The 104,278-nt window shown below is 43.9% G+C and overlaps 1 protein-coding gene across 1 annotated transcript; it reads right to left on the bottom strand.

The window, feature by feature from the left end:
* Positions 1–28,233: 28,233 nt before the first annotated feature.
* On the bottom strand, positions 28,234–89,754 carry MANEAL (mannosidase endo-alpha like). The gene is made up of 5 exons (XM_073615506.1): positions 89,197–89,754; positions 64,779–65,304; positions 42,025–42,134; positions 34,201–34,277; positions 28,234–29,946 (listed from the first exon to the last, which is right to left on the bottom strand). Exons 2-5 carry the CDS (start codon positions 65,251–65,253, stop codon positions 29,310–29,312), a joined length of 1,299 nt encoding a protein of 432 aa, XP_073471607.1. The 5' UTR covers positions 65,254–65,304; positions 89,197–89,754; the 3' UTR covers positions 28,234–29,309.
* Positions 89,755–104,278: the final 14,524 nt, after the last annotated feature.

Below are 104,278 nucleotides of genomic sequence, written 5' to 3'. Positions count from 1 at the left end.
ACATGACCGAAATGCACCTCGACGTACGTTTCATTTTACAACGTCATCAGGAAACGACTAGTGTCATATGCGGTTATCCTCAGTGCCAGGAGAAGGCATTTTTGAATGTAAGCAGCCACTTTGTAATTTGTTTTCATGGCATTTTTTAAATTAAAAAAACAACATATCATAGATTGCAGATACCAAATGAGGGAGGTTGAAGTACATATGGATTGCAAATTGAGGTAACTAAACAGTGCATTACACCTAATTATATCACATTATCGCAGATGCCAAAGTATAGCTCATAACTCTGATCCTACGATTTTGGAATATGTTTATTAAGTGCATACAACTAGAGTACAGAGGGGGAATTTGGGAGGATCTCCTACATCCCGTCTGGGGAGCAGGAGCCATGACTTATTTATTGCAAGCATCGGAGAGCTTCAACCATCTGTCCCAGACCTTACTGTATTTGGCAGGGCAACCCCTATGACGGTATACTTTATTGTATGGCAGGGTTGAGTTAATTTCTATGACCCAAGCTTGGAAGGTAGGGGGAGTTGCCTGCATCCAATGACAGGCCACTAATTTCCTAGCACTAAAAAGAGCTTTGTAAAGAAAAGTTGCAAGGAACTTGTCTACATTGATATCCGGGAGTAGGCCTAACACGCAAGATTTCGGGTCTAGTTGGAGAGGGGATCCCATGTGGTCGTGTAGAAACTTGATAATTTGCACCCAGTCATTTTGAATATCTGGACAGGTCCACATTAGATGAAAAAATGTGCAAGGGAGGCCAGTACATCTAAGACATAACGGGCTATAATTTGACCGATAGTTAGAAATTCTCAATGGAGTTAAGTAGGCTCTGTGTATTATGTATAATTGTGTCAAAAGCTCAGATAGTCTAGGAGACGTCTTCTTCATGTTTTCTAGTATTTCGTCCCAGTCTGGCTCTTCTAGGGGGCCAAAATCACCCTCCCGGCGGGATTTAGCCTTATCGATAATTGATTACCTGAGGGGGTACGCAACGTGGTATATAATGTGGATATTAAGTTGATAGGGTCTTCATCTGTGATTCCATTCACTAAGGGCAAGTTTTTAATAAACAGTTTTATGCTATGGTACCTTTTACGTCTTATTTTTAATGGGATACCATTGTGGAGAGGAGGTTATATACCTAAAGGTTTCCTGTCACATCTCCATTGACATCCAAGCAAGTCTAAAGACCCACAAACCAAGCTTGTCTGACCTTCTTTTTAACTAAAGAGGTCATTTTCTTCTGGTGAGTAGGAAATCTTGATCAGACACATCGGGTGTAATATGCAGAGACTACTGCCTTATGGTGATGGTGTTATGATTTGGCAATTTATCACTGAAGAATGTATTGACTTTTGAAGGTCTGTTTTTATTAATTTATTGTATTCACAATTTTTTGAGTACGGTGCACTTTGAATATTGTTTATTAAGTTGAACATGCATCTTTTTCACACATGTTAAAATTGTTTACAAATTATGTTTATAGCACTTTATCACTAGCGCCCCCTACCACTGTTTTCAATCACTTAAGTTAGCGCTGTCTATACTTTGAGGGGAGCAGCTGTAATTAATATTATTATTATTTTACAGAATTTATATAGCGCCAACAGTTTATGCAGCACTTTACAATATAAAAGGTAGACATTACAGTTACAATACAATAAAGTACAAGAGGATTAGGAGGACCGTGCTCAGAAGAGCTTACAATCTAATAGGGTGGGGCAGGTGCTACAAAAGGTTGTAACTGTGGGGAATGAGCTGATAAAAGTGGTAAAAGGTTAGCTGGAGATGTGATAGGCTTCCCTGAAGAGTTTTCAGGGATTGCCTGAAGGCAGCTAGAGTAGGAGATAGCCGGACAGGTTGAGGTAGAGCGTTTCGGAGGATTGGAGAGGCTCTGGAGAAATCCTGGAGATGAGCATGGGAGGAGGAGATAAGATGTTACAGAGGTGAAGTCTACAAGCTTTCAACAGCGTTTGGATTTGGACAGGTCAGAGTCTAGGATTACACCTAGTACTCTGGCTTGAGGGGAGGGATTGATGGTTGCATTATTGATTTTGATGGAAAAGTCATGGAGGGGGGCACGGGCAGGGGGGAATATTACCAGCTTGGTTTTAGAGAGATTTAGTTTAAGGAGGTAGTGTGAAATCCATGCTGATATGTCAGTTAGTAAATTAGTAATGCGTGAGGAGACTGAAGGAGTGAGGAGAGGAGTAGACAGATAGATTTGGGTGTCATCAGCGTATAGATGGTATTGGAAGCCGTGGGATGGTTATCAAGTGACCAAGGGAGGAGGTGTAGATAAAGAAGAGAAGGGGTCCAAGAACAGACCCTTGGGGGACCCCCACAGAAAGGGGCAACGGAGAGGAGGAGACAGAGTTGTAGGTAACACTGAAGGAGCATTGTGATAGGTAGGAGGAGAACCAGGATACAGCAGAATCTTGGAGGCCAAGGGAACTGAGTTTATTGAGAAGGAGCGAGTGGTCAATAGTATCAAAGGCCGTAGAGAGGTCAAGCAGTAGGAGTATGGAGTAGTGGCCATTGGTTTTATCAGTTAGTAAATCATTAGTGAGTTTTAGTAAGGCAGTTTCTGTGGAGTGCTGTGAGTGAAAGCCAGACTGTAAGGGGTAAAGAAGGTTATTTTCACTGAGGTAGGAGCTAAGACGGTTATAGAATGAAGAAAAGACAAGGTGCGCCAATCTAAATGCAGTATGTATGAACAGTTTAATGAAGAACTTAGGAGTGAGAATCAGGCATGTAAATACATGTACTGGAGTCCATGATCACTGATTGGGTCCGTGGCTGAATCACTGGAGGCGTCCCAGTGGGGTCTGAAGAAGACTGCCCCGGTGGAGGTACAGAAGCATGATGACCTGTGGGTCTTGCGGGTGGTTGGCGCTGTCTTCATGCAAGCCAGTAGTATATGCAGGGGGACCTGGGTGTAGGGCTCGGCTAACAAGCCATCCATCCTTGGGGATGCCGGAAACCGGAACCTGAAAGACAACCAAGGTGGAACGCACACCTCAATGGATTCCGTATGGCAGAAGTGTCATATGGACGTGTCAGATGACGCGTTTCAATGGATCTGCATTTTCCTCAGATCTAATTGACTATTGATAATGTCAATCATTTATAGGCTGATGCCAGTCGCTACCTAACGGCGTCAACTGAGTAAACCAAAATAGGGTGGCCAGAGATATGTACGTATATTAACCCATACCGTGAAACGGGGAAGAGAACAGTATATAAGTAAACACAGTATTAAAAAAATATCAATTAAATAAGTACATGTGTATATACACATATGTAACTGCATGTAAGGAAATAATAATAAATTATTAAGAAATTAATAAATCAATTAATAATTAATACGAAGTAATAAATAATATGAGTAAGATGTATATAGAGCTAGATTGGCCTATGAAAGATGTATAGTGTAAATTTAAACTGGATAATAAATCCATGGAATAATCAAATAGTACCTAAAATGGGGAACCCTAACCGCAACCAACAACTCGATTGCTACAAAAAATTATACAAAACCTACGGGCGGAAACTCGTTTTTACATTACTCTAGTTGTCACCACCCCAGGTGGGTTAATAGTATACCCAAGAGCCAATTCCATTGCTTAAGACTATAGATCTCAATGCACCACCCTTCAGAATAAGTTCATTGACAAGGGCTACCCGACTAATATCATTAATGAAGCTGTCTCCCTCTATCAAACAAAAACTTTACCTATTTCCAAGACACAGAATTCTGAACCAGTAACCAGATATATCACGCAATATCATGTGAGTTATAAAAAAATGGAACATGTTTTCAAAAGGCATTGGTCCATCCTGACTCGGGATCCCCATCTATCATCTTCACTGCCCACTGTACCCAAATTTTCTTATTGGAGGGCCCCCAACGTTAAAAGTAAAATTACCCCTAGCAAAATTAAAGTCCAAAATAAATCTACCACACTTAGGCAACTCACACTCATTCCATTACTGGGGATGTACCGTTGCAAAAAAGCACTTACTTGTTCCCATATCACCCATGGTAAAAAATTTCCATGGCTAATGGTAAAAACTTAACTCTTAACTCATTTTTTAACTGCTCCACGACATATGTTGTCTATTGCATATCCTGCCCATGTGGCCTTCTATATGTCGGGAGAACTATTAGGGCTCTACGTGTCAGGTTTGGGGAGCACTGACGAGCTGTCCAAGCCGGCAACCCTTTATATAGTACTTCCCGTCATTTTGCTATCTACCATCAGAAAAAAAATTGTTGACCTTCAGGTTTGGATTATTGAATCCATACCTGATAAATTTACTCCAGCAGAGAGGTTCCAGCGCCTATGTAGACAAGAGACATTCTGGATATATACTTTGAATACTCTGACACCCCATGGTCTCAATGAGGAAATAGAGATTAATACAGTTATATAACAATAACCATAACCATTTATTTCTATTTTATTTTTTATATACAGTGGGGACGGAAAGTATTCAGACCCCCTTAAATTTTTCACTCTTTGTTATATTGCAGCCATTTGCTAAAATCATTTAAGTTAATTTTAGCAAATGACACCCCATGGTCTCAATGAGGAAATAGAGATTAATACAGTTATATAACAATAACCATTTATTTCTATTTTATTTTTTATATACAGTGGGGACGGAAAGTATTCAGACCCCCTTAAATTTTTCACTCTTTGTTATATTGTAGCCATTTGCTAAAATCATTTAAGTTAATTTTTTTTCCTCATTAATGTACACACATATTGACAGAAAAACACAGAATTGTTGACATTTTTAGCAGATTTATTAAAAAAGAAAAACTGAAATATCACATGGTCCTAAGTATTCAGACCCTTTGCTCAGTATTTATTAGAAGCACCCTTTTGATCTAATACAGCCATGAGTCTTTTTGGGAAAGATGCAACAAGTTTTTCACACCTGGATTTGGGGATCCTCTGCCATTCCTCCTTGCAGATCCTCTCCAATTCTGTCAGGTTGGATGGTAAACGTTGGTGGACAGACATTTTTAGGTCTCTCCAGAGATGCTCAATTGGGTTTAAGTCAGGGCTCTGGTTGGGCCATTCAAGAACAGTCACAGAGTTGTTGTGAAGCCACTCCTTCGTTATTTTAGCTGTGTGCTTAGGGTCATTGTCTTGTTGGAAGGTAAACCTTCGGCCCAGTCTGAGGTCCTGAGCACTCTGGAGTTTTTCATCCAGGATATCCCTGTACTTGGCTGCATTCATCTTTCCCTCGATTGCAACCAGTCCTCCTGTCCCTGCAGCTGAAAAACACCCCCACAGCATGATGCTGCCACCACCATGCTTCACTGTTGGGACTTTATTGGACAGGGGATGAGCAGTGCCTGGTTTTCTCCACACATACCGCTTAGAATTAAGGCCAAAAAGTTCTATCTTGGTCTCATCAGACCAGAGAATCTTATTTCTCACCATCTTGGAGTCCTTCAGGTGTTTTTTTAGCAAACTCCATGCAGGCTTTCATGTGTCTTGCACTGAGGAGAGGCTTCCGTCAGGCCACTCTGCCATAAAGTCCCGACTGGTGGAGGGCTGCAGTGATGGTTGACTTTCTCCAACAGTGATTCTCAACCCTCCTAGTGCCCTGACCCCTTGATAAAATTTCCCAAGTTTTGGGGACCCATAACAGTAAAATTATTTTCGTAGCGTGGGTTGTCAGCACCCAAGGCAAGACAAGTCATTTGCGCCCCTAAACCCACGGACAATTTCTTGTTTGTTTTCCCCATCCCTCTCTCGTCTTTTTATTATTCTTTCTCTCCCTTTTTCTTTGTCCCCCCCCTTTCCCTCTCCCTTCCATGTATTCTCTATTTTTATTCCTTCTCTTACGCCTTGGGGGGGTGGGGGGAATGGGATGAGTGGCAGTGCTGGCGGGGAGTTGGGATGAGTGGCTGTGCTGGGGGGAGTTGGGATGAGTGGCTGTGCTGGGGGGGGGAGTTGGGATGAGTGGCTGTGCTGGGGGGCGTTCTGATCAGCCAACTTAGGTGCTCTTGATCAAGGTCATCTGCTGATCTGAGAACTGTAGTGGGCACTTTTAATGGCAACTCTAATCACAGGTAGTGTTACTCACTGTATCTCCGGCTTCACTGTGTCTCCAGCTCTGTGGTATCTCGCAGCAGTGACACCTATGCCGAAATCAAGAGATAGGGTCTCCTCCAGCCCCTCCCACGTCACATTCCTCACCAGTCAGCTGACCTCTAGTCTCATGCCATGAACTGAATGAGCGGCTGGGAAGAGGCTGATTGGGCAGCCGTGGGCTCCAAGAACAGCTCAGCTGGGCTTCCACAGGCTCCAGGGACAGCCCTGCTGGGCAGCCGCGAAAAAGCTGGGAGAGCGGTGCGGGTTTCAGGAACAGCCCAGGATTTGATGACCCCTGGCAAATCATCAGCCGACCCCCGAAGGGGTCCAGACCCCCAGGTTGAGAACCACTGTTCTACAACTTCCTCCCATCTCCCGACTGCATCTCTGGAGCTCAGCCACAGTGATCTTTGGGTTCTTCTTTACCTCTTTCACCAAGGCTCTTCTCCCCCAATAGCTCAGTTTGGCCGGATGGCCAGCTCTAGGAAGGGTTCTGGTCATCCCAAACGACTTCCATTTAAGGATTATGGAGGCAACTGTGCTCTTAGGAACCTTAAGTGCTGCAGAATTTTTTTGTAACCTTGGCCAGATCTGTGCCTTGCCACAATTCTGTCTCTGAGCTCTTCAGGCAGTTCCTTTGACCTCATGATTCTCATTTGCTCTGACATGCACTGTAAGCTGTAAGGTCTTATATAGACAGGTGTGCGGCTTTCCTAATTGAGTCCAATCAGTATAATCAGCTGGACTCAAATGAAGGTGTACAACCATCTCAAGGATATGGGGTGCTGTGTGTACATTAATGAGGAAAAAAATGAACTTAAATGATTTTAGCAAATGGCTGCAATATAACAAATAGTGAAAAATTTAAGGGGGTCTGAATACTTTCCGTCCCCACTGTATATATTTTTATTTATTTTTCTTCCGATTTACCATCCAGTTTTATCATATATTGTTTGCTTTTGCATTTTTCATATAAATATAGAAATATTTCTAATAATTTCCAATAGGAATTTTTGTATCATTTTCAGGTTCAGGGATCTTTTTTGACCCTTCTTCTTCCTTTTGACCCTTCTTTTTCTTCCCTTTCTTATCTCCCCACAGTTTCCTCAGCTCTAGTGCACTTCTTCCCCTCTCTTTTCTTCTATATTGACTACCATTTTCTTGTCCTTTTTTGGGTGGGTAAGTAATAGCTTATAAGTCCATTAGGTAATTTATGTACATGCACTTTTAAATATGGGTTTAACAATCTATACATGTCCCCACATGTGGACATCTGTGTACACACGCCTCCATCCTCCAGTCTCTTCTATGGAAGGGTGTGTTTTCTGTGTACACATATTCTATTGTGTGTGTGTATGTGTATTTCATCGTGTATACACAGGTATGTGTATCTATGCATACAGGTGTGTATATGCATGTGTATATGTGTGCAAATATAGGTTTGGACGAATATTGTATTTTTCCTGTGCATAGGCATGTATGTGCATGTGTGTATATATATATGTATAATTATATGTATATATGTATATGTGTGTGCGTGTATGTATTTTTCCCGTACATGTGATTCCTCACGTGTGGGGGAATCTTTTTTGTGCATGTACTCATACATGTACTGTACTGGTGACCCCACAATAGGGATAAAACTTTTTCGCAGAAGAGAGTTTAATAAGACTCGTGGCCACTCATTACAATTAGAAGAAAAGAGGTTTAACCTTAAACTACGTAGAGGGTTCTTTACTGTAAGAGCGGCAAGGATGTGGAATTCCCTTCCACAGGCGGTGGTCTCAGCGGGGAGCATTGATAGCTTCAAGAAACTATTAGATATTCACCTGAATGACCGCAATATACAGGGATATGTAATTTAATACTGACACATAATCACACACATAGGTTGGACTTGATGTCTTTTTTCAACCTCACCTACTATGTAACTATGTAACTATGTGTTTTTCATATATCCTATATCCTACTGACTTTCTTATATAAATCCTTTGATTAAAACATTTTTTATAATTTTTTAATAATAATCAATTTAATTGGTCTTTTTAATATGTTTCAATATATTCTATATTCCAATATATGTGTTCTTTATGCATGTATATATGTGTACACATATGTATGTGCATAGATGTATATGTATGGATATCTTGACTTATTGTGGTTAGGGTCCTTACATGCATATACATATGTCTCTCCAGGACCGGTCCCAGGCGGGTGCACGGGGTGCAGTGCACCCAGGCGCCAGAGAGGTGGGGGCGCTGAAGCGCCAGAGTGCTCCCCTCCCTCCTCCTTCTCCCCTCCGTGCTTCTGGACACTTCTGGATCTACTTCTGGATAGCTCTGTCCAGGGCCGGTCCCAGGCGGGTGCACGGGGTGCAGTGCACCCAGGCGCCAGAGAGGTGGGGGCGCTGAAGCGCCAGAGTGCTCCCCTCCCTCCTCCTTCTCCCCTCCGTGCTTCTGGACACTTCTGGATCTACTTCTGGATAGCTCTGTCCGCAGGTCCGGCCGCTGTGCTTTTCACTGCTAGAGCCCGTCCCCCCTCCCTCCTCCTCCTGTCAGAGGAGAGCAGCCGCCGGAGATCGGAGCGGCTGGTCTCTGTGTTGAGAGAGACCAGCCGCGCAGTGACTTCGCTGGGGGGAGGAGGGGGGGCGGCCCATGCCTGCAGCCTGACACAGGTTCTCTCCACTGTCTCTCACTCCCGCCTAAGCTGCTGCCTGTCTCGATCTGCTCTTCACCCGGGCGGGGCGGCTTCACACTGTCCTCTCTAGCTGCCGCACGGGTGTTATGTGTCTGTACTGATAGAGGGAGGTTTGTCCCTGGGGCGGTCTGTACTAATGGGGGGTTGTCCTGGGGGGTCTGTACTAATGGGGGGGTTGTCCTGGGGGGTCTGTACTAATGGGGGGGTTGTCCTGGGGGGTCTGTACTAATGGGGGGGTTGTCCTGGGGGTCTGTACTAATGGGGGGCTGTCCTGGGGGGTCTGTACTAATGGGGGGTTGTCCTGGGGGTCTGTACTAATGGGGGGTTGTCCTGGGGGGTCTGTACTAATGGAGGGGGAGTTGTCTTGGGGGGGTCTGTACTAATGAAGGGGGGTTGACCTGGGGGTCTGTACTAATGAAGGGGGGGATTTGTCCTGGGGGGTCTGTACTAATGGAGGGATTTGTCCTGGGGGTCTGTACTAATGGAAGGGGGTGTTTGTCCTGGGGGTCTGTACTAATGGAGGGGGGTGTTTGTCCTGGGGGTCTGTACTAATGGAGGGGGGTTGTCCTGGGGGGGTCTGTACTAATGGAGGGGGGTTGTTCTGGGGGAGTCTGTACTAATGGAGGGGGGTGTTTGTCCGGGAGGGTCTGTACTAATAGAGGGGGGATGTCCTGGGGGGGGGTTTGTACTAATGGAGGGGGATTTGTCCTGGTGGGGGGTCTGTACTATTGGAGGGGGGTTTGTCCTGGTGGGGGGTCTGTACTAATGGAGGGGGGGTTTGTCCTAGGGGGTCTGTACTAATGAAGGGGGGATTTGTCCTGTGGGGGTCTGTACTAGTGGAGGGGGGGTTTTCCTGGGGGGTCTGTAGTAATGGTGGGGGTTTGTCCTGGGGGGGTCTGTACTAATGGAGGGGGGGTTTGTCCTGTGGGGGTCTGTACTAGTGGAGGGGGGGTTCTCCTGGGGGGTCTGTACTAATGGAGGGGGTTTGTCCTGGGGGTCTGTACTAATAGAGGGGGGGTTTGTCCTGGGGGTCTGTACTAATGGAGGGGGGTTGTCCTGGGGGGTCTGTACTAATGAAGGGGGGCTTTGTCCTGGGGGGGATCTGTACTAATGGAGGGGGGGGTTGTCCTGGTGGGGGTCTACTAATGGAGGGGGGGTGGTTTGTCCTGGGGGGGTCTATACTCATGAAGGGGGGGTCTGTACTGAGAGAGGGGTTTATACTTAGTGGGGGGTCTGCACTGACGAAGGGGGGTCTATACTTAGTGGAGGGGGAGTCTGTACTGAGGGGCGACTAAAGTTGGTGGAAGGAGGGTGACACCATGTTATACCGCACCTGGTGACACAAACCCTAGTGACGTCACTGCAGCTGCGGGCTCTCCTTTCGCCCCTTCCCCTCCCTCTCCTCCACACGTGCACTGCTATACTAGTGAGCGGCACTGGCCAGCACAGCCTCCCACTATGTTTCTTCCCCCGCCTTTATATCAGCCAGGGAAAAATAGAATAGAAAAAGGAGAAGAGGATTGTGGGACATGTAGTCCCGAGGACTGGCAGCCCCACTGTAACACGGAAACTGCAGCCCACACAGCAGGCTCAGCTGAATGGGAGAGAGAGAGAGACAGGAGCCTGGGAAAGCTTTCAGGGAAGTACACCCAGGACTCCAGAGGGAGAGGGCAGTGCTGAGGGAACACCATCAGAGAGGAAACCCCACTGCCCTGCGCCACCAGAGGGAAAGACACACAGCCTGGTGCCATCCCTGGCAGAGAAAGGAATGCAGTCATTGCCAGAATACAGATCTGGGTTCTACCCAGCGGAGTCACCATGGGCAATTCAGAGTGAGCTGACTCCTGATCAGAGGAACCATCGCTGGGTCAGGTGAGAGGGCCGATCGGCCATTATCTACTAACGTCCATAGGAACTGCAGTCTCTGACCATCTCCTGTATCATGTCTTCAGTCTCTGACCTTCTCTTGTATCATGTCTTCAGTCTCTGACCTTCTCTTGTATCATGTCTGCAGTCTCTGACCATTTCTTGTATCATGTCTGCAGTCTCTGACCATCTCTTGTATCATGTCTGCAGTCTCTGACCATCTCCTGTATCATGTCTGCAGTCTCTGATCATCTCCTGTACCATGTCTACAGTCTCTGACCAGCTTCTGTACCATGTCTGCAGTCTCTGATCATCTCCTGTACCATGTCTACAGTCTCTGACCATCTATTCTATCTTGTCTGTAGTCTCTGACCATCTCCTGTATTATGTCTGCAGTCTCTGACCATCTCTTGTATCATGTCTGCAGTCTCTGACCATCTCCTGTACTATGTCTGCAGTCTCTGACTGTCTCTTGTATCATGTCTACAGTCTCTGACCATCTCCTGTACTATGTCTGCAGTCTCTGATCATCTCCTGCACCATGTCTGCAGTCTCTGACCACCTCCTGTACTATGTCTGCAGTCTCTGACTGTCTCTTGTATCATGTCTACAGTCTCTGATCATCTCCTGTACTATGTCTGCAGTTTCTGACTGTCTCCTGTACTATGTCTGCAGTCTCTGACCATCTACTGTACTATGTCTGCAGTCTCTGATCATCTCCTGTACCATGTCTGCAGTCTCTGATCATCTCCTGTACTATGTCTACAGTCTCTGATCATCTCCTGTACTATGTCTGCAGTCTCTGACTGTCTCTTGTATCATGTCTACAGTCTCTGACCATCTCCTGTACTATGTCTGCAGTCTCTGATCATCTCCTGTACCATGTCTGCAGTCTCTGATCATCTCCTGTACTATGTCTACAGTCTCTGACCATCTCCTGTATCATGTCTGCAGTCTCTGACCATCTCTTGTATCATGTCTGCAGTCTCTGACCATCTCCTGTATCATGTCTGCAGTCTCTGATCATCTCCTGTACCATGTCTACAGTCTCTGACCAGCTTCTGTACCATGTCTGCAGTCTCTGATCATCTCCTGTACCATGTCTACAGTCTCTGACCATCTATTCTATCTTGTCTGTAGTCTCTGACCATCTCCTGTATCATGTCTACAGTCTCAGATCATCTCCTGTACTATGTCTGCAGTCTCTGACTGTCTCTTGTATCATGTCTACAGTCTCTGACCATCTCCTGTACTATGTCTGCAGTCTCTGATCATCTCCTGTACCATGTCTGCAGTCTCTGATCATCTCCTGTACTATGTCTACAGTCTCTGATCATCTCCTGTACCATGTCTGCAGTCTCTGATCATCTCCTGTACTATGTCTGCAGTCTCTGATCATCTCCTGTACCATGTCTACAGTCTCTGATCATCTCCTGTACCATATCTGCAGTCTATGATCATCTCCTGTACTATGTCTGCAGTCTCTGATCATCTCCTGTACTATGTCTGCAGTCTCTGATCATCTCCTGTACCATGTCTGCAGTCTCTGATCATCTCCTGTACTATGTCTGCAGTCTCTGATAATCTCCTGTACTATGTCTGCAGTCTCTGATCATCTCCTGTATTATGTCTGCAGTCTCTGACCATCTCCTGTACTATGTCTGCAGTCTCTGACTGTCTCTTGTATCATGTCTGCAGTCTCTGATCATCTCCTGTACTATGTCTGCAGTCTCTGACCATCTCTTGTATCATGTCTGCAGTCTCTGATCATCTCCTGTACCATGTCTGCAGTCTCTGATCATCTCCTGTACTATGTCTGCAGTCTCTGACCATCTCTTGTATCATGTCTGCAGTCTCTGATCATCTCCTGTACCATGTCTACAGTCTCTGACCATCTCCTGTACCATGTCTGCAGTCTCTGATCATCTCCTGTACCATGTCTGCAGTCTCTGATCATCTCCTGTACCATGTCTACAGTCTCTGATCATCTCCTGTACCACGTCTGCAGTCTCTGATCATCTCCTGTATCATGTCTGCAGTCTCTGATCATCTCCTGTACCATGTCTACAGTCTCTGATCATCTCCTGTATTATGTCTGCAGTCTCTGATCATCTCCTGTACCATGTCTGCAGTCTCTGATCATCTCCTGTACCATGTCTGCAGTCTCTGATCATCTCCTGTACCATGTCTGCAGTCTCTGATCATCTCCTGTACTATGTCTGCAGTCTCTGATCATCTCCTGTACTATGTCTGCAGTCTCTGATCATTTCCTGTATTATGTCTGCAGTCTCTGATAATCTTCTGTACTATGTCTGCAGTCTCTGACCATCTCTTGTATCATGTCTGCAGTCTTTGACCGTATCCTGTATTATGTCTGGGGACTCTTTCTAACAGAAGCCCTCTAAGTGTGCATCAGAGAGACTCCCCTCCAGGTCTCATTAGTGTTCTCTCTTCCTGTATTTTCTTTATTGTTAAGAGATCATGGGAGGATTTCAGGGTAACGAAGACTTCTTAGAGGAGCAGCTCTGTATTTGAGTCGTTGCCATAGAATCGTTTGTAAAGGGGAGGAGTTGGTAAGATGACCACGCCCATGTGGGGGCACCAGAAATATTTCTGCACTCAGGCGCCGGTGACCCTAGGATCGGCCCTGTGTCTCTCTCTCTCTTTCTCTCTCTCTCTCTCTATCTCTCTATCTCTCTATCTATCTCGTGCATATCTCTGGCCGTCCTATTTTTGTTTACTCAGCTGACACCCTTACGTAGCGACTGGCGTCAGCCTATAAATGATTGATATGATTAATAGTCAACTAGATCTGAGGAAAATGCGGATCCATTGAAACACGTCCTCTGACACGTCCATATGACATTTCCGCCATACGGAATCCATTGAGGTGTGCATTCCACGCTGGTTGTCCTTCCAGTTACGGTTTCCGGCATCCCCGAGGACGGACAGCTTGTTAGCCAAGCCCGACACCCAGGTCTCCCTGCATATCCAACTGACTTGCATGAAGACAGCACCAACCACCCGCAAGACCCACAGGTCATCATGCTTCTGTACCTCCACTGGGGCATTGTTCTTCAGACCCCGCTGGGACGCCTCCAGTGATTCAGCCAGTGATCATGGACTCCAATACATGTATTTACATGCCTGATTCTCACTCCTAAGTTGTGAGTAGCCATTCGGCCACCTTTTATTATAACTTCATTAAACTGTTCATACATACTGTACTTAGATTGGCGCACCTTGTGCAAACAATTTTTTCTCCCCCCATTTCTCATTGCCGGGACTTTATTTTTTTATATATATATATATATATATGATATAAACATTATATATTATCATTTATTTTATTTTATTTTTAATTCTTATTTTAATTGATTGCTGCTATAATGTATGGTTAGTCATTGCGCCATTATTTTCCTTTTCTGTTGCTAAGACGGTTGTAGACTAAGCATTCTAGAAGTTGAATGGGAGTAATGAGATGGGTCTCAAGTTGTTCAGGTTGGTAGGGTCAAGTAAGGGCTTTTTAAGTATGAGAGTGATCTGTGCATGTTTTAGAGGGGAGGGGAAGGTGCCACTAGAGAGGGAGAGATTGAAGATCTGAGTGAGTGAGGGAACATAAGATAGAAAGAAAGCGTGACCGCAGTAGTTGTGAGGGAACAGGATCCAAGGGACAATTGGTTAGGTGGGCATCTGTGAAAAGTTTTGTAACCTCTTCAGTAGTGGCCAGTTCAAAAGAAGAGAGTGTTGACTGTGCTGTTAGGCAAGGTATGTTGGGTGGGGAAGATGTATGCACAGTGGAGGTGTCTTCATGTATTGCATCGATCTTGTCTTTGAAGTGATTGGCAATCTCTTGGGCAGTGAGTGAGTTAGTGGGTAGAGGGGGTGTGGGACGAAGCAGAGAGTTAAAGGTTGAGAAAAGCTGACAGGGACTGGATGACAAGGTATTAATGAGAGAGACAAAGTAGGCTTGTTTGGCAGCATGGAGGCAGGAATTGTGTCTCAGGAGGGCAGATTTATATAGGGTGAAGTCTTGCAGGCATTTGGTTTTACGCCACAGTCGTTCAAGAGCACGGCAATGTCTCCTGAGATTTCTAGTGTTGTCAGTTTGCCAGGGTTGTAACAGTCAGGGCCTGATTCTGCATGTAGTTAGAGGAGCAAGTGCATCTAGTGATGATGAGAGTGAGCTGTGGAGGGATTATGTCATATAGGTGGTCAGTAGCAGAATAGATGAGATAAGGGTTAATGTGGCGAAAGGTTTCTACAAGTAATTGTTTGCTGCTTGGAGGGATGGGTGGTTGGAGGCAAATATAGAGTGAAACTGATGAGGTTGTGATCAGAGAGAGGAAAGGGGGTGTTGGTGAGGTTGCCAGGAGTACAGAGATGGGAGAATACAAGGTTGAGGGTATTACCATTAGAGCGATTGGAAGAGTGTATCCATTGGGTTAGGTCAAAAGATGAGGTTAAGTTGAGAAGTTGAGCTGTAGTTGGGCTGTTAACATTGACAGGGATGTTTAAGTCACCAAGAATGATAGTGGGTATTTCATAGGAGAGAAAATAGGGTAGCCAGGCAGCGAAGTCATCCAAAAAAAGCGCAATACTGGTCCAGGAGGCCGATAAATTGCTGCAATCCTCAGAGAAAAGGGAGAAAACAGACTAATACAGTGCATCTCGAAAGGAGAGAGGGTTAGAGAGGGAGGGACAGGAAGGACTTTAAAGGTGCTTCCAACTCCACCTCCTTTATGTCTGTTGGGTCTGGGGGAGTGATTTACTAATTATTTTGCACATTTAGTCTATAACGCAAGGTTTCATGCATTATTACCAGGAAGGATCTGCCTGGATACAATTGACATGTGATGCTGTGGTCTTACCCTTAAGGGGGACATACACAAAGGTGGATCCAGAGTCTAGTCTCGGGAGGGGCACTGCCTGAAAAACATTTTTGCTCAATTTCCATGTCAGTGTTTAAAATTCAGTGTTAGATTTATTGATTTAACAAATGTTTCAAAAATGTAAATATAAAAATAAATTCAGGTGGCCAAATTAAAGCACTGTTTGCTCTTCTGCAGCTCCACATTTAAATCAATATCCTGCATTATAATTAGATTAACCACTTGCTGACCAGCTGCAGTACGTATACTGCAGCAGGTCGGCTCTATTGCACGAAACTACATACCTGTAGGCCATTTCTTGCAATAGCCAGCGAAGGCACGCGCGCTGATTGGCCAGAGGGGGAGCCAATCAGCGGGTCTGGCGGAAGCAATGTCCGCCAGCCACCCATGATCGCTCCCCACAGAGATAGAACAGCGGTCTGCAGATGTAAACAAAGCAGATCGCCGTTCTGTCAGAGATGAACAGAGTGATCTTGTGTTCCTGCTAACCAGGAACACGGATGACTCTGTTCATCTAGTGAGTCCATCCCCAACACAGTTAGCAAGCACCCCCTAGGCACACAGTTAACCCTTTGACCAACCCCTGATGTTAACCCCTTCCCAGTCAGTGTCATTAGTACAGTGACAGTACATATTTTTAGCACTGATCAGTTTATTAGTGTCACTGGTCCCCAAAAAGTGTCAAAAGTTGTCAGTTAGGTATCCGATCTGTCTGCTGCAATGTTGCAGTACCGCTAAAAATCACTGATCACCGCCATTACTGGTAAAAAATAATTCAATATAAATGCCATAAATCTATCCCATAGTTTGTAGACGCTATAAATTTTGCGCAAACCAATCAATATACGCTTATTGTGATTTTTTTAACAAAATTATGGAGCAGAATGCATATCGGCCTAAACTGAGGAAGACATTTTTTTATAGGAAAATACAAAAAAAAAATTTTTTTTTTCCAAAATTGTCGTTCTTTTTCTGTTTATATCGCAAAAAATAAAAACCGGTGATCAAATACCACCAAAAGAAAGCTCTATTTGGGGGGGAAAAAAAGGACATCAATTTTACTTGGGTACAGGGTAATTGTCAGCCAGTCAAAGTAACGCAGCGAAGTATCACAAAAAATGGCCTGGTCATAAGGAGGGGTAAAACTTTTCGGAGCTGAAGGGGTTAGGATTGAACAAGTCAAGACTAAAAGGCCATTTTTTTTTCATACATAATATGGCACACATGTATTTTGCAATTTGACACATGACATGCATTCATTCTTTTACTCACGTTTAGTTAATTATTTTGGTGGTCTGGTAAAGGGGTTCCCATGCAGGAGCAATGGAGACGGAGTGGAGATGGATCGGATGGATAGATGGATCCAGTAATCTTCTCAATAAGTCTTTTTCCTCCTGTATTCAATTCATGCCGCTCTGCAGGCGCAAGCCAGGTGGAGAAGATGGAGGAGGTGGGTGAAGCCAACACTAATTCAGGGGCGGCGCTGGCATGTAGTATGCATAAGATGGATCATGGAGGGAGGAGGTACCGGTGGGTGGGGCCAACACAGTCAGGGGCGGACGCGGAGAAAGAAGAATGCTGGCACTCCTCTCTGCCACCACTGACTGCAGTGTGGATGCTGGATATGTTAGTGCAGAATGGAACACACAGTCTCTACTGTTTTGAGGCTCCAGCAGGCAACAGCTCCGATTGACCTGTCACCGTCACGTCGGCTTTCAGACTCGAGTCCGAGTCCGACGTGACTCACTGACGTCACTCGTTGCTAGACGCCAGGCGGCCCTGGCGTTAGCAACGAGTGCAGGGAAGAGGCTCCACCCACCTCCTCCTCCTCCTGGTATCCTGCTCAGTCAGTGCGAGTCTCTCTCCCAGCGCCGCTGATCAGCTGATGTGAGAGAGAGGCTCAGGCACTGGCTTCAATGACATGTTGGTGCTACTATTTCGGGGGGGTAATTGCCCTGTTGCCCCCCCCCCCGATCTGCCCCTGTGTGAGAGAGAGACCCGGGCAGAGGCAGCCGCAGCCACAGAAGCACTGGCTTCAATGACATGTTGGTGCTACTATTTCGGGGGGGGGGGCAATTTCCCTGTTGCCCCCCCCCCCGATCCGCCCCTGTGTGAGAGAGAGACCCGGGCAGAGGCAGCCGCAGTGGCTTCAATTACATGTTGGCGCTACTATTTTGGGGGGGGGGCAATTGCCCTGTTGCCCCCCCCCCTGGATCCGCCCCTGCAACCAAACCAGCAAGCCACCATCAATACCACTCAAAAGAAATAGGAACTACACACAGTGTTTTATCACTTTGAAATGGCCATAAAATACACTCAAAAAGTTAGTGCACTAATCCTCAGTAGTGCACCACCTTAAACACAAATTTTAAATATATACTGTAGGTTGATTGCATATCATTGGAGATTCTGAAATCTGGAGGAAGTACCTGGACATCTGAAGTGGCCAATAAGACCCCTTTAAAGGGCAAAGAGCGTGGTAACCTATATAAGGTCGAAGTGCTAAGGTGAGCACAAAGAGTGACTGGTGGTGGTACTCACTGAAGAGTGGTGATATATGCATTATTGTTTTGGGATATTTATAGTATTTATCAATCGTTCATTTTAAGGAATTGATTTGTCACTATATGAATGTTGTGCAGTAATTTTTCTAGATAGTCACTTAATATACTTGCCTTTCCTCTGGCTTCTGTAATGCAGTGAAGTCACCATGCTTCCATTCTAAGTACTCCAGATCTTGAGATTGGAGCTGCTCAGCATTCCCTGGGATCTCACTAGAAGGATGGTGACAAGCACTGCAAGCAAAAGCACAGGGGTAAGGTAAAAATGTTAATTATTCCCCCATTCCTGCAGTTTTTTTTCCTTAAAGCGATATTACATGCATGCAACAGCAAATATTTATTATATTGCAGCTTACCAATTCATAGATGTGATGGTGGTATTCATTTCCTTTTGTTTGTAGGATTTATTCTCTTTATTTCCACCTGGTGATCTGAACAGTAAGTCTGTTGTTTTTCAAAAGGACGGGCTGTCTTGCAGATGTAGCACTTATAGGGTTGAAAAAAAAACATTTACTACTGACAGGGGTGCGTACATTGATCAGCTTTAATTTGTTTATATAAAACCTTTATCCCAAAAGGAACAAAAGTTTTTTTGTTTGTTGTAACTCTTAGGGCTGGTTCCCATCAGATACATTGCAATGTGTTTTTATTCTGCATCAAAAACGCTTGGACAGTGTTTAACATGGATTCCAATGGTCCTAGTTCACACCAGTGCAGTGCGTTCCAGTGCAGTCAACAAAAGTAGAACATGTTGCATTCTTACTGGATGGAATGCAACAAACTGGATCAAAAACACAGCAGAACGCACATGTCCTCAGTCGAGATGAAGTAAAAAAGAAAAGAGGAGAAAAATGCAACGGAATGCATCAAAAACATGCATGCAGAAACACATCTAGAACACAGAAATTGTGGTGTGAACCAGCCCCTATAAAGTGTTAGCTAGAATTTAGTTTCAATTTGATTAGTACATTTAAATTTTCTAGTACATCACACACTCTCCTCCCCCTATATTACCAATGCTACTGTCCAAAGGTGCCCCCTGTGTTCCTTCATCCAGAGCGGGGGAACTCTAATATGAGAGGTGTGTTACTGGCCAGATCACCAGGTGAAAAAAGGGGGGGGGAGCCTAAAAAAAGACAATTAACACACACATTTAATGATTGGTAAGCTGCAATATAATATATTTTTGGCTTCGGGTTTATTGCCAAATTCATTTTTATGCAGCATTTTGAGATGCAGAAATGCACCATCTTTAACCACTTGCCGACCGCCGCACGACTATATACGTCGGCAGAATGGCACGGGCAGGCAAAAGGACGTGTATGTACGTCCTTGCCTGCCCGCGGGTGGGGGGTCCGATCGGACCCCCCCCCGGTGCCTGCGGCGGTCGGCAAATCTTCCCCGGCGATCGGAGGTGAGGGGGAGGCCATCCATTCGTGGCCCCCCCCTCGCGATCGCTCTCAGCCAATGGGATCATTTCCCTGCCTCTGTATTGTACACAGAGGCAGAGGAAATGATGTCATCTCTCCTCGGCTCGGTATTTTCCGTTCCGGGCCGAGGAGAGAAGACTGCAATGTAAGTGCACCAACACACTACACACAGTAGAACATGCCAGGCACACAAAACACCCCGATCCCCCCCCGATCGCCCCCCGATCCCCCCCCAATCACCCCCCCCTGTCACAAACTGACACCAAGCAGGTTTTTTTTTTTTTTTTCTGATTACTGTATTGGTGTCAGTTTGTGACAGTTACAGTGTCAGGGCAGTGAGTGTTAGGCCCCCTGTAGGTCTAGGGTACCCCCCTAACCCCCCCTAATAAAGTTTTAACCCCTTGATCACCCCCTGTCACCAGTGTCGCTAAGCGATCATTTTTCTGATCGCTGTATTAGTGTCGCTGGTGACGCTAGTTAGGGACGTAAATATTTAGGTTCGCCGTCAGCGTTTTATAGCGACAGGGACCCCCATATACTACCTAATAAATGTTTTAACCCCTTGATTGCCCCCTAGTTAACCCTTTCACCACTGATCACCGTATAAGTGTTACGGGTGACGCTGGTTAGTTTGTTTATTTTTTATAGTGTCAGGGCACCCGCCGTTTATTACCGAATAAAGATTTAGCCCCCTGATCACCCGACGGTGATATGCGTCGCCCCAGGCAGCGTCAGATTAGCGCCAGTACCGCTAACACCCACGCACGCAGCATACGCCTCCCTTAGTGGTATAGTATCTGTACAGATCAATATCTGATCCGATCAGATCTATACTAGCGTCCCCAGCAGTTTAGGGTTCCCAAAAACACAGTGTTAGCGGGATCAGCCCAGATACCCGCTAGCACCTGCATTTTGCCCCTCCGCCCAGCTCGGCCCAGCCCACCCAAGTGCAGTATCGATCGATCACTGTCACTTACAAAACACTAAACGCATAACTGCAGCGTTCACAGAGTCAGGCCTGATCCCTGCGATCGCTAACAGTTTTTTTGGTAGCATTTTGGTGAAATGGCAAGCACCAGCCCCAGGCAGTGTCAGGTTAGTGCCAGTACCGCTAACACCCACGCACCGTACACCTCCCTTAGTGGTATAGTATCTGATCGGATCAATATCTGATCCGATCAGATCTATACTAGCGTCCCCAGCAGTTTAGGGTTCCCAAAAACGCAGTGTTAGCGGGATCAACCCAGATACCTGCTAGCACCTGTGTTTTGCCCCTCCGCCCGGCCCAGCCCAGCCCACCCAAGTGCAGTATCGATCGATCACTGTCACTTACAAAACACTAAACGCATAACTGCAGCGTTCGCAGAGTCAGGCCTGATCCCTGCGATCGCTAACAGTTTTTTTTGGTAGCGTTTTGGTGAACTGGCAAGCACCAGCCCCAGGCAGCGTCAGGTTAGTGCCAGTAGCGCTAACACCCACGCACGCACCGTACACCTCCCTTAGTGGTATAGTATCTGAACTGATCAATATCTGATCCGATCAGATCTATACTGGCGTCCCCAGCAGTTTAGGGTTCCCAAAAACGCAGTGTCAGCGGGATCAGCCCAGATACCTGCTAGCACCTGCGTTTTGCCCCTCCGCCCGGCCCAGCCCAGCCCACCCAAGTGCAGTATCGATCGATCACTGTCACTTACAAAACACTAAATGCATAACTGCAGCGTTCGCAGAGTCAGGCCTGATCCCTGCGATCGTTAACAGTTTTTTTGGTAGCGTTTTGGTGAACTGGCAAGCGCCAGCGGCCTAGTACACCCCGGTCGTAGTCAAACCAGCACTGCAGTAACACTTGGTGACGTGGCGAGTCCCATAAGTGCAGTTCAAGCTGGTGAGGTGGCAAGCACAAATAGTGTCCCGCTGCCACCAAGAAGACAAACACAGGCCCGTCATGCCCATAGTGCCCTTCCTGCTGCATTCGCCAATCCTAATTGGGAACCCACCACTTCTGCAGCACCCGTACTTCCCCCATTCACATCCCCAACCAAATGCAGTCGGCTGCATGAGAGGCATTTTTATGTCCTCCCGAGTACCCCTACCCAACGAACCCCCCCAAAAAAGATGTTGTGTCTGCAGCAAGCGCGGATATAGGCGTGACACCCGCTATTATTGTCCCTCCTGTCCTGACAATCCTGGTCTTTGCATTGGTGAATGTTTTGAACGCTACCATTCACTAGTTGAGTATTAGCGTAGGGTACAGCATTGCACAGACTAGGACACACTTTCACAGGGTCTCCCAAGATGCCATCGCATTTTGAGAGACCCGAACCTGGAACCGGTTACAGTTATAAAAGTTACAGTTACAAAAAAAGTGTAAAAAAAAAAAAAAAAAAAAAAAAACACAAACAAAAATATAAAATAAAAAATAATAGTTGTAGTTTTATTGTTCTCTCTCTATTCTCTCTCTCTCTCTCTATTCTCTCTATTGTTCTGCTCTTTTTTACTGTATTCTATTCTGCAATGTTTTATTGTTATTATGTTTTATCATGTTTGCTTTTCAGGTCTGCAATTTTTTATACTTTACCGTTTACTGTGCTTTATTGTTAACCATATTTTTGTCTTCAGGTACAGCATTCACGACTTTGAGTGGTTATACCAGAATGATGCCTGCAGGTTTAGGTATCATCTTGGTATCATTCTTTTCAGCCAGCGGTCGGCTTTCATGTAAAAGCAATCCTAGCGGCTAATTAGCCTCTAGACTGCTTTTACAAGCAGTGGGAGAGAATGCCCCCCCCCCCACCGTCTTCCGTGTTTTTCTCTGGCTCTCCTGTCTCAACAGGGAACCTGAGAATGCAGCCGGTGATTCAACCAGCTGACCATAGAGCTGATCAGAGACCAGAGTGGCTCCAAACATCTCTATGGCCTAAGAAACCGGAAGCTACGAGCATTTTATGACTTAGATTTCGCCGGATGTAAATAGCGCCATTGGGAAATTGGGAAAGCATTTTATCATACCGATCTTGGTGTGGTCAGATGCTTTGAGGGCAGAGGAGAAATCTAGGGTCTAATAGACCCCAATTTTTTCAAAAAAGAGTACCTGTCACTACCTATTGCTATCATAGGGGATATTTACATTCCCTGAGATAACAATAAAAATGATTAAAAAAAAAAAAAAATGAAAGGAACAGTTTTAAAATAAGATAAAAAAGCAAAAAAATAATAAAGAAAAAAAAAAAAAAAAAAAGCACCCCTGTCCCCCCTGCTCTCGCGCTAAGGCGAACGCAAGCGTCGGTCTGGCGTCAAATGTAAACAGCAATTGCACCATGCATGTGAGGTATCACCGCGACGGTCAGATCGAGGGCAGTAATTTTAGCAGTAGACCTCCTCTGTAAATCTAAAGTGGTAACCTGTAAAGGCTTTTAAAGGCTTTTAAAAATGTATTTATTTTGTTGTCACTGCACGTTTGTGCGCAATTGTAAAGCATGTCATGTTTGGTATCCATGTACTCGGCCTAAGATCATCTTTTTTATTTCATCAAACATTTGGGCAATATAGTGTGTTTTAGTGCATTAAAATGTAAAAAAGTGTGTTTTTTCCCCAAAAAATGCGTTTGAAAAATCGCTGCGCAAATACTGTGTGAAAAAAAAAAATAAAACACCCACCATTTTAATCTGTAGGGCATTTGCTTTAAAAAAATATATAATGTGTGGGGGTTCAAAGTAATTTTCTTGCAAAAAAAAATAATTTTTTCATGTAATCAAAAAGTGTCAGAAAGGGCTTTGTCTTCAAGTGGTTAGAAGAGTGGGTGATGTGTGACATAAGCTTCTAAATGTTGTGCATAAAATGCCAGGACAGTTCAAACCCCCCCCAAATGACCCCATTTTGGAAAGTAGACACCCCAAGCTATTTGCTGAGAGGCATGTCGAGTCCATGGAATATTTTATATTGTGACACAAGTTGCGGGAAAGAGACAAATTATTATTTTTTTTTTTTTTTTTGCACAAAGTTGTCACTAAATTATATATTGCTCAAACATGCCATGGGAATATGTGAAATTACACCCCAAAATACATTCTGTTGCTTCTCCTGAGTACGGGGATACCACATGTGTGAGACTTTTTGGGAGCCTAGCCACGTATGGGACCCCGAAAACCAAGCACCGCCTTCAGGCTTTCTAAGGGCGTAAATTTTTGATTTCACTCTTCACTGCCTATCACAGTCTCGGAGGCCATGGAATGCCCAGGTGGCACAAACCCCCCCCAAATGACCCCATTTTGGAAAGTAGACACCCCAAGCTATTTGCTGAGAGGTATAGTGAGTATTTTGCAGACCTCACTTTTTGTCACAAAGTTTTGAAAATTAAAAAAAGAAAAAAAAAATTTTTTTTTTGTCTTTCTTCATTTTCAAAAACAAATGAGAGCTGCAAAATACTCACCATGCCTCTCAGCAAATAGCTTGGGGTGTCTACTTTCCAAAATGGGGTCATTTGGGGGGGGTTTGTGCCACCTGGGCATTCCATGGCCTCCGAAACTGTGATAGGCAGTGAAGAGTGAAATCAAAAATGTACACCCTTAGAAATCCTGAAGGCGGTGATTGGTTTTCGGGGTCCCGTACGCGGCTAGGCTCCTAAAAAGTCCCACACATGTGGTATCCCCGTACTCAAGAGAAGCAGCAGAATGTATTTTGGGGTGCAATTCCACATATGCCCATGACCTGTGTGAGCAATATATCATTTAGTGACAACTTTGTGCAAAAAAAAAAAAAAAAATAAATAAATTGTCACTTTCCCGCAACTTGTGTCAAAATATAAAATATTCCATGGACTCAACATGCCTCTCAGCAAATAGCTTGGGGTGTCTACTTTCCAAAATGGGGTCATTTGGGGGGGGTTTGTGCCATCTAGGCATTTTATGGCCTTCAAAACTGTGATAGGTAGTGAGGAGTAAAATCAAAAATGTACGCCCTTAGAAATCCTGAAGGCAGTGATTGGTTTTCGGGGCCCCGTATGCGGCTAGGCTCCCAAAAAGTCCCACACATGTGGTATCCCCATACTCAGGAGAAGCAGCTAAATGTATTTTGGGGTGCAATTCCACATATGCCCATGGCCTGTGTGAGCAATATATCATTTAGTGACAACTTTTTGTAATTTTTTTTTTTTTTCATTATTCAATCACTTGGGACAAAAAAAATGAATATTCAATGGGCTCAACATGCCTCTCAGCAATTTCCTTGGGGTGTCTACTTTCCAAAAAGGGGTCATTTGTGGGGGTTTTGTACTGCCCTGTCATTTTAGCACCTCAAGAAATGACATAGGCAGTCATAAATTAAAGACTGTGTAAATTCCAGAAAATGTACCCTAGTTTGTAGGTGCTATAACTTTTGCGCAAACCAATAAATATACACTTATTGACATTTTTTTTACCAAAGACATGTGGCCAAATACATTTTGGCCTAAATGTATGACTAAAATTGAGTTTATTGGATTTTTTTTAGAACAAAAAGTAGAAAATATCATTTTTTTTCAAAATTTTCGGTCTTTTTCCGTGTATAGCGCAAAAAATAAAAACGGCAGAGATGATCAAATACCATCAAAAGAAAGCTCTATTTGTGGGAAGAAAAGGACGCAAATTTCGTTTGGTTACAGCATTGCATGACCGCGCAATTAGCAGTTAAAGCGACGCAGTGCCAAATTGTAAAAAGTGCTCTGGTCAGGATGGGGGTAAATCCTTCCGGGGCTGAAGTGGTTAAGTTTCACGAAGCAAATAATTTTTCTTTTTCTTTGAAAGAATAGTGACTTAGAGATTTTAGATCATACACCCAAGTGTTTCATGTCAGTGGGTGTAAGCTAGCTAGATCTGCCAGACAGAAATCTGTGTGTGTGTGTGTGTGTGTAGCAGACCAGTCAACCAAACTGCAGGCGGTGGCAAGCTGCCCAAAGTCACGTGCGCGGTTGTATGAGGCAGTGGGAGAAGAGATAATGCAAGGATTCTAGCTTATAGGATAGCTTGAGAAAGTGTTTGGTAATTACTTGGCTGCTCCACAGCCCATAGAATGCACTAGATTGTATGCAAGATTTGTGTCTGCCTGTGTCCAACCAGCTATTTGGGTAGGTGCCAGCGGTATTGCAGGCAACTTTCTCGGCACTGTTTCACGTGCCTCCTCATTCCTCCTGCACCAAACAAGGTCCACTTCCCAGTTCGCAAATCTCTGTGGGCGTGCATCCTTAAAGCGGACCTTCAGTCATATATTCATCTTTCCATCTATTAAATCCTTTGCCCTTAGTTTGTGGGCTTTTTACCAACAAATTCTGGGTCCTACCAAACGGTATAGTTTCTTTCTCTTCAGCTCCTAATTTAGTAAATTTGAGAATGTTTCCAGGATGATGTAGGCAGTTATTTCACAAAGTGCTCTACAGGACAATTTGTATCCCTTTGCCAAAGGCTGATGATTGAAACTCAAAGAATGTTACAAGATCTTTAGTTTCTTTAGATCTAATGCGTCTTATGGACTATAAAGATGACAACACCGTGCTTCAGTTTTCAGGGCTTTATACCTTCCATGGCCATTAAAAAGGGGCCCAAACTCATACCCTAGTTTTTTATTGAACTTTTAGTTCAGAAATTACACTGGAAGTATCCTTCCACCTTAAAGTGTATGTATAGCCAAAACTTTTTTTTTTTTCTTTTAAATTTTGGTTAGAGGGAGGGAGGGAGGGATTAAAACTCTTGTCTCGTTATTTGCTCTCTGTGCACCCTTGGAGAATTTTCTGATCGCTCCCTGTTCAAGAAATGCAAAGTGCGGGGTATTCCCCTAGTAGACAGTTGTCCCCAGAACAGGTATGCTCATTGGAAGATTCTTCTTTACATGTTCTTAGGACAACTCTAAAAAAAAACTTGACAGAGGGTATAACCCTTCCCAACACTCCATCCAAAACCAAAAAGGTTTTGTGTAGAGACACCTAGGTGCAGTCTGGTGTGGTGACTGACTTGTATGTTGTCTCTCTTTGTTCCATTCTCTATAATATGAAATACCACAGGGAAGGTAGAGCCCCTTTCATAATGATCATGTCAGGTATGCAGATCTGGGAACAGTAGTGAAGAGAGATGCTTTTGGATTTAATACAGCTACATTAAAGTAGTTGTATACCTCAGACATGAAATATGAACAACGCATATCTCTCTATAGTGTGTACTTGTCTCAATCCAGAGCACTAGGTGTCACTTCTGTCTGCTGCCTCGTTTCTCTGCTATCTTTCCCTTCTGACAAGTTTTCCTGACACCAAGAAGTAAAAGGTGACAGGTGTGGGATCTGCAGCACACAGCCTGTGATTGACAGACTCAGCTCTGTTATGCCCCGCACACATGGTCGGACATTGAACGGACATTCCGACAACAAAATCCATGGATTTTTTCCGACGGATGTTGGCTCTAACTTGTCTTGCATACACACGGTCGCACAAAGTTGTCGGAAAATCCGATCGTTCTGAATGCGGTGACGTAAAACACGTACGTCGGGACTATAAACGGGGCAGTAGCCAATGGCTTTCGTCTCTTAATTTATTCTGGGCATGCGTGGCACTTTGTGCGTCGGATTTGTGTACACACGATCGGAATTTAACCGATCGGATTTTGTTGTCGGAAAATTTTATAGCAAGCTCTCAAACTTTGTGTGTCGGAAATTCTGACGGAAAAAGTCAGATGGAGCCCACACACACAACACAATCCGATCGCACTTTTTCCGTCAGAAAATCCGACCGTGTGTACAGGGCATTTACTGTGAGCTGTGTGAAGGGTGGGTGTGTCACTTCTCCAATCAGCTCTCATAGCTCTCCTCACTTAGCTCTGCAGTGTGTACATTTAGCTCTCTGCCCCCTGTTTTCTGACAGCTCAGACAAGCTTTAAAAAATTCCGGACTTTGAACGGATGTAGAGAAGAGAAGACTGCAGATTAAGACCCCATACACAGTATGGGGTCTCTACATCCGTTCAAAGTCCGGAATTTTTTAAAGCTTGTCTGAGCTGTCAGAAAACAGGGGGCAGAGAGCTAAATGTACACACTGCAGAGCTAAGTGAGGAGAGCTATGAGAGCTGATTGGAGGGAAGTGACACACCCACCCTTCACACAGCTCACAGTAAATGCCCTGTACACACGGTCGGATTTTCTGACGGAAAAAGTGCGATCGGATTGTGTTGTGTGTGTGGGCTCCATCTGACTTTTTCTGTCAGAATTTCCGACACACAAAGTTTGAGAGCTTGCTATAAAATTTTCCGACAACAAAATCCGATCGGTTAAATCGGTTAGATTTTCTGCAGATTTTTGTCTTCAGATTTACCAAAGCCATATAATATGAGGTCAAACCTTAGGAGTTTCAATTTGTATGCAATTAGGCAGGCCCTCGCACTACATGGTTTTGGTAAATCTGAACACAAAGACCTGCAGAAAATCTAATAGTGTGTATGGGGCTTAACAGGTTCATATGTAGCCTGCTACACCTTATGCAGGGGGATTTGTTTCATCTCTGTATCCCCCGAGGCCAGTCACTTCACTGGGTATATGTGAGGGTTTACAACCACTTTAACATCGAAAAAAGCGAAATATAACTTTTGGATGGATTGACCTTTTTTTGCACCTTCTTTGAGGCAGAACAATAAAAAGAATGAATATGTATTCTGATAAATCCAACTTTATTTCATGTCTGTTTACTACATCAGCAACATGTTGTAAAGTAAAGTTTTGGAAGGTCAGTTAATCTGTAATAAAATGTTTTGGTTATATAGGAATCCCCCAATCTGCTTCTGTGAGTTTTTGATCAGGAGCAGGTACATTAAACTGGTTATTTGCTGTAATAATCTGCAGAATAGGGTATCACCTATGTTGGCAAACTTGATTATCCTACAAAGAGAACAATAAAGCACTTGCCTGAAATTTTCATTTTCACAATTAAATATACTGTATGAAAAATCATTCCCAAATTCTGTACAATCTTGCATATACTCTTTGTTTCTAGAGGATAAAATGAGCATTAGTATTTGTCATGGTCATTAACAATGCAACGGAGGGGACTTTGTAGTATTCATATAGGGCATCCTTGCATAAATGTATTATTTTTTTTTAATGTATCCTTAAAAAAAATGAAATAGGAGCAATACAACCTCACTTACATGTTTGAATCTACTTAGCTGCCAGTTATTTATTTCTTGACAATTTAAAAAAAAGTGGTCTCTTTACAAACCTTAAGAGTACACAGAGCCTAGTGAACTGTGTACTGTACTCTAATGCATCTCAATTGTCCTCTATTCCCCTTTGTGTTCTGGAATAGCAGACAAATTTGTATAATGTGGGCGGCAAAACATTCTTCTCTATCGTCAGTTTAAGCCATTGCATTCTTCTTCACTCCCAGTGACCTTTGTATATAGATGTTAGGACTTTTGGTATCCCTTGTTATTGGGTGGGGGAAAATTTAGACACTAGGCACTATATACTTAAGGTTTGTAAAAGATGACAGGTTCTCTCTAAAAACTTTCAGGCACTATTTTACCCTGTGATGAGAAGAAAATGCCCTAATGAGAAGAAAAGCAAAGCAGCATTGCTGCCAACCAGCATTGGCAAAAGAAAGTTTTGTTCATCTTTGGTACATTGTACCTCAGCATCTTGTCTGGAGCATACCTGATACTTAAAACAGGTACTATTGAGATGCTTTAGTTCCTTTAGTTCTGATGACATTTTCCATTCTGTGGGCTCACATAAGCCACTGCTCTTTCTCCTTGTTAAAATGTTCTGCCCATTTCCTTGTAAGAACAAGGTAGAGATCTGACTGGTGAGGCAGGTAGTCTAGATAGAGACGAGTTGCTGTTTTCTTTGGCACAGCTTTCTCAATTTGGGTTCCTTCATGCCACTCATTGAAGGATGTGATAGACACTATTTCTGGACGAACAGTGAGAGCAGCCTGTAGAGCAGTCTCATAATACTTTCCATTGACTCTATTCCTGGTGTTGTGGTTGTTCCATGGTCTGATGCTGGTGTCTATGTACCCAGGTCCAACACTTGGAATAAACATAAGATTGTTGGTGTCACAAAAACTTTTGATCGTTTTCCAGTTCTGATGCGAGGAACCAAAAGAGAATCCATTGGAGGCAAAGTATGTGTAAATGCCATCAAAACCAGCTGTTAGGATATCATGCTTATGTCCTTCCTCTACCAACAAGCCAATGAAGACTGCATCATAGGCAGTGTTGCGAACTGAATGGGAACCAGTCACAGTAAGCAAGTTTGCCCAGGACTCAGGTGGTGTCAGATATGAATCATAAATGTAGAAAAGTGGAAGGCTTTTGCTGGTACTTGTTTTATATCTGTAAAACGCTGCATGGGATCCAAAACTAAGAAAGAACAAAAGATAACCATGTTAGCCAATCAGCAAAAATCTCCATTAAGGTAGTTACTGTAATGTCTCCATTCATACCTATGAAAAGGTCATCCACTATTGGAACATATAATTTACTACCCTACCATATGAAGGAATAGAGATTGTGGTGCACATGCACAACAGAAGCAATGTGCAGCTGGAAGACTTTTGAAGCAGTGACTGTGCAAGGCCCAGCAGGCCATACAGAGAATATCTCAAACGACCGGCAGGAGATAAAACGAACAGCAATTCACACCAGAACACATTGTCGCCAATTGACATGTATTACATTTAACAGTTCATCCAAATGAAAGCCACATACCTTAACAAATGACAATATGTGGCAGGTTGCCAGGTTCAGTTTTCCCTAATTTGACACAGATGGCAAAAAAAACATTGGTTTTCAACCTCCCCAACTCTATTCAAAATTAACAAAATAGGCTTTTGATATACATTAGGATTATAGAATCATAACTGGCTTCCTAACTTCATAACAGATCCCTAAAAATACAAGATTGCAGTGCTGACCCTGTGTTTGCTGCTCACTACTGTCATCTGTAAACACAGAAGCCCAACTTCTGTATGTAGAGTAGCAGCGCTCCTCTCGAAGAGACACTCATGGAACCCTCCCTGCCCTGTACATCACTATGACAGCAGAGGAGGGGGCAGGGGGTGTACATCCTTGAACTCTGCACTTGGTACATAGCACACTCCTGAACCCTGCACTCTGTATATAGTACACTACTGAAGTCTGCACTATGTACGTAGTGCTCTCCATAAAGTGATTGTAAAGGTTCGTTTATTTATTTTTTGTTAAATAACAAACATGTCATACTTACCTGCTCTGTGTAAGGGTTTTGCACAGAGCTGTCCCGATCCTCCTTTTCTGGGGTGTCCTGGCAGCACTCCTGGCTCCTCCTCTTCATTGAGTGCCCCCACAGAAAGCCAATTTCCATGGGGGCACTCGTGCGGGCACACTCCCAAGTCCTGCTGCTGCGTTCATTGCCACAGACAGCAGGACTTAACCCCGGCCCCCCCGCTCCCGTGTCACTGGATTTGATTGACAGCCATTGGCTCCCACTGCTATCAATCTGTCCAATAAGGACCAGAGACAGAGGGTGGAGCTACTGGGCTTGTTCTCGTCGCCGGAACGATCGGGTTCAGGTAAGAAAAAGGATGGCTCTGGGGGGCTGCTGCTGACAGAAGGTTTTTCACCTTAGTGCATAGAATGCATCAAGGTGAAAAACCATGAGACTTTACAACTCCTTTAACCTTGTACTCTGTATGTAGTGCACTCCTGAACCATGCACTTTGTACATACCACACTCTCTGCACTTTGTACATACCACACTCCTGAACTCTGCACTCTGTACGTAGTGCACTTCTGAACCCTGCACTCTGTATGTACTGTACTCCTGAACTCTTAACTCTGTACGTACCGCACTCCTGAACTCTGCACTCTTTACATACTGGTACTCCTGAACCCTGAATTCTGTACGTAACGCACTCCTGAACCCTGCACGCTGTACGTACTGTACTCCTGAACTCAGCACTCTGTACGTACGGTACTCCTGAACCCTGCACTCTGTACGTACTGTACTCCTGAACTCTGCACTCTGTACATGCTGTACTCCTGAACCCTGCACTCTTGAACCCTGCACTCTGTACATACTGTACTTCTGAACCCTGCACTCTGTACGCACTGTACTCCTGAACTCTGCACTCTGTACATACTATACTCCTGTACCCTGCACTCTGTACATACGGCACTCCTGAACACTGCACTCTGTACATACAGCACTCCTGAACTCTGCACTCTGTACATAACACCCTCCTGGTATTTAACAATGCCCTTTTATGTCCCTCCTACTTACTGTGCAATTTGGCCACATCCACTATCTGATGCAGCGTGGGGGGGGGGGGCGTGATAAAGTTCCAACACTTATTCTCTGAAGAAAAAAGCCCTGCTAATAATTATTACAGTATAATAATACTAAACCATGATAATCTCTTTTTTTAAATTAGGAATATAACATGACTCTCCTATACATATTTCTAAAAGAAAAAATAAATAAATCTCACATTTTAACTATAACTGATTTTGAGAAACTCATATGTTCTCAATCATACTCCTATCTACTTGACAAGACATACAAAATCTTTATTGACTTAAAGGAACCGTGCTTTCTCCTCGAAGTAATTGGGGCAAAGACCCGAATTGTACCACAGACAAACAAAAAAGATCTTAAATACAAGAAACCATCAAAACTACTATTTGGTTCAAGATCGCAGGTGTTATGTCAGGCTCCTGCAGACTGTCAGTACAGCTGTACCTCAGTTTAGGAAGATAAATGAACTAGAAGAGTGCTCACTAGTGCGCTCTAGCGCCCTCATAGTTCATTGATAAGTACAAGCCGTCTGCTGCAATGGAAGACGGTACTTGTAGTCTATTCATTCTTAGGAAACTGTGAATTACTGATGTGGGCAGAGCACTGCATGGCTGCGCTGTATATGAATTGTGACAGCATGTGTGGTTAGAGGATCCCCCACCCACTGTCACAATGGGGGACTGAGACAGGGTGCCGGCAGGTGCTTTAGTAACTTATTATATGTTACACCTACTATGTAACATGTTACAAAAGGTCAGCTTATCCTTATTTCCCTATTATATCCATAGTCTGGATGCAGGTGAACTTTATATTAAGAGCTAGTTCACATCACAATCTCTGTTCAGCGAGTATTACCATGTGCTCATTTACACACATTTTTAACATGTTTTTGGTGCATTTGTAATGCGTGACAGTGCTTGTACATGCATTCTAGTACACACACAAAAAAAGAAAGGTTCTGTATGGTTTTGAGAAGCATCAGAACTGAACACAGTGGTGTGAACCAGGTGATTGGAAAATAATGATTTCTGTGTTAAGAGGGCAAAATATGCACCTGGTGTATACAAGCCTATAAAGTCCTTGTTCTGCTTTATTTTACAAATTGTTAATAATCATCTCTGCCAAAGATAAAACCGAACCCAATGGGTCAAATTGTTCCTTTGATATGATAAAAAAGCAGCAGCATCCATATATCTGATATTCTTGTCATTTTTCATAATTTAATTTTGCATTGCAAAGAACAGTTTTTTTTCCTTGATTTTATAACAGTCACATTCTGCTTTATACATTATTGCTGTCATTTGTATTCATTTAATTGTGAGCGCTCAGTGAAGTGGAGAGCTCAGTGTTATAATAATGCAAATGTTACAAAACACATCAAATACGTTTGAAGCAGGTGGATTCAGTATGACGATCTTTTCTAATGACTTTATTGTGTTTTTTTATACCTGTTTGTAAATTTTTGTGTCTTTTAGGCTGCATCTACATCTCTGTGTCACGTGAACGCGGGCTTTTTTGTGTGTTTCTGTTGCGTGTTTTTGCACTACACACATTTGTCACGTGAAGGGCAGCCTATTAAAATGAATGGGCTGCCCTTTGACGATAAACATGCCAAATAAGCTCCTGCACCCTTTTGGATGTTAAGCTTCGGCCATTTATTTCCTGCATGTTTGGCGTTTGACATGCATTTTTACGTGCGTCTTCTGGCTGCCTCAAGTGTGGAGCAGTTTTTTTTGTGTCTTGCACTTTTGCGAATGGAGTGTTAGACTTGTGATTAAGTATTTTTTTTTTTTTTATCTTACACATATTTTACCACTCCACTATCTTCAAAAATAACTGTATCATAGCTCTATTTAGTAAATAGAAATTTGACAGTTTTCCTATAGAATCCATTAAAACAAATTGGGTGTAGCAAAAAGATTTTTTTTTTTGCAGTGCAGCTTGCTAAATAAAAGAGACTGTAGTTGGCTGATATGGTATCACCAGCTCTTGTACTTTTCTTAATTTCTCAGCATCCCCAACAATAAAAAGAAAACTCTTCTCGAAAATCTCCCTTCCTGCCCCTGTTGTTAGAGAATGCCCTTAGCCTTTCTTCTAAATTTACCACTCTCATAGAATAGCCCCTCTTTTCTCTAGAGTTCTCTTAGAACCGTTTTTTTTTTCTAACTAAATCAATACCAGGGACACTGGAATATCATGACACCTCACCTCTAAAGGACAATATAGCCATAGGCTGTAAATCTAACTCATCCTCAAAAGGGTTAAAAAACTATAACTTAACATTTTTAGAGGTATAACTCCAGTAAAAAAAAAACTAATAGACAAATAAACAGACTTACTTGTCAATTATGTATTTAATGTTATCATGAAGTGTACGATCATCACGTCCTTTATACGGCTGAATGTGAAATGCTACCTGAAAAAAGGAGATCACATAAAGAACATTTTTATGTATACAACATTAAAATTATTGAATTTTTCTTAATAAATAAAAAAAGAACTCCTAGTGGAAGAAATATCAGCATTGCCACTAATTTTCTAACTCAGAACAAGTATTAAGGTTTTACTAAACCCAGGACCCTGCATTCACTATATCTGGTCTCCCACAGTACACACAACATGGAAATGTAATTATTTTAATAAATATAAACTTCTAATTACCTTTTCTCATCAGCAGTATATAGCAGTCTTGTGACTTCTATCAGTGTCTGGTTAAAGCTTGTAGGAGGAGTTTTCATTCTCCTCTGACTGTCCTACGAGGCTGCAGGATCCCTGCCCCTCTGTCTGGACAGTGTTGATTGGCCCTGTGCCGATCACACATACCTTCCCAAGAAAATAAAAAAACTCTCTAGCAATACACGCCAAACTGAGCATGTGCAGATTGACTCCAAAGGCTGTTCTATCAGGAGATGAATTGGGGACAGTGGAAGAAGGGGAAGATCAGAGAAGACAGGATCAAACAGCCTTTTTACACAATGCAGAGGATTAACCCCTTAGGTTCCACAGTGAGTATAACAAGCATGTTTTACTGCATATACAGACTGATTTCACTTTTGTGGGTTTAGTAACACTTTAATTTAGAAAGTTCCTGTTCACTGACTCACTAAATAGTAAAACCATAAACATAGGGGTTGATTTACTAAAACTGGAGAGTGCAAAATCTGGTGCATCTCTACATAGAAACCAATCAGCTTCCAGATTGTATTGCCAAAGCTGCATTGAACAAGCTGAAGTTAGATCCTGATTGGCTACCATGCACAGCTGCACCAGATTCTGGAGTGCAATAATAACAGTCACAGATTGTACTTGAAAAATGCCCAGAACTTTGCGTGACTCTAACTCAGTCTAGACATTCAGCATCACCTTTACATATAAAACATGAACATACTGTGTATACTGTATACAATATAAAACATCAAATTTTGTGTGCAAAGAATAAAGCAAAAGGTTTTATGCAAAAAAGATTTCTCACATGTGAATCTTCTATTATCTCAACTCAGTTCTCCATGTCAATGCAATCACAAGCAACCATAGAATGTATTTCCTCTTTCTTTGTGATCTTCACCCTAAGGCCCCTTTGACACTGGGGCAGGAGGTGCATCAGTGGTAAAGTGCTGCTATTTTCAGTGGCGCTTTACCGTTGTTTTAGCGGTGGTGTTCGGCCGCTAGTGGGTTTTACCCCCCCCTATCAGCCGAGAGAGGGTTAAAAACCACCGCAAAGCGCCTCTGCATGCCCCATTAATTTCAATGGGCAGGAGCGGTGGAGGAGCAGTGTATACACACCGCTCCTTCACTGCTCCAAAGATGCTGCTAGCAGGACTTTTTTTACCATCCTGCTAGTGCACCGCTCCAGTGTGAAAGCCCTCGGACTTTCACACTGGAAACACAGCAGCGGCGGTTTCAGGTCGGTTTGCAGGCGCTATTTTTAGCGCAATAGCGCCTGCAAAACGACCCAGTGTGAAAGGGGTCTAATTGTGCCCAAATCAAACAATAATCTGTGGACTCCTTCACCTCCATGGATATCCTTGGATAGAAACATCAGATATATTTGACCTTTTTTTTCAGAAAGGTCATGAAACATTAAGGGCCAGTTCACACCACATGCAGTCCAGTGCATTTTTTTTCTGTATCAAAAATGCATGGAAAGTTAGTTATATGGTTTCCAATGGCATAGGTCACACCAGTGCATGTCCAGGGCTTTTCAGTTCCAGAAAAAAAAGTAGAACATGCTGCATTTTTCCTGCACTGGACTGTACTGGAACGCAATAAAATGCATCAAAAACGCACCGGACTGCATTAGAATGCATCAAAAATGCATTAAAAACTGCACCGGACCCCAGTACAGTTAAAAAAAAAACAAAACAGGGATAAATAAGAAAAAAAAAACACCTGGAATGCATCCAAAAATGCTTCAAAAACACATAAAAAAATGCACCGGAACGTGCACACATTAAAAATGCGCATGCAGAAACGCATCTGGAACAGATCTGGAGTGCGTTTTTGTGGTGTGAACCGGCCCTTAATCAATTCCCCAAGCCAGAATCTTGTGCCAGCCCCCCCCCACTTATCGAGAACAAAGATCCATATAGTATAAAACACAATTTTTATTTACGTAAAAAAGAAGTGAAATGCACCTTTATATAAAAGCGCCGTAGCCAGTAATAACGATAACAGCTCAATTGGCTTGCTTTTCCAATTAACCCTATGCACATTAACCCCTAACACCCATATTGCTAATATTGCAACATAAATATTACCATATTAAGAGGATCACATAAACAGCACATTAACCCACCTATCTACTGGACCAATACAAAACACAAGTTACGTATCCTAAACACCTATTATAAATCAGGCACAGTTCATCTTATAACTATATATATATTTAGAACCCATAAAACTATACAAATATCTATGGATGTGGAATGAGGTCATGTCAGAAAATGTCACATATACAGTGGGGAAAATAATTATTTGATCTCCTGCAGATTTTGTAAGTTTGCCCACTTACAAAGAAATGAAGGGTCTATCATTTTCATCATAGGTGTATTTTAAATGATATAGACAGAATATCAACCAAAAATCAGAGAGATAAGGCATTTCTTGTAGTTGGTGACCAAGTTTGTACACACTTCAGGAGGGATTTTGGTCCACTCTTCTTTACAGATCTTCTCTAAATCCTTAAGGTATCTTGGCTGTCTCTTGGCAGCTCAAAGGTTCAGCTTCCTCCATATATTTTCTATAGGATAAGGGTCTGGAGACTGGCTAGGTCACTCCATGACCTTAATGTGTTTCTTCTTGAGCCACTCCTTTGTTGCCTTGAAGGTATGTTTTGGGTCATTGTCATGCTGAAAGACCCATCCACAACCCATCCTCAGTGTTCTGGCTGAGGGAAGAAGGTTCTCATCCAAGATTTTATAATCCTTTGGCTCCTCAATGCGGCAAAGTCGGCTGTACCTTTAGCAGAGAAGCAGCCCCAAAGTATAATGTTTCCACCTCCATGCTTGACTGTAGGTATGGGGTTCTTAGGGGTATAGTCAGCATTTTTCTTCCTCCAAAACACTGCAAGTCCCCCTCTTCAAAAAGGCACATGTACAGTCATGCCAATGAACATCTAAATGATTAAGAGAAGGATTGGGAGAAAGTGCTGTGGTCAGATGAGACCAAAATTTAGCTGTACATTCATTGTATATAATGCAGCCCGGCAGGTCAGGAAAGGGAGGGGATGAGCGAGCGCCCCCCCCCCCTCCTGAACCATACCAGGCCACATGCCCTCATCATGAGGGGGTGGGTGCTTTGGGGCAGTGGGGGTCTGTTGATGGGGACAAGGGCCTCTTCCCAACAACCCTTGCCCAGTGGTTGTCGGGGTTTGCAGACGGGGGGCTTATCGGAATCTGGAAGCCCCCCCAGATCCCAGCCCCCGCTATGTGAATGAGTATGGGGTACACTGTACCCCATACTCATTCACCCCAAAAAGTAGTGTAGTGTAAAAAAATACAGTAGACAGTTTTTGACAAGTCTTTTATTAAAAATATCTTCTTTCCCGCTTCTTCCCCTGGTCTTCCTCCATCTTCTCCCGCATCTTCCTCCTCTGGGCTTCTCCTTCTCCCGCTTCTTCTTTTGCTCTTCTTCTTTCTCCTGTCTTCTTTGTCCGGTGTTCTTCTTCCTCTGCCGCCGCTTCCACCGCCGACCCTCCTCCGATGCTGCGTCCTGCTGATCTGTCTGCGCCGATGTCAAGCATTTCTTAGATAACGATGAAGGCGTGGCCATCCGATGATGTCATCTGGAGGCCCCACCCCCTTGTGACATCATGAACCCATCATGCCCCGAGTGGTGACGGCACAAGGGGGTGGGGCCTTCAGATGACGTTATCCAATGGCCACGCCCCCATCCTTATCTAAGACATGCTTGACATTGGCGCGGACAGATCAGTGGGATGCAGCATCGGAGGAGGGTAGTTGGCGGGAGCGGCGGCAGAGCAAGAAAGAAGACAGAAGAAAGTAGAAGAGTGGAAGAAGAAGTTGGAGAAGGAGGAGCCCGGAGGAGGAAGATGCGGGAGAAGATGGAGGAAGACCGGAGGAAGAAGTGGGGAAGAAGAAGATATTTTTAATAAAAGACTTGTCAAAAACTGTCTACTGTATTTTTTCACACTACACTACTTTTTTTGGTGAATGGGTAGGGGTACAATGTACCCCATACTCATTCACAATGGGGGGGTGGGATCTGGGGGCCCCCTTGTTATAGGGGGCTTCCAGATTCTGTGAAGCCCCCCGCCTGCAGACCCCGACAAACACCGGGCAAGGGTTGTCGGGAAGAGGCCCTTGTCCTTGTCAACATGAGGGCAAGGTGTTTTGTTGAGGGCACGCTCGTTCTCTCCCTTTCCTGACCTGCCGGGCTGCATGCTCGGATAAGGATCTGGTATGGATTTTGGGGGGGACCCCACGCCATTTTTAAAAAAAATGTTGGCGTGGGGGGGGTCCCCTCCAAATCCATACTAGATCCAAGGGCCTGGTATGGACCTGGGGGGGACCCCACGTTGTTTTTTTTACAATTTTTTTCCCGGCCACCTCCTTAGCAACCAGCTATATACAGTGTAAAAAAAACCCCGCAAAATGTGGTAAAAACGCATGTCCAAAAACACGGCAAGCACTGCAAAAAGCACTGCAGAAATTCTCAAAAGCAACATGCATAGATGTGAATCGAGCCTTAGAGAAGATCTGTAAAGAAGAGTGGACCAAAATCCCTCCTGAGATGTGTGCAAACCTGGTCACCAACTACAAGAAACATCTGACCTCTGTGCTTGCCAACAAGGGTTTCTCCACCAAGTACTAAGTCATGTTATGCTCAGGGATCAAATGCTTATTTTACTCACTGAACTGCAACTTAATTTATAGCATTTATTTTATGTGTTTTTTTCTGGATTTTTGGTTTATATTCTGTCTCTACCATTTAAAATACACCTATGATAGACCCTTTGTTTCTTTGTAAGTGGGCAAAATCTGCAGGGGATCAAATAATTATTTTCCCCACTGTACATGGAAATATATAAATAAATAAAAAAATAAAAAGTACAAAGATACAAATACAAATTCAAAATTTATAAAGTATGCTGAATGCTCAGCCAGTCGTACCTACACATAGGATAGAAAGCAATTCAGATTGTACATTTAAACCTTTTGGTTGCATTGTATTGTATACACTAGTGTGCAAAAGGTACGTGTGAAAACATGCTATAAGTTAAGAATGCTTTTAGAAATAGAAGTGTTCATAGTTAATTTTTTTCATCAAATAACAAATTTGAAAGTAATTAAACAGAAGACAAATCCAAATCAAATCAATATTTGCTGTGACCACCCTTTGCCTTCAAAACAGCATTAATTCTTCTAGGTACACTTGCACACCGTTTTTGAAGGAACTCATGAGGTAGGTTGTTCCAAGCATCTTGGAGAACTAACCACAGATCTTTTGTGGATGTAGGCTGCCTCAAATCCTTCTGTCTCTTTATGTAATTCCAGACAGACTTGATGATGTTGCGATCAGGGCTCTGTGGGGGCCAAACCATCACTCCCAGGACTTCTTGTTTTTTACACTAAAGATCTTAATGGCATTGGCTGTATGTAAAATAAATTTGGGGCCAATCACACACCTCCCTGATCATATGGCATGATGGATAAGTATTTACCTGTATTTCTCAGGTAGGAGGACATCACTGATCCTGACCAAATCTCCATCTCCATTTGCAGAAATGCAGCCTTCCACCATGCTTCACTGTTGCCTGCAGACACTCATTGTACCGCTCTCCAGTCCTTCCGCAATTGAATTGCCTTCTGCTGCAGCCCAGTATTTCAAATTTGGCTCATCAGTCCAGAGCACCTGCTGCAAATTTTCTGCATCTCAGTTACGATGTTATCGTGCATATTTAAGTTGCTTAGCCATATTTCCATGTTGGAGGTATGGCTTTTTGGCCACAATTTTTCCTTGTAGACCACTTCTGGCTAGACGTCTTTGGGACTCTTGGGTCCCACTAGTTTCCGCCAGATCTGTGCTGATGGCACTATTGGACATCTTCTGATATCGGAGAGAAGTAAGCATGTGTCTTTCATCTGCTGCTTTCAGTTTCCTTGGCCGAACACAGCATCTATGGTCCTCAAAGTTGCCTGTTTCTTTGTTCTTCTTTAAAAGAGCTTGAAACCCCAATCTGCTTTGAAATCTCTGCCTGGGAGAAACCTTGCTGATGTAGTATAACCAACTTGTTTCTTGTTGCTGTGCTCAGACTTGCTATAGTGTATGACCTGTGCCAATAAACTGTCTTCCACAACCTCACCTAAGTAGCAGAGTTTGGTTGTTCCTCACCCGGTTTTAAGACTCCTACACAGCTGTTTCTGGTTCATTTAACCACTTGCTGCCCGCCCGCCGTCATATGACAGCGGGACGGTGCAGCTGTTATCCTGGGCCGCCGTCATATGACGGCGCAGCCTTCCAGGCAGCCCAGGGGGCACGCGCACGCCGCCGCATCGCTCGGGTCCCAGTGCGCGTGCCCGGCGGCCGCGATGTCCGCCGGGCACCCGCGATTGCCCGGTAACTGAGCAGGACCGTGGAAACACACAGATCTACATCCTGTCAGATGGGAGGAGACCGATGGTGTATTCCTTGTACAGAGGAACACCGATCGGTCTCCTCCCCTTGTGAATTCTCTCGCCACACAGTTAGAATCACTCCCTAGCAACACAATAACCCCTACAGCACCCCCTCCTGGTTAACCCCTTCATTGCCAGTCACATTTATACAGTAATCAATGCATTTTTATAGCACGGATCGCTGTAAAAATGTGAATGGTCCCAAAAATGTGTCAAAATTGTCCGATGTGTCTGCCGCAATATCGCAGTCACAATAAAAATCGCAGATCGCCGCCATTACTAGTAAAAAAAAAAAAAATAATAAAAATGCTATAAATCTATCCCCTTATTTTGTAGACGCTATAACTTTTGCGCAAACCAATAAATATACGCTTATTGCGATATTTTTTACCAAAAATATGTAGAAGAATACGTATCGGCCTAAAATGAGGAAAAAATTTGTTTAAAAAAAAAAAAAAAAATTTGGATACTTATTATAGCAAAAAGTAAAAAATATTGTGTTTTTTCAAACTTGTCACTCTTGTTTTTTTTATAGCACAAGAAATAAAAACCGCAGGGGTGATCAAATACCACCAAAAGATAAAATGATAAAAATTTCATTTGGGTACAGTGTAGTATGACCGCGCAATTATTATTCAAAGTGCGACAGCGCTGAAAGATGAAAATTGGCTTGGGCAGGAAGGGGGTGAAAATGCCCTGTATGGAAGTAGTTAATGACTGTGTTTCAACATGAACATGAAATCAATGATCATTAACACCTGCTTGGTATAATTGATTAACCATACACTTGACTCTAATCCTACAAAATTCCTAATTTTATGCAAGTGTACAAAGTGTGCAAGTGTAAGAACAGATTTTTAGATTTTTCTTCTGTTCACTCACTATGCAGTTTGTATATAAAATATATATTTTTGAAAACATTCTTACTTTAAAGCATTTCTTTACACCTGCCTAAAATGTTTTTACAGTACTGTACCTTTGTGTTAAAATTACTGAAGGCCCCAAATAAACATTAATGACAGTTACCTTTATGTTGTATCTGTGGGCAGCTTCCAGAACCAGAGGCACCAGGTTTTCCACCGACTCCCCATTTTCATCTGCTGTTCCAGGTGGATACCAAGACAGTACCAATACTCCTACAAGAAATATAGAATTGAAGAATAAATATAGTTAAAGTACTACTGTTATATTACGAGTGTGAAATCATTCAGCCCCAAAGTGATCAACTCCTCACAAATTCTGGAATATTTTAATCTCATAGTTATGCTGGATAATATTGCTGATAAAACTCTGGATTCAGACATTTGTTTTTTTTCTAAATTTGACTTCAGATTTTTTTAAACAGGAATATGTCCCATAAAAATACTAACTATTAACCAGCCAACAGATTTGTAGTGAGCGGTACATGATGAAAATGTATAAGCTATGCCATGGCAAAGAAATATGTCCTTAACCACTAAGCCACCGCCCACCGTCATATGACGGTGGGACGAGGCAGCTCTTGTTCTGGGCGGACGTCATATGACGTGATCGCCCTCCTGAGCCGCTGCGTCGCTAACAGAGATCTGTATGTAAACACAGATCCACGTCCTGTCAGAGAGGAGAGGAGACCGATGGTGTGTCCCTTGTACATAGGGACACAGATCGGTCACCTACCCCAATTGCAGTGTAACATGACCGCGCAATTGTCATTCAAAGTGCGACAGCGCTGAAAACTGAAAAATGGCTTGGGCAGGAAGGGGGTGAAAGTGCCCTGTATTGAGGTGGTTAAAGTGGTTGAAGAGGTAGAAGGTATTTTATACAATGCATTAAGACAAAAAAACCTTTTGTGTGCAGCAGCCCCCTCAGCGCCCCTAATACTTACCTGACCCCCATCTCGATCCAGTGATGTTGCACGAGAGACTCGGCTGGCCGGAACTCTCCCTCCTGATTGGCTGAGACAACAGCGGAGCACTGCTGTCAATCAAAGTTAGTGAGCCAGTGAGGAGAAAAAGGGGCCACGGCTCTGTGTCTGAATGGACACACAGAGCAGCGGCTCGGCTAAGGTGCCCCTATAGCAAGCTGCTTTCTGTGGGGACATTTGGCAGGGGGAGGGGAAAGAAGGGCTGAAGAGGGACCTGAGAAGCATAATATCGGGTTGCTCTGTGCAACACCACTGCACAGACAGGGCCGGCGCTACCAATAGACAAGGTATGTAATGATGTGTATGCTTTATGTTATAATTCAAGTTCAATTGTTATGCCTAGTTCCCTGTGCATGTTAGGAAACAGTTAACAGTTTTGTTCATGTGATCTGGGGCGGGGAGCTATGGTCAGTTCTGTAAGATGGATGCTGCTGAATAAAAACCAGGCTCATGTTCAAGCTTTTGCTGTCTGCTTAATCTTGGTGTTAAATCATCACATGGTACCAGAAGTCGGGTCAGAAGAGTCATGGCAGCAAACAGCAACACAAAGAACATTCCATCCCTGGATTTGGAATCAGGGAATGTATCTGAAAACTGGTCACAATGGAGGGAGCTGATAGAGCTTGTGTTTGCAGGACCAGATGCAGACAAATAGTCTGATCAGCAGAAAGCAGCTCACTTTCTGATATGTGTGGGACAAAAAGGACGTGATGTGTGTCGATCCTGGCAAGCTAGTGGGGAGATCACTGCAGAGGACAAAAAGAAAACAGAGGTACTGTTTGCCAAGTTTGAGGCATACTGCAACCCAAGGAGAAACTCCACAGTGCAAATGAAACTGTTTTATGAGAGGAACCAGTGTTGAGGTGAGTCTGTGGATAAATGGGTGACACAGCTACGCTTGCTTGCCAAAGACTGTGCTTTCTATGATGCTGGAGATATGATAAAAGACCGCATTCTGATGGGCAGTAAGTTTAAGGAAGTTCAGGAAAAGCTGCTGCAGGAAGAAGACTTAAATCTTGAGAAAGCCATAAGGATTGCCAGAGCATATGAAATGTCAAGAAAGGACATGCAGGTACTGGAAAGAACACAGCTCCAGATTAATGCTATAGAAAATCACAGCAGCAGATATGGGCAAGAAAGAACACACAAAGGAATAAAGAACACCTATGGCACTGGGACAAGTAACACACAAGAAGCGTGTGGATATTGTGGAAACATGGACCATAAAAATAGTGTCTGTCCGGCAAAGGGGCAGATATACAATAAATGCAAGAAAAGAGGACATTTTACCAGGGTGTGTAAACTGTCTTCACAAACTGGAAGGTCAAAAACACGTTCTGTACACGCCATAGAGGACAATGATGACAATGCAGGGTCAGACTCAGACTGCACCCCAATATATCTTGCAGCAGTACAAAAAACACATCAGTCTGCAGATGAAGCAACTGTGACATTACAGATAGGGGCTAACAAAACTCCAATCACATTTAAAATAGATACAGGAGAACAAGTAAGTTGTGTGCCAAGCTACATATACCTGGAACACCTCAGTAATGAATCCCCCTTAGAGACTCAGGACCTACCGAAACTAATGGGATATGCTGGTGAAAAGCTGAAAGTAATGGGTCGCTGTCATGCAAAATGCTCATACAAGGGATCTGAAAAGGCTTTACAATTGTTTGTGATATAAACACAAGCCCCAGCCGTGCTAGGTCTCAGAACAAGTAAAGAGTTTGGACTTGTGAAGATCATAATGACTGTGGATGGTGGGCACAGAGGTCTGACAGAGGCTGACATTAAACGTGAGTACTGTGATCTATTCAAGGGCCTGGGGTGCCTCCCAGGTGTAAGCTGCCTACGTAAAAAGAGGGTGCACAGCCTGTCATTCACGCCCCAAGGAGAATACCTTTAACACTTGTGGATAAAGTCTGACAAGAACTCACTAGATTGGAGAAGCTGGGAGTAGTAAAAAAGGTCACAGAACCATCGGAATGGGTCAGTTCTATGGTTGTGGTGGAGAAGAATACAGGTGCAATTCGCATATGCATTGACCCACGTGATTTGAATAAAGTCATAATGAGAGAACACTACAAACTCCCCACCATAGAGGATATAGCGCACAAGCTAGTAGGAGCAACAGTATTTAGTGTACTAGACACCCATTCGGGTTACTGGCAATTGCGTCTTGATGAAGCCAGCAGTTACTTGACCACCTTTAACTCCCCTTTGGGTCGATGATGTTTCACAAGGATACCTTTCGGCATAGAATCTGCACAGGAAATATTTCAAAAGAAATCACACGAATTGATCGCTGGTCTACAGGGTGTTGAAGTAATAGTTGATGATTTGCTGGTCTATGGGAAGGATCAAATGGAACATGACAAAAACCTTACTGCTTTGCTAAATCGGTGTCATGAGAAGAATCTTACACTCAATCCAAACAATATGCAAACTGGGGTAGAAGAAGTTACATATTTTGGACACCTACTAACCAAAGAGGGTTTGAAGCCTGATCCAAAGAAGATAACAGCAGTTCTTAACATGAAGGCCCCAACCTCCAGAAAGGAGCTGGAGACATCACTAGGTATTTTCAACTATCTATCCAAATTCTCTCAGGGCCTTGCTCAACAGATAGCACTGCTACGTACACTGCTACAGAAGGATGCTGTTTGGTATTGGGATGCAAACATTGAAAAAGACTTTCGACAATGTGAAAAAAATGATCCCTAAACATCCAGGGCCAATACTGAAATATTTTGATGTAAACTGTGACACTGTACTTAAAGTGGATGCATCCCAGTTTGGGTTAGGTGCTGTCCTGACTCAACAAGGACATCCTGTGGCATATGCTTCACAAGCACTGACCACAACGCAAGCCAATTATGCCCAAATTGAGAAAGAGATGCTGGCTATTGTGAATAGATGTGAGAAATTTCACTAGTACATATATATTCGCCCGGTAGTTGTGGAAACAGACCACAAGCCATTGGAGCACATTCTACAGAAATCACTAGCTTCTACACCTCCACGTCTGCAGCGGATAGTTATGAAATTATAGCAGTATGATCTCACAGTAAAGTATAAGCCTGAAAAGGAAATTCCAATTGCAGATACCCTGTCTAGGGTGTTTCTAGAAGGACATGAAGCACGGGATGAACCTGTGTTGGAAGAACAGGTACATACAGTACTAGCGAACATTCCAATATCGGATGTACGGCTGGAGAAGATAAGACAAGACACCAAACAGGATAAAGTCCTAGAAAAACTAACTTGTGTCATGTGCAATGGCTGACTAGAAAAACTAAAGAAGCTGTGTCCTGAACTATAGGGATTCTGGCCTATGAAAGATGAGTTATACATTCATTCAGATATCATATTTATGAGTGACCGTATTCTCATTCCTAAGTCACAGCAGGCAGAAGTACTGAAACAACAAATCCACCAGGGGCGTTTGGGCATCACTCTGTGTAAACGCAGAGCGCGGGAGTTGGTCTACTGGCCTAATTTGGACTTTGATATTGAGACACTTGTGAAGAAATGTGAAACCTGACAGACATTTCAAAAACACAATGCAAAGGAACCTCTTACACCATGGAATGCTCCTTCACGGGCATGGCAGAGACTGGCTACAGATATTTTTCATTTTGAGGACAACCATTACCTGATAGCAGGGCTGGACTGGGACAAAAATGTGGCCCTGGACTTCATCCAGACCGGCCCAGGGCACAACACATCAGGGTACGATACATCAGGGCACAGCACATCAGGGTACAGAGCCCAGCACATCAGGGCACAAGGCACATCAGGGTACAACACATCAGGGTACAACACACCAGGGTACGGTACATCAGGGCACAGCACATCAGGGTACAGAGCCCAGCACATCAGGGCACAAGGCACATCAGGGTACAACACACCAGGCCACATCAGGGTACAGAGCCCAGCACATCAGCGTACAGGGCACATCAGGGTACATGACATCAGGGTACAGAGCCCAGCACATCAGGGTACAGCACATCAGGGTACAGGACATCAGGGCACAGGTCACAGTACATCAGGGCACAACACATCAGGGTACAGGGCACAACACATCAGGGCACGTCAGGGCACAGTACATCAGGGTACAGGACATCATGGCACAGGACATCGGGGCACATCAGGGCATAGGACATCAGGCCACAGCACATCAGGGCACGGGGCACATCAGGGCACAAGGCACATCAGATCACGGGGCACATCAGGGCATAGGATATTGGGGCACAGCACATCAGGGCACGGGGCACATAAGGGCATAGGACATCGGGGCACATCAGGTCATGGGGTACATCATGGCATAGGACATCAGGGCACATCAGGGCATGGTGCACATCAGGGCACATAGCACATCATGGCACATCAGGGCACATCGGGGCACATCAGGGCTCGGGGCACATCAGGGCACATTATGGCACATCAGGGCACATGGCACATTATGGGGCACATCAGGCACATTAGGGCACATAGCACATCAGGGCACATAGCACATCAGGGCACGGGACACAGCAGGCCACGGGGCACATCAGGGCACAGGGCATATCAGGGCACATAGCACATCAGGGCACATGGCACATCAGGGCACATGGCACATAGCACATCAGAGCACGGGGCACATCAGGGCACATTATGGCACATCAGGGCACAGGGCACATCAGGGCATGGGGCACATCAGAGCACGCAGCACATCAGGGCACATTATGGCACATGGCACGGGGCACATCAGGGCACATGGCACATTATGGGGCACATAGCACATCAGGGCACATAGCACATCAGGGTACAGGGCACATCAGGGCATGGGGCACATAGCACATCGGGGCACATGATGGGGCACATCATCAGGGCACATCATGGGATCTTACTAGCCAGTATGCAGAGTAGGCAGCGCAGGAAGTGTCTGTCTGTAGTAAGTTCTCTCTCATGTCATGCAGCGCTGCTCGCTCCCCGGCGGCCCCTCCTCTCTTCTCGTCTATCCCAGATGATGTCACAAGCCAATGGGGATACACGAGAAGAGAGGAGGGGCCGCCGGGGAGCGAGCAGCGCTGAGTGGCATGAGAGAGAACATACTTGGCTATATCTCGATCTACCCGTCAGGCGCAAGCTGTCGGTGGTGGAGGGGTGGATCGCCGCGCACCGCAGATGCGGCTAAAACCGGCCCACACTGAGCCATCGGCCCACTGGGAATCTCGAGGTAGTCCCGATGGCCAGTCCATCCCTGCATGATAGTAGTAGATTACTACAGAAAATACTTTGAGCTAGTGCAGCTGAGAAATTTAAAAGCATCAAAATTCATATGGGTTTTCAAAACAATACTTTCAAGACATGGAGTGTGTGAAGAACTTGTGTCTGATAATGGGCCACAATTCTCATGTTCTGAGTTCCAGTGCTTCCTGTTTGAATGGGGAATCAGGCACAAACCCACAAGCCCCTATCACCCACAGGCCAATGGTCCAGCAGAGAAGTATGTTGGCATAGCCAAATCCATTATACTGAAAGTGCAATCATCAGGGCAGGATGTGTACCTAGGACTGTTAAACTATCGTGCAACACCTATTGAAGGTTTATGCTCACCTGCTCAGCTGCTAATCGGTAGAACACTGAGGACCACAGTGCCTATTGCACCACAGAAATTGCAGCCTCAGTCTATTCCAGAGGATCGAGTAACAGCTCAGAGGATCATAAACATGAAAAGGCAAAAACTGTATTTTGATAAATCTACAAAATCCCTTTGTCCGCTCTCTGCTGGGCAAGCTGTGCGACACAGAGTCACTGGGAATACATGGGAACCCGCTCGAATTGTCAAAGAAGCCAATTCACCAAAATCATATATAATCGAGACCAAGTGTGGACAGAAACTGAGACGAAACAGGCATCATCTTCGTCCAGACACTGCTGCGGATACATCATCAGAGGAACCGGATGACACTGGAGATAAAGAACAAGCCCATGATGGCACAGAAGTCCTAAACACGGATATTGAGTCTACTGAGGATACCGAGGACAGCATAAACGTATCAGCATGTGATAATGCCGGGAGTGACTTTCAACTGGTCACCAATCCTACGGATGATGAGCCAGCAATTATTTTCTCTCGCTCTGGTCGAGCTATTAAACCAAAGATATGGAGGGACTTTGTCTCATATTAAATGCTTCAAACTTGTGAGGGAAGATGTAATGATGTGTATGCTTTATGCTATAATTCAAGTTTAATTGTTATGCCTAGTTCCTTATGCATGTTAGGAAACAGTCAGTGGCGGAATTACCGGGGTCGCAACAGTCGCACTTGCGACGGGGCCCGCCGGCATTCCGCCACTGTGGGGGGGGCCCAGCGGGGTTGCTATTTACGGCTCTGAGCGGAGATCGTGTCGGTCCTCTCTGGCAGGGGATAAGGGAGGACACACAGGCACAGCTGATCTTACGGCTCCCCCTTCTCCCCCCTCCTCCCTCTTGTGTGCTCCGCGGGCAGTCAAGTGTGAAGCTAAAGAGCTCACATTTCCTGCGGAACACACAGGAGGGGGGAGAAGGGGGAGCCGTAAGATCAGCTGTGCCTGTGTGTCCTCCCTTATCCCCTGCCAGAGAGCAGGGCCGTCTTTAACGTGGGGCAAACAGGGCATCTACCCCGGGCCTTGTCTTTGCTGCCCTGTTTGCCCCAAACTGTCCGCAAATTGTGGCCCCGATGATGGCACCGCAGAGTGCACCGGGGACACGGGCAGCAGAGCTGTATGAGCGAGCAGAGAGGGGGTGGGGCCAGGAGCTCCACTGACACGCTGCTGTGCCCTATGCAGCCTGTGTATTTGGGAGGGAGCAGCCTTAGTAGGAGCTGAGAGCCCCACCCCCCTGTATTCCCCAGCCAGCAGAGAGGGGCGGGGCCAGGAGCTCCACTGAAGCTCTGACCCCGCCCCATGCAGTCTGTGTACTCAGGAAGGAGCGGCTATAGAAGGAGATTTGAGTGGGAGTCCCAGACCTCTAAACGTATATGAAGAGCCCAGCTGGCCAGATATGTCCTTCCCCCATAGACTGCCTGAATGCTAAACCCTGAGCTGTTGTACAACTGCAAAGCTGTGCATTTCTGAAAGTTCTCTGACCATCTCTTGTAGTATGTCCGCCGTCTCCTGTAGTATGTCCGCCGTCTCCTTTAATATGTCCGCCGTCTCCTTTAATATGTCCACCGTCTCCTGTAGTATGTCCGTCGTCTCCTGTAGTATGTCCGCCGTCTGCTGTAGTAAGTCCACCGTCTCCTGTAGTAAGTCCACCGTCTCCTGTAGTAAGTCCACCGTCTCCTGTAGTAAGTCCACCGTCTCCTGTAGTAAGTCCGCCGTCTCCTGTAGTATGTCCGCCGTCTCCTGTAGTATGTTCGCCGTCTCCTGTAGTATGTCTGCAGTCTCTGACCATCTCCTGTAGTATGTCCACCGTCTCCTGTAGTATGTCCGCCGTCTCCTGTAGTATGTCTGCAGTCTTTGACCATCTCCTGTAGTATGTCCGCCGTCTCCTGTAGTATGTCCGCCGTCTCCTGTAGTATGTCTGCAGTCTGACCGTCTCCTGTAGTAAGTCCACCGTCTCCTGTAGTATGTCCGCCGTCTCCTGTAGTATGTCTGCAGTCTCTGACCATGTCCTGTAGTATGTCTGCTGTCTCCTGTAGTATGTCCGCCGTCTCCTGTAGTATGTCCACAGTCTGACCATCTCCTGTAGTATGTCCGCCGTCTCCTGTAGTATGTCTGCAGTCTGACCATCTCCTGTAGTATGTCCACCATCTCCTGTAGTATGTCCGCCGTCTCCTGTAGTATGTCCGCCGTCTCCTGTAGTATGTCCGCCATCTCTGACCATCTGCTGTAGTATGTCTGCAGTCTCTGACTGTCTCCTCCTCAGTGAGTGGCAATGATGTGCTGTAACCACTAGCAACCATTCAGTAAGTCCGCCGTCTCCTGTAGTATGTCTGCCGTCTCCTGTAGTAAGTCCGCCATCTCCAGTAGTATGTCCGCCGTCTTCTGTAGTAAGTCCGCAGTCTCCTGTAGTAAGTCCGCCATCTCCAGTAGTATGTCCGCCGTCTCCTGTAGTAAGTCCGCAGTCTCCTGTAGTAAGTCCGCCGTCTCCTGTAGTATGTCCGCCGTCTCCTGTAGTATGTCCGCCGTCTCCTGTAGTATGTCTGCAGTCTGACCGTCTCCTGTACTATCTCTGCAGTTCTTTCAACCAATCAACAAGCAGAAATTATGTGTTGTAACCTCTAGCAACCAGTCAGTGAGCGGTAATGATAGGCTGTGACCTCTGGCAACCAATTGCAATCACTGGGTGATCTGCTGCAGTAAACTGATTTTGAGTCTACCTGCTATTTTTTTTGTATGCCTCAGAATGGAGGGCCAAAGAAAATGTTTGCCCGGTCCAATCAATATTAAAGATGGCCCTGCCAGAGAGGATGGACGGGCAAATAGAACGTTAATGCCGGTGTCTCTGTGCTACTGTTCCATGACAGACACCGATCTCCGCTCAGAGCCGTGCTGTCCTGAGAAGGCAGACGGCACTGATGGAAATTAATAGCATTCACTGAAGAGCACGATAGGAGGCACTGATAGAAGGCACTGATGAGCACTAATAGGAGGCACTGATGGGCACTGATGAGCACTGATAGAAGGCACTGATGAGCACTGATAGAATGCACTGATGGGCACTGATAGAAGGCACTGATGAGCACTGATAGAATGCACTGATGGGCACTGATAGAATGCACTGATGGGCACTGATAGAAGGCACTGATAAAAGGCATTGATAGAAGGCACTGATAGGAGGCACTAATGGTCAATGATAGAAGGCACTGATGGACACTGATAGAAGGCACTGATGGGCACTGATAGGAGGCACTAATGGGCACTGATAGGAGGCATTTATGGGCACTGATAGGAGGCACTGATGGGCACTGATAGGAGGCACTAATGTGCACTGATAGGCTGCACTGATAGCTGGCATTGATGGGCACTGATAGGTGGTACTGATGGGCACTGAGGAACACTGATAGGCAGAACTCAGGCAGTATTGATGGGCTTTGATGGGCAGAATTGAAGAGTACTGATAGGTGGCACTGATGGACGCTGTTAGGTGGCATTGATGAGCACTGATGGCAGCATTGATGGGCACTGATAGATGGCACTGATGGTTGAGGCACTGATTATCAGTGTAAACAATTTACTGTCATTCTTGATAGTTAATGGCAGTCCTTTTCTAATACAGACACAGCGTGGGAGGAAAAGGCTGCGGATAACCGGTAAGTCTGTTTACATGTGATCAGCTGATCACATGGTAAAAGGCCACTGTGATTGTGCTGAATGTACGTCCCAGGAGTCATGCGGGAAGCACGGTTTTGGGAGGATGTCCGTGGACACCCCCCCAAAATTGGAAGCCTGGGGCTCGGATGGAAGGGGGGCCCATCATGGTTTCTTGCACCGGGGCCCTGAAGGTTCTAGTTACGCCTCTGGAAACAGTTAACAGTTTTGGTCATGTGATCTGGGGGCGGGGAGCTATGGTCAGTTCTGTAAGATGGATGCTGCTAAATAAAGACTAGGCTCATGTTCAAGCTTTTGCTGTCTGCTTAATCTTGGTGTTAAATCATCACAAGGTAGGCGCCGGCCTACAGTACAGATCAGTAGGGGGTGCCATGCTGGCTACATGCGGCGGTGAGGAGTGAGCACTGAGGTGTTTCATTTGTGCTGCCGCTTCCAAGATGACTGCGCCCACCTTCTTCTGCTCAGGTATACGAGGCAGCGGCGCTGCAGTGCAAACTGAGCTCCCTGCATTGCTAGATCCAGTGGTGGCTGCAGAGTATCGCTGCTAGAGGGAGTGAGGGGGGGGGGTCTATGTGCAGGAGACAGTGAACCTGTAGAACAGCCTGCCTGGGTGTCCTGTCCTCTCCGGTGTGATTCCTCCTTCCCCCGCTGCCGCTTTCATCCAGCAGGTAGAAGACAGAATGTCCGAGCAGAAGGCAGGAGCTGTCCATTTTTTTAAGTTAAAATGCCTATGATTTGTTGTTAGTGGCAGTCCTAGCAACAAATCGTCTGTCTGTTAAATGGAAAGTTGAACATCTCCTGCCCTCTCTTCGGACATGCAGTATCCTCTGTCTTCTACCTGCAGTAAAGGGGGGCAGATGTGGAGTAGATTGGTATACAGGGGGGCAGCTGTGGAGGAGACTGGTATACAGGGGGGAGGGGCAGCTGTGGAGGAGACTGGTATACAGGGAGGGGGGCTGTGGAGGAGACTGGTATACAGGGAGGGGGGCTGTGGAGGAGACTGGTATACAGGGGGGGGAAGCTGTAGAGTTGATTGGTATACGGGGGGCAGCTGTGGAGGAGACTGGTATACAGGGGGGGCAGCTGTGGAGGTGACTGATATACAGGGGGGGGCAGCTGTGGAGGAGACTGGTATACAGGTGGGGCATCTGTGGAGGAGACTGGTATACAGGGGGGGCAGCTGTGGGGAAGACTGGTATACGGGGGGGGGGCAGCTGTGGAGGAGACTGGCATACAGGGAGGGGGGATGTTTAGGAGACTGGTATACAGGGAGGGAGCAGCTGTTGAGGAGTCTGGTATACAGGGAGGGGGGCTGTTGAGGAGTCTGGTATACAGGGAGGGGGCTGTGGAGGAGACTGGTATACAGGGAGGGGGCTGTGGAGGAGAGTGGTATACAGGGAGGGGGGCAGCTGTGGAGGAGACTGGTATACAGGGAGGAGGGCTGTGGAGGAGACTGGTATACAGGGAGGGGGCAGCTGTGGAGGAGAGTGGTATACAGGGAGGGGGCAGCTGCAGAGGAGAGTGGTATACAGGGAGGGGGGCTGTGGAGGAGACTGGTATACAGGGAGGGGGGCAGCTGTGGAGGAGAGTGGTATACAGGGAGGGGGGCTGTGGAGGAAACTGGTGTACAGGGAGGGGGCAGCTGTGGAGGAGACTGGTATACAGGGAGGGGGGCAGCTGTGGAGGAGACTGGTATACAGGGAGGGGGGCTGTGGAGGAGACTGGTATACAGGGAGGGGGGCAGCTGTGGAGGAGAGTGGTATACAGGGAGGGGGTCTGTGGAGGAGACTAGTATACAGTGAGGGGGATGTGGAGGAGACTGGTATACAGGGCGGCAGGTGTGGAGGAGACTGGTATACAGGGAGGGGGGCTGTGGAGGAGACTGGTATACAGGAAGGGGGCAGCTGTGGAGGAGACTGGTATAAAGGGAGGGGAGCTGTGAATGTAAGCTCTTTGAGGGTAGGGACTGATGTGAATGTACAATGTATATGTAAAGCGCTGCGTAAATTGACGGTGCTATATAAGTACCTGAAATAAAATAAATAATAATAAAATAAATGTTTAAATGATAAAAAAAAACAAGGACTTTGTATCACTTTAATATTTGGGGGCTGATTTACTAAAGGCAAATGGGCTATTCACTTCCAAAGGGAAGTTGGAAATTTCCCCAGAGCTCAGTGAATGTGGTGAAATTTCATTCTCAAAGAATACCCAATTGTGTGCAAATAAAATAAAAACAAATGCATTTTTGATTGGATGATTGAAATCAGCAGCAGAACTTTACTTCATTCACTAATTCACTATTCACTTCCTGGGATATTGATCTGGTCAGTTAAGTAGCAGAGGCAGTTGTTAATCAGTTTTAGCTGCTTTGGTGGTAAAGAACAGGCCCGTAACAGAAGTGCAGCTTAAGTGCAGGGCCCTACATGACTGGGGTTGCTGGGCAGGTTGTGTTGGTCTGTTTTGAGTTAACTTACCAGGGGCTTCCTCATTGGGTTCAATGGAGGGGTAGGGGTGCGGCCAGGTGTGGATGGGTGTGGTCCCAGGGGTCTGGTAAAAGGGCTCATGAGTGGGACAGCAGTGCAGAGCGGACATCAAGAAGGAGATGTTTTCCCCTGGCTGCTGCACTACCCCCTGCCTTTGGATTTCCAGCATGGAGGATGTGGACAGAATGCTTGGGCAGCTGCAGTCTGCAGCCCTGGAAAATGGCCTTCAGTGGCTGAACTCGCAGCTGGCAGCTGTGCTACAGCGGTCGGGGCAAGGTCTTGCTTCGCCTGCTCCTGCGTTACCACCTGTGAGGAGGTCCCGGCCTCCTGCGCGCTTTTGTCCTGATTCTACCCCTAAGGTGAGCCACCGCCTCGGAAGCCCAATTATGGACCCTCCAGCCCCAGGGCGAAAAGACCCGCTCCTCTTCCCTCGGCGGGGGGCTGGGAGGAATCCTTGACACTGGTGGTACTTCTCCATCCCCCTGCAGGCCTCCTTCGGATGTGGACCAGTATTGGGCAGCTGGCCGGGCGGGGCCTTCCCCCGCCTGCAGCGTGGCCTGGCGTGGGAGGACAGCAGTTACTGGCCTTGCTTCTAGGCCAACCGCGGCCACCACCGGGAGAAGCAGAAATTGCACTGGAGAAGGCGTCGTTCGTGGATCGGTATCTGGGGCTAGCAAAGGCCTGCAGAGTGCTCGGCGGGGGAGACAGTACCCAGGGAGCCACGTGGTGCACCAGGCGCCGGCTGATGACGTCACTCCCGGGCGCCTGGTTCACTCTACTCCTTCAGCGTCCACTGCCATGCAGGGGGATCAGCGTTCCAAGGATGAAGTGTCGGATTCAAAAGAAGAGGAGGACCCGGCGGCTGCAGTCAGGACTGGACCCCTTAAGGGATATGGAGGCGTGGCTGTGCAGATGGATTCCCCGAGACAGCCTGGTAAGTCCATGAATGTACCTGTGTCTGTCCCTGTAATGCCTCTATCTGTGTCAGCTATCCCGAATGTGAGGTCTCCTGTGGTGCCAGTGGGGGGCGGGCCTGTCTCTGTGCCTGTCATGGCGGCCGGGGATGTGTGGGGGTCTCTGGTTAGTGGGTTGGGCGCTCCTGGTACTAGTGGGGGGTCAGGTGGCCAGGGGACAGCGGGAGCTGAGGATGCTCTGCTTTCCAATTTGTTACTGGCCCTGGTCTCCGGCTGCAGGGATCTATTGGGAAGGGGATCTGTGGCGGGGTCCCTTACTCCTTCGGTCTCGCCGGTTTCAGCCTGGATGGCGGCGAGGGATGTGGGATCACCCGTCGTGAGAACACCTTTGCTCCTGCCAGTGGTGCCTGCGGCTCCGTGGCCGCCCGCTGCAACAGGTAGGATGGCTCCAGTCCTCCCCGGGTCTTCAGGGAGGTCACAGGTGAGAAAGGAAAAGGGCCCCTTAGGGTCTTATTTGAAAGCAGAGATTAGGGAGAACCTGGATAAGGTTAAACCTGATGAGAGCAAAAAAGAGGAAGAAGAGAAGCGGCGCTATAGACTTATTCCATGGACGTTCACCAACTGGCTCCAAGCGTTTAATATATTGGCTAGTGTAATAGGGGAGAAGGTGCCAGAGAATTGTTCAGCATTGTTTTGCTATTTGGACTCTATCAGTGAGGCCCAGCAGGTTTATGGGGGCGTGGCTGCGTTATGATGTGCAGTTCCGTCAGTGGAAGGCTGTGAGACTGTCCTTGCGATGGCATCACAAAGACATTGGCTTGTGGATGAAGCTCATGACACAGACCAGGGGCGCCCCGTCCCCCTTTCCTGGTGGGGCCGGGGGTGCCAATACCTCACTATGGGCCACAAAACGCAAGGGGTTCTGCTGGCAGTTTAATGAGGGCGCCTGCAGATTCGGGGGATCATGTCATTTCCGCCACAAATGCTCTGGTTGTGGAGGTTCACATTCCTTGTCCAAGTGCTTCAAGCAAGGAAAGAAAACAGCCGACGCTGGAAAAAGGGAAGACATCAGTGAGGGTAGAAAAAATGCCACTGCACCTAAGTAGGTATCTGAATAGGAATGCAGCGAGAACTTTGTGGTTGGGTTTTGAGGAGGGTTCTCCAATTCCTAGTTCGTTGGCAAGTGTCCTCCCCCCCCGTTTCGGCTAACTTGAAGTCGACTTATGTTCATCCTGAAGTCGTTTCTGGAAAACTGCAGAAGGAGGTGGCATTGGGTAGGATGTCGTTTTCTGTCCTGCCTGTGGTGGACCTGGTGGTTTCACCGTTGGGGGTAGTCCCCAAGAGGGAACCGAACCAGTTTCGCCTTATCCATCACCTTTCCCACCCAAAAGGGGTGTCTGTGAATGAAGCAATCGATCCCTCCTTATGTACTGTCTCATACCCATCTTTTGATGAGGCGGTGAGGAGGGTTTGAAAGTTTGGGCGGGGGCTCTCATGGCCAAGACTGATATCGAATCGGCTTTTCGCCTTTTGCCGGTCCATCCAGACAGTGTTCACCAGTTGGGTTGCAGATGGGAAGGGAACTACTTTGTTGACCAGTGCCTGCCGATGGGTTGCGCCATTTCCCGTTCTTATTTTAAAATGTTCAGTTCTTTTCTTGAATGGGCCGTCAAGGACTTGTCGGGCCCTGGGTCCATTTTACACTATTTGGATGATTTCTTGGTAATAGGCTCGGTATTATCTTATCTTGTTGGCCACGTTGCAACATGTTTTACAAGTTTTTGGGGTGCCTTTGGCACAGGGTAAGACGGAGGGGCCCACTACGGAGTTGAAGTTTTTGATGATTATCATTGATATGGACTTGATGGAATTCTGGTTGCTGAGTGATAAGCTCGAGGACCTTTGGGGGACGGTGGCTGGGGTCATTCGACATTCCAAGGTGCAGTTGCGGGAGTTGCAGTCTTTATTGGGAAAACTTAATTTTGCGTGTTGAATTATGCCCATGGGACGGGTGTTTTGCCGGCGACTGGCACCAGCCACTGCTGGGATCAGGGCACCGCATCATTTTCTTCACATTCGGTGGGAACACCGGGATGACTTGCAGGTTTGGGACATGTTCTTGGAACATTGCAATGGGAGGTCTTTCTGGATGGGTCCTGCGGTTCCGGCTGAAGAACTGGATTTGTAAACGGGGGTCGTTGGGTTACGCTGCTTACTTTCATGGCCGCTGGAGCGTGGGCAGATGGCCTGAGGAATTGGTGGGGTCTGATCTCATTCGTAACCTGGCACTATTGGAATTGTTTCCTATAGTGCTGAACGTAGAACTTTGGGGGTCGGAATTTAGGAACCGGTGTGTCCATTTTCACTGTGACAATATGGGTGTGGTGCATGCCATTAACTCTTTGTCGGCTTCCTCCCTTCCTGTGGTCCGCTTACTGCTATTGTTTTGTTTGCAATTGAATGTTTTTGTGTTTGCTGTTCATGTCCCGGGTGTTGAGAATGATGTGGCTGATGCGATTTCTTGCTAAAAGTGGGACAGATTCCATCAGTTGGCTCCAGAGGCAGAGCAGCTTGGAATCCTGTGCCCCAGACGTTTGTGGGATCTCGTTTTTCCCCCTATTTTGCATTGTTTAGGAAGTCGGTAGTGGATGCTACATGGCGTGCATATGAGAGGGTCTGGTGGTAGTGGCACGATCTGGTAAGTGCAGTAGGAGGTTGCTTTAGTGATGAGGACAGGTGGCATGTGTTGCTGTACTTTATAGGTGAGAACTGTGAGGAAGGTGTGTCTGTCGCTTCGGTTAGCCGGAAGATGACTGGCTTGGCTTTTTTGTTTAAAATAGCGGGTGTTGAGGATGTTACAAAGGAGTTTATGGTGCGTATGGCCCTGAGGGATTACAGGAAGGGTCGCGGTAGACCGGAATCCCGCTGTCCCGTGTCGTTGGGTATGCTTGGAGTTTTGTCGGAGGTTCTTCCCCGTGTCTGTTTTATATCCTTCGAGGTTCAATTGTCCAGGACAGCCGTTGTTTTGGCCTTTGGCCTTGAAGGCAGGCAGTTGTTTTTTTCCCGTAGTGAGGCAGTGGTTAGGTGGATGGGGATCCCCGGTATGCTGTGGTCTAGGGTGTTACTGGAAATTCAGGTACGCCAGGATGGCTAGGCTTCCTGATGTGCTGCTAATGTATGTGGGTGGTAATGACCTCGGTGTTAGGGCTTCCAGAGAGCTTATTTGCAACATCAAATGGGATTTTCTCCACTTGAGGTCAACCTTCCCAGACACTGTACTAGTCTGGTCTGATATAATTGGCAGGGTATCTTGGCACATGGCCCGGTCAGTGGATCGGATCAATAAAGCAAGGATCAAGGTCAATTAACAGGTGGCCAAGTTTTTCATCTGCAATGGGGGGGCTGGTTGTTCGCCATGTGGAGTTGGAGGGAGACAATTGGCTGTATCTGAGGGGTGATGGAGTGCACTTGTCAGTGGTGGGAATAGATATGTAGATGGAGTGGAACGGGTTGGGCCCATCATGGTATGGGTACCTTCCCGACCATGGAAGTAATGGACTATCGGTCATCGGGCTGCATCGGGTGAGAAAATGGTAAAATGGTTTGTCCCTGAGCCGGTGCAACTGCGGCTAGGGGCCTGGATGCTTAAGTGGAAGGTGGTACAGCCAATGCGATAGAAAAAACCTTCCTTCATTAACCTGAGACAAAGTCAGTCAGTTAAGTTGGGTAAAAAAGTTGGGTTATGAAAATGGAATATTTTTTTATAATAATTGTTATGATTGTTAATAAAGGGCTGCTAAGGCCATTTAAATCCAGAGTTGTGTTGCGTGTTTTCTTAAAGGTATTGCTGGGTTAGTAAGAGGGGTTTATAGTAGTAGGTTGTGGTAGCCACCACATCAGCCATACACCAGTCATGGGCAGCAATGAAACGACCGCCAAAACAGGAATGGTTTTACAGGTGGAGGCCACCGACATTTTCTTCCCTACTCATCTTTTTTGACTGTTTTTCACTAGTTTTGCATTTGGCTAGGGTCAGTGTCACTACTGGTAGCATGAGGTGATACCTGGACCCAATAGAGGTTGAACAGTCAGTCCAACTCCTCCAGGATGGCACATCAATATGTGCCATTGCCAGAAGGTTTTCTGTGTCTCTCAGCACAGTCTCAAGAGCATGGAGGAGATTCCAGGAGACAGGCAGTTACTCTAAGAGAGCTGGACAGGGCCGCAGAAGGTCTTTAACCCATCAGCAGGACCTGCATCTGTTCCTTTGTGCAAGGAGGAACAGGATGAGCACTGCCAGGGCCCCACAAAATGACCTCCAGCAAGCCACTGGTGTGAATGTCTCTGACCAAACAATCAGAAACAGATTTCATGAGGGTGACCTGAGGGCCAGACTTCTCTAGTGGGCCCTGTGCTCATTGCCTGGCACCGTGCAGCTCGATTGGGATTTGCCATTGAACTCCAGAATTGGCAGGTCCGCTACTGGCTTTTCACAGATGAGAGCAGGTTCACCCTGAGCACATGTGACAGACGTGAAAGGGTCTGGAGAAGCCGTGGTTAAAGTTAGGCTGCCTGTAACATCATTCAGCATGGCCTATTTGGTGGTGGGTCAGTGATGGTCTGGGGAGGCATATCCATGGAGGGATGTGCACAGACCTCTACAGGCTAGACAATGGCACCCTCACTGCCATTAGGTATCAGGATGAAATCCGTGGACCCATTGTCAGACCCTACACTGGTGCAATGGGTCCTGGGTTCCTCCTGGTGCATGACAATGCCCATTCTCATGTGGTGAGAGTATTCAGCCAGTTCCTGGAGGATAAAGTAATTGATACCATTGAATGGCCCCATGTTTGCCTGACCTAAATCCAATTGAACACCTCTGGGTCATTATGTTTCGGTCCATCCAACACCGCCAGGTTGCACCTCAGCCTGTTCAGGAGCTCAGTGATGCCCTGGTCCAGATCTGTGAGGAAATTCCCCAGGACACCATCCGTCGTCTCATTGGGAGCATGCCCCAACGTTGTCAGGCATGCATACAAGCACATGGGGCCCATACAAACTACTGAGTATCATTTTGAGATGCTGCAATGAAATTTCAGCAAAATGGACTAGCCTGCTGCAGGGCGTCTTTAATAAATTCAGCCCTCTGTAGGTTGATAATTTTCATTTCCATCAAATGAGGTGGCATTCTTTCGTCCCCAACACATTATCTAGTCCATATCAGTATAGATATCCAGCATGATATTTTTCCCCATTGAGATCTGATGTGTTTTTAAAGTGTTCCTTACATTTTTTTGAGCAGTGTATATAATGAATGTAATGGACATAAACATTACATGATATATTAAGTTAGCTGATCAGTATAAAATGCAGGTACCTCATATCTACTGGTTAATGAGGTAGCCCATAATAGTGACTGGCCAATAGGAATGTATGGGGGGGGGGGGGGGGTGCAGCCTCTGACACTACCAGGAAGTGTCAAAGCTTTGCCTGATCAGAACTGACTGAACTAAAATGCTGCAAGTGTGTGATGCCATGCCAACAGCTTGTTTTTTTTTTTTATGATAAAGTGACAAACTCACTCACTGCAGCGACCGCCCGCCCTCCCACAATGTACTGCGGATGGGCGGCTGCTGTAGGCAATGCGATGTACCTGTTCATTGCTGCCTACTTCCGGGTTTCAGGCGCGCACATTCCCCCCACTAAGCACTCGCTGTGATTGCACACAGAGGAAGTATGTCAGCAAGCCCTGCCTAATGATTCATGGCCAGGATCTGCTGATCGGCTGTTTGCAATTACAGCCCAGAGCTCTGTGTTGGAAAAACAACACAGAGCTCTGTACAGAGGGAGCGATCTGTCAGTTTCTCATCCCTGCAAAGCAGGGATGAGAAACTGAGAGTTCTCTTAGTAAAAGCAGCACACTGTACACACATTACACATAGTTAGGCATATATTTAACCCCTTGATCAATCTTGATTAACCCCTTCCCAGCTAGTGTTATTAGTACAGTGACAGTATTATCACTAATCACTGTTTTAACAAAAGCTAAGTTGTTGTGAACTTATGTCATGTTCCACTGGGGTTGGATATCAAACCATGGAATCAGATTATGATTTAAAAATTTGTAGGACATGTATGCAATTTTAGGTATTTAATAAAGTTTTTGTTTCTAATCATCTTAAGTACTCAGGTATTGTAGAACGTATGAATAAAGTCTAAATAGGGTAAGATGATTCAAGAATAAAGTAAAGATTGGGTGACCTATTTACCTGCTACAGTTTTAGTTTAAAAACTTTATTATTTTCTTAACATAGGATTTGTTAACTTTTTGAGTTAATGACAGGATGTCTTTTGAGATTAGCATACTTAGTTATTTATATAATCGGATGTATAGAAAGAAGTGTGGTTGCAAACATTGCAAACAACAGATACAGGTATTTCAGAAGTTTGTTCACAAAACATGGCTAGGCATTTGCTAAATTTAAATAGAAATCATGTCTTGAATGAGATTTCTACTTCTAATGAGTATGTTTAGTAATTTATTCTAGTAGCTAAAGTTATGGTTAAGAATTATAGATCTGAAGGTACCAGGGATGCCAACATAGATGTCAACACAGAAAGGATTATCAGTCTAGAATGGTTTATATTAAATAATGAAAATTACTAAGGAAAACATAATTTTATATAAGAATTTGATACTTGTTTTCATTTTCTTTTATAGATATGTCTTTCGTTTCTAAATTTAAAGAACATGATTAGATAGATAAATAAATAGGAAAATAAATAGAAAGATAGATAGAATGTATAAAATATAACAATAAAATAATGGGAAAGTTTTATGTTTTTTTTTATGTATCTACAGACGAGTAGATTATTTATTATGTTTATAATTGTTCAGTGTCAAGGATAATGTATAAAAACGTATATTGTAGAAGTAATTTAGTTATTGAAATTTCCAGGAAGGGAAGAAATTTTATTTATTGATTAATAATTTATATTACAAAGCAATATAATTTGATTTTTCAAAGATATTTATTTCTTCTTTTTATTAAAATAGTTAAATTATATGGTTAAAGTCATAAGAGTTTCACAGGAAGTTAAATAAAAATTTATGAAGTTGAAGGAAGAAAATCTTTAATATTACATGATTAAGATGGAGAATTAATTAAAATTAATAAATAATATAATAATTTATATTTTCTCAATGGAATGAAATAGTTAAATATTTTTCATAGGGATATCTGAGTTTTGGAAAATGTTTATGTACAATATCTGATACACTAAATTGTATTACTGTATTGATTCATTATGAACCAGACCCTCCCATTTAGATAGCAAACAGTTACTTCTCTAGAGCAACATAAGCCTTCATTTTCCATTTGCGGAACGTGGGTCCTATGGAATGTATTGAAGTCTGATATACTGGTGGATGAGAGGATCCTGATGGACGTTTGAAGTTGCCGCCTGTGACTGACCGCTCACTCCTGTCTGTGCCTATTAGACCTCTGTAATAGGGGTCCTACAGTTCCGAAAGTTGGGACATATCCATTCACATAGATGTACATAATGTATTTAAGTGTTGGAGCATCCTGACCCATCCCAGGATCTTGTTGAAAAGCCAGTGTCTCCCCTGCCTAGAAGCTGTGATCAGAAGCCAGAATGTAAGGAACTGCTGCACAGTGGCATAAACTGTGACCACGCAATACCCCTGCAGGGGTGAAAGTATCCAGTGAGTGTTTGCACAGTAAGAGCACAAATATCAAGCACTGTCACTAATGAACACTGGAATAAGAAGATTGTATTGAGTAATATTGTTTACCAAGAGGAACAAGCTGTCAAGCATAACTATCACCTGTGCACTATAATTAAAACTATTCAAAGCAACATTGTTTTTTCTTTTTTCTCCACTCACCTTAGTACTTTATATCAATGCATGGTATGAATACATGGTGTATTTTGATATAACAGCATCACATGGTAGACAGTGAGTTGCATAGGATCAGCCACTGTCTGAAGCAAATTACATATACATCATTTTCTATTTTTATGTAAAATCACTTTTGGTTGTTACTTCTTTTTTGGGATAAAGTTTTTCAAGAATTTTTATCAACCAGCTTATTCTAGGATATGCTGACATAAAGTTATGAAACAGTAAAAGAATGGAGTAGAGTTATGGTAGTTAGGAAGAGAGGTGGAAGGGAGAAGAGAAGTGGAGAATGTAACATCAGAAGTCTCCTCCTCCTTCTGAGGCCATCACCATGCCATATGTTACCAGGTGTATTGTCTTTGCTTATCTTTCTGGACAAATAAACAACCTTTCTGGAAGCATGTATGAACGAAGAATTCTTCAATTTCTACTAATAAACAAATTACTAAAAGTAAGTTGGAAATGCGGCCTTGGATAAAGACAGATACATTTCTCCTTACACCCTACCCTCTAGGAGAGAGGACACTGACATATAACACAAAGACTTTGCTATACATCCAGAAACGCCCCTGAGAATAAGAATATTTAGAATTATAGTATTTATACTTTTCTTCAATTAATGTCGCTGGTGATGTCAGTAGCAGTTAGTCAGTTCCCCCCAGTGTCAGTGTCAGATTACCCACCGCATCGCTGTCCCATTATAAGTCATTGATTGCCGCCACTAGTAGTATAAAAATTTTTTAAAAAAGTAAAAATGACAGTATATATACCGTAGTTTGTAGGCACAGTTTTGATTTTGTACAATTTTTTTGTAGCAGAAAGTAAAATTTTGGGTTTTTTTTTAAGTTTTTCTTTGTCTTTTTTTATTTATATCCCAAAAAACAAAACGTCCAGTGGTGATCAAATACAAGCAAAAGAAAGCTCTATTTGTGTGAAAAAATTATATAAATTTTGTTTGGGTACACCAGTTAAATTAGCGCAGTGCAGAATAGCAAAAAAAATGATCTGGTCTCAAAGGCGTAAAACCTTCCTGAACTGAAGTGGGGTTTTCGGTCTTCCCCCAACATGAAAACACTGCACCAGGGGGAACTACCCCTTCCCGACCCTTCATTTTATTATGCAGTTTTCTCCAACTGTCCATGAAGTTATATCAGCAGTCAAGTTGTTTCTGGTATCATTAAAACAGGATCCTAAAATGTTTGGGAGGTGAAACAAAAGACAATCAAAATACTTTCTTACCTATAGCAGCTGTTCTGAGTTGTCGCATATGTTCTTCCAGGACCTCTGGGTCTTTGGAACTGTATGGTCCTAATTCAGGGTAGAAGCTGGAACCAATGTCTTCTGGAGGGCTGTGCCTACCTTTAGGGTAACTGGCCGATATTTTGGGATCCCAGTGAGGAACCATTACGTGATCCCAGTGGATATAATTATTATCAAACTTTGGGTTTCCATACCACATGTAGTAGAAAACATGCAGATCATAGTAGACTTTTGTTTGGTCTACTGCATTTGCAGTTCCTTGTGGCTGAGAAATAACTTCATTAGAAACAGAGCGTCTTTCGGACTGTTCACCAAAAGGCATTAGTTCTAGACCAGGTGCAAGGTCAGAAAAGCCATCAGTGGGTTTCAAAGTTCGCAAGCCCATCATTGTTCCAAATATAAAAAGCATGAATAGGAAAAGTGCAATGCACGCCTTTCTTCTAAGCCTTGCCATCTTCTTGACAGTATTATTGTACTCTATATATATAGTCCCATTTGGTCAGACCTGGAAGGAAAAGAGTTAAAGAAATTACTTGATATCAATGATATAATATTTATATGTTAATGATATTTTGTGAACTCTATAATGTTTTGAACATGAATTACTTATGGCTGATGTAAGCTTATAGTGACCCCGACACTATACCAAAGTCTCAAAAACGGCATATCCCTAAAATAAGACTGCATATACTTTTCTGCCACACAGGCTGTTGAATGCTTTGATCCAGATAAATGGTTCCCCGAAGTCCACAGGGAAACCTAAACTAACAGCAGTGCCCCACAGCTCATGCTGGTTTCTCCAGCTGACCTTCATGTTACTACAGGACTCCGTGGTAACTTGGAGGTCAGCAGGGGAAACTAGTTAAAGATGCGGGGGACTCAAGAGGTCAACGGTCCTGGATATCTGCATTTCCTTGTGGACTTTGGGGGACCTTTTTCCAGCATTGGAGAGGCATTCAGCAGTGCAGACAGCAAGGAAAGTACACTAAGTATGTACATTCATCTTTTACAGATATTCCTTTCCTCTCACATTTGGTAAAGTAACAGGGTCACTTTAAGGGAGTATTTTGACCACAGAAGTACGTAGAAAATGGCTTTGTTTGACAGCAGTAAAGTGTTAATAGGGAAACCTGTATTAAGGCAAATACAAAGACTGCCATTGCTGAACTCTTTCAGATAATGCTAGTTACCTGGCTCTATCTGGCTTCAGTACTTTGAGACACCGACCTGGAACAAGCATGCAGGTAAAGTCATAAATACATCAGAACTCCTGATATACATACTAGTTGTGATTTTATAATGTATAAAATACCAAAGCCATTATTGTAACAGCATGAGTGTCAGAGAGCTAAAGTACCCAGTAGGCGAGCTCGGCAAGCTTTCATACCACACTGCAGGTTTCCTTTAAAAAATAATTTATTTCTGCTATTAGCATTTTCTATGGTAGATCTAATAGTTCTAATATACAGTATATGTTACCATTTCTTTTTTGAGTGTTATGTATTTATCTTTTCACACATACTTTCCCACACAGAAACCATAAGCTAGCAATTTTCAGGAGCAGAAATGGAAAGCTATTTAGATATATTCGTTATAGTGTGACAATTAATACTTGAGCTCTAGTAAGGGCAACCTTTCCCAAATTATAGGAGACCATTAAAGAAAGCATTAGGTCAGAGACTGCTCAACTACCGAGGATTTTTAAGCTTACCGGTGTGATGCAACCTATTTTTTTAAATATCTGAAATGTATTTAAATTTATTTTTAGGCCTGATTAATATTTTTGGTAGGGAACCTCAAAAATATTTTATTCAAGGAATTGTATTAACTTTTGGGTCCATCTACATAACGGTATATATTAGCTTGCTACAAAATTAAATTACAAGACAGGTAAGGATTATTACCATCTATCAGTTGCACCTGGAGACTGGCCAAACCATAGGTGTAATGGGTTATAGGGTGGTTTTGGGTAGAAATGTCCAGAACAGCGACGCAGTTCCATTTAGTTATGTTTATTTTATGGTTAGAACAACAAGGGGCATTTAAATACTGATTTAACAGTCTAGTACTAAAAAAATAAAAAAATAAACTAGAGTTGAGAAAAAGTTTACCACGTGAGTTTTTCCTTCTTTGACAGAAACAAAAATATCTTAAATGGGGGATTAAAATAAACATAAGAATATAAGCATATTTCGAGCCAATAGTGAACGCATTGGGGGAGATTTACTAAAACTGTAAAACTGGAGCACAGAAAATCTGGTGCGACTCTGCATAAAAACCAGCTTCTAGATTTTATAGTTAAAGCTTAAAGCGGAACTTTAGTTATTTTTTCATCTTTCCATCTATTAAATCCTCTGCCCTTGTTGTTTTGGATAGTAAATACCAGTAAATACCTTACAGCCCACTTCCTGGTTCTTATCTGATAAAAAGCCTAGGCTTATGACATCATGCACAGCTCACTCTCTCACTCTCGTGAGAGTTTGCCAGGAAGGGAGGGGGATAAGTCATAAGAGGGCCAATTAGAGCTGCAGAGCTGGAGGTGTGCCTCTGTGTGTCTGTGTAAATCCAGGAAGTGAACAGGCAGCAGCTTCAGCTGCCCACAGTTAAAATGGTTGCAGCCAGACTTAGTGGAGGGAGAGTTCTGCAGCATATTTGGCAAGTACAGAATCACAGTATATATAAAATAATATGCAAAGTGATTGGAGAGAAGCGTCAGAATGGCAAAGATGTTTTTATTACAAATTATGTGAGCAGACTGCAGTTCCTCTTTAATTAAACAAGCTGAAGTTAGAAGCTAATTGGTTACTATGAACAACTGCACCAGATTCTGTGTGCTCCAGTTTTAGTAAATCCCCCTAATGTTATCTTTGTTTCCTTCACATAATAACAGTACTTTATTCTGGAAGTAACCTAAATTAATCTTTTTAAATCTATATTTACCATTGGCTCACATACCACACCTCTTTTGAGCACAGTTTCCAATTTTATTTTAATTAAAAAAAATCAATTACTGTTTTTTATAAACAGGATTACAAAGTAAATTCTGATTACTTTATCATAAAACAAATAAACGCCCCTTTAATTACTGTTTTAATTTCCTGATCGAATTCAGGAATCTTTACAAAGCCATCTGCAAGTGAAGAAGAAAAGCCTAATGGCATTTTACTGCTTTATGCATTATGGATGTGTTTAGGTTACTTTTATCCCATCTCACTAGAAGCAAATACATTTTCAAATGGACAAAGGATCTGTGTCACATTTATCCTACTATAATCCAGCCAGTTACAGTTATAATGGCCATGCATTTGACAAATTTGAAACTTTATGTATATTTTAAAGCAAGCCTGTTGCTAAATAAAAAAAAAAAAAAAAAACTGCCAGCTTTTAAAAGAGTTAAGCAGGCCATACACGGTCGAATTTCAAACAAATTTTCTTTTCAAAATCAGAAAGTTCTTTTTTTTGTGATCCGATGATACCACCATTGATTTTCGAAATTTGGCCAACCAAGCCTTCAATTTCACTGCATGTTGCTACAGAAAAGAATTTTCTTGGCCGGGAATCTTCTTTTCTCTCTGTAAATTTTCTTTTCTTATTACAATTCTCGCACGATTCTCCCATCATTGATTAGAAAATCGTTTGTTTTTCTAAAAATGTCCAACATGTCCGATTCCTCAAATTTGGTTTACGCACGAAAATTGGCTGTTGGTGCGAAATTCATATGAAAATTCTTTCATACGATTTTCGAAAGAAAATATTTACGAAATTCGAACCGGCATTAAAGCGGGGGTCCACCTATCTATTGTTTTTTTTTTTTTGAGTTCATTCACAAACTTTTCTTCTCAGCATTACATACTCACATATTGTGTGTAATATGTCAGCCTGTGTCAGATTTCGTCGGAAAGAATAACTTATATTATTCACTGCAGGCGGTTTCCATCTTCATTGTGGGCATTTGAAGCCCACAACCATTTATTTCCTGGATGTGGTGAATGCTGTGCTCCCAGCATTCACCGCTCATTCCCGCACATGCTCAGTGGCATCCTGGGAAGCCTGAGACTAGCTCCCAGGAGTCTGGGAGAGGCTAGAAACACGCCTACTCCCACGGGAGGAGAACCAGGAAGTGCAAAGAAGAATAGAAAAATAAAAGGTAATTACGGCGATTTAAATTTTTTTAAACGGCATGTCAGCATCTAGGCAAGGAAGAGAATACATACAGATATTGTTCAAAATTTGGGTGGAACCCCGCTTTAAAGTGCTATTCCCACCACTGCTAGGCTCCACTGGCTGAAGAAGCTTCAGCATCCAAATCTCCCACTAGTGTTGGATGCCAGTGTATCTCTGCTTTAGTAGGAATAGGAAGCATTATAACTTTGCTTTTAGAAGCAGTTTTTTTTTTTTTTTCGTTTCGTGGGAAATAATATGTGGTTGGCAGATTGCTTGAACACTAAATTTAGAGCTAGCCATTCACAGGAAAAGCTAATGCATCATAACCTGAGCTTGTCCTGAACCATCTGCTCAGTCAAAAAAAAAAATGCTTCTGTCAGCGCAGACTGCTTTTAGGATTGTATAAAATGTTGGTCTTCCCAATCTACTAACAGCTGAGCTCATGTTTTCCATTTGCTTATTCGGTAGGTTAATGCTGTTATCATAGTATAGACGTAGCCCTTAGTGCTTTATTTGATTTACTTCTGGTGATTTATTAGTTAGTACTTATGAAAAATGTAGTCCATTCATCACATCCCTGTAGTAAACACCCTGGCTGTTACAATTACTCGACCCTAAATCTTGTGAAAACGATAGAATTAAATTGGTTATGTAAATAAATAACCTGATATTTCAAATAATCGTGTAATTCATACTCACTCGAATCAGACATCTGCTAGATGGCTTCTATTTCAGCTAAAGGCTACACTTCTCTTAATGATATTAAGTTCCAATGAATCTTTAAGTAAAAAGAGTCACTGAAAAGGCACAAAGAAATAGACAATGTGGGAGATGGAGTGGAAGTTCAAAAGCTCAGCTGATAAAACTCATTGTGTGTCATTCTTCCTTCTCCTTGTAATGGTTCATTTATTATTTATCTATCCACAAACAACTGCCAGTCGGTAAATGAACCAACACTTTTGAAATATAAAGACTAAGGTGACACAGTGATATTGATATTAAAATCTAGTTTGATAACTGTGCCACATCACACTAAAGCAGAAGCAAACCAGGCCTGGCTAACCCAAGAATAGGCATACAAATAACAGAAAACTGTGGGGTTAGTTTACTAAAGGCAAAAAGACGGGGCACTTTGCAAGTGCAGTTGCTCCAGAGCTTAGTAAATGTGGTAAAGCTTCACTTTACAAAGAATACCCAATCACATGCAAGGAAAAAAAAAAAAAAAAAAAAAAAACAGAAAAGAAAAACAGCATTTTTCCTGGCACCCGATAGGATAATGGAAGTTAGCAGAGCTTCTCCTCATTTATTAGGCTCTGGAACAACTGCACTTACAAGGTGCACAGCCTATTTGTCTTTAGTAAAATCAACTCCTGTGTCACATGACACTAAAGCAGAAGCAAGCCAGGCCTGGCCGACCCAAGAATAGGCATAAAATAAATAGGCAGTAAAAAAAAAAAGAAAGAAAAGAAAATCAACGTAAGGTGACACTAAACTCTGGTTAAAAAGTAAACAAAAAAAAATCTATTCTAGTATTATATTCTTAACTCAAAAATGTACATTCTATTATTCTAAGCCTCCTCCAGATCTCCAAATTCCTTTTTTTTTTTTGCTGGTGTGATCCGACTTTGAGGGTGGCTATGTTCATTTCCCATGGTCCCAATGGCCTCCCGGTATGTACGATTGTAGCCACTATCTCTTGATTCCTCTTGAGTTGGACTAAGGACTATTAACTATGGGATTTGTAGTGTCCATAAAGCAGTGCATATGACCGCAACTAACATGCACTGCTCGTTCCAAACAAAGGAAATCAGGAGGAAAGAAAGGATGTTTAGGAGCTTACGGAAGACATTACAGTAAGGCAGAAAAACACAAGAAGAAACTATTCCATGAAAAATATTTCACAGGGCCATTAAGTCATGTATATGTATGAATTATATTTGGAGAATAAGGATATGTTTATTGTCACATTAACTTTAATGGATTTTGAACATAGATGCCATAGGAACCCACCTATTCTCTTCACTTTACTTCTTCCATCAATCTTAAAACCATAAACTCTTTTCTTGGAAAATTGAATTAGGGTTTTCCCCAATGAAAATGCATTAAATGCTGGACTTGTCTAGCAAAAACCGTGTTAAATATCCTCTGTAAAATATTTTAGAATACCAGGTAACGCTCAAAATATCCTAAATAACCTAATATACTAAATATTACCCTACCTATAGTCAAGAAGCCATATAATCTGGGAGTTAAGTTCCATGTGGTGCAATTTCGAGGAGCATAGTTTGGAATTCTGAGAAGATTAACCTTATTTTGCTATCACCACTTTATAGACACACAATGGACATTGGGTTTATAAATGCGTACATTTTTATATTGTGTGTGACAGTTTTCGTTACTTATATTGTATGACACATAAACTTGTATGTCAAAACATTTTTCACTTTATATTCTTTGGGAGGCATGAGTCTCACAAACATAAGTATTCTCTTATAATATGTATGAACATATACCAATCTACGTTGGAATGCACATTAACCATCACATCAGAAAACACATATGTAAAGCATCAGAAAGATGCAAAATGTAGCTCAGGCTTCTACTGACTGTAGCATAAATAAAGATAACCCGGCGCAGTGCTGTATCACACTGTAACCTGTAAAACAGAGATCAGCTGATTTTTAATGGATGTGCATAGTTATTTGAATACATATTCCTTCTGAATCTTTCCAAAGGATGAGGTCACTAAGTGTTTGGCCAGCTGTATTGGTATGCGTAAAAGAAAAAAGTCATTATGGATGTGATGTGCATCTTTTTTAAAGAGGTAGTATTAATAGGAAAGAGCAAACTGGATAAGATGGATGATGGATGGATGTGATGTCCATCTTTTTAAAGCGGTAGTAATAATAAGGATGAGCAAACTGCAGGGCAGATCTGACCTACTTTGCAATCTGCTCATGTAGACTACGCTGTCATCTACCTCCTAATCCCCTATCAGCCCACAGTAAATCATGTACAACCTGCAAATACTGTACTAATACATTTATTTTACTACAAGCCAGCTTGGTATTTACAGTATGGCAGCCATGTTGCTGAATATATGACTGTTTCCTATGTACTGTTCATAGAAAACTGAAGCTGAGTTCAATTTTCAGATTACAGTGATGTGGTAGAGAAAGGTTAGGGCAATGACAGTTTGCCTGTCTGATATCTTAAAGTGAACCTGTGCTTTGCCCAAGCAGCACATCCTTAACTTCCTTTCGTTTTGGTCCTGCACTGTCAAATGGAGTGAGTGATATGCTCCTTCATAACTGGAAGTTTTCGGTAATTGCTTTGGCTCCCACTGTTGAATAGAGTAGCATGTAAGGGGGACCATGAATGTATGTGTGTTGGCGCCAAACTAGACCAGTTCCCATCCTCTCTCGTATATAAAAACAACCCACTGCTATTAGTTAAAAGACTCCGCCATCTTGTGCCCAACTCCTTGCCATAGGCCTTCCCACAACATCTCCGACCATTAGCCTTTATATTCATAAGAAAGGAATGTGTTGGGACCCATCTCCCTGTACGCTATATCTGTAGCATTCTGCTCTATTCAAACCAAGATTCAAACCAAGATGAAGCATTCTGCTCTGTCAGCCAAGGTTAACAAGGTGTCTTCTGTATTATACCAGTCTCTCTTTCTATGTTCCACTGCATAGCTATAACAAGCAGGGTACGCTCCCAGTTGTCACTCTCCTCCCAGGGTCATTAGTACTCACTTAGAGGGCTCTGACCTGACCCATTAGACTCTATGCATCCAGCTCCCTGCATGGCGTATCAGAGACAGGACTGCTGCAGCTGCACCTACTGAATACTGTACACTTCTCCTGGGACTTCAGCCCTGAACAGGGCCCTAGCAGTAGCTGACTACATGTACATATCTCTGGGGTGTTTGGTTCCTATGCCCCATCTCAACTCAAGCCACTCCCATCATGGCATATATATGGGCACTAGCTCCACCCAATACATCACTACAGGAAGACTTGCTCCAAAAGGGGACCCAACATCCACTTACAGTACATGATTCCCTATAGCAGGGATATGCAATTAGCAGACCTACCGGCTGTTGCAAAACTACAAGTCCTATCATGACTCTGCCTCTGGGTGTCATGCTTGTTGCTCTCAGAGTCTTGCTATGCCTCATGGGACTTGTAGTTCTGCAACAGCTGGAGGTCCACTAATTGCATATCCCTGCCCTATAGTAATATTATTTTGTGATAGAGCCACCAAGTGGCAGACTAGCTAACTGCACTTGCACTTTGTAGGCAGCGGAGCAAACAAAAAGTAAGTATGTGCTGAGGAGGAATGGGGGATTAAGCAAACCTAGTACCTTTTTTAACCATTTGCCATCCGTAGGACATTATATGACATCCTAGAGTTTCAGTAGTTATACCGGGAAGGTGCCTGCAGCTGCCACAGCCCATGATATGCAGTCACAGCCCATGCTATCACAAGGGATGTTGTTCATCCCTTGTGATAGCATCAAAGTTGATTAAAAAATAAAGCTACGGTGTTAAAAAATATATGAATAATTCATTTTTTAAAAAATGTAAGCGCCCCGACCACCCGCACAAATGTGAATGCACACGTAGGTCCCGCACGCATATGTAAACGGTGATCGCAATACACATGTGAGAAACTGCTGCGAGAAAAAGCGAGAGCAATAATTCTAGCACCAGACCTCCTGTGTAACTCTAAACTGGTAATCTATAATAGCTTTAAAAGCATCGCCTATGGAGATTTTTAGGTACTTTAGGTATAGATTTTTAGGTATAGTTTGGCAGCGTTCCACTGCATATGTAATTTTAAAAAGTGATATGTTAGATATCTATTTATTTGGTGTGACATAAATTTTTATATGTTACCAAAAAATTAGGTATTATATAGTGTTTGTTTTCACAAAATTTAATTAAAGTGTATTTTTTCCAAAATACGCAAATACCGCGTAACATAAAACATTGCAACACCCACCATTTTATTCTAAAGCCTCTGCTAAATATATATATATATATATATATATATATATATATATATATATATATACAGTCAGGTCCATAAATATTGGGACATTGACACAATTCTAATCTTTTTGGCTCTATACACCACCACAATAGAATAGATTTGAAGTGAAACGAACAAGATGTGCTTTAACTGCAGACTTTCAGCTTTAATTTGAGGGTATTTACATCCAAATCAGGTGAACGGTGTAGGAATTACAACAGTTTGTATATGTGCCTCACACTTTTTAAGGGACCAAAAGTAATGGGACAATTGGCTGCTCAGCTGTTCCATGGCCAGGTGTGTGTTATTCCCTAACTATCCCATTTACAAGGAGAAGATAAAAGGTCCAGAGTTCACTTCAAGTGTGCTATTTGCATTTGGAATCTGTTGCTGTCAACTCTCAATATGAGATCCAAAGAGCTGTCACTATCAGTGAAGCACACCATCATTAGGCTGAAAAAACAAAACAAACCCATCAGAGAGATAGCAAAAACATTAGGTGTGGCCAAATCAACTGTTTGGAACATCCTTAAAAAGAAAGAACGCACCGGTGAGCTCAGCAACACCAAAAGACCCGGAAGACCACAGAAAACAACTGTGGTGGATGACCGAAGAATTCTTTCCCTGGTGAAGAAAACACCCTTCACAACAATTGGCCAGATCAAGAACACTCTCCAGGAGGTAGGTGTATGTGTGTCAAAGTCAACAATCAAGAGAAGACTTCACCAGAGTGAATACAGAGGGTTCACCACAAGATGTAAACCATTGGTGAGCCTCAAAAACAGGAAGGCCAGATTTGAGTTTGCCAAACAACATCTAAAAAAGCCTTCACAGTTCTGGAACAACATCCTATGGACAGATGAGGCCAAGATCAACTTGTACCAGAGTGATGGAAAGAGAAGAGTATGGAGAAGGAAAGGAACTGCTCATGATCCAAAAGCATACCACCTCATCAGTGAAGCATGGTGGTGGTAGTGTCATGGCGTGGGCATGTATGGCTGCCAATGGAACTGGTTCTCTTGTATTTATTGATGATCTGACTGCTGTCAAAAGAAGCAGGATGAATTCTGAAGTGTTTCGGGCAATATTATCTGCTCATATTCAGCAAAATGCTTCAGAAATCATTGGACGGCGCTTCACAGTGCAGATGGACAATGACCCGAAGCATACTGCGAAAGCAACTAAAGAGTTTTTTAAGGGAAAGAAGTGGAATGTTATGCAATGACCAAGTCAATCACCTAACCTGAATCCGATTGAGCATGCATTTTACTTGCTGAAGACAAAACTGAAGGGAAAATGTCCCAAGAACAAGCAGGAACTGAAGACAGTTGCAGTTGAGGCCTGGCAGAGCATCACCAGGTATGAAACCCAGTGTCTGGCAATGTCTATGCGTTCCAGACTTCAGGCTGTAATTGACTGCAAAGGATTTGCAACCAAGTATTAAAAAGTGAAAGTTTGATGGATGATTGTTAATCTGTCCCATTACTTTTGGTCCCTTAAAAAGTGTGAGGCACATATACAAACTTTTGTAATTCCTACACCGTTCACCTGATTTGGATGTAAATACCGTCAAATTAAAGCTGAAAGTCTGCAGTTAAAGCACATCTTGTTAGTTTCATTTCAAATCCACTGTGGTGGTGTATAGAGCCAAAAAGATTAGAATTGTGTCGATGTCCCAATATTTATGAACCTGACTGTAGGTGGCTATTTTGTTTTCCACTTTCCCAATCTTGATACCCTGAATATCAGGATTAGATCTGATTTTGCAGAGAGAGAGAAATAACTCAAGGGCCAATATGAATATCAAGGGTGATAAAGGGCAGCCCTTCCTAGTTTTTATTATGGATGGAAATGGTGTAATAGTGTTCTGTTGGCTTTGACTCTAGCGGATAGCATACAGGGCCAGAATATGGAAAATCATAAAGTCACCTAGTCCAATGTGTCCGAGCAATGCTTTCATAAAATCCCGGCCAATGTGGTCAAATTCCTATTCTGTATTGGCGGAGAGCAACACGAGTCGGAGGGCCTTCGATCATGCCACATTAAACAACATTCAGTGATTAAGTAGTAATATCTCAGGCTTCCCTTAATGGTACACAGCCCACCTGGTCAAGATATATCAGTGATTGCATGTACTTGGCTAGCTTAGTCGCCAAAATCTTGAAGAACAATTTTACATCTATATTTAGTAGAGAAGTAGATCTGTAACTAGGACATTGAATAGATATACAGGGGTTGGACAAAAATATCTAAACATTTTTTGTCTTGGTTATTTGACTATGCCAACCGCGCTTATGCTTATCAGATGACGTTTTCCTGGAAACTGTATATGCCGTGATAACCTTTGATACTGTACCTTGTCACCACAAAAAAAATTGGCAACTTCAGTCACAGAGGAACCAGCTAAGCGGGTACCAACAATTTGCCCTATTTGAAACACAGTAAGCTCTGACATGACTTCGTATTCCTAGCAGCTCATGCAGTGAATGACGAAAGTGAGGCTACCCACCTGTTAGCCAGGTGTCTCATGACACAGCAGAAGCAAAAGAATGTAAAGAAGGGGGGATAGCCTGTTTTAAGGCACCCTTTTCCTCAAGAGATTGTAGTGGTAGGAGTTTCAAGCCCTCCATTGATTGATTTCAATAAGGGGTTTGTGATAGGTCAAAAAAGGTCAGCCAATTAGGTATGTTCTGGAAGTTCTGGGGGGTCCTCTAGGATAGGTCATTTAAAGTCACTTGTCCCCCCAGAACATTCTAGAAATTCCCCGGACCCATATTTAAGCAGGAAGCTAAGGGGAGTCTTTGCCAGCCACCAGAGGGATATTTGAAGTGCACCCAGCTGATTTTGATTACATTTTTAAAGTATTTTTTGATTAAAAGAATTATGGTGAATTGTTAATCGTTTATATTTGTGAAAAACAATAAACAAGGCCGCGCCCGTTTTTAATCCAGTTGGGTGTGTCTAGTGTTTTTTTTATGTTTGGAGTTTATGCCATCTACTGTCCCATGCTACATCACTTCCACTTTTAACGCAAAACATGTTGTCACTTTCACACCTGCAAATCATGTACTGTTTCCATATTTTTGTCCAACCCCTGTACTTTTGTTATCACAGTAATGTGAGCCGTGAGTCCATCTTGGATCAGATGGCGTTCTCGGAATCAGGGAACTGTAGGAGTTTAGCATGTGGGGGCTAGATATCCTTGAAGGAACTTGTAGTATAGTTTAAAGATGTTTCAATTTCAGGTAAGAAAGCTTTCTCACGGATGGTACAGATCACCCGAGGAACCTATAGCTTACTCTGCAGTTTGCGTAATGCTTTGACCAAGATATTGCTACAATTATTGCCATTTTTGTAAAATGTATGCCTGAATTTCATAAGAGTAGCTTTGGCCTTGCCCAAGCAGAGGTTCTCAAAGCCTTCTGGGCATGGGTAAGTTTAGCTTCTATGTCTGGGATGTGCATTTATTTAATAGCAGGTTCCAGAGAGTTTTTTTTTCCCTAAATAAGACCAGTTGGATGGAGCATTCTCACTGTGTGATCACTAAAAGGTACCTTAAGGGAAATATTTGATTAATAGGAATTTGTGCATTTCCATAAAATTATTATTATGTTGGTTTGGCCAAGAGTAAAATATATGTATTTTTTTGTTGATTAAATGGTTTAATTTTTACCCTTTTGTAGCCAGCTGATGAAAACAGGTAGACCTACTGCAGTCCTAAAGCAGGGATTACAAATATACAAAGCTTCCTAAATTAAATACTTATTCTTATCAATTATACACATAATAACAACACAGTATACTGTGCTATATTAGCTGTATCAGTTGTACGAAAGCACGATTGTTTCCCTTTACATTCTGGTGGCTTAAAAAATTATTGAGGCATCCCTAAAAACGTCTTCAATGCCTCATGTAGAGGCATAGTATGTTAGTCATAGCGGTTATAGCTGTGAGAAACTAGGTTATTTATGCAAAATGATTACAGCCTGTTTGGATTGCATCCTGCTTGTCACTGCTTCACTTTATTACTTTGATCAGAAAATCATAAAGCAATTGACACTTAAATTCTTCATGATCTCTGAAATATAACAATGATCACTGAATATAGCAAGAGGAATGTATAGCATTTAGTCTGTTTTTAATTTAGGATGAGATTTTTTTTTTGTCATGCCAGGAGTTGTTGCAACCATTTTACTACTATACCATATATAACCTGTGATTTAATCTCCTGTTCATCTCTTTTCACAAAGCACATGGCTGAATCAGTAAGGGGAGGGCCACATTCCACTCCCTGTTTCTAGCTTACAAAAGTCAAGCCCCTCTCACACAGGCGATCCGATCAGGTCCCTCTGTCAGCTTTTCAGGCGGACCTGATCGGACCATCCAGTCTCTTCTATGGAGTGACAGATGTCAGCTGACAACCGCCGCCATTCCGATCCGATCCTGTCCGCCAAAAACAGATAGTGGTCCTATTTCCCATCCATCTGGCAGGTCGAATCGGGTGTAAATGGACAGGGGGTCAGTTTCTGTCCAATTGCCTCATAGAGGAGAGCAGGACTGTGTCCGCTTTGCACGGACCTGTCATCCGACTGCTCAGCAGGCATCAGCAGAGAGATCCCTTACTGATCAAGCGGATTCCACTTCATGGAGGCGCCCCGCGTGACAGGGGCCATAAGCCTCATGAATACTAGATGTTTAGCTCCAGTGCATGAGGCTCTGGAATTGAGCTGGAGGGCACAGGCACACCATTCAGCCCCACTGCTGGCAGACTGTCAGACTCCATGAGAGTCTTACAGTTATTGCAGCTGGACAGGACTGGGCAATGCAGCAAACAGTATGTACTGTATGTTTAGGGCAGTATGGGCCCGAGAACAAATGCTCAAATCATAAACAGTCTGCGTTATGTGCATTCCTCCCTGGGTGCATACTGTCCTACATGGTAGGACTGCTGAGTGCTCTGCAAAGCCTTGTCTAATCACAGCAGAGCACCTGTGCCCTCTAGCCACAGGTAAACACCAGAGCCCCATGCACTAAGAGTAAATACCCATAAATACATATGAAGCCATACATTCTCAGTCTCAGAGAGACAGTCAAAAATGTGCGCAGATAATGCTGGGCTTTCTAATTAGAAAGCCAAACATTCTCTGCAAATAAAGTGTAATGAAACACTCTTAAATAGGTCCGTTTGTACTTAGTGGTGCCACTCCAAGCTTAGGTGTAAAGTCCTGTTGGTGCTCAGGATTGGAGGGATGCTGGCATGAAATGTGACTCATTCAGTGAGAAGTGAGAATTAGAGCAAGAAAACCGCCACTCACCCAAGCCGATCCTAATAGGAATGTATACATGTGAAAGCACCAGTCAATGCTGCTCCTCAGACCACACCCCCTGATGTGCTTCATCCCACCCAGGGCAGGGCGAAACATGTCAGGGGGCATGGTCTGAGGAGCAGCATGGACTAAAGTTTTCACATGTATACATTCCTATTAGGATCAGATTAGGTGAGTGGCGGCTTTTTGCAGCAATGAAACACTGTTTCTTGTTCAAATACTGAATAGGAGTTGTCACAAACAGTACACCGCTTCAAAATATAGTATACACAGACTAAGGCCTCATGCACACTGGACATTTTTACAATTGCTCTTAGGGGCATCAGGCGATTTTTTTTTTTTTTTACAGCCTCTCCATGTTATTCTATGTGTCCATGCACACATAGGCTTTAATGAGCTGTAAGTGGCATAGGTGTTTTAAGCTGAAAAAAAAACCCCCAGGGCCAAGGCGTTCTGGAGCAGCGGGGTTACAGCTGTAAAATCGCCTGACGTGGCTAAATGCAGCTAAACGTGTGTTAGCGCTGTATACAGCGTTACACCGTGTCAAACATTTTTAAGCTGTAGTTATTGGATTTGGGAGTGGAAATTAGAAGAGAGCAGAGAAAAGCTGCTAAGCAATAACGCGGCTAAACGCGCATTAACGCTAATGCAAAACACTTCTAAAAGCACGTTTTTTACGGCCGCTTTATTCTGCTGTCAGTACTGGCTTTACAGCTCGTTTTCTTTATCGCCCTGTGTGCATGAGGCCCTAATGGGAAGCCCACATTTGGCAAACACATTGGTCAGCAATTTCTACAAGACTGTCATTATTTCCTATAGTCATAACTAGTATTTCCTGTATAGCGCCAGCATTAAAAGGCCGACAGATTGCATAAAGCAATTCATATAATCAGAATTACTCTATACTCTGCTGACATGTACCCTAGTACACACGGTAAAAGCCATTATAGGATACCAAAGCTAATTGCATTTATAAGCATAGGAGTAATCACTGAAGCAACACTGCCCTCCTGTCTATACTTCTTAATAAGCAGATTTAAAACCAAGTCATCTATGAATCATGTGAGAAATGTTATACACGTCTCTTTATTTACTCGCTAATTAGAAAATTGAGGACTGACAGCATCACTGTGGTGAACAATCTCCAAAGCATTTTATTTCCTAAGCACTAAGAAAAAAGACTGCTTATCCCCATAGCAACAAAGCATTTACATAAAACTAGCAAATGTGTGCCTGTTAGTTGAATGGCAGAACCAGCGTGAAATGTGTGTGGTCAGAAATGTGTGCGTTCAATTGTATTCTCTTATTTGACTTTAGGTCCTACTATCTCTTTCAATTTTTTGTGCTTTTAAATGAATATGAAACTACACACCAAATACATGATGTGGTCTGTGTCATTATAATCAATCAGGCTCCGTTCACACCTGTGAGATTTGTTGTGTGTTTGCTGAAGCACAACGCAGGCATGACAAGCTTTTTTCCATTCTCTTCTATGGGGCCTGTTCACACCGATGCGCTTTTTGGCTGCGTACATTTGGAAGTCCATAGACCTCCAATGGAAGCTCATCAAAAAGGAATTTACATGCATTTTTGACATGTTTTTTAGCATGAAAACAAGATATCTCCTAGCAGCATCTACTCTACAGGCTGCACAGAACAAGTGTGACATTGCTGTGCCTTATCACATTGTTAGAAGGGTTAGGTGTCACCAAGGGTTCTCAATTATGCAGGTTGAGGGACTCCAGGTTTTACAGTTTTCTCCAAGATTGGTAACTTCTGGATTTGGTCCACATTTTGCATCCAATTTGCATAGCAGGGGATTGTGACCGGCTCTCTATGGAGCCGGTTCACACATCTCCACAGCGGCTCCAGTACAAATTTCACAGGAGCCTTGTGTGTCTTTTGGTCCATTTCAGGTTTAAATTCAGCCCAAAATTGAAATTGGACCTAAAACGGTAAATGGAAATGCATCGAACTCTAGCTGTGAGCCAGAGCGTGCTGTGTTGTGAACCCAGCCTCAAGGTGAGGTGATCTGACCAGGCCATCACCTGAGAGGTATTAAGGCAGGGGCCTCTGCAAGCCAAGCTGGCCAGTTTGTCACACGGCTAAATAAGGTAATGTGGTGAGTCTGTGCGGAGAAAGGCTCAGTGATTACGCAGCCTGGATAGCCAGGATGCTGGAACATTTATATTTGTTGTGTTGCTAAAGACCCCTGCAAGGGTAACATTCTGTGTTTTTGAACTTTACTTTTGAATAAATTTGGGCAAAGAGCCCTGAAACTTACTTCACTGGCTGGACTGAAGTTCATGAAAGGCAGTACACTTGAGTGAACCCCCACACAAGGAAGAGAGAAAACCACAGCATGGTTGACACAGAAGAGCTAATCTGGCTGTTGAGGGCAAGACCTTACCTCTATGACCCATCTGACCACACTTACTAAGATCTCATGGAATGGGCATGGGCATGGCAGGACATTGCCCGATAGGCAGGGCATTTTATCAGCGGGAACGCGGGGGAACACATTTCCGGCACCTCCAGCACTGAATTCATGTAATGACAAGGAGTGCCGGAGTGTGCTGGAGGGTCTATTGATGCTGGCTACTGAGGGATATGGGGATGTATGGTTGCTGGGGTGGTCTATTGTTTCTGGTGGGAGATCTATAGTTGCTGGGGGTCAATTGTGACTGGGAAGGATCTACTGTTTCTGGCTACTGGAGAGTCTATTAATGCTGGCTGCTGGGAGATCTATTGTTGCTGGTGGGGGATCTGTTGTTGCTGAGGGGTCATTTGTTGCTGGGAGGGATCTAGTGTTGAGAAAGGAGTCTATAGTTGCTAGTTGCTGGGAAGGATTTACTGTTGCTGGCTACTGGAGAGTCTATTGATGCTGGCTGCTGGGAGATCTATTGAAGCTGATTGGGTCTTATGTTGCTGGGGTGGATCTACTGTTGCTAAGAGGGTATTTTGTTTCAGGGGATCTATTGTTGCTGTCTGAAGAGGATCTATACTGCTTTTCTTGTTATCATTAACAAATTCCATAGAAATTACCTTGCACTTAGCTTACTTGGTTCTGTATTCTGTAAAAAGGGGCAGCACTAGGAGGTGGGTAGGAGGAACCAAGGGACAGTATTCGGAGGTGGGTAGGGGGCAGGGACAAAGGGCCACTTAAGGGAGGAGTACCTGCACCTATTCTCTGAGAAAAAAAAGCCCTGCTGATAGGTGTATGTAAATATGGACAGTTACTCGACCACACAGAAAGAAAGCAAACATATGTTTCTTCTGGACATAACTTTAATGCATATGCTAATGTATGCTTATTTTTACATTCAAACATTCTTTCTCTACTGGCACTAACTATGCAAAAAAACTTTTATAGCTTGCCGTTGGCCAAAAGCAAAAAAACCTTAAAGCATGAAAACACATGAAAAAAGCATTACAATGCATTAAAAATGTGTTGCAAAAACTCTCCAAAAACACACAAAGAAGCAAGAGTGGAGCAAAGGTGTGAACCTAGCCTTACACTGGACCGCATGAAGAAGATGCAGAGATTATAACGGGGCCATTGCCTTTAATAGCAAATATCTTATCATACACAATGTGGTTGGTTTACTAAAACTTGAGAGTGCTAAATCTGGTGCAGCTGTGCATGGTAGCCAATCAGCTTCCAACTTCAGCTTGTTCAATTAACCACTTGCCGACCACTGCACGCCGATATACGTCGGCACAATGACAGCAGTGGGCAAATGGGCGTACCTGTACGCCCCCTTTAATTGGTGGCTGGCGGGCGCGCCGCCACGTACAGTCTGACCACGCCCACGGGACCCGCGGACTCGATGCCCGCCGGTGTCCCGCGATTGTGACACAGAGCCGCAGAACGGGGAAGTGCCTATGTAAACAAGGCAATTCCCCGTTCTGCCTTGTGACATGACAGAGATCACAGCTCCCTGTCATCGGGGTGGAAGCTCACCCCCCCCACAGTTATAATCACTCCCTATGACACACTTGACCCCTTCATCGCCCCCTTGTGTTTAACCCCTTCCCTGCCAGTGTAATTTACACAGTAATCAGTGCATTTTTATAGCACTGAACGCTGTATAAATAACAATGGTCCCAAAAAAGTGTCAAAAGTGTCCGATGTGTCCGCCATAATGTTGCAGTCACGATAAAAATCGCAGATCGCCGCCATTACTAATAAAAAAAATTAATAATAAAAATGCCATAAAACCATCCCCTATTTTGTAGACGCTATCACTTTTGCGCAAACCAATCAATATACGCTTATTGCAGTTTTTTTTACTAAAAATATGTAGAAGAATACATATCGGCCTAAACTGAGGAAAAAATTTTTTTTTTTTATATATTTTTGGGGGATATTTATTATAGTAAAAAGTAAAAAAAATTGCTTTTTTTCAAATTTGACACTCTTTTTTTGTTTATAGCACAAAAAGTAAAAATTGCAGAGGTGATCAAATACCACCAAAAGAAAGCTATATTTGTGGGAAAAAAAGGATGTCAATTTTGTTTGGGTGCAATGTCGCACGAGTGCACAATTGTCAGTTAAGGCGACGCAGTGGCGAATCGCAAAAAGTGCTCTGGTCAGGAATAGGGTAAAATCTTCCGAGGCCGAATTGGTTAAGCTTTGACAAAAAAAGCCTAGAAGCTGATCGGTTTCTATGCAGAGCTGCCCCAGATATGGTAAATCAACCCCAATGTGTGTAGCTTTATATGCATTTAACTGTACCAAAAGCGTACAAGTGTAAATGAGGCCTTAGATTCCCAGTAGTCACTTTTTGGACAAATCCGTAATAATTAAAACCAATAGAATTTCTAGGAGTAGGAATTTTCTGTGGACATATTTAAATGGCGTAAAATGAATTTTTGATCTATCAAAATGTATTTAAATGTATAATAAAATTTTAAAGTGTATTTAAATTCTCAATAACAAATATTTTACATTTCTAAAATTCTGTGTACAGGAAAATAATGACTGCTTCACTAAAAGCCTGAATACTCGATCTCATGCACATAGGGATCCCAAGGGGGTGTCTAATAAAAAATCTGTCATTGATGCTACAATAGTAAGGCTAGAAAAGCAAGGACAATGGATCCTACATGACAGATTAAAATGGGAGTGTTGGGTGCACTGTATGTCTGGCATGGAAAAAAAACAAAAAACAGAATACACAATAGCTCCTGTTTTTCCTTTGTCAACAGTAGTATGAGTTTTTGACCACCTTCGTCTTATTTATAATTGACAATGAAAAAGACAGCATCAAATCTGGTCATAGAAATTAAAGTCACACCCTGTAACAAATGATCCAATGTGGCATAATTGTTCATCCATCTTTCTATTCATGGGCATGCCATTTTACTACCTGGTGTCATGAGAAAACTAACAACGTCATGGGGACAGTTACTTACACCAGTGTCTCCTTGACTAGACTAAAGGCACACATATAGGAACGGAAAACATCTAAACATCCAGATACCTTGCAAAATGAAAATGTTGATAATAAGATTATGGCATTTCCTGGGTTTTATCATGATATGCATATTCTCTCAGACCCCTTTTACACTGTGCCGTCAGCGGTAAAGCGGCGCTATTTTTACCACCGCTTTACGTTGTTTTAGTGGGGCTATTCGGCCGCTATCGGGGCAGTTTTAACCCCCGCTAGCGGCCTAAAAGGGGTTAAATCCGCCCGCAAAACGCCGCCGGAGCTGCGCTTTGCCAGCGGTATTGCAGCGCTGCCCCATTGATTTCAATGGGGAGCAGCGGTGGAGGAGCGGTGAGTTCACCACTCCTTCACCGCTCCAAAGAATCTGCTGGCAGGACTTTTCCTGATGCCCTGCCAGCACACCATCCAGTGTAAAAGCCCTCGGGCTTTCACACTGGAGTGAATGGAGTAGCTGTTTTAGGGCGGTTTGCAGGCGCTATTTTTAACACTATAGCGCCTGTAAAAGGGGTCTTAAGGGATGCTAAACAGAGGTCACCATGTGGTGGTTTTTCATTTTTGTATATGGAGATTATGCATACATTTAATATTGATTGCAATGCTGTGACCAACTATGTGTGTCTTTTGAAGGTCAAATTCATACTGTAGTTGACAGTCAGAAGCTATGTATATATAGCTTACACTGGAGCAACATAATGAAATGCCAAGTGAAGTTGTCCACATCCTAAAACACACCTATGGTCACAATGTATCAATAAATATTACGTTGTTATATCAATGTGCACAAGAGTGATGATACTTGAAATCTATTGTAAAGTATACATTACTGCTAGTTAACTTGTAATGACCCCTAAAATGTTTGAGGATTACCTTACAAGTTCATTAACAACTGATTACCATTTGACATCCCCAATTACAGATCAACTCCACACATACTTTTTATTTCAATTTCAAGCGGTTGCTGGAGTCAAATGGCAGTTAAAAATTTCAGATACAAAAATATTCCACCAGGTTTTCCAGAGCTGATACAATGTCATGTGATGGCTTCATGCTCTTTCTATAGATTATTAATATATATCTATTGAGTGCAGATGCAGAATTACAGTTCCATAATATCTCCCATGAAAACAGATATTCCAGCAATCCATATGTACATGAGTTGATAGATGTTCTGAGATTATATTAGCTCAGTTTTGTTTTACAATGATTGCACTGTATGCACAATGAACGAATGGAAGAAGAGAGTGTAGACAATTATTGTAAAATTTTTCATCAATGTTCATTTCCATAAAGCACTAATTAAACATGATTTTTTTTCCCAGTGTTTTACGCTAGATAATAACAGTATTTTCAGAACAAATTCGAGATTTATGTTTTAGAGTTCCTTCTGAGTAGCTGTTAACCTCCAAGCTGCTTTGAACTGCTTTTGCATTTCCATCAACTTGTACTGGAAAAACAAACACCTCTGTATACAAGCCCCAAGGAACTTGATGCAACATAGCCTCTTATTGCTTTTAGCAATGTACCGGTATTTCTGAAGACCTGGGCCACAACATTCAGTAGGACTCCTGGGAGGCACTATTCAACCTCCCAGACAGTCTTTCTGGTAATGTGATAGTGAGACTAAAGGTTATTTTTTGTGTCTTAAAATAAAAAAGATGTTATATGCTTACCTGCTCTGTGCAAGAATATTACACAGTGGGGTCGCTTACCTCTTTCTCAGTACCAGCGATATCTGCTCCTTCTTTCTTTGACTGCCCCCTTAGTAAGCCAGCTGCTAAGGGGGCACCCGTGCAGGCATGCTCCCAAGCCGGGCTGTGTGCATCGATAGACACACACAGCGCCAGCAAGCCACACCCCCAGGCCCTCCTTACAGGAGTTTGACCGACAGCAGCAGGAACTCATGGCTCCCACTGCTCTCAGAGTCTCCCGTGAATCCAGGAAGTTAAAGGAGCGATTCTGCAGCTGGGACAGTGCTAGAGTGGTATGAGAAATCAGGCAATGGAGGGTGGAAAGATTAATGGAGTGTTTTTTACCTTAATGCAAAGAATGCATTAAAGTGTAATTCCAATCAAAACCTAACTAAGCTTAAACCTGCTCCCACCCCATTCTAAAACTACCCTGTAAAATGAAAGATGCCTATACTTACCTATTAAGTCGTTGTGGTTCAGTCACATGATCGGGTCCCAGCGCCGTCTTAGTGTAGAGGAGGAACAACCAACATTGGCTGTCCGACAGTAAGTCTATGGGTGACGTCCACGCTCAGGTTCGGCAGCCGTTGTCACTGATCTCTCCTCTACACTAAACCTGCCGCTGGACAGAGATCATGTGACCAGATTTGAGCGACTTCAGAATAGGCAAGTATATAGGCATCTTACCTTTTACCGGGTAGATAGAATAGGCTTAGAATAGGGGTGGGAAGAGATGTAAGCTTAGTTAGGTTTTAACTGGAACTTTAAGCTTAAAAAGCAATTAGATTTAGAAGCACTTTAAGCCATCAGACAATTTATTCTCTGGGACTCTCTGAGTGAGGTATTGGTCCTTGAGTCTGCACACTTGCTGTGGCTATTGTGAGGGGGACCCATTCTCCTTTGGGTTGAGTAAACACCAAAACACAGACTATTATCTTTAAGGGCCCAGAGGCTGCAGAATGGACATCAAGGTTATTGATAATGCAATTGAAGGTATTGAAACACAAAAAGGGTGGGGAAATACCTAAATCTTACAAGTGGATAGGAACAAAGTCAGTAATTGTGACAGGTAGACCTCCTGTAGACCCGTTGAAGTAACCAAGAAGCCAGAAAGGAACTACACCTGTCAGTCAGGAGAATACCTATACTGTAGAATGTTAAAGTATACCCTTTTGTTTTTTAATTTTTCTGTTTTAAAGTTACATAGTTAGTCTGGTTTTAAAAAGACATAAGTCTATCTGGTTCAACTAATAGAAAAAAAACACACACGAATGCACGCACACACCCTCCATATACACAATGCTATACTTCAAAGCCTTTATAAAAGTTATACATAAGGGGTATAATTATGAATAAGTATTCAAGAAAATTCCATATTTGATCTTTAAAAAAATAACAATGCGCGATAGCAAAATTAATAAATATGTTTTGTCTTATGAATTAATCCTACTACAGGCTTTTCCCCAGTTACAAACATCCGGCTTGCAAACGACTCCTACTTACAAATGGAGAGAAACAACAGGAAGTGAGAAGAAATTTTCCCCTAGGAAGGGAAATTCACTGCTGCAAGAGTTATTATGGGAAAAAGGTACCTCCAATGATGCTTTATCACCAGTCCATGTTTCCACAACCCACAACCCAAAATTTTCAAAATCCAATTGTTATTGGGGCAGAAAGTGAGGTGAAATCTTCTAAAGAGGTGCACAGACAGCAAAACAAATGTCACAGGGGTGATAACCCTTCCCTATGCTGTCCAAAAAGCTTAAAAATAGTTTTTTTTGGCTAGAGCTACACTTAAAAAAATGTTTTACTTACAAACAGATTTAACTTAAGAACAAACCTACAGACCCTATCTTGTTTGTAACCCGGGGACCGCCTGTATAGGATATACCAAAAAGACCAGTTAAAGCAGCTATATACTCTGCAATAACCAACATAAAGCGAACCTGTGGTATGAACAAGCCCATGTACTAAATGTATGTACTAAATTGATATTGTGAATGTAATGGGGGAATTCCTCCCCGCAGTGATATTATGTTATGCTGGCAGGGTACCCTTCCCTGCCGTGGCACAACACAATGATTAGTGTTGCCAGCTATAGCTGGCGACATTAATTGTTCGGGAAAAACCTCACAGGCTGGTTATACAGTCAATCGATAGATTGACAACCAAGGTGCCCATACATGGATCGATATTCAGCCGGTCCCTGCTGTTTTAGTCCCTCGCTATAATGGGTGGCTTCACTCACCATAAGGAAAAACATAAAGAGGCAGGTCTGAGGTTGACCTAAGTCAAGATTTGCATAATAGAGAGCCTGAGTTTTGAGGGCACCCAGGTAGTTTATGAAGATGCCGGCAGCATTTAACATAAGGACAGCCCTTTACCTAAATAGAAACTAAGATGAAAATCTGCATTTGCATACAACATGCTCTAAGATCACTGGGGTCCTCAGGTGCCCTGTTGGTCAGTCCAAGGTTAACTTTAAACTTTAATTCAATCTGCTCTTTAGTCCCTTTTGGCTATGAGCTTCTATGAAAAAAAAAATGCTGTTATTTAATATATGTATTTATTAATAAGAATCATAAACCATACATTTTCTCCTAACAAACAGTATAATTATAAAAAACCACTTGCAACCTATAAATGAAGACAAAACATACATTTAGGCTGTTCTGAAATCTAAACGTAGACAGACAGGTGGGCTTATATAGGAAATACACACCTTTCTAAAGATCCTGGAGCAGTCAGTGAAGTGGTAGGTAGATGATGGTCCATTCAGTGGTCTTCTGAACCTTGAGGGTGAAGGATGCAGATGGTGTTCATTGTGTCCAGCTCCGGCTGCTTATTACCAAGATGGGTGGTGTGGGGTCTGCAGGTTTATATAGGTGCTGCATACATACTGGTATGTTGGGTCTTCTAATTCTTTTTTTCTTTTTTTTCCAGATGTGATGATCAATATGAGATGAACTGAGCAGAAAATCTGATTCTCTCACACTAACTTACATCATGCTGGATCTCCTCAAATCTTAAATGACCTTCCTTGCAATGCCCATCTTGCCTTAGAGTTGGGAGGATGGGATGATGCAGTGTGCTTTTAGAAGGAGGAGTGGCTAGGAGGACCAAACTGCATTTTCAGTCGGTCGCTGGAGAAGTGTTAGGGGATGCATGCAGGCTAAAGCTCCAAATCCTTTACGGATTCCTCTAAATGAATACCACTAGCTAACTCCATCTCTGCATCCAGCATAATGCATTCACAAAAGAAATGTCAGATGGCTACCATTGCTCTATGAGGGGAGGCATCAACAGGTGCACCAGCTAATACTTGAGGATTTAGAACCATGCTCACTATTACTGTAATACGAAGCCTAGAAATGTAACATAGTGATGACACTTTGTGTTGAAGATGGGTGATGGAGTAAAAATTCCAGAAATAATATGAGATATCCTGCCACACTCCCCCTGCATTCCCTGCAGTGGTGCAGCCCAAACATGAGCTGTCTGCAGTGTGAACAGAAGGCAGCTCTGTTGCTGGGCTGTGCTTGTGTTCAGCTTGGAGTGGGAACAATTGCAATGTCTATGTGTGTGCTTTTGTTTGCATGTTCCCTTTCAGGGACATATAAATAATGTGTCATAGAAATGAAACATTATTTAATGTTTTATTTTGAAAACCAGGGATACTGACAGGCAGGGAAATTGCTTACACAATGTACACAGCATTTGCAGGCAAAAATAAAAGAATAGCATGACAATTTTATGTTATATTTTTACATTACACTGATCCATGTTGTTTTTTGTCATGAGTACTTACAAAGCCCTTCATCTGATTAATTTGATTTATTTTGTAACCGTTGTACATTTTAATAAACATATAACCAACATTCTGCTACTACAGCGCTCAACCCATCTTAGCTTTAACCCAGTATTACACGTTTGTATAAATATAGCACTGTGCAAATGTTTTAGGCAGTGGTGAAGAAATGCTTTTAAAGTAAGAATGCTTTAAAAAATATATAATTTAATTGTTTATTTTTTTATCAATTTTCAAAATGCAAAGTGAGCATTTTGAGAAGAAAAAGTGAGAAGAAAAATCTAAATCAATATTTGGTGTGACTACACTTTGGCTTCAAACCAGCACCAATTCTTACACTTACACACTTTGTACACTAAGCACTGTTTGTAGTGTGAAACGCATCAGCTTTCCTGCACGTTCTGCTGAGGCATGTATTTTTGTTGATTTTTATTCAACAAAGGTGAAAATAATTTTGAGTGCGGCTGTCCGGGATTTTTACCAAAACTTCTTTGCTATAAGCATTGCCGGCACCTGTGTCTTCCAGCCTGGAGGAGAGGTATGTTCCTGATTGCCCTTCCTAGAGCGGTGATATTTCTTTCTCTACACTTGCACAAAGTCAGGGATTGTGTAGGATTATGCTGCGTACACACGATTGCACATTCCGACAACAAAATCCTGGTTTTATTTCCGACGGATGTTGGCTCAAACTTGTCTTGCATACACACGGTCGCACAAATGTTGTCGGAAATTCGGATCATCAGGAACGTGATGACGTACAACACGTACGACAAGCCGAAAAAAATGAAGTTCAATAGCCAGTGCGGCTCTTCTGCTTGATTCTGAGCATGCGTGGAACTTCGTGCGTCGGAATTTTGTACACACGATCGGAATTTACGACAATGGATTTTGTTGTCGGAAAATTTGAGAACCAGCTCTCAAATTTTTGTAGTCGGAAATTCCGACAAAAAATGTCCAATGGAGCCTACACACGGTCGGAATTTCCGACAACATGCTCCCGTCAAACATTTGTTGTCTGAAAATCCAATCGTGTGTATTGGGCATTAGAGTCATGTATGTAGCAAGGTCCCGGGGTCCCAGAGGCCTAATGGTGACCTCAAGGGATAGGGAGAGCTGACATCCTTCTTTGTAGAGTGGGTTTCTAGGCACAGGGCTTTTTTCAGCGGGAATGTGGGGAAACGCAGTTCCGGCACCTCCAGCACATCCAGCACTGAATGTATGTAATAGCATGGGGTGTGGACTGTGCTGGAGGGTCTATTGATATTGGCTGCATGGGGATCTATTGTCACTGGTGGGGATCTGCTTTTGTGTGAGGGTCTATTGTTGCTGATGGGGAATCTATTGTTGCTGGGGGGGTCTTACGTTGCTGGGAGAGGTCTATTTTTACTGGCTGCTGGAGGATCTATTGATGCTGGCTGCTGGGAGATCTGTTGTTGCTGCTGGGGGGGTCTAATGTTGCTTGGGTGGATATTTTGTTACTGGGTGTGATATGTTGTTGTGGGTGGTTCACTGTTGCTGCAGGGAATCTATTGTTGTTGGGGTGGAGTCCATTGTTGCTGGGGGAGTCTATTGTTGTGTGGGGATCTATTGCTGGGATTCTATTGTTGCTGGCTGCAGGGGATCTATTTTACTGCTTTTCTTTTCATCATTAACATGTTCCATACAAATGATTTAGCACCACAAAATGATACTTGGTTCTGTATTCTCTAAAAGAAGCAGTACTGGTAGGGGGGAGAATAAAGGGACGGTGGTCAGAGGTGGGTAGGGGGCAGAAACAAGGGGTGACTCAGACCGGGGGAGTTCCTGCACCTATTCTCCGAGAAAAAAAGCCCTGGCTAAGCATAGTGGGTGTAATGCAAGATAGAATGATTGGACGCCACCAGACACTTTTTGAATGCAAAGAGATTTATTGTCTCTTGAACAAGAACTGTGGGAGAGAGGGTTAGGGACAGGACACCCTTAAAGCAGAACTCCGGCCAAAATTGTTTTTCCATGTCCTTGTTGCTGATCTCCTACCTTCACCAAGTTTGCCATCCACGTTCTTCTGAGCTCTGTAGTCCCTCTGTAATAGGCTGCTTAACTTGTTGAAAAACCGTTATTGCCTGCTGACATCCTGTTTGTAAGACCGCTGGTTTCTATCCCTCTCCTCAGCTCAGCCAGTGGTCTGACATGCCCTTATGTAGTCCTCTGAGAGAGTGGGGAGGAAGCAGACATATTGTGGGCGGAAGGGGTCTCAAAGCCCCCGGTCTGTGCCGCCCATGGAGGAGGTGTCCTCCTTCTCCTCCCTGCCAGCAATCCGCCCCAGCAATCCGCCCCTCCACTCCACCCTCCCGCCCCCTCCGCACCGACACCGCCTAATCAGTTATATGACACAGCGGAATGTCACACTGTGTCAGGTATAGTATATCAGAACACCGAGCACTGATGTCTGCCTCCCTCCGGTATTGGCACAGTGCACTGTCAATCAATACCGGGAGGCGGGATATCAGCGCTCGGTGTTTGCATATACAATACCTGACACCGCAGGAGATCCTTGATGTGTTATACAAGTGATTTCTAATAATAATCCCCGCTCTACACTGGTGATGGTCCCTGACAAGCTGCATTGGTGGGACAGACATGCTGCACCTGTGGTCCCTGGCATTTGGCACTGGTGGTGGTCCCTGACATTTGGCTCTGGTGGTCCCTGACATTCGGCACTGGTGGTGGTCCCTGACATTTGGCTCTGGTGGTTCCTGACATTCGGCACTGGTGGTGGTCCCTGACATTTGGCTCTGGTGGTCCCTGACATTTGGCTCTGGTGGTCCCTGACATTTGGCTCTGGTGGTCCCTGACATTTGGCTCTGGTGGTCCCTGACATTCGGCTCTAGTGGTCCCTGACATTTGGCTCTGGTGGTCCCTGACATTCGGCTCTGGTGGTCCCTGACATGTTGCACTGGTTTGCATTTATAAGGCTGTAACCTATCATACTGTGTGTTATGTATGGCTTGCTGGCTGCAGAATGAGGGATGTGATTTATGTTGAAGTGGGCGAGTTCACATTTACATGTACAAGCCTAGTGTACCTCCCACATTCACTCCCATCCCAAGGATTCATGGGAAATGTAGGCTGATTACATTTAGAGAGAGAAGATTATATGATGTAATCCCTGTTCTAACAGAATACAGGCTGCATTTTTTGAATCACAAAGCTGACTTCCTGAAAAATTCAATCAGTCATATCTCTTAAACGGTACAAAATTTCACAAATGTAATAACTGTTTAGTGTTTTGTGTCTGGGGGGTGGGGGGTGTACTAAATGGGGGATTTTTTGAAAATCCCGGAGTTCTGCTTTAAGTGGATGCAATGATAGTTGGTCCCTGACATTCGGCACTGGTGGTGGTCCCTGACATTCAGCTCTGGTGGTCCCTGACATTTGGCTGTGGTGGTTCCTGACATTCGGCACTGGTTGTGGTCCCTGACATTTGGCTCTGGTGGTCCCTGACATTCGGCTCTGGTGGTCCCTGACATTTGGCACTGGTGGTGGTCCCTGACATTCGGCTCTGGTGGTGGTCCCTGATATTCGGTTCTGGTGGGGGTCCCTGGCATTTGGCTCTGGCGGTGGTCCCTGATATTCGGCTCTGGTGGGGGTCCCTGGCATTCGGCTCTGGCGGTCCCTGACATTTGACTCTGGTGGTCCCTGACATTCGGCTCTGGTGGTGGTCCCTGACATTTGGCTCTGGTGGTCCCTGACATTCGGCACTGGTGGTCCCTGGCATTCGGCACTGGTGGTGGTCCCTGACATTCGGCACTGGTGGTGGTCCCTGACATTCGGCACTGGTGGTGGTCCCTGACTTTAGGCTCTGATGGTCCCTGACATTCGGCTCTGGTGGTCTGGTGGTCCCTGACATTCGGCTCTGGTGGTCTGGTGGATCCTGACATTCGGCTCTGGTGGTCCCTGACATGTTGCACTGGTTTGCATTTATAAGGCTGTAACCAATCATACCGTGTGTTGTGTATGGCTCATTTATGTGGGAGAGTTCACATTTACATGTACAAGCCTAGTGTACCGCCCACGTTCACTCCCATCCCAACGATTCATGGGAAATGTAGTCTGATTACAGTTAGAGAGAGAGAGAGAGAGAGAGAGAGAGAGAGAGAGAGAGGGAGAGAGAGAGAGAGAGAGAAGACGATATGATGTAATCCCTGTTCTAACACCTCGTCTTGGGCAGAATACAGGCTGCATTTTTTGAATCACAAAGCTGACTTCCTGAAAATTCAATCAGTCATATCTCTTAAACGGTACAAAATTTCACAAATGTAATAACTGTTTAGTGTTTTGTGTGTGGGGGGTGGGGGGTGTACTAATGGGGGATTTTTTGAAAATCACGGAGTTCTGCTTTAAGTAGATGCAATGATAGTTGGCAGCCTCCGAGACTTCTATAGGTAGACAGCCATACAGTGGTAGGCCTCCAGCCGGACACCAATTCTTTATAGGTAGGACCGCTGTCTCCTATGGCAACAGATCTTGTAACAGTTACTAAAGGTAGTTGTATTTAACTATTGGTAACACAAATAGTTCTCCTCGCACTCTACAGTCTCTCACTGTAGATCTTCACTCTCCGAGCTCCCAATCTCTCAATAGACTCTCAGACCCAATTGCCACTGGATCCCCTGAGCTCTTCCACTTCCATAATTCAGAATCTTCCTCAAGCGTCACCCCCGCTTCCCTGCTAATTGCCTGGCTTGGCACTCACAGATACTCCTCAAGCGTCACCCCTGCTGACCCGCTAGGTCCCTGGCTTGGCACTCACTGATGCTCCTCAAGCATCACTTCTGCTGTCCTGCTGGGTCCCTGGCTTGGCACTTGCTGAAGTTTTCCCACTTTTTCACCATCCCTGGTGAGAAGACTGCTCTGGTACTGGCTCCAGCTTACTCACAGTGGTCTCCGGTAACAAGGTGGATGGTCCCTTAGTGGCGACAACGTCCCCTCTACCTCCGACCACAACTGGTTCCCCATCAGGCTGAACCGTTACTCTCGGTTGGACTCCAGTCCTGCAGTCCCAACGCTGCGCTGCTTCTTCTGCTTCTGGATAGGCCCTCAGACAGCCTAGCAGCCAGATGTCCCCGGGATAGGCCTCAGTCTTCCGGCCTAGCAGCCCGGGGCAGCATAACACGGGTCCACCCAGACAGCCGTGCAGGTGGCCCAGAACCCTGATCACCTGACTTCACCCAAATAAATAGGCTCTCCCAGCAGGCCAAGGGACTAAAGAAACCCTCGCCAATTGGCTGAGACACCCCATCCTTGTCTATCTAATGTCACCAACATAACGCCACCTCGCGACAGAATAGAGAAGGTGCAGCAATTCCAGAACTAGAGAGGAATCAGTAGATCTACTAACAATTAACCAGCGCAACTACCGCCTGGCAAACTAAATTTATTAGCAACCCTGCCTAAACACCAGGGTGCTACATGTATATGATTGGTGAAATCCGCTTGTACTAACACCGCCACCATCACCCAAACACACTGCCTCTTACCCTACGGTAGATCAAACAAGCATAGATATTTGTCCAGCAACTGCTCCTCAGCAGGAGCCTTCGGGAGGAGCCTGTGACATGTGACGCAACTTGTGTGCCGGGAAGCAGCGGCCATCTTTTCAGTTTGAAACGCCGGACGTTTCTTCCGTTCACTTGCCTGTTTTCAATTATGTGCATGTGAGTGCAACTACTTTTAATTTTACAATAAACTTAGAGGTTTTGGGATGTCTGCACTATGAAGTGTCTTCTTTTCTCTACTGGGTTATTACATTGGTGGATTAGCTGGTTTATCTAATCCCATATTGGTGAGGATCTGTCACTGCGAGGCATCCAGGCTACCTGAAGGAGCTGCTGTCTATCATCCCCCATACTGCTGAGGAGCAGTTACTAGACAAATACCTATGCTTGCTTGATTTACCTTAGGGTAATGCCACGTACACACAACCGGTTTTGCTGTTGGGATAAACTCCGAAGGTTTCTCCGACGGAATTCCGCTCAGGCGGTCTTGCATACACACGGTCACACCAAAGTCTGACCCTCCAGAACGAGGTGACATACAACACGTATGACGGGACTAGAAAAGGGTAGTTCAATAGCCAGTAGCCAATAGCTTCCGTCTTGCTTCAGAGCATGCGTCGTTTTTGGTCTGTCGGAACAGCATACAGACGAGTGGTTTTCCCGATAGCAATTGGTTCCGTTGGAAATATTTAGAACATGTTCCATTTCTAGGTCCGTCAGAATTTTCAAAAAAAAAAAAATTCCGATGAGGCATACACACGATCAGAATAGACGATGAAAGCTTCCTTCAGACTTTTTGTGTCAGACATTCCACTCGTGTGTACGCGGCTTTAGAGGCAGTGTGTTTGGGTGATGGTGGCGGTGTCAGTACAAGTGGATTTCGCCAGTCCTTTTACTATTACTTCACATCTCTATGGACTGTCATAATGATGTTGTATTTCAGTTTAATTCTAACACTGAAAGTTTTTTATTCAATCTCATATTAGTGATACACCACTTTTTACATTGACTAATTTGCATACCTCGCTTATTGTGTTAGCTGCTTTTATTATTTATTTATTTCATTATATACAACTTGTTTATTTGCTCGCAATCTGTATGATCCCAGCACAACAAAATTGTGTCTTTTTTACATGTAAATAATTAACTAAATATACCAAGCAGGTGCTAATGATTATCAATTTCATATGTAGGTTGAAACACAGTCATTGACTGAAACAGAAACAGCTGTGTAGGTGGCTTAAAACTGATTAAAGAACAGCCAAACTCTGCTACTAAGGTGAGGTTGTGGAAGATCGTTTCACGTCACAGGTTATACACCATGGCAAGACTGAGCACAGCAACAAGACACATGGTAGTTATACTGCATCAGCAAGGTCTCCCCAGGCAAAGATTTCAAAGCAGATTGGGGTTTCAAAATGGACTGTTAAAGCTCTTTTGAATAAGCACAAAGAAACAGACAGAGTTAAGGATCGTAGACGTAATGGTTGGCTAAAGAAACTTAATGCAACAAATGAAAGACACATCATGCTTACTTCCTTTCGACATCAGAAGATGTACAGCAGTGACATCAGCACAGAACTGGTGGAAAGCAGTGGGTACACCCATCTACTGTCCAGAGAAGTCTGCCCAGAAGTGGTCCTCATGGAAGAATTGCGGCCAAAAAGCCATACTTCCGGTGTGGAAACAAAGCCAAGGGACTCAACTATGCATGAAAACATAGGAACTGGAATACAGAAAATTGGCAGTAGGTGCTCTGGGCTGATGAGTCAACATTTTAAATATTTGGCTGTAGCAGGAGGCAGTTTGTTTGCCAAAGGTCTGGAAAGCAGTACAATAAGGAGTCTGCAGGCAACAGTGAATTATGGTGGAGCTTCCTTGCAAGTTTGGGGCTGCATTTCTGCAAATGGAGTTGGAGATCTGGTCAGGATCAATGGTGTCCCCAATACTGAGAAATACAGGCAGATTGTTATCCATTATGCCATACCAACAGAGAGGCCTGTGATTGGCCCCAAATTTATTCTGCAGAAATGATGACAACCCCAAACATACAGCCAATGTCATTAAGAACTATCTTCAGGGTAAAGAAGAACTGGTAGAGCCATTTCTTCAGTAGGAAGGTGCAAAAAGTTGAAGTCTTGCTCAAATCCACCACACCCCAACTAAGGAGAAAGTCTCTACCGCCAAAACCCCTGGGGTTTGAAATTGAATGAACAGGGTCTGATGAGGAACTAATGAGGGGCATATCATCAACCCATCGTTTCTTCACATTAAATTACTATGGAGGAGGTAAACTCAATATTAGGATGATTTAGTCCACTTCTCCTAATGGTTTAATCTTGTCCATAAAAATCCCCTATATGAAGCATTTGTGAATTATGAGGTCAATTTAGCAGATGCTGAAAGCTGTATTAAACCCAAAAAGCAAACATTTATTGTATTGCAGCTTACCAATTCTTAGATGTGATGGCTGCATTAGTTTTCTTTTTAGGCTGTCTTTCTTCTATTTTCATCTGGTCATCTGGCCAGTAAGCCAGATCACAGAGTCAAGTATTCTGTCCCATGAAACATTGTTGCGGTAACAGTGAGGAGGATTGAAAACCCATGTACACTCTTTGTTAGCGAGATAGGCCTGGATAGGCTAATGCCCCGTACACACGGTGCGACTTTGTTCGGACATTCCGACAACAAAATCCTAGGATTTTTTCTGACGGATGTTGGCTCAAACTTGTCTTGCATACACACGGTCACACAAAGTTGTCGGAAAATCCGATCGTTCTAAACGCGGTGACGTAAAACACGTACGTCGTGACTATAAACGGGGCAGTGGCCAATAGCTTTCATTTCTTTATTTATTCTGAGCATGCCTGGCACTTTGTCCGTCGGATTTGTGTACACACGATCGGAATTTCCGACAACGGATTTTGTTGTCAGAAAATTTTATATCCTGCTCTCAAACTTTTGTGTGTCGGAAAATCTGATGGAAAATGTGTGATGGAGCCTACACACGGTCGGAATTTCCGACAACAAGGTCCTATCACACATTTTCCATCGGAAAATCCGACCGTGTGTACGGGGCATAAGAGTTGAGCTGTAGCTCTTGGCAGGTATCAGTGAAATTAATTTCATAGTCAGATCTGAACCACTTGCTGACCAGCTTCTATAGATATATGGCTGCATGACAGGAGACCCGATGCGCGTGGCTGGCGGGCACGATCGACACTGGCCACCCGCGATCACGGGCACGAGAGCCAGAATGGGGATTTGTGTATGTAAACACACAAATCCTCGTTCTGACAGGAGAGAAGAGACAGATGTGCTGTTTGTAGCAATTGCGAACCGCAATATGTCTCCTCCCCCAGTCAGTCCCATCCCCCCACAGTTAGAAACACTCCCTAGGGAAAACATTTAACCCCATTATGCCCCCCCGTTAACCCATTTCCTACCAGTGACATTTATACAGTAATCGGTGCATTTTTATAGCACTGTTCGCTGTATAAATGTCAGTGGTCCCAAAAAAATGTCAAACGTGTCCGATCTGTCTGCTGCAATGATGCAGTCCCACTAAAAATTGCAGATCACCGCCATTACTAGTAAAAAAAATATAAAAATACCATAAATCTATCCCCTATTTTGTAGACCCTGTCACTTTTGCGCAAACCAATCAATATAGGCTTATTGCGATTTTTTTTACTAAAAATATGTAGGTGAATATACAGTATCTCACAAAAGTAAGTACACCCCTCACAATTTTGTAAATATTTTATCCTATCTTTTCATGTGACAACACTGAAGAAATGACACTTTGCTACAATGTAAAGTAGTGAGTGTACAGCTTGTATAACAGTGTATATTTGCTGTCCCTTCAAAATAACTCAACACACAGCCATTAATGTCTAAACCGCTGGCAACAAAAGTGAGTACACCCCTAAGTGAAAATGTCCAAATTGGGACCAAAGTGTCAATATTTTGTGTGGCCACCATTATTTTCCACCTCTTGGGCATGGAGTTCATCAGAGCTTCACAGGTTGCCACTGGAGTCCTCTTCCACTCCTCCATGATGACATCACGGAGCTGGTGGATGTTAGAGACCTTGCTCTCCTCCACCTTCCGTTTGAGGATGCCCCACAGATGCTTAATAGGGTTTAGGTCTGGAGACATGTGTGGCCAGTCCATCACCTTTATCCTCAGCTTCTTTAGCAAGGCAAGTGGTAATCTTGGAGGTGTGTTTGGGGTCGTTAGCATGTTGGAATACTGCCCTGCGGCCCAGTCTCCGAAGGGAGGGGATCATGCTCGGCTTCAGTATGTCACAGTACATGTTGGCATTCATGGATCCATCAATGAACTGTAGCTCCCCAGTGGCGGCAGTACTCATGCAGCCCCAGACCATGACACTCCCATCACCATGCTTGACTGTAGGCAAGACACACTTGTCTTTGTACCTCTCACCTGGTTGCCGCCACCCACACTTGACACCATCTGAACCAAAAAAGTTTATCTTGGTCTCATCAGACTACAGGACATGGTTCCAGTAATCCATTTCCTTAGTTGGCTTGTCTTGTACTGTTGCTTCCCTCTTAATTTGTGGCATTGAACACAATTGTGAAGTGTCATAGTATCTTTCTTTTTGCCCCCACAGTCAAAAGGACTGTATCACTTAATGTACCCTTGGTGAAATGTCTACCTTGGCTCTTAACCCTTTTGTGGTGATGCCAATTAAGCAAGGTGGTGACATGATGGCAGCCGGGCAACATAAAGGGGTTCAAATCCCAACCACGACACCATCTGCCTGGAGTTTGCATGTTCTCCCTGTGCCTTCCTGGGTTTCCTCCGTGTACTCCAGTTTCCTCCCACACTCCAAAGACATGCTGGTAGTTTAATTAGATCCTGTCGAAAATATTGGCCAAATATGTGTATGTGTTTGTAAGCGTGTTGAGACCCCATGGGGCAAAGGACCGCGCTATACCGCAGATGGACACCGGCGGCAAAAGCGCCCTGAGGCGCTTCATTTCGCATAGGTAGCGCTATACAAGTCATTCATTGACAATTGGACTGTTTCTTTAGGAATGTCCTGCTCGTCATGTATACATTTAATTTCTGTGCTAAAGACACGCTGTTGTACACTGTGTATTATGATCAGTTCACTCACCGGGTGAGGTGCAGCTTATCACTTTTTATGTGTATGAGGTGGTTGGGTGACGTATGCTTGTATATATGTTTTTTCCCTTCTTTTCCCCTTTTTATCTTTGTTGAATATACTATGTGGTGAGATTGAACTAGTATATAATTGTATATGTTTTTTTCTAACGATTATTATGGTTCCTTTGTAGAACTCATAAGAATTTATGATATACATTTGAGACCAGAAGAGTCCTGAGGAAGTGGATCATTCCACAAAACTCATAGACTTTGGTTCCCATTTTGTGTAATCTATATACTCATATCTAAGGCATTATCTGGTCAAACTTCCATATGAAGCTTTATTTAATGAATATTCAGGATGACATGCTTTTAATGCCCTATTGGGCATTTTTTATTGAAATTTTGTAATAAAATATATTATTATTGGATTGTTTGTGTGTAAGTTTACTATTGGAGGTATATTTAAAGTTCTTACTTTTTTGCTTCACTACTGAAAACATTTATAGGCCACAGACAATCCACAGCGTCTTAATTCTGCCGCTTCACTGTTAGAATGTGAAACAACTGACATGCAGTGTGTAGTTCTCTCCCATAAGTCTGACAGATTGCTCATCTCCAGTAGTTTCATGGTTTTCTCTGGGTCAGAAATATGAAGTACTTGCTTTGCTTCAGAAATAGTAGAGTGCGTGGAGTCTTGTCTAGGCATTTTGTACTTGTAACTTTTTGTAGGCACCTGACCATAATGCTGGGCTTCACCCTGGTAGACAGGAGGTCTGGCCCAGGAGTCAGGAGGGCTCCACGTAGGACCTAAAGCAGCAAGGGGCTGCATATCATTTGCACAGAGTGTGTATGAAGACTGTCTGTGAGGGGCAGACAAAAGGCCTTAAGGATAAGGCCAAAGCAGGAGTGTAGTATGTATAAGCCAGGGGGCTGAATGTCTATTGCTTGCAAGAGTGAAATGCTGAATACAACTGTGAGGGAAACCTGTTTTGATTTTCTGGAACTTTGAATGTTCTATTCAATAAACATGGATAAGAAAAAGCCTTAAAAAGAAGAAAAAGCAAGTGGCGGTGTCCTTAAAGCTCTACATTTGATGTTAGTGCTCACAATATATTATACTTACTCATGCTTATTCTTCTCCTGAGGTCTCACTCCATCTTCCATGACTTCCAGGCTGCATCCCTAGGATGTCCAGTGCTGTGAATTGGACTCAGTATTGGGGTTCAGATTGCTAGGAAAGGAGCCTTTCACCTTTGCCAAGTCACACCACTTCCCAGCCACCTGGTTGCTTATGCACCCGACCCTAGTACTGTAGTCATTAGCAATGGCAATATAGCCTCCTCCGAATAGTTTCACTGCACATTAGACCTTTGTACTGTATCTTCTCTAACTCATCATGTCCCCTAATGACCCCTTTAAGACTGCTCTCAAATAACTTCAGACCAGGCCAAGTTAAAGAGGTGCTACTTCCGGTAAACAAAAATGTAAAAGTCAGCAGCTACAAACGCTGTAGTTGCTGACTTTAAAAAAACAAAAACACACACTTACCTGTCCCAGGTTCCAGGTATGTCTTTAACTGACCCGGCTCTTTGCCAGTCTTCGGGTGCAGGCATTGTTATCCTAACTGTGGGCAGCCAACTGCGACTCCTTGCAGCTTCACAGTTGACTGTCCATGGTGCATGCTCGAGCCGCACTGTGCCCTGTGATTGATCCTGCAGTCTCCTGGGACCTGTGACATGTTGCAAGAGGCTGCGGGGGAGAAGGAGGGGGTCAGTTGGAGAGGGCACCTGTCAAAATCAGGTACCTGCCCCCCCCCCAAGAAAAAAAAAAACATCCCAAATATTGGAGAAGGGGGAGGAAAAGCTTCTCCTTTTGGGTGATGTTCCGAGTTTAAATAAAAATAAACATCTTTTACTGAAGTTGTTTAAGCATAACAAATGAACAGGTCAACAAGGATGTCATCCTGTACACAATCTTCTAAGTGCCCCTTAGTTATTCTCCTGGTACCCCTTCTTGCCCCATAAGGTTGTCTCACCTTTATTAGGTGAGAAAGTCCTTAGAGTCTATTGGTCACGCATTAGTCTATACCCTTGTCAAGGCAATACACCTGCAATGCAGCATGCTGTAATGCACTACCAGGCATTGCTGTGCATTGTGTTCCAGAAAAAGGGCCAGGCTAGGTCTGGGTCCTGCTCGGGTTTGTTGACAGCCCATGTTATGTGGCCCATTGTTGGGGATCAATTGATTTCACTCTAAGCCTGTAATTGCTGCACTTCTCTCTTTTGCTGCTAGGTGGCTGGGCACTTGGTGACATTAGATAAGGCAAGGGCAATGCAAGGTCAGATTATGAGTATAGGGGGTATCTCAGCCAATGGGCAGGGGTTTTCTTAAATCCCTTGGCCTGCTGGGAGAACATATATTTGGGTGGAGTCAGGTGATCACTGTTCTGTGCCACCTGGACCGCTGTCTGGGTGGACGTGTGTTGTACTACCCCGGCTGCTAGGCTGGAGCTTGCGCCTTTCCCGGGCACACCTGGCTGCTAGGCTGCCTGAGGGCCTATCCAGAAGCAAGAGAGCAGTGCAGGGTTGGGATTGTGGCTTGCAGTCTAACCAGAATTTATGGTCTGCCGGCCGGAGAACCTGTCGTGGTCAGAGGTAGAGGGGAAGCTGTTGCCACAAAGGGAGCAACCACCTTATTACCAGGGACCACAGTGAGTGGTCAAGTACCGGAGCAGAATTCTTACCAATCGGGGACGGTGAAGAAATGGGAAACTTAAGCAGGTATCAAGCCAGGGACCCAGCCAGCGGAGGTGATGCTTGCAGAGCAGCCTTGTGAGTCAAGCCAGGGACCGAGCAGGCCAGTGGGGTGAAGCTTGATAAGTATCTGGAGTGCCAAGCTAGGGACCCAGCAGAGAAGCGGGGGTGATGCTTGAGGAAGATACTACAGTGAAGATTTGAAGAGCTTAAGGGATGGCAGTGAATCATCTAGTCCAGTGAGAGAGAGACTGGGAGCTCAGTGGGTTGAAGAACTACAAGAAGTGATTATAGTGGAAGTGACAGAACTGTTACACTTTGTGTTAGAAACTGTTAAAGACTGTTGCCATAGGAGACAGCATTCCTACACATGCAGATGTGGCTGTCCTCCTGTAGAAGTCTAATGCCGCGTACACACGGTCGGACTTTTCGTCTACAAAAGTCCGACAGCCTGTCCGACAGACTTCCGACGTACCTTCGGCGGACTTGCGGCAGACTTTCTTACGAACGGACTTGCACACACACGACCACACAAAAGTACGACAGCCTAGTACGCGGTGACGT

The sequence above is a fragment of the Aquarana catesbeiana genome, linkage group LG02, assembly GCF_042186555.1.
Source record: "Aquarana catesbeiana isolate 2022-GZ linkage group LG02, ASM4218655v1, whole genome shotgun sequence".
In the NCBI taxonomy this organism is placed as follows: Eukaryota; Metazoa; Chordata; class Amphibia; order Anura; family Ranidae; genus Aquarana; species Aquarana catesbeiana.
Note: the sequence above shows the minus strand (reverse complement) of the source record. Positions and strands in the feature narration are given on the sequence as shown.

What these genes read in the sequence shown, in the direction of transcription:
- MANEAL (XM_073615506.1), bottom strand. Translation starts at nt 65,253, where the DNA reads ATGGCAAGGCTTAGAAGAAAGGCGTGCATTGCACTTTTCCTATTCATG. An exon ending in CCCACAGATACAACATAAAG is followed by an intron (nt 34,278 to 42,024) that starts GTAACTGTCATT and finishes TCCTTTTTTCAG; the next exon opens with GTAGCATTTCACATTCAGCC. An exon ending in ATTAAATACATAATTGACAA is followed by an intron (nt 29,947 to 34,200) that starts GTAAGTCTGTTT and finishes GTTCTTTCTTAG; the next exon opens with TTTTGGATCCCATGCAGCGT.